Raw genomic sequence first — 144179 nt, 5'->3', positions numbered from 1 at the left:
TGTACTTTGGTATACAACAGAAGTCCTTTATATAGTTGGTATTTTGTCACATGGAATATTAAAAGGACACTTGGTGATCTGTGAGCCATACTTTGAGAAGTGATGATCTAGAGTTTCTTTTTTGCTTGTTTCATTTTTATCACTTTCCAGTCCTAAGGATGACTTTGGTTCCTTACTGAATTCATATTGAAAAAAGTCAACACATACAGTGGATTTCACTGGAGCGTTTCTCTCACTCTCAGTGTGCTGCTGTCCCCATTCTTCATCCCCAAACGGGAAATCCATTTGTAATACTTATATGTCTCTTAGGCCTTCTGGTAGAGTTCTGTTGTCAATTGTTTGAAAGTCAGAGGAGAGCTAAGCTAGTAGTTAAATTTGGAGCAGATGAACTCCTCGAAGCTTTGTTGTCTCATGGGTAAACTGGAGGTATAATTCCACTGTGCTCGTGTCACAGAGTAATAAGACAACAATGTAGATGACATTTTTAATATCACTTCTGTACTAGTGCTTTATTATACAGCTACCAGCCGTGATGACACTCTAAATTATGTATGGTTATATTTATTTTTCAGATGAGGAAACTGACAAAGAAGCTAGGTGATTTCCTAAGGCTATGTAACTTATACATGTAAAAACCAAGGTTCCAAAACCAAAAATCAAGACCTATCTATCTCCAGAACTTATAGTCTTTCTACTATTTGCTTAATACTTCAATGTGAAAACTTTCTGCAAAGATAAAATGTGTAAATGAACATAGCCTATTACATTATGAAAATCAGAAGCATTTACCTTGTAATGTTATTAATTAATTTACTCTTTGTTATATCTCTCAAAGTATTGTATCAGAAATTTTGAATATTTTCTCATCTTCACTCTCACATTAATTTATATATTTTCTCTTATGCTATTCCTTCCTAATCACAATACACACTCCTCAATTCAGTAGAGACAAATTGTTTTTACCATAACATTTTAAGATAACTATCCAAATATATATCATCAATTTATTTTTTCAAAGTTATTTTGGATTTATCCCCACAACCCAAAGTCATGAAGTCTGTAACTTCAGTTATATGCGAATTGAAATCCTGTTTGTTAAGGTAACTTATATTATTCCAGAGCAATATCGTGGTTAAAAAAAAGTTATAAATGAAAATAAACTTTCTGAGAACCTATAAAGCCATGTTAGGTAGATTCTTTTTCTGAAGAGAAATGATGCTTTCTCCTCATAAGCAGCTTGTACATTTCCATGCACCATACTCTCACACTGCTAATGAGAAACAGACAAAACTACTTTCCTGGTGCATCTTGTTGAGGACTCATGGGAAACAATACCTCAATAATCAGTCCATTTCCTTTGCTGAATAAGGTCTTGATGTTACTGTGTAAAGAGCTGGCTTCTCTCAGGGTATTAGTTATTCCTTGGCAGAAGTTAGACATTGTAGAAATGTGTTAAGTATTGTAGATCAACAGGGAATAATTCAAAGCAACTTTTCCCCTCAAATAACCTACTTTAATTTTCTATAACAAGTTGGGTCTGAGAAAGGTGATGGCAGGGATGAAAATAATCTAGGATATTTTCAGATATGTGAACTTAACCTTTGAACTAAGGAACATTTTATAACCTATATTTCTTCTAAAAAGAATAATTTACTTATTTTTATGTACAAAATATAAAACAATGGTGAAATGGGTCTTTACTGCTCATCTTCAACTGTGCCAGAAAGGGTTTATGACATAATCTATTTCAATAAAGACTTGAAACAGGAGTTCCCGTAGTGGCTCAGTGGTTAATGAATCTGACTAGGAACCATGAGGTTGGGGGTTGGATCCCCGGCCTTGCTCAGGAGGTTAAGGATCCAATGTTGCCGTGAGCTGTGGTGTAGGTTGCAGACGCAGTCTGCATCCCACGTTGCTGTCGCTCAGGTGTAGGCCAGTGACTACAGCTCTGATTAGACCCCCTAGCCTGGGAACCTCCATATGCCACAGGTGTGGCCCTAGAAAAGACAAAAAAAAAAAAAAAAAAGAGAGAGAGAGAGAGAGAGAGACTTGCAACGAGTAACATTATAGAGTTTGTTACTAATACATATATGATATCCAGAAAATTTTCATTTAAAAGTGATAGAAAACCAGCCAATGTTGGTAGACCATGCAAAAATGAAGTAAAAAGAAAAAATATTGGTACATATATATCATGGGCTGAGGTTAGTTTGACTTCAGGTTCAATTCTTTCTAGAAAGATAAACATCGATATCAGAATGCCACATTAAATCTCTTGGTAAGGATCTGTCCATGAGATAGTCTTGAGGGGAATCAGCAGTTTAGGATTACACATTTTCTGCATTATAAATGATATTCTTAAAAGATTGTATATTCTTGTGAGTTCCCTGATGGTTAAGATTCCATGCTTTCACCTTTGTAGCCCAGGCTCAATCCCTGGTCTAGGAACTGTGATCCTAGATTAAGCTGCTGCATGGCACAACCAAAAAAAAATAATGATAATAATCCAAGAATCTCTGTGACAGTTACATCTTGTTTCCACTTAAGACTTGGTGCTCCACTATATTCTCGAGTCAGAGTTTGAACCTGAGCCACAGCAGTGACAATGCCTGATCCTTAACCTGCTGAGCCACCAGGGAACTCCATCTCTCTTACATTTTAAGAGAAGTATCAATGAGAATACATTCAACCAATATGATAGAAAAATCTCACTGATAGTTTGAGTAAACTTACTGGAGTCTTAAGATGTGAGGAGAGATGATGGGAGAGAAGTTAGAGGGTTTTAAACCATAAGCTATCTTTCATCCTTCCACCTTAGTTAAACTCTACTTTGCCCTATCTATTTAACTTCCACTTTGGTTTCAGAATTCAGCTTAGTTGTTTCTTTAGAAAAGTGTTCTTTTGGCTCCTTAACTGGTTCAAATACCTTTACACTGGAATTGGAAAATTCACTTCTCTTTTCTGTTAGGTTTTCGCATTCATTTTTGTAAGTATTTAATTCATGTTTGTCTTATCTATCAGATAGTAAATCTCAGGAGGACAGAGACTTTGCATTTTTATTGTTGTTACTATTTTAATAGCATTCTTGCCCTCAGACAGTGCCCAGCACAGAGAACATAGGTAATAAATGACTAGTAAATGAATGATAAGATCTACTTTCTCATGTGAAATGTGTTTGAGAAAGATTTCTCTCAAAGATTTGGCCTAAAAAAGGCCAAAACAACACAAAATTTTCTGTCTATTGGGCAGAGAGCTTGGATTGTTGCAAATGAGGAGTGGAGAGAGAAGAGAAGTAAAGAAAATTTAGAGATTGTTAACGAGAATAGCCCAAGATCTTTTTATCACACATTAGGAATTCTACGCTTAGAATTTCTGTTTTCCTTTTTTTCCTCCTCAGATGTAAGTAGGCAGGGATGAAATGGATGGCCCTTTTCATCTCTGAATTCTCCAGCAATTCTAAACATAAAAGAGTCCTGAACACTTTCAAAAGCCCTAGTAGCATTTGGAAAAAGTCATTTGGCATAATAATTAGCCACTGAACATATGTTGCAGTGGTAAGCAGTTGTAGAATTGGGTTTTTTGACTGAAAGCACGCTTTTCAAGCTTCTATGAGACTGTTCAAGCCATTTTGGTTTGTGTTCTAAATTATGAGACCTGCCAGAAAGTTTTACTTCCTTAGCTTGCTATGTTTAGGAAATGGTAGAAATATTTCAAAATTTTGGAACATAATATGTATTTTCATCACAAAGATAAACCACACAGATATATATGCATGAATATGATATGCATAATATGGTTAGCCTTAACAGATTTCAATCCTGAATTATTAATAATCTCTCTGGTAAGATATGAGATTGATTTGTATAGAATACACTGAAATAGAGAATGAGTAAATAAGAATTATTTATTAACTCAGCCATTAATGTATGCTGATATATAGAAGCGATGCTAAAACTTTCACATCTGGGTCACCCTTGTTGAAAATGCATAAAGGAGGAAACGAAGCATATAGAATGTATGCCAGAGGAAAATGCTTTTCCAACAGAAAAGAGGTTTGCTTGTTAAAAGACAATTTTAAAAAATGGGATCAGCAGTTGCTACCTTACACAAGTAAGATTTGATATTTATAGCTGGATATTCAGCCTGCGGATTTCCATAAAAGTTTTAAATATGCATTGAAAATATGAGGGACCATCTTCAACATGAACTCTATCCATCAGTAATTTACAATCCATTTTACTCATATTCATATTTAAGTATCACTGTGGAAATTTTAAATATATCCAATGTTTCTCATTATATTAGAAGTATATTTGAAGTTTAGGGTTTTTTTTTTTTTTTCCATGATCTATTTGTGTATATTAGAAATTGTAAGAGTCTTTCCTGAAAAATTGTAGATAGGTTTCTAGAACTACTGTTTATCAACATGGATCACTATATATGCAATAAGTGAATAGGATTCATTATGACCCAACATCTCTTATGTTATTTTTTAAATAATATTTGTTTTTTATTTAATGATGTAAAATTTTTTTCCAAAAATTTGCTTTCATTTTGTTAATATTAAAAGATCAAACATTCAGTTGACAAAGATTGATCAGAATAACTACAGATACTAAAAAAATGCTATTATGGAGTGAAACTCTCTTCTGGAACATCACATTTTTAGGGTTTTTGTTTGTTTGTTTATGGCTACATTCACAGCATATGGAAGTTCCTGGGCCAAGGATTGAATCTGAGCCACAGCTGCAACCTAAACCACAGATGTGGCTACACTGCATCCTTTAACCCACTTCACTGGGCTGAGGATTGAAACCACACCTTTGCAATGACCCAAGCTGCTGCAGTTGGATTCTTAATCCACTGCACCACAGTGGGAAGTCCAAATTTTTTATCAATATTAATATATATAAACCTCCAAATTGTATATAGCATGTTATGGCTTCCAAATATTTTTTCTATATTCCATCTCAAATCAATTACAAAGCAGAGGATAGTACATAGTGGAACATGCAAAGATCAAAGGATGTTGCTTTGAATAGTCCTATTTAGCCTTCTGTTATGTGGTCACAGTCATTCGTTGGTATCCCAGGGAATTGTTTCCAAGACTCCCTGGCATACCAAAAATTATGGATGCTTAAATCTCTTTTATAAAATGGGATATTTATAAAATGGTGTAGTGTTTGTACATAACCTAAGCCCATCCTCCCATATACTTGAAATCATGTCTAGATTACTTATAATACCTATACGAGGTAAATGCTGTGTAAACAGTTACTGGGGGTGGCAGATTCAAATTTTGCTTTTTGGAGTTTTCTAGAATTAAAAAAAAATGGTTTTGATCTTGGGTTAGTTGAATCTGTGGATGCAGAACCTGTAGATATGGAGGATTGACTGTAGTTCGTTTGAAAAATACAGGTGATCATTTTTGTGATTATAAAGTCTACACTAGCTCTGAAATTATTTAAATCTCCCAGCCGAGGAAACAAAGCCCTCAGAGGATAAATAAAGCATAAATAATTACTGAATAAATGAGTAAGTAGTAGATCCTGGAATACGCCCAAGTCATTTGACTGATTTTCTAGTAAACATTTTGACAGTAAAAATTATCAGGACATCTGTAATGAGGATAAAAAGATAAGAGTACATTTACTTTTTTTTTATTTCTTTGACATAAATAATAAGACCATTATCATTGCTTAAGTGCAAATTGTACTGAATCTAATTCTTCCATGTGCCAGAGAAAGTAAAAAACAAAAAACAAAAAACAATATCTAACATTTGTATGACACATTTATAGTTTGTAAAATACTTAGTCAAATGTATGCTGGTATGCACAAGAGATTTCAATGATAACTACATGCAATAAAAGAGTCTTCTTTCATGTAAGTGTTCTAATTAGACCAGTGCAATGAACTGGCTCTTAAAGCTTTATAATGTGTAATCTATGTAATTATGTGAACTTTTCACTTACAACATTTCATTTTCACAGTCTCGATTATCCGGTGTTCAGTTCTGATCTATGACAAGGGACACAGGAAACAGCACAGATAAATAACAAATATAACTCAAAACTCAATTTCAGACAAGAGATTCTCAATCACAAGAGCCACTAAAAAGAGTATTTAACAAATAACAAATTTTGGACTCATAATTCTAGATTTGCTAATTAAAGATAAAATATCTTAAAAAAGTAAATATCTAGGGAACTTATTTTCAAAATGTATATATCTTTGTAGGTCTTCCCACATACTATTATGATAAAAATATTTTCCCCCTACCTCTAAATATATAGGATTAGTAGAGAAATTAATAAATAGATATTCACCATGTGTTCTAAAAGATGGCATGGTCTGCTATACATAATAAAATTTAGGAAAAGATCCCAACAAAAAATAAGCAAGAGAAAAAAAAAACTGACATGGCTATAACATACAATAAGAAAAAGAGGACAGCAAGATAGCAAAGTTTCCATAAAAAATAATATAAATAAGTTGAAATCCACATTGAAAACAGAAGAGAATATAATTTGTTTTCTTTTATTACCTAATCATGTTGTGATATTGCTTTTTTAATGACGCAGTTTTAAGACCCTTACCCCAGAGTGTAAAATTATTCAAGTTAGCCAGTAAAAAAGGAAGCCATCAAAACCTAGCCAATCCCACCCACTTGCCATGTATAAGCTGCCCCATCAGCTACAGCTTGCAGTTATCCTGTCCTATGGGATAACTTCCTGTGTGGCCCTGCCTGGCAGGGACATGGAGCTATATGCAAAAAAAACATTGTTTTTCACCTATGTGAGTGTCATTGTGTTACGGTGTTATAAAACACTTATGAAGGTGCAGCTTTCTTAGAATGCAAATGTAAATATCATAATTTACAGCTATGAGAAAACGTGGGATTTGTACAAGAGAGAATGCATTTCCAATGTAGAAATAATAGGTGTTCTTTAAGAAGTCAAAGAATAATTTAAAATTAAATTATCAGATATTATAGGAAAAAATGTTTCCTGAAGGAAAAAATATAGACTGATAAGGAATCTTAATTTATATTACAGCAAGTTTTTTAACTTGCAAAATTAAATAAATAATCCCACAAAGGAAAAAGAGAAGAAACCAAATTATGTTTGGGCAAAATAAAACAAGTGGCATCTACATACTAAATAATATTTCTGTGGAGTTGAAGAAATATACAACCCAATATTTTCATATCCAAAGATTTCTTTCCTATGTATTAAAAAAATTAAAATTCTCAGTTGATTAAAGTGGGAGAAATCAAACAACCTATCTGAAATCTTAAAGTTTTGTATCTGTGTGTTTTTGATAGAGTAGTCGTTGTAGCTCTGCATCTGTTTCTTTTCTGCTTTTCTCAGAAAAATGAAAATTTCTGTACCTAAACCCTTCAAAAAATAAAATAAAAGATGTGGAATAGGGCAGTCATTGTATTAAAATTACAAGAAAGTAAGTTTTTAATAAGAAATGAAATTAATTTGGAGTTACCATCATGGCTTAGTGGTAATGAACCCGACTAGTATCCATGAGGATGCAAGATCAATCCTTGGCTTCGCTCAGTGGGTTAAGCATCCTGTGTTGCCTTGAGCTATGGTGTAGGTAGTAGCAGATGTGGACACAAATCCTGCATTTCTGTGGGCTGTGGCTTAGCCTGGCAGCTGCAGCTCCAATTTGCCCCCTAGCCTGGGAACTTCCATATGCCACAGTGTGGCCCTAAAAAGGAAAATAAATAAATAAATAATATTAATTGAAAGTGATGAATTGCCTTTAAAAGTACTCAAAACTCAATGAAGAAGAAAAAAAAAGAGAAAAAAAAATGAAGAGATTTTTTTTCTTGAAAGAGAAATTAAAATTTTAAAATAATTACCTAATAATTAATATTACCATAAAGTCATTATTATTATTTTTTTTTTTAGAGGTGCATCTGCATATGGAAGTTCCCAGGCTAAGGGTTGCCTGGGAGCTGCAGCTGCCAGCCTATACCACAGCCACAGCCACTGCAATGTGGGTGACCTATGCCACTGCTCACAGCAATGCTGGATTCTTAAATGCACTGAATGAGGCTAGGGATCGAACCACATCCTCATGGATACCAGTTAGGTTTTTAAGCCACTGAGCCACAATAGGAATTCCATAAAGTCATTAATTTTATTTTTAAAATGTGATGTGTTATAGAGAGAGGGAAAAGAACAGTAACACCTAAATTAGGTATCAAAAACACTTATAATTTTAAAATTTGAGATGTAAGTGATAGACATTTTAAAATATGAAAAAACCTACATTTGCAATAAAACAAAGCTGTTCAGTTAATAAATATTGATGAAAGAGTTAATGAAATGCATAAACTGCAGTTTCATTTAATATTTAGCAAAGATCAAAACAAATTAATGAAATTGAAGAAAAAAGAGAAATGGCATATGAATAAAAACTGTAAAACAAAAGAAATTGTTTCAAAATAAAAAGACAAGTCTATAAATAAAAAAACAATACCTAGGAGTTCCCGTCGTGGCGCAGTGGTTAACGAATCCGACTAGGAACCATGAGGTTGCGGGTTCGGTCCCTGCCCTTGCTCAGTGGGTTAACGATCCGGCATTGCCATGAGCTGTGGTGTAGGTTGCAGACGTGGCTCGGATCCTGCGTTGCTGTGGCTCTGGCGTAGGCCGGTGGCTACATCTCCGATTAGACCCCTAGCTGGGAACCTCCATATGCCGCGGGAGCGGCCCAAAGAAATAGCAAAAAGACAAAAAAAAAAAAAAAAAAAAAAGAAAAAAAACAATACCTAAACAATTTTGGACTACAAAAAGCTAGAAAAATAAACAAACTCAAAAAGAGGGATATTTATACAGGTATGGAGAATATTAAACAGATTTATGAATGAGCATACAGATTTATGAGAAAAGACTAAAAATTTAGGTTTACAAAACTCATGGCTATATCCAATGGCAAGTCTATATGAGAATATAAAGCACCAGTGCCTAGACATCAATTCCATAGCAATCTTCAGAGCCAACACAGATCCAGCACTCTCTATAGAATCAGCTAAGACATCAAGTTTAAAGTATCCATCTGCCCATTTCTGCTTCTTGACTTCCCCAAGTAGTGATCCTAAGCTCAATTCCTAGTTAACTTCATGCCCTGGGAGTAAAAAAGCATCATATACATTTTTCCATTCATTAGTTGCCAGTTTGGTAATATGGAAAATTACTTAGCATCATTAGTGGCAAAGATATGCTATTATTTCTCCCTATTCTCCCTCCAAGAAAATCATCTTCTTAGAAATTGCTAGTTTCCTTTGTGTGAGTATTTTAGTAAATCCGTATTATATTTTGGACTCTAGTCCATCTAGTTCTGAACCAAATCTTTATTGTGAGAATGAATATTCATGGAGAATTCTAAAAAGATATACAGTCCTTCCATCTGCTATCAATTCTTAATTTTACTTTTGTTCCAAACCAGAGCAATAGAGAACAGAGCTGCTTATTTAGGCCTTTTGCAGGTGTGCACTTACCAAACTCTCATTGGCACTATGCCACCAGTCTATTTTGAGAGATTTTATAAAGCACGGAACTTTGAAACTTGCCAAAGTATTTATTTTAAAGATGCTGTGGAGTGTGAACTGCTGTGTATATGAAACATCTTTTAGAAGAAAATTATGCTGTTGAGAAATTCATTTGTGTTATTAAATAGACACTGAAAATTTTATTGTGAATGATAATTCTCACTTTACTTTGCCTTCTAGGAATCTGATAACCAGATGTTCTACTCACTTCAAAAAATGGTACTTGTTTTCACAGCTTTAAGTTTGTGCTTTGACACTATGCTATTGTTAAATATTTTCCTACCCTGACTTTTCTATTCCCTTATTTCCTCACTTAAAAATGTCTTTTTTTGGGTCTCATTATATTTTATGCTTCACAGTAATGTACAGTAAATTTTTCAGGATGTCAAAGTATCAGTGAACTAGGCTTAAGACAATCAATTAACATTATAGTCTGACTAGCAACAAGCTAGAGAAAAAGTTACAACACCCCAGATGACATTTTTGAGTTTTATTTCTTATAGCACAAAATAGTCTGATCTAACGTACTCTCTATTTTTCTGCTCTAGAATACTCTAAGATTGTTCTTTCCTCTACTTTTTTCATGCTAAACATGAAAATTAACTCTACAAATTAAAGTCATTAAAAAAATCTGTATAAATTCTGTGACCTCTACTTATACTTTATATTGGTATTCTTATTTATAATACAGATACATGTATTTTATCTGTTTGTTTGTGCTTTTTTGGGTCACATCTGAGGCATATGGAAGTTCCCAGGCCAGGGATCAAACCTATGCCACAGCAGTAACAAAGCCAGATCTTTAACCCACTGTGCCAGAGAACTCCAGATACAGATATTTTAAAGCTTCAAGTTTATTGAGCAGTACGAAAACTCCTAGGCCTGGTATACACTTAGGACACCTGGATGGATTTGTTGGATTAGGGAAGTCTGGCACTGTGTAGAAAGTGATGTGTGTGAAGAAGAAATAGAGTACTAATGACTTAAGAATAATATGGAATGGCCCAGAGAGTAATAAGAGAAGTTATTTTTTTCCTGTGGCTTTATATACTAGGAATAAGAGATAAAAGGTGGGGAGGGAAAATGGGCCACACGACTTCTTGGTAAGCTATGACTAGGAAAGTGAACTATAACTTTAGAGTATTGAAGATGTGTCCATGGATTTTACTTAAAATGTGACACCATCTTTAGGAAGATTCCCTTTGGCTACACAGAGGGGCTGTTTGCAGGGGTACAAGAGGGAAAGAGAAACTCTATAGTGGGCTGCTTCAATTATCTAAAGGAAATATAATAACAAATCATTAATAAAATATCCTTGTAAACTTATTTATCATAAGTATTTATCCTCTGTGTAGTAATGATGTAGAAATATCAAGTCTTCAATGCAAGCGGGCTAAATCTGTCTTAATATTTAACACAGCTCTTTGAATTGCATGTAATTTCCCATAATTAGTATGTCAGTAATTTAGTGGTAATGGTTTAAAACATATGTAAATATGATTTCTTATGTAAGAAAACATGCATTGTTTTCTACCTGAATTAGAAATCAAGTACTTACCATAAAACATTTTTTTTTGTCTTTTTAGGGCTGCACCTGTGGCATATGGAAGTTCCCAGGCTAGGGATTGAATTAGAGCTATAGCTGCTCACCTACACCACAGCCACAGCAATGCTGGATCCTTAGCCCACTGAATGAGGCCAGGGATCAAACCCACATCCTCATGGATATTAGTTGGTTTCATATCTGCTGAGCCATGACAGGAACTCCTAAACCAATCTTTAAAATTTGATAAGACAGGAAAAACATGTAGATAGATTCTTTCTAAGTTTATTAAGACTGTGTTAAGTGTTCATTTAAAGATATTCCATCATCCATGTTGTAAGTTCAAAGGTTCAAATGTCATTTAATGACATTCCATCATCTATGCTGTAAGTTCAAATGTGGAAGATGACATCATTATCAACAGTGAAAAGCCAGAAGTTTTCCTCTAAGATCAGAACAAGACAAGGATGTCAACTCTCACCACTTTTATTCAACATAGTTTCAGAAGTCCTAGCCATAGTGATAAGAGATGAAAAAGAAATAAACGGAGTCCAAAATGGAAAAGAAGTAAAACTGTCACTGTCTGCAGGTGACATGATACTATACATAGAAAATCCTAAAGATGCTGCCAGAAAACTACTAGAGCTCATCAATGAATTTGGTTAAGTTGCAGGATATAAAATTCCTACACACTAACAATGAAAAATCAGGAAGAAAAATTAAGGAAGCAATGCCATTTACCATCACATCAAAAAAGAAAATAACTAGGAATAAACCTACCTAAGGAGGCAGAAGACTTATACTCAGAAAACTGTAATATGCTGATGAAAGGAATCAAAGATGACACAAACAGATAGAAATATATATCATGTTCTTGAATTGAAAGAATCAATATTGTCAAAATGACTGTACTACCCAAGGCAATCTTCAGGTTCAATGCAATCTTTACCAATGGCATTTTTCAAAGAAACTAGAAGAAAATTTTTTTAAATTTGTATGGAAACACAAAAGACCCCAAATAACCAAAACAATCCTGAGAAAGAAAAATGGAGCTGGAGTAATCATGTTTCCTGACTTCAAACTATACTACAAAGCTGCAGTCCTCAAAACAGAATGATACTGGACCAAAAATAGAAATATAGATTAATGGAATAAGATAGCCGAGAAATAAACCCACAAACCTATGGTCAATTAATCTATGATAAAGCAGGTAAGAATATACAGTCTCTTCAATAGGTGGTACAAGAGAAACTGTAAAAGGATGAAATTTGAACACTCTCTAACACTATACACAAAAATAAACTCAAAATGGATTAGAGACCCAAATGTAAGACTGAATACCATAAAACTCTTAGAGGATAGTACAGGCAGCATACTCTGATGTAAACTGCAGTCATATCTTGTTTGAGCCACCTCCTAGGTTAATGAAAATGGAAACAAAATAAACAAATGGGACCTAATTAAACTTAAAATGTTTGCATATCAGGGAAACCATAAAGAAAACAAGAAGATAACCCACAGAATGGGAGAAAATCTTTGCAAATGAAGCAACTGACAAGGGGCTGATATCCAAAATATACAAACAACTCATTCAACTCAATATAAAAAAAAAAATCAGAAAATGGGCAGAAGATATAAATAGACATTTCTACAAAGAAGACATTCAGATGGCAAAAAAGTATATACAAAGATGCTCAAGATCACTAATTGTTAGATAAATGCAAATCAAAATTACAATGAGGAGTTCCCGTCGTGGAGCAGTGGTTAACGAATCCACTAGGAACCATGAGGTTGCGGGTTCGGTCCCTGCCCTTGCTCAGTGGGTTAACGATCCGGCGTTGCCCTGAGCTGTGGTGTAGGTTGCAGACGCGGCTCGGATTCCGCGTTGCTGTGCTCTGGCGTAGGCCGGTGGCTACAGCTCCGATTCAACCCCTAGCCTGGGAACCTCCATATGCCGCGGGAGCGGCCCAAGAAATAGCAACAACAACAACAACAACAAAAGACAAAAGACAAAAAAAAATAATAATAATTTAAAAAAATTACAATGAGGTATCACTGGACAGAATGGCCGTCATTAAAAGTCTACAAACAATAAATGCTGGAGAGGGTGTGGAGAAAAGGGAACCCTCCTACACTGTCAGTGGAAATGTAAATTGTTACAGCCACTATGGAAAAACAGTAAGGAGGTTCCTCACAAAACTAGAAATAGAACTACCATATGATCCAACAACAGTCCCACTTCTAGGCATTTATCTGGAGAAAACATAATTCAAAAAGATGGATTTGCCCCAGTGTTCTTTGCAGCACTATTCATAATAGCCAAGACATGGAAACAACTTAAATGTCTGTTGCAAAAGGAATGGATAGAGAATATGTGGTGCATATATACAGTGGAATGCTACTCAGACATAAAAAGAATGAAATAATGCCATTTGCAACAACATGGATAGACTTAGAGTTAATCATATTAAATGAAGTAAATCAGACAAAGACAAATATCATATGATATCACATATTTGGAATCTAAAAACATTGATACAAATGAACTTATTTACAAAACAGAAACAGACTCACAGACTTCAAAAACAAGCTTATAATTACCAAAGGGGAAAGGTGAGGGGGAGGGATGGATTGGAAGCTTGGGACTGGTACATGCACCTGATTGTATGTGGAATGAATGGATGGTCAATGGAGACCTGCTGTAAAGCACTGGAAACTCTACTCAATATTTTGTGATAACCTATATGAGAAAAAAATCTTAAAAAGAATGGATGAATTATACGTATAACTTAATCACTTTGCTTTTCAGCAGAAATTAATACAACATTCTAAGTCAACTACACTTCAATAAACTCTTAAAAAATGAAAAAAATATAGAAAATGACAGAAGCATCTGCTGCCTTTGAGAAACAAATGTTTGTATAATCTCAAAATTTAGAACAAATATTATCTATAGCGCCAAAATGACATCTGCTAAATAAATCTACAAAATGCTAGTAAAACTATGCCAAACACATTTCTTTACAAGAAAATTAAATGCTGACTAGAATTTTAAGTAATGTTTGGTTTAATAATACCATATCATAGTAAGCTATCATTCATGAACTCTGTCTTTTGCGTTTTCCACTTGGAATTTTACAGTAGATGTTTTTTTACCAGAAACCTTTGAATTGTATTTATAGTAAAACAATTGTTTTTCATTAAAATAAAGAGTAGAGAGTTCATAGTAAATGCCACTGCATGACTTTGTCTTAAAATGGAATATATGGAATTTATTTATATTAAAACTATATAATTCATTCATTCATATAAAATGAAATGAGTAAGAACCTAGAAAAAGTAAACTCAAAAGGCTTACTTTTTTCTTTTTATGTCATTTTTGTTCCCAAAATTTCTTTCAGTATAGGGATATTCCTCATGAAAATAGCCATGTAGATTTTAAATCAGAGTTAAAAATGCTAAAATAAGATCATAAACCATAAACTTTCTGAAATACTGTTTTCACTTTAAGAAAATTATTAGATGAATATAGTTCTTATTTCCAGGAAGGGAAATATTAGCAGAGGATTTTAGCATACTCTATCTGGTCCACATAAGGAACAGAATAATTTGCATTGACAGAAACAGATTATTCAACATAAAAGTCTATTGTTTCTAGAATCTGGTTAAGTTCCAGTTCTATAAATAGTCATTAGGGTGTCATGTGAGCACAGAGTTTTAGAAAAATGATGATCTGAAATTATCTTTGTAATGATAATTTCTCACAGGAAGATCAACTAAGGTTAGAATAATTAATCTCTGTCCTGCTTATTAAACTTGATCATGTGTTTTTACATGAAAATGAAAATGGAATTGAATACTAATTTTATTTTTCCTTTGCCATTTTATAAGCCTTTGAAATCTGGTAAACAAGATGACAATGCCCTTATCATAAGCGATTGAACAGAACAAGCTGTTGTGTATTTGTAAGACTGCAGCTTCCATTCGATGATATTTTTAAAGAATTATTGAGGAAATACTGGTAGTCCTGTGATATAATCAAGGCTCTGAGCAATTGGTTGTGTATTTAGACAACCTGAGAGAGTGTCATCCTAATTTTTGTGATACATATATGTTAATGTAAGCACAATTCAAATGGAGCTTTATATGTACATGCAGATAATATGTGTAATTTCAGATATTTATGTTTTTATCATTATCATTAAGCCTATCATTTATATGGTTTTCTACTAATCAGACAACTGATTCTCAAAGAGAAAGGTGGTGTCTTTTTGGATGTTCACTGGACTTGACTTCATCTTTCACAAAACAGGTGCTCAGTGATTTTTTTTTTCTACTTCCATGTTTACAAAACAGGAATTTTTGTTTTAAAAATGTTTGTGACACAGATTTCCAGACGTCCTATAAAAGCTGGGTAATAGCTGAATGAAAATGTGACTCATTCAAATAAGATGAGAAATCTATGATTTTTGTCCCTCTACTTTGCCACATTCACCTTTCTTTTGCTGAGAAATGCTTTTTGAATTATCCCCGGAATCCTCAAGAGATACTCTTCACAAATGAGAAAGTTTTCAACAGCAGTTGAAATTGGTACACTGCTCTTGTACATGTTCTGTTCAGCAATCGCTGTCTTGTTGTATCATGACTGTATGTTTTATTTCCAAAAATAGGGAACTTCCTGCAGTGTTTTATTGACTTCTGCTCCCCAAAGTATCCAAAGTATCTGCTCTAGTATTGGGTGCCTACTCCTTAACCCAGTACATCTATGCATATGTGAATAAAACCTTGAAGATAATAATAAGTTATTTGAAACTTATAAAGCTAGTATGTATTTGTGAGTGTCTGCTTCTCTTTAATGATACCATGTTTTTGTTTAGAAAATACTGTGCAGATATGTTATGATCAAAATCTTAGTAAGTAGTCATAGAGTGAGAGAACTCAGGTGATGCTTCCTTGTCACTGTAACTTCCAAGCAGTAAACTTTCACATCCAGTCAAATGCAGAGAGGGACACAGGACTTTCAGGGATAAGAAGAATCTTCCTGGGTATCCATAATCAGTTTGGTAGGGTTCTCAATTTAGTTCAGTAGCACTGAGTACAATTTTTTTTAAGTGTATGGCATCAGGATTTGAGTTTTTATTTTTTAATTATTTATTATCAATATTAAATGGAAAATAACCCTTAATCATTTTAATTAATAAATACCCAGACTTGAAAGTTTGTTTTCATCATGTTGTCAAAATTTAAAACCTAATTTTATATAATAATTCATAATTACTTCATCTTTTCACTCCATCTGGAGGGTAATCAATATATAAGCGTATAAACCAGCTGCTGCCCCAATCATGGGGCAGCTGCCAAGAGTGACCTGGGCTCTTATCCAACATCAGAATCCCCAGAAAACCCTCTAGCTACAAGGAGATTGGTACAAGTGTAAATACCGCTTCATTTTTACCCTGAATTTTCATTTATTGGAATCTAAGGATCTTTGGGCCTCTTGTCTCAATTTTCACACCTATGATTTTATAACCAAGCAACTTTTATTAAATTTCTATTTTATATGACTATAATAGTTACAATTACTTAGGGAATATAAGTATGATGCTTTAGGAAAGATATTTTTCTTGGCTTTTAAAGTTATGCATAAGAATATCAAAAATTTAATTATGAAAACAAGATAAAAAGGAAACAAAACTGAACCTATAATGGAAACTTTGGTTATAAAAAGCATGGGCAATTGTAAGCATCCTAAACTAAATCTTGAGAGATAATAAGTGAAATAAACTATGAGGTAAAATAACTAAATAAAAATTATGTTCTTTTTACCTACTTATAAATTAACCATGCACAAAAGAGATTACAGATTCTATAAATATATTGTGGATGCTACAAAAATGGCAAGCAGAGACTTGATGTTTTTCAGTTAAAAGGTAAAAATCAAGCAATTGTTGAGTTTATTCTATCAAGCGCTTTATATGTATTCCATATACCATGCTTCATTTCAGTTACTCTTTATAACAACAATGTAAACAGGTTTTTAGTATTTCCCTTTTATAAGGCAGGAGATTAACTTGCATCAAATTAGGTAACTCATTAGTTCTGCAGCCTGTTAATCATGTTTTTCCACTAAATACACTAAATTCCTTTTAGGGTTTTTTTTTTTTTTTAAATGCTGGCATCATTAGTAATTTTAATCCCTTAATTCCATATTTTCAGTGCCAACATTCCAAATAGAATTGCTTGGTATAAAACAAAATCCACAGTTGTGAAAATCTTCAAGGAATACTTTGGTAAAGACGGGTCGTAAAAACTATTATCTTCCAAAGGTGGGTATTTGAGAGGCTGACATTCTTTTTCTCACCTTGGTTTCTTTTTAATTAGTTGCTCTATTTTTTTTTGAAGAATTTATATTCAGCCTTCAAATCTGTTGCTCTTATTTCCCTTGAGTAATCTACTTCCCAGTGATAGAAAAGTAATGAAGAATTTGTTGGAATGATTCAGAAGGGTTACCTCCTTCTAAAACTTCTGCTTTTCTTTAAGAACATGATGAAATGTATTTAATTTTATCTATTATTTTCAATTCCAGTTCTAATGGATGCTTCACTAAAACTAGGTATTTCAGTTTTCAAATTTTGCTATATGTTCTATGAGCTAGAATTCTATAATCAGAATAAATTAACTTGGTTTTCTTTATTCCTGATCCTTCTGGATCTTTACTTGAAAAGCAAATAAATGGTATTGTAAGATTTCAGTTGAAACTTTTCTTGATCAAATTTTATAAAGTACCATGGAATAAATTCTAAAATTCATAAATGCAGTGTTCCTTAATTCACTAGTTATATACTAATTGAGATTCATGAAATTTTAGACTCCTTGTAAAAATTGATACTTATTAAGATTATACTTGGTTTAACTCTAACCTGGCTCATCATAAATGATCTTTAATGTTTCATCTATTCAGACACAATATTGTATTTGTTCCTTACTTGATTAAGTAAAACACTTTCATCCTAATTTTATGATAATATTTTTGTATCTCTTCCTCTTCTTTAGACTTATTGTTGAATCCACCATGAAAAAGATTTGCCTTGGAAAATGTTTCATATTTCTCTCTAGCCTCATCCCAATCTCTAAACTAATCTTACATTTCTAAATGTCTTCTGTGTTTCTAAAGTGGATGTTATTCTGAAAGCTTAAATTCGGAATGCTCTGAAATAAAAGATCTTTTCTCATGACTTCCCGAATACACATTTTCCTATCAACCTCTTATTTTCATTAATGACACTATCATTATAGGTTGAACTGTGTTCCTCCGAAAGATATATTGAGGAGTTCTGCTGTGGTGCAGTGGATTAAGAATGACTGCAACCACTGCAGGGTTTGGGTTTGATTCCCCACTGCTCCTTGCAGTTGGTCAAATGGTCCAGTGTTACCGAAGCTGCAGCTCAGATTCAGTCCCTGGCCAGGAAACTTCCATATACCATGGGTATGGCCATTTTAAAAATAAATTTTTTAAAAAAAAGGTATGTTGAAATCCGAACCCCCAGTAACACAGAACTTGACTTTATTTAGCAATAGAGTCATTGTAGATGTGATTAGTTAGGATGAGATTGGGCTCTTCATCCAATGACTATGATCCTTAAAAGTGAGGTATAGGGGACCCTATGTGAAGAGAATACAAAGGAGGACACCCCAGTGACAACAGTGACAGAGATGGGCGCAATGTATCTACAAGCCATGAATGCCAAGGACTGTCAGCAAATACCAGAAACTAGAAGTAAAGAAGGATTTTCTCCTACAGGTTTGCGAAGGCGCACAGCCCTGTCAACCCCTGAATTCTGGACTTTCAGTCTCCAGAATTGTGACAGAACATATATGCTCTTGTTTTACGACACAGTGTGTGGTACTTAGTTATGACAACTCTAGGAAACTTGTACAGCTATGTCCATAACTGAACCTGTAAAGAGGTATTTTACTTAAGAGCCATCTTGAACCTCACAACCAAAAATGTTTTAAATCTTTTCAACTCTGTTTTGATAATAATTGTTATAGATTTCCCCTTTGTATACCTTTTCCCATCTTACACACAGGCTTTGATCATATCTAACCTAATTAAAAACTTACAAGAGTGGTACATTGATTGCACTAGTAGTTATAATTCTTTACAGTCCCTGGTTCTATACTCTGTTATGTAACTTTCTACCTTCTGTCGTGATTTTGAGTTCTACCGTGAGGCATGGTTAAAGCAATAAGATTCTGAGGACAGTAATTCAAACAGGCTTGAAATGGGGACTTTGATTTTGTGCCTCCGCCTCCAGCCCTCACCATGAGAATAGGCCCAATTAGGCTATTGGAGGATAAGAGACATAAGGCTCCATCAACTCCACACCTATGAGACAGCCAACCATAGATAAATTCTGTTGAGACCAGAAAAACGCCCAGCTGATCAACCTGTATTGTGACTTGCTTGCTCCTAGGCTAAGTAAATGTTTATTGCTTTAAGTCATTAAGTTTTATGGTTTGTTTACACACACGCACACACATATACATGGTATCATTACTATGTCAATAGATAACTAAAACCAGGAGCTACACATCATGCTTAAGGGAACCATAATCTACCTTCTAACTGTATCATTTACTGCATAATTCATTTGCCGTCTTACCTAAAAACCTCAGTGGTTACTGGGAATCTGAGTTAGGAGTATGATTAATAACATAGGCCATTTATAATAATAAAATGAAATGAAATGGGATTTTCCTAGTAGGTGCATCAAGAACCCCTGATCTTATGATATCCCAGAGAAATAACTCAAACATAAAGAAATGTTTGTTCATGAATTATGAATTAGAAACATTTAAATTTGTATTATTTTAGAGATCTCTTCTTAAATATAGTGATGCATTTAAGACAATGATTTATCAACAAAATTATCTCATAAGTAAGCCAAGAATATTGTGAAAATGTACCCTTTTCTGGGAATCAAATTATAAAATTTAACATCAAGTGATAGTGCCAGGAAATGCATTTATATGCTATACTGTGCAAACAACTTTGTATTAAAAAGACTAGAAAAACTAAATTATTTATGAAAGTGTCAATTTTTGTATACAGAAATACCAGTTTGGATTACAAATTCATGAGTATATGATATCTTATTGCAGAGTAAGCAAGCACTCTAGGGATTAAGAATTCCCAAAATATATTTTACATTCATATATATTTTAATAGACAGAGCTATTAAAGAATTATATGCCATCAGTTATTATTATTGCCTTCTCAATTTAATAAATTACACATTCAGGCAATGAAAATTTAAGAAATTTCCATTGTTTATTATTATATGTATGAAATTAATGAAAGCTAGTTATATAATTTAATTTAAAATTGAATATACATATATGTAATTCTCAAACTAAATCTTTGATATTGACACATTATATGTAATTAATATGTAATTACATTACATTTATATGTAATTAATTTTCCATGCATAGAAATGTATCCTTTCAACTTGAAACATGTAGTTGTTTGATATTCTAGTCATACTGATAAGGTGTACTTTTGAAATATGTTAGCCTTAGAAACTACTTTACAATTTTTCATATTTCAGTAAAGCAAAAGAGAGTAAGATACATTTTCCTTTTTCTAGTCTAGTTAGTATTATCAGTTTTTCTGGCTTATACCATCATACATTTACTCATTCATCATTTTAATATATTTATCTAACACACACCATATACTGTACTCATTGTTTTTATATATACATAATTTATATAAACAGACATATTTTATTGTATCTACTAATTACTGCAGAAGTGACCAACTCACTCAACTTAAAATAACTAATTTTAAGTATTTCACTGGAGTTTTTACAATTAAATTTTACTATGTTTAGTTTATAATGTCAATTTAACTATATGAACTGTGTTCAAGTACACCTTAGTAATATAAGAAAGAAGTGCCCCCAAATGTTTGTTTTGTTTTGTTATATTTTCAAAAGTTAATAAAGAATGAGAGCATTTTCCTCTGAGAAAGCAGCCCATCATACATCTATCCACATTCTTTTTCTCATTCTGTCTTCCATCATGTTTTATCCCAAGAGACTGGATATAATTCACTGCACTATATAGTAGGACCTCATTGCTTATCCATTCTAAATATAATAGTTTGCATCTACCAATCCTAACATTTGATGGCACACTTTAATAATATTTCAACTAAGGTGCACAGATATAAATTTGGTATTGATTTCTTTGATTTTCATTTTCTGTATAATGAAAACTTAACATCTCTTTTTTTTTTCTCTTCATAGAATATGGTTTTATCCTGAACCTTCTCAACACTCAATTCCAATGCAGTGTAAGTATTTTGCTTATATATGTCTTTTAGGCAATGCAAATATTTAATAGAGTTCATGGTATTTGTTTCTGTGATAACTCTATCCTTGTCAAATGAGAAATCAATAGAATGCAAAGATCCTAAGACTTTACCCAAAAACTTAGAATTTGAGTTTTACCTGTGATGAGACTATTTTCTGGTATTTAAAAAATGGGACCCAAAATATCTATCTATATGGATTTATTATGACATTTAAGTGAGATAATACATGTAAAAATAAGAATTTAATTCTTGTTTTGAAGTCCAAATTTTAGTTCTCTCCTACACATCACATGAAAAGAAGGCACTTTCAGTCTCTTCTAGTGATAACAGACAAAGCCACTGTGGATTAGTTCTAGGAAACAGTGTAAATGCCTAGATTCCTTAGACCTTAGAGCAATTTAGCTCGCACGTGTTCAGGACACTGCATCTATAATATAGGTAAACCATCTTACTCTTTCTTTATCAGATACATTTCCTAAATTGTCACAGTGCAGCAGTTCTTTTTGAATCTTTTAACCCTGGTTATCTCTTTTATTTATTTATATAGTTTTATATATTAATTTATTGAAATCAAATCCCAGTGTTTTTCTCTAACAGTTGGGATTTAGGTTTTATCTACAAACAGTACTGAAATTCATAATTAAGGCAGTCTTTGCATTTATCTTAGCACAGTTTCTGAAATATGGAAGGTTATGTCAAAACAATTATTGGGATAAATAGATGATATTGTTAACGTAGTTATTCAGATGTGGTGAAAAATTGTGCCTTGTTTTCATGTCTGGTCACTTATTTGCTTGAACAATCCTCACATTAATCCTAGAATAATGTGTTATGAAGTCAACCGTTAGGCCTTTTTTTCTGACATTGAAACCTTAGCAAGGTAGGCAAGATAATTATATTTTGGGCCTTCTAAATACAAAAAATTCAAATCAAGACACACAAAATTCAAACTTACCAGATTGTATTGAAATTAGGCTAGGACTCAGTCCTATAATTTTTATCATATGAAATTATTCTACCTCTGTCTGAATATTAATAATTATAATATTTAGTTTCTTAAGAAATGTTATTAATAATAACCTTCAAATAGTATCTGTGTTCTCAGTGTATGCCTGAAATGCAAATCAGTGTTTATGTGCTAAAAGTGGTCACAGAAACAATTTCTCTCTCCTCATTAAGTTATACAGTTTGGGAAAATTGACAAATGTGTTTTATCTGACACTTAATGTGCTATTTATGAACTTACACTCAATAATTAATATTCCTCATGTAACAAATATATTTAGATATTATATATGTATGTGTGTCTACAGTGTATTTTATTGTGGTAGTTATTAAAAACCCTACTTAGGAGTTCTCGTCACGGCTGAGCAAAAACAAATCTGACTAGCATCCATGAGGATACAGGTTCCATCCCTGGCCTTTCTCAGTGGGTTGAGGATCCAGCATTGTGGTGAGCTGTGGTTTAGGTTGCAGATGCAGCTCCAATCTGGCGTCGCTGTGGCTATGGTGTAGGCCAGAGGCTATAGCTCTGATTCAACCCTGAGCCTGGGAACCTTCATACACCACAGGTGCAGCTCTAAAAAGACAAAAAACAACAACAAACAACCCCCCCAAAAAACTAATTAAAATTAGATTCTGAAGATTACAGAGTACAACGATGAGAAATGTGTGAGTTTTTTGTAATAAGTATACAACAGTTCTACATAAGTGAGGATGAGATTAACAGAGGGTGCACTTTGAATGTTTTTTTTCAGAGTTAGGAATGAGTTTTTGCTGATCAGCCACATTTCATCAGCTTGACTCTCTCTTTCATTAAGTACACATTAGTGGTAGCTTCTGAAATGGAGCAAAACCCACGGTCTGGGCAAGGTTAAAAATCACAATTGTGGTTTCATTAACATCAAAGTTTTATCATTCAAGCTAACAAAATTGAGGACAATATTATCAGTTGAGAAGTTAAAAATAACAAAAGAGGAACAAAAAATATCCAGGATGTTGAGATAGATTAGATGTTAAAATAAAATTTCGAAGCAGAATAAGTCTTAATGATCATCCATTTAAGCAGTTTATTCTAACAGATTAGGAAACAAATTTTCTCTATGCAAGAAAACATGTAGCCTGTTGAACTGCATACATCCCTTAGAGATTAAAGGCAGAGCTGAGGGGAAACTAGAATTTGATGGTCTTAGTGATTATTTCCCGTTCTAACTCAGTTGACTTCCAGAGAACATAAAATAACAAAAAAGTGATTTATTCTATAGTAGTCTTGTTTAAGCCACTCAAATGCCCTATTTTTTTTTTTTATTCTTGGTGACAGTGCTTTTATTTTTTTATTTTTTATTTTTTTTTTTTATTTTCCCAATGTACAGCAAGGGGGTCAGGTTATCCTTACATATATACATTACAATTATATTTTTCCCCCACCCTTTCTTCTGTTGCAACATGAGTATCTAGACAAAGTTCTCAATGCTATTCAGCAGGATCTTCTTGTAAATCTATTCTAAGTTGTGTCTGATAAGCCCAAGCTCCCGATCCCTCCCACTCCCTCCCCCTCCCATCAGGCAGCCACAAGTCTCTTCTCGAAGTCCATGATTTTCTTTTCTGAGGAGATGTTCATTTGTGCTGGATATTAGATTCCAGTTATAAGTGATATCATGTGGTATTTGTCTTTGTCTTTCTGGCTCATTTCACTCAATATGAGATTCTCTAGCTCCATCCATGTTGCTGCAAATGGCATTATGTCATTCTTTTTTATGGCTGAGTAGTATTCCATTGTGTATATATACCACATCTTCCAAATCCAATCATTTGTTGATGGACACTTTTTTTTTAATCAAATGTCCTATTTTTATCCTCATTTCCTAGTAATTAAAGAAAAAGGGAAGGGAAGCAGTGTTTTAGCAGGGAAGGAATTCTTGATCATGGACCTGAAATGGGCAGAGATAGAGCAGGATGATGAGCCAGGGAAAGGATATCACTCTCTATGTCAGGTGTGCTTCCTTTCTGTACATTCCCTTACATAAACCTCACTGCATCATAGAAAGTTGGTGCATTTCCTAACTTTTAGAGTTGAGAAAATGGCAGCCTTCCCAAGGTCATACAATAATGAAGTGATAGATTTGTGATTATAGTAAATCAGCAGTTGCTGATTTTGGAGTGTCTGAGAAGGCAAATTTGCATATGTTATATCTAAATTTCATGTCAGCTCCAAAAGAGAAGTTCAACAGCTTGCCTAAGGTGTCAGAGAAAGTAAGTAAGCAATCTTGAATTTAAATCTGGAAGAGCCTAACACCTGTTGATGTTCTTGTTTCTAGATCACCAGAGTTTCACTGTTATTTGACACTTTACCGCTCCCAACATAAATTTCTTTGTTTGAATGGTGGCCTACCTTGAGAATCTCTGTGTGAACAATTCTGAAAACACATGTAAAACTGGATTTTGAAAAAGTAATATTAATACATTAACCATGGTTGTACATAAAACAGAAAAAAGGAAAAAAGTTTCTACTGAGGTACTGGGTATGTGTGTAGCTCCCAGTTTAATGCTACTCTTAGAATAAAATTAAACTTTTAAAAATTACATTCTTGAGAGCTTTAAATATTAAAAAGAAACTGTGTTTAAAAATCTTAAGTGCACATGCTACTTTTATAGCCTTCTGCTATTAGAAAAGACAATGCAGCATAGCCTTCCAGGACTTTACCATGGAAAGCATTTTCAAAAGTTTTCTCTTACTTTCTAAGAATACTTGCAATCACCTGGCAAACAATGAATTCTGCCTTTTGGTTGCCTTTAAAAATATTAATTTTCAGTCTATGAATAAATCTTTAAATTCACTTCAAAATCAATTCTAATCTCTACTACTGTATGGATTTAAATGTCTTTCACTCAATAAATCTTCTATATATTTTAATCCAAATTATGCAATTAGTTAGATGGTGGTTTCACTGCATTTCATTCTGTTTTTATTTAAATATTCCATTATTCATTAAGACATCAGTTTCTTCATGAGTTCTTTGTAAATAGAGAATATCTTTAATGATTAAGGGTATTTGCTTTCTGTATATTGCCTTCAAAGATCGTCATATTTTATTAAACCTGCATTATAACTGATATGCTGATATGTACAAGTATTTATATGAAGGATGATCCCTTGTTTATAAGAAGACAGTAATGTGCTAAAACAATAGACAAAATCTTATTATACATAGTGTCTCATGAACAATTAAAACACATATTGCTGCTAATCCTTATTGCCATGGAAAATTTAAAAAAAAAAACCTCACCAATGAAATGTGACTCATCAGAATAGCTCTTGTAGGAGTTCCCGTCGTGGCGCAGTGGTTAACGAATCCGACTAGGAACCATGAGGTTGCGGGTTCGGTCCCTGCCCTTGCTCAGTGGGTTAACGATCCGGCGTTGCCATGAGCTGTGGTGTAGGTTGCAGACGCAGCTCGGATCCCGCATTGCTGTGGCTCTGGTGTAAGCCGGTGGCTACAGCTCCGATTCAACCCCTAGCCTGGGAACCTCCATACGCCGCGGGGCCGCTAGCAAAAAGACCAAAAAAAAAAAAAAAAAAGCTCTTGTTTGTAATCTGTATCTGTGCCATTGAATTATGCCATACCTCTATTTCCACGTACAAACCTTATTACTAATGTTTGTTTTCATTTAAGTTTATATTTTAAAGATTATTTTGAACAAGATGTTAAGAAGGCTCCTGTGATGTATGCTTTTCTTCTTCTTACTATAACTATAGAATTTATGTGGTCCTTGGGGCTATCTTTCAGAGTTCATGAGTAAATTAAATTTGTTTAAAGTAATTTATCTTTACTGTGTTTAATGATCATACTTATCAAAACTAGCATTTCTTTTTTAGATGCTTGCCTTATATGATAAAGCACTTCAGAGTTATTATTAAGGAAACATTTTTCCTTACGATTTCCCTACAAGTCATCTTTCCATTTGCTTTTAAAGATTTTGTTGTCGCAAATTAGGACACACATGGTCTTCCTGTAAGAGGAGCCTCATGAGGCAAAGTAAAAGACTATGATCTCAAGCCTTTGGAAATGGGGATAAAAGAGTACCCCTAAATTTACTGATCTATAGGAAGCTGACATGAAGATCAAAGAGTTTCCTAAGAATGATCTGGAGCAGCTGCGGTCAACTCTCTGATGAGCCTATAGTTGTAAATGTTAGAGTTGGAGAGATTAACTTCAGGATATTTTGCCTGTAGTATTTTGCTCTATATCAGTGTTTTGACCCTGAGATCTCAAGCAGGGCTCTCTTGTGCTCTATTTTTTAAAAATTATTGTTGTTATTTTTTTATCTTTTTTATGGCTGCACCTAAGGCATATGGGAGTTCCCAGGCTAGGGGTCCAAACAGAGCTGCAGATGTCAGCCCATGCCACAGCCACAGCAATGCAACATACAAGCCGTGTCTACAACGTACACCACAGCTCACAGCAAGGCCAGATCCATAACCCACTGAGTGAGGCCGGGGATCGAACCTGTGTCCTCATGGATACTAGCCAGATTCGTTACTACTGAGCCACAATGGGAACTCTAAATTCTTGATTTGTTTTTTAAAAATCTAGGGAAAAAAAAAGTTACTGTCTTTTGATTTCTACTGCAGACTGTAGAGCTGCTTGGTATACATATAATGCTGCCAACCCGATAAGAACTTAATTCAGAATTCCCTGTAATCCTGAAACCTGTTCACTTGATCCAAACCCTATGGAACACGTTTGGAATATTGTAAAGGGTTTGGTACCCAGGATGATTAGAAACCAACCACAGGCTTATATCCTGCCTTGGGTTGGATTACTTCAGGGTCCTCTGGGCGTTCAGTGGGATCAGAGTAGACAGCCAGGCTTCACTGGCCCCTGCAAGCCTTACAGTCTGGCTCAAAGCAGTCTATACTCTCTTTTTTGTAGACTCGGAATCACCTCTGTATTCCCTAATTTTTAAACTAAAACTTTCCAGGCATAATGGTTAAATATCAACTTTAACCTAAAACTGGATCAGTTTTAGGAATGTAGACAATTTACAACTTGCTTAAGATACATATTTGGCTAATATCAAGGACAATACAGGAGTTCCTGACATGGTCCAGTGGTTGGCAGATCCGACTAGGAACCATGAGGTTGCGGGTTCGATCCCTGGCCTTGCTCAGTGGGTTGAGGATCCAGCATTGCCATGAGCTGTGGTGTGGGTCGCAGATGCTGCTCGGATCCCATGTAGGCCAGCGGCTACAGCTCCAACTAGACTCCTAGCCTGGGAATGTCCATGTGCCGCGGAAGCGGCCCTAGAAAAGGCAAAAAGACAAAAATAAATAAATAAATAACTTTCCCTCATCAACTATTAAAAAAAAAAAAAGGACAATACAAATGCAAGTTTTTAAAAATGTACTTGAAATTAAAAGAAGAGCAACTTAAAATAATCACGTGTATACTGATATAAAAAAACCTCATAGTAACTACAAACCAAAATCTGTAATCTATATATACACACACAAAAAGAAAAAGGAATCCAAACATAACAGTAAAGATGGTCATCAAATCACAGGAGAAGCGAACAAAAGAAGAAAGGGGGGTAATGACCTACAAAAATAAATCAAAACAATTATCAAGTAATAAGAGAACCAAGACAAAGGGTTCCCATTGTGGCTAAGAGGAAAGAAATCTGACTAGTATCCATGAGGACTCAGGTTTGATTCCTGGCCTCGTTCAGCGGATTAAGTATCCAGTGTTGCCATAGTAAGCTGTGATGTAGGTCGAGGATGCAGCTTGGATCCCCCACTGCTGTGGCTGTGGTATAGGCCAGCAGCTACAGCTCTGATTCGACTGCTAGCTTCGGAACATACATATGTCGCTGGTGTGGCCATAAAAAGACAAAACAAAAAACCTGAGAAAACAAAATACAAATTTTGGAGGTGGCCATCCCACTGCCCCTCACCAATGGGAGAATTTCATATGTAAATTGATGGACCACAGGTAACTTTCTCAGGTATGCCCTTTTTTTATTTAAACAGAACATTATGAAACAAATCAGCAAATGTAGCATCTCTTTGTCATACTCTCAAAACATTCTGCTAGAAAACAAAATAAAAATACACTGATTAAAGTGTACATTATTCCATTTATGTCCTCTTAAGATTACTTAGAGTATTTTAAATTATTCTTTTTTGTGTATGATTTTAATAGTTTTAATAATGCTTCGTAATGTGTATTTTTAAAAAGGGGTAACAGACTAGATTTCTAGTGCATTTTTCTCTATTTAAAGCAATTGCTTTTTTTGATGACTTGTTTTTCTTAGCATAATAACTAGAGCTAAAGGGCAGTGCTATCATTGTGCTTTGTCACTTGCATCTGAGTATTTGATATCTAATTTTAAACCAAATTAGATGAGTCTTGGAACTATTAACTTTGACTAACACCAAGTCATGACTTACACTGCATAATACATTGCCAAATAATTGCAAAAATAGTGTGTACCTTCAGTGAAAGGGCAAACTCAGAAAGGGGTCCATTAATGAGATTCTCACTGCAATACAATTATTTCATGGTGTTCCATCCTAAGGCCTAGCTTTTCAAGATTTTTGACAGAGGTTTAAATTTTTTCTGATGAAATTCTGTAAGGACCCTAAATTATTATAATTGGATTCAGACCTCTTAAAACAGAGTACCTGCATGTAATGGAGACTTTTCTATACATGCATTCAATAGCTTTGCATTCTTAATTTTCTATCTTATTTTTAAAAATAACACTAATGTAACTTTTGTTAAGTCACTATTTTTGCCATTGTAAGCTGTCATTGGCAGATACAACAAGAGACAAAGAGCCCTACCAGATCCCTCAATAATATGAAAAATGTAGGGAAAAAAGAATGTGATCTTTGTCTTCTACCTTCAAAATCTCTCAAACTAACAATCAAAATAGGTGCTTATTCAAATAACTTTGATATTTTTATTTTAAAATGTGCAATAGCAGGCATTTTTAAGAATAGTTGGAATCACCTATGTTTTTCATTTAGAAATGCACATATTCCCAACGCTGTGTCCCCAGGAAACACAACAGAAACTTCTCAAAGATTTTCTCCATTTTTTTGCCTATTATTTTTTTGAGTAGCAAACATGAGTGCCTGAAGCTGTGTTGAGGATATCTGTTCATTACTAAGTACAACACCTTCCACTTGACCACAGGCTCAAAATAATCACAGAAGTCATTGACTCACAATTTTCTGGAACTAATATTTGGTCAGGGATATCTAGGCCTCAGGCAGTGACAAAGATCATTGTGTCTTGTAATCCTGTATGTGGAGGAAATGTGCAGAATTCAGTTTACATCCAAGCCTAAAACTTGCACTTCATCTGCCACCTCATGTCTCCAGGTGGATGTTAAACCAGGGTTACCTAATAATAGTCAATCTAATTGGCATTCCGGAAAATAACTTTTGGAAATTTTATGTCTTTAGTTTCCATGAGGGAACTAGGAAGTACTCAGGTTTTCATCTTCTGGTTTTCTCTTTAAATCAATGCGCCTGTTCTTTTCATGGTCAAATTGTAATGTTTTCCCTTGCCCTGTTCTCATCACGACAGTTCTCATGTCTCTTCACAGAGATACACAGAGATATCTGTGTCATGAATCACTGAGTCCCCAGCTGCCCAGATGAATGTTGGAGGAAATATTTACGCTCTTTGCAGTGATGTTGAGGACGGAAAAGTCTTGTGAGACATGTTTTAACTATTATTATTTAGCTGCCTCTAGAGGAACACAGGCTGCCATACTCTTACTGGACAGCAGGTCAGTGATTAATAGCAATAATATCTTGTGCTGATTAAAAAAATAAATCTAAGGTAATTGTTCCAATAATTATCCAATAATAGATATATGAAAATATTAACATTTATACATGAAATCAGAAAGTAACTTTGCATTTTAATGATGCCGGTAATTATTAACAATAGAGCACCAACTTCACTTGAATAAATGTTAAGCAATGTACAAATATTTCTCACTTTATCATCACAGTAATCTTTTAAAGTTTTTGTGTTTTAAAGGACTGAAACAAATAAACCAAAAAGCAAAGATTGTCACTTGCCCAAAGTCAAGTACTGGTATTGGGATTGGAACCATAGGTCCTTGTTAAGAAAATTTCTTTTCCCAGTCTTGCTCAGATAACACAAATTCACTCAGTGATCTAGTTGACCTGTCAAAAAGTCACTCACCTTGTTACTCAGTGAACACCAATAAAACAAAAATTATTGAGAATTGATTGAAACTACCAAAATTAAAATAATTAAGATTTTCATGCTTTGGAGAGAACAATATTTACTCCTTTTAAGTATTTTCCAAAATGACTGCCTAAAAGTAGGTGAAAAGAATAGTCAACTGAATGCAGAAAACACTGCTTCCATCCACATTTACATAATAGAATGGGGGTGTTTATTCCCATTTTTCTCTTGCTTTCATAGAAAGGAGTGACTTTATGCTCCAGTCCCCAGGAGAGAAATGAGTAGGAGAAATATATCTGACTAATACATTTAAGAAAAGAAACAAGTGTGGTTGACTCAGTGCCTCTAAGGTCTCCTTTTGCACACAGCTGCTTTGCAAGACATGTGCATCCTCTGCTGTTTCATAGAGGAAGCTTGGAAAGTCTGGCTCTTACCCTGCAGGGGAGGTATGCCATGTCCAAAGGCACTAGGTCCGCATGACTAAGTCCACCTAATTCCAGGGTGAAGGATAAGCAAGTACATTTTACTAAATTAACTAAAGTTCTGTTCTCTGCTCAGAGTTATCAATAATTAACCTAGTATTTCTCCGTTCATTTTCTGTTCTATATCTTATTTCAAGTCTACGAAAAGTAGAAAGAGAGGAGTTTTTTTATAGGCTCCTAGAAAACCCTGCATCCCATAGTCTTGAGAGTATATAAGAACTGGTATTTAAGGACCAAATATGATTGAAGTTTCTGCTATGGGACTAATAAAAGGCCTTAGAGAGTAAAGATCATGTGGCATTTGAATTCAGCCTTTCACAGTGGCTTACCCATCAGGGATTTGCTGATTTTAGAGGTTCAGTGCTGCTTTTAATGGGCCTTAGACTTATTAAGTGTGGCCTGTACAGACCTTAATAAGCAGGAATAGAATTCTCTGCAGCTGACACCAATCTGACCTAAGACATGAGATGGTCCCTCATTGCTAAAGGTGACCCCGTCTACGCTGGCATGGATTTTTTTCAAGCAGATAAAGTATATTGAAAAAAAAAAGAGACACTGAGACCTACTTTATGGTCATTTAAAACAAGCAAAAATTGGGTAACCTAGAATTTAAGTCATTGAAGTGTGGATTAATCTTCCCTGCTTTTCTTGTGCTTCTCAGCCATTACCGTAGATTGCAATTGATCATTGCAAAGGCAGTTAAATTTCCAGTGAGAAGTTCTGAGAGTATCCAGTATATAAGTTGACACACCCCACATTTAGTTATTTATGTAGTTTTTAACTAAATTAAGTGTTATATGAAAAATATTTAGCCGTGCCAATTTTTAGTGACATACATATTCTTTTGTTAGATCCCCTTTTATTTGGTCTCAAACTGGACCTGAATTGAGTTGTTTTCAGAACTCTGACATTTTAGATTTCAGAGATCCAGACTGTGGTTTCATCCACCTAATCTCAGTAGATCTTATTCTACAAAATACGATAGAAAAGAGGCCATTAGATTTGTAAAGTGTATGCCATCAGCTTTGACTAAGGACAAAAAAAAAAAAAAATCAATAAAGTCATTGCAAGTACAAAGACTTAAGATAGCTATTTTAAAAAGCCTGAGCTGGAACATTCTGTCTGTAGGAATCTCATTTCTCAGGAAATCTGGGAGTGACTGGATTAATTTTAAAATCTGATTTGGTCTTGATATCAAGAGTAGTAAAGAATGAAAAGATTAAAAAATATAAACTAATTAAACTTGAAAAGGAGAGAATTTCCATGAGAGCTCTTATGATTTTCAAGGAAAGGAAGTATACATTTGATAGGATACAAATGAGATCTTGAGTCAGGCTAGACAGATAAGAAAGCAGAGAAGACACACCTCAGTGTAATTAGTTTTAAGGAAGGTATTAAGAAAGGGACACCTGTTTTCGATTCTACTAGATCAGAAAGGGTGGCTGGATACCCCCCAAATAAATAAATAACAGCAGAACAGAAGCAAGCTCTTAATGATTAGGAACTTCATCTCAGAAAAAGTGCAAAAATATTGAGAGGTATCCTCTTAAATATTTAATTAAGCTTTTTTTTTTTTTTTTAGGGCCACACCTGTGGCATATGGAGGTTCCCAGGTTAGGGGTCCAATCAGAGCTGTAGCTGCCCGTCTATGCTAGGGCCACAGCAATACTGGATCCGGGCTGTGTCTGCGACCTATACCACAGCTCACTGCAATGCCAGATTCTTAACCCACTGATCAAGGCCAAGGATCAAACCTGCTTCCTCATGGATACTAGCTGGGTTTGTTAACCGCTGAGCCATGATGGGAACGCCTTAAATATTTATTTAAATAACTAATTCATAAAACAAGATGTATCACCTCACGTCTTTCAGGATGGCTGTCATCGAAAAAAACATAAATAACAAATGTTGGCAAGAGTGTGGAGAAAAGAGAAGCTTTGCGCACTGTTGGTGGGAATGTAAATTGGTGCAGCTATGGTGGAAGACAACATGGAGGTTTCTCAATAAACTAAAGATAGAACTGTCATATGACACAGAAATTCCACTCCTGAGTATATACCTAAAAACAAATCAAAGCACTAATTTGAAAAGTTATATGCACTCCAATGTTTACAGCAGTGTTATTTATAATTGCCAAGATACAGAAGCAACCTAAGTGTCCAGCAGCAGATAAATGGATAAAGAATGGGGTGCATATATGCAGTGGAATACTACCCATCATAAAAAAGAGTGAGGTTTTGCCATTTGCAGCAACATGGATGGACTTGGAGGTTATTTTACTAAGGAAATTAAGGCAGACGAAGACTAATCCTGCATGATATCACTTATGTGTAAGATCTAAAAAATAAAATAAATCATTGGACGTAACAAAAAAAAACTCACGGATAATAGAGAACAAACTAGTGGTTCCAAGTGGGGAGGGGGCAGAGGGAGGGACGATACAGGGGTAGTGGACTAAGAGGTGAAAACTACTATGTATAAAATAAATAAGCTGTAAGGATATATTGCCCAATACAGGGAATAGAGCCAATAATTTGTAATAACAATAAATGAAATATAAACTTTAAAATTTGTGAATCACTGTATTGTTCACCCAGAACTGTATAATATTGTACATCGACTATACCTCAATTTAAAAAAATAAAAATATACAAAACCGTATGAATCACAATTTGAAGGTAAGGCCAGAGTAGTTAGAGAGACACTTAGAAATATTAAGCAGTTGGAGAAAACATGGACAACTCTGAGAGGGGAGGACTGACTAGTAAGATTAGAGTATTTAGCCAAATAATTACTGAGTGAAGTTCAAGGTAAGCCAAGTAATGTAGGTGAAGAAGTATTGCTTGAGTTCTAAGGAAATAGACACAAAAGAGAGGAGACACCTTGAAAGACAGCCAGGCTGGATAATAATATTCATATTCATTCATACTTGATCTGATGGGAAAATATATGCTTGAAAAAATATTCAGACAAGGGATGAGAAGATATATAATATTTCTTTGAATGTTCTATGATTTTTGCAGATCCAGAATTTGTTCTTTAGCTCTGTCTAACCAAGGGGCTTCCCAAAGCAAAACTAGCCATTTCAATAGGAAATACAAAAGTCTGACACCACCAGGGAAAGAGTAAAATATGTCTTTTTATCTAGCAAAATCGCTTGCTCTGTATGTGGCAGAGAAAAACAAAAATGAACCCAGGTTAAACTGCTGAAAACTAAGCTGAGCCCTTCTCAAAGTATGTGGGTAAAAGGGTAAGAAAAAGCAAATAAAGCATAGCTTCTACTACAGAGAAAGAAAGAGTAGAAAGAAATGCTACTCAAGGTTGGACATATTCAAACGATGAAAGGAGGAAGATGTCCAGGACCTCGAGACATTATAAAGAGATCCCGGTCACAAGGAGGCTTTTTTCCTTTTTTTGTGCTATGCCCAAACACAGGAAAGAAAGAGATCTCCAGATCTGGGAACTGGGCCACCACTAGTGCAAATTTCCACACATTGCTAAAAGGCACATATGCCTCAAATGCCACTTTCTGAGTGAGGAGACAGCATGAATAAATGGATGACAGTCCTGGCACCAGCTACAGAAGAGACATCCACTGCCCAGCCTTCAGAGTGGGTTATCTGCCCGAGTCTCTCAGAAGGTGACTAACTCACAAGGTCAGTTTCATTTTTAGAATGTATTTTATTTTATTATTGACTTTAATAAGAAATGTGAACTTTGATATATATTCAAGTTTTATATTCATATGTTGGTAAGGGGATTCAATTTTTGGATGGTAATTTTGTTTTGAACTCCATAGTGGGGGGGGGGTCCTTAAATTCAAATATAGAGAATGTGTGACTGACTACTATTAGGCTTCTAATAGCTCTCATTTAATCTCATCTATATTTCATCCGCTGCAATTAAGTTTCATCTCGTAATCTCTAGTGAGGTACTTTGAAGGTAGTGGTCATGGCTAATTTGTGTTGCAAAACTGACTGGAAGGAAATATTCAGTTTAGGGTTTAGCAAAGCCTTTGAGGTCCTTTAATTAATGACTTGTTCTAAACCAGTGCTTCTCTAACTTTAATGTACATAAGAATTACCTGGGGATTCTATGAAACTATAGACTAAGCAGTTCTGGGCTGGGTCTGAAATTATGCATTTCTAACAGGCCCCAGCTGATGTTGATGCTTCAAGTCTCAAATTTTAAGGTTCTTTCTAACTAATTTCAAAACCCTCTGGGGGCAGAACTAACTTCCTGCCAGTGAATCCAGGAGTAACGTGGAAACCAGGTTGATACTAGGTGAGTGAGGTGATGAACTTGGGAACGGGGGTAACCTGATCCGTCACCCCTGCCCTCCACAAAAGTGAACAGCTATAATCAGGGCTGATCAAAGAATCAGTTGTTGAACCTAACCAGAGAAAAAAATCTGAGGAGAATTATGGAAGAATATTTATTTCCCATTCTTCATATCTCTATGAAAGAGGAGCAAATTCCTTCTTCAGAACCCAAGGAATAAAGGCATAAGAACACATCCGGCCCTACCCCACTTTCTCCTTCTCCCTAAGGACAGAAGAGTAATGCATTTGTTTAATTGGCCAAGGGCACTCCCAGTTTTCCTGTGGGGCTACCTAACCTGCAGGATGCTTACTTTTCTCCGGTCCTGCAAAGGATAAGCTTCTCTGGTCAGGAAGGCCATCTCTGTTCAGCTCTGCCAGCATTGGGTGGGTCAGTCTGTTTAACCCTGAGGTGAAGCATTTCAGAGCTAAGCGGCCATATTCTTCTTAAGCCACATTGACCAAACAGCTTCATCAGTGATTCAGATGTCATTTTCTCTCTAGTGTCTCTGTTTTGTTTCTGGGTGAGTTCCAAACTTAGAAGGAGGGGAAGATAGACTAAATGTGTTCTCCAAGGGCTATCTGAAGGACCAATGGGAAGTACAATGTTTGTGAAATGCCTCTTGATTTGTGCTTAGGACTGGTTCTCTCTCCTGACTCTACCTGCTTCTAGGCTAAGTTATAAGACCAGAATTAAGGAGGAAGAAATAAAAGACCAGACTGCTCACTCCTGATCTTGAAGATTATTAGAAGATTGGTAGTGGTAATGTGATGAGTTCTCTCTAAGCAATTATCGCTTTATCCATCAGGTCCTAAGCCTAGCAAAATGCAAACTTTTAATTCAGAAACATTTGTACCAGGGAACCTGGGCACATAGAACAAGTGACCTGTTGCCTGTGAACTAGCACAGGGAAAGGCATGGATTCACTGGAGAACCTTGGCTTTCACATCAATGAACCTTGGGTTTTCACATCAATTTCACATCAATTGATGAAAGCCATCAGTTGATTGGCTTTCAATCAATTGAGGTTGCTGAGATATTACCCAGATAAGAAATGAGAACATTTGGGAGAAGAAGTTAGTTAAGACAGAGATAATTCTCTACCCCACACCCAACCTATGTGCAGTTGAGTAGGCAGTTGATGATAAAATAATTCATCATTTTAAAAAGTAAAAAGAAGGTGCTGAACACATAAGTAAAAGTTACCAGGCTTAAGATTGGAGAAAAGAAGCCTATGAGTGTGAGGACTGTAAGATGAAAGACAAATGGACAGAACCGTAGATCAAGGAGTTAGTGTTGCACAGCCCATTAAATCTCCACAAACCTCTCCAAAACAGTGGTTCTTTGTCCAGTCATCATCCCAGACCAGCTCCTTACAGCAGAAGACAGCACAGAGGACTTCCATGAATCTGAGATACTCTCAATGAGGACAAAGACATAGCTATCCCATGTCATATATGGCTACTGTCACAGGGGCGGGGGTGGGGTGGGAGGAAGACAAAGGAGAACACAATCTAAGGCTCATTTACATAAAGAGAATTATTTAAACTAGCACTGGTGGGGAGTTAAACTATGAACAGACAATTTTAACAGGGAAAAAACTGTGAGGTTGTTTCTGAAACATTTCCTCACCAGTGGCATAAGGTTCTTAAGCAGTATCAGATCAGCTATAGAAAAAATGTGTTTTCTAAATTGACCAAAGAAAAACCACACTGAGAATGGAGGTGGAAAAAGACACAGAGGATAAACTGGGCAATTAAATCTCAAACTAAAGATATTTGAGGAATGGACAGCAAAGAAAATGGAAAGGAGGCAATTATGAAAGGTAAGAATTACTATAAGCTGGAGTTGCCATTGTGGCTCAGTGGAAAGGAATCTGACTGGCATCAGTGAGGACACAGGTTCGATCCCTGGCCTCCCTCAGTGGGATGAGGATCCGGCCTTGCAGTGAGTTGTAGTGTAGGTCACAGATGTGGCTTGGATCTGGCATTGCTGTGGTTGTGGTGTAGGCCAAGGGCTATAGCTCCAATTCAGCCCCTACCCTGGGATCCTCCATATGCTGCAGGTGCGGCCCTCAAAAAAAAAAAAAAAAAAAACCTAAAAGCTAAAAGGAAACATGATCTTAAAGAGCATTTTGCCAGGGCCGTTTGGAATTAGCAGATGCAAACTATTCTATATAGAATAGATAAACAACAAGGTCCTACTGCATAGCACAGGGAACTTTATTCACTAGCTGGTAACAAACCATAATGGAAAGAATATGAAAAAGAATATATGTGTATATAACTATTGCACAGCAGAAACTAACATTGTAAATCAACTATATTTCAATCAAATAAATTTTTAAAAAACTGCTTTTGCAAGCTGCACACATGCACTCAAAATTTATATCTTTATGATATTGTTGTGAAAGTCAGTATGTGAATGATACGGAAAAAGTTGTAAGAGAATTCACAGAGGAGAGGTTAGCAATAATGTGAGGAAGACAATCTGGTCTCAGAATTCTTATCAGCAGTACTGTGTGGTACAAGACAATGAAATCAGGCCTTCCACATTCTCAGGGAAAAGTATTTTCTAACTAGAATTGAAAACTCTGATGGATCAATAATATCTAAGTCAGGCCAAAGCCACTACAAAATTCCTGAACTCAGAAATTTATTTCTGGCACATCCCTTCTTAGGAAATTGGTTGAGTACATGCCTCAGAAGAAATGAGGAAAGTCAAGAAAAGATCCTGAGATCAAATCAACAGTGAATTCAAACTTGGATATCAGTGAAAGAAAATACTAGAATAACAGTTGAAGCAGGAAGAGAATTCTCTAGAGGGTGGTCATGGGCATGGAGCAAATGGTATGCATCAGAATTGACAGCATAAATGAAAATTTGAAAAAAAAAACAGATTATATAATAAAAACATAGGTAAAAGGAAATGGTTAATTAACTACGAAATAGTTATATTAACGTTTAATCAATTAATTTGTAAGATAAATAATGCACACTATAATTAATAATTTGTATAATGTTATTAAGAAAAGATACAGAACTGAGGGTTAAAATATAAAGCAAATTAAAATATTGCACCTTTTGAGGAATTAAAGGCATCTGTGTTAGTCGGGAGACCAGTAGTCAGTTGGAGAGAAGCACACGCCAAAGTAGGAGTCAGCCTGCAAGGATTTTTGCAGGTGAGTGATTATGTGAGAACATGAGGAAGAATCTGGAAGGCTAGAAGAGCTTTTGCAGGAAGGGCAATAGAAGTTGAGTCTGAGTGAAGAGTGGGAAGAAAGGGAGGAGGGAGCATCCTAGAGTGTGGAGCAGTCTAAGGGAGCTATGTGGTAAGGTTTTGAGCCAGTTGCAGCCTGCAGCCACAAGCAGAGTCCCGTGTGGCCCAGGACTGCGTTAGCGACCCTCCCCTGCTAAGTCATTGGTTAGGACCAGCCCCTGGAGGTCTGGCCAGGGAGCACCTGCTGCACCAAGGCCAACTTCAGAGCAGACCTGCTGGGTCCCCGGTTACTATGCTCCCTGCAGTTGAATGTTGAGGAGGCTCATCTCATGACTACCTCACATGTAAGGAAAAATGACGATCCTAGAAATATTCTATTTTAACAAGTGATCATGACATTGTGCTCAAAGAATCATCATACCACCTGGCTTTGAAGTGAAAAAATACAGCATAGTCATAATCAATACTCTCCAGTTGTTTTCAACTATAAGATCCATCTCCACAGAACTTACAAAAGTTAATGTGGTTACAGAATAGCTGTTGTCTTACAGAGGCAAACAAAATATTACAAATGTCAGAAGTACTGCAGAAGAGGGGAAGAGGAATAAGTGAAGGAATAGGGCATTTATAGCCTCATCTAACAAAATGAGAAGTTAAGGCTTAACGTATGTCATTGAGAAAAGAAATATGGCTCCAATGTTTTATTTACCTTAATACTTTTTTCAACTGAAAAATTAAGCTGCACAGTACGAGTGTATTGGTAGGAAAAGGAATGAATTGGTGCATGGAGGGGGCCAGGGAAGTCACATAAATTAGCTAAATCTTCATCTATCAGAGCACAGAGTAGTGATGTTAGACCACTATCTAGTATTATGATGTATATCTTGGACCTGAAAACAAACAGCTATTTTTAATTTATCAACTCTGGCAAGTAAGCCTAAAAGTTAGGAAGATTTATTTGGTTTAAGAAAATTTTGCACTTAGCTATATAATTTTCTGTACTTTAGATGCATTTACCTATATGAATCTTATTTTTTTAAATTATGGCAAAATTAAATCGTAACTCCAGTATACAGACATAACCATTTTTATAGTTGTTGAATTTTTATGTCTTAAAATTGCATAATTGACCTTATAAGTTACATGTTATCTTGAAAATTTTTTTACTTAATAGCAATTATAATTATTATAGCAAATAAAATTGTTCACCCTTATCCTTATGTATTCTTTAAAATTATGATTTTGACTGCTTTCATGTACCATGTCATAATAATTTGCATGAATTTTTCCATATATATATAAACTCTAATACTTAGGTTGTCTCCATTTCCATTTTTAATGTTCCCAAAAAATACTATAAAGAAATTCCCTTGTGTGTGAATTTTCACATATTTAAAAAAGTCCCTGTGACATAGTCTAGTAAATGGTTTACTATATCAAAATTATAGACATTTTCATTTTAAGATAGATAAATCTAATAATTAAGATAGATAAGACAGAAAAATTTTCCTTCAAATGTATTTATCACATATTTCCTCCATTCTCAATAACAGTGTATGAAACTGCCTGCTTCCTATTTGTTGCTAACATTATTTTTCCTTTTGGTCTTTTCCACTGAAACTCATCCTTATTTTACTTGCATCCCTTTCTGTTTGTTTGCAAGTGAAGTTCAGTATTTTCCATTGGTTTATTGTCTCTCTTACATGTTAAGTATTGTCAAGTTATATTTCTTATTCTGTTTTTCTATTGAAGTGCCTTTTTTCCTGTGTTTAAATATGTAGACATTTTAAACTTATGTGTGGCCAAGTCTATCAAGTTTTTCGTTATGTTTCTTTCTCTCTCTCTCTCTTTGTCCCAGTGCATTTACAAAGCTGAGCCATATTTTATAGGTATGTTTCCTCATCAGAGGTGCATCCTCACCCAGTTAGCTGTGCAGAGGGAATAGGCAGCAGGGACACATCACTGCTGTTTTTCTCAAGGTGAATGTGCAGAGCTGCAGGACTCTGCCCCTGGCCCCACCATCATGCAGTTCACCCAAACCAGCTTCTCTGGACACTCACAGTGATAATTCCTAGGAAATGGGTTCCTGACTGTCAATCCCAAGGCATTGCTGTTCTAAAGACACTTATCAAGGTTCCCTAAGTAGTTTCTATAGATGTTAGCACATACCTTCTATTTCCTCCCATACTTGTCTTCTCCTTTTAGTAAGTGTTCACATCCTGCTATGGATATTATGCCGTCTGGTCAAACATCCCTTTCCCTTTTGCATTCAGGTGATTTAGGAACCTCTTTGCCAAAGGTGGGTTTTGAACTTTGAAAAGATGAAACAGGCTGAAAATATAACACAATCAAAACAAAAACAAAAAAAAAAAACTTTAAAGAAAAAAAATTCAGTGAGAATAGAGTGATAAATATGCACCTGAGAATGGAAAGAAAAAGTTATGAAAATTGTAGATTTATAAAAATGGCTGTCCTGAACTTTATCTTATAAGAACTTAAAAATAATTATATTTAATCCTTCTGATACAAATAGAAATGCAGTTGCTCATATCTTGCAAATTTAAGAGTTTATTCAAGCATAGTGAAGTCTCCTTTTTTACGGAGAGGGGAGAGAAAAAGATTATGATAGGATTCAGAATGACTATAAGTCCTCCCTCCACTGCTTTCTATTTATTTTATTTTGGAAAAATGAGATCCCCTTCTTGGCAGCCCTGTGTGGCTCTAAGCAGAGAACTTCAATTGTGTCTTTTCTTTTCATCATTACCAAATCTACATCAAATACTAGCTATTCGCTAGTGACTCAGATTTTTTCAGAAGAATCATGGAAGAACATCGCATCATCTCTGATGTGTAGGAACAATTGATATTACACATATCTCTGCCCTATGGTTTAGGTGATGCTTATAGAAATAGAACGTTTCCAATATGGAAACGATTGTCTAGAAAATGAGAATGTCTACAGTGGTCACTGTCTACAAGGGCTGATTGTGAGGGAATGAATTTTCAAGAGTAGGGACTTCAGAATCATACATACCCACCTGAGTAGAAAGCTTACTTAGTTTATTCCCAGTACAATGGAGGCTCTGGATATTGATATGAGAATTAGTGCAGCAAGATGGCTTGGAGAAAAAGTTGAAATATTATTCTTAAAGAGGATGTTCCTCTGGCCTGGCTCAAGGGAAGAAGTTGGTGCCTACGGATGGGAGTAACCAATCTGGTTCTCTCTCAGTACCACCTGGTCTGAGACCTGGGACAAGTTATGTAACTTCTCTGAATGCTGTACTCCTCATCTTTAAGTTAGAAATAATACCACCTGATCCTAATAATACCTATCTTGTAGTGTGGTGCTAGAATCGGAAGCAATGCATATGGTCATTTGCATTTCACAAAAGCCCAATATATGGTAGCATTTGTTTCTAATGTGATCATCGGCATTCTTATTGTTCATTTTGTATTTGTGGGTCTTGAATATTCCATAAATGCTGTCCTAAACTATTTTCACTTTCCACATGGCAAATATAAAAACTGTCCTCATTTTCAGAGTCGTTTTTAGTTGTGGTTTTTTTCTCTTTCTTTTTTCTTTTTTAAGAAGAAAGCAATGCTACACTGATTCATTATAATTCTCTGTGAAACATTATCTGAAATTGCTTTTTCAAGGAACATTCAGTCTGCACATCTTTTTTCTGTTATTACATTTAAACAAGAGATATACCTATGCTAAAACAATCATATTTCTAGAAGTTTGATCCTAAGTAAATTTTCTGAAAAACTGATATTAAGTAAAAACACACTACTTTAAAAATGAAGAGATGAGCCAGTACTCAGTGTGGCCAGAATACCAAGTGAAGTTTATCCCCTCTGGCCAGACTTCTCCTTCAAGTACACCGTGCTTTCTGTAAAATCTCTTTAGATAAAAAAAAAAGGCGTCCTTGAGAAAATTCTTTTTCTTTCATGTTTTATCTTTAATGTCATCAGCCGTCTTTCTGGGGGTTTGCTCTCCCTCTTTGACGAAGGTGCTATAAAACAGTGCTGGTTGTGAAAACGCTGCTATGCCTCTTGTTGCCCTGGCCAAACTTGGCTGCCCTATGGCAGACCTCAGGGGTGCCAGCTGAATTTCTCTAGAGCTACAATCGAAACCTTCGTGCAACCTGGGATGCCAGTGAGGCTCCGCTGGCTTGGCCTTACTTTGCTTTGTTCATTCCAAGAGGATGGTGTCATGAGGAATTAAGACCAACCAACCAGTCTCTTTGTAGTATCTTTAAACTCACACCTCCCCCCACCCATCTTACTTCCTGGCTCCTGCTCTCACTTGGTCTAGAGTGAGAATCATCCTTTGTGCCTAATGCAAAAACTGATACTAAGAGTAATGAGTATTTACTGTATGTCCAAGACTTTTACAGATATCTTACATGTATAACTCATATAATCCTCAGAACAGGAGTTCCCATTGTGGCGCAGTGGTTAATGAATCCGACTAGGAACCATGAGGTTGTGGGTTCGATCCCTGGCCTTGCTCAATGCGTTAAGGATCCGGCGTTGCTGTGAGCTGTGGTGTAGCTTGCAGACGTGGCTCGGATCCCGAGTTGCTGTGGCTCTGGCGTAGGCTGGCGGCTACAGTTCCGATTTGACCCCTAGCCTGGGAGCCTCCATATGCTGCAGGAGCAGCCCAAGAAATGGCAAAGACAAAAAATAAATTAAAAAATAATCCTCAGAACAGCCTTTTAATAGAAGTATTAGTATTTGTCCCCATTTTACAGATGAGGAAACTAAAGGGCAGAAACATTAACTTGTTCAATGTTAAATAATGATTAAAAGGGTCCTGACATAGTAGGTATAAAAAAAAACCAATGATCTTATTATATACTTATGAGAGATGCTTAGGTGTATACATGATCATTTCTGTGTTCTGTGCATTTTAAGCCCCAAAGTAGCTGCTGAAAACCTCAGTAAATCAAAGTGCATACTCATTTTTGGTGGCAAAAAGCAAAATGCTGGATAAATCAAATATTATCTCTTTCTCCCCAGTACTGTGCCCCTGAAATTCTGATGAACATACTAGGCAGTTGGAATCATGTTAGGATAGAGGTTCCACTTCACATGGTCTGTGGTGATTCCTGAGATTATGCATTTCAGACAAGCTCAAGATGCTGCCACTGGCATTCCACAGACTACACTTTGAGTAGTAATCCTTAGTATGTCTTTCAGTCCCACTTAAATGAATGCTTGACTCTGTTTTAATAAAATTCTTGTGTTACAATAGGAAAGAATGTCAGTTTAGTTATTGCATAAGTCACTTCATTTTGACCAAGTATACATTTCCTTAAAAATTGAGTACATCTAATCCCAGCCGTCCATCTCACAAATTCACAATATGTACTCCAATTTAAGCTATGAGATTAAAAATGGCACTAAGAAAATATATGATTGCCACTGTAGGTACAAGTGAGATGCCCAGTGAAAATCTGAAAGTCTGTACCATGAGAAATAAAGTTAGCATTATGAATTTTCTGAGTGCATAAACGTGCATACCAAAAAATTACATCTATAGTCCACAAAACTGCATGGACCCATTTATTAAATAAACACCTTCACTGCCTATTTAAGTCTTTCTTTTTATTTCTAGAAAAAATTTATCTGCACAGGTTAAAAACAACAATGTCCACTATCTTAAATCACTAAAGCACACACCAAAAAATCAAAGTCATTGTTTTGTGACAATTAACATACACAAATAAGAAGTAAGTATTGATCAAAACTTAGGAATAAATATCTGGACTGATACAACATCCATTGTTGACAGAATTTCTCTTCAATTTAAATGTTTTTCTTGTCTCTAAAACAATTTTAAAAGTGGTAACTTTATATTGGATTGCTTGTATCTGATATTAGAAAATAACTATTTTTCTTGTACCCTTCTCAAATCCTAGTCTAGTTCTGCTACCTAAGTCCTATTACTTGAACAAAGTTGTCTTCACATTTGCCTAAAATTGCCTACCTTCAAATTAGCCTTTACAACAATTTCATGGATATTTTAGTCCAAATGTTGCATTTCCTCTGAACCATCCAGATTGCCCATATCAAATTCCAATCAGCAGTACTGGGGTTTATATGGTCACAAGTATGGGACTGAGGAAACAGGAGGAAGATAAAGAATGTCAGTTGTGCCATAGTTTTCATAATTAGCCACTTTTGTGGAAAGAATCACTGTCTCACAAAGCTACCAGAAATTAGTTTTGCACAGTGGCCCCTTCCTGCACCTGTACTGTCAGCATCTTGGGCTCAGCTGGAGAGCCAAGGGCACTCTGCACTTTGGAGCACTGTCAGAAACCAGCCACACCTGCAGCCTGAGGAGTGATGAGCAGAGAAATAGGGATCACTGGTGTCACAATTCACCTTGATACCATGATCATTGAATACTCAATTCAAGAGCATACACAAAATACACGGTAAATTCCACTGAACTATTCTCAAAGCTATACACTGAGCTACAGAGATTTAAAAACAAAGACTAAAATATCACTTAAAATTGTACTTGGGCTACAAAAGGAAATGTCAAATACACAGTTGGTGCAGTTGGTTTTCTCCTTTATTGAGATTAAGACTAATTGCACTGATCAAAGAATAGTGAATAATGTGTGGTTTTAGCAGTAATTTGAAAACTGGGCAGTGTGGTGAGTCTCCAGGAGGGGTCTGTAACAGGGTCCCTTTCCACATTGGATTCAGTTGGTCTACAATGGGCTTGAGGATTTGAATTTATCAAAGTTTCCTGTCTTGCTAATAATTCTGGACCCTAGACCACACCTGGAAAATTACTACATTTATGTGTTCTGTGAAAGTACATTCTCGTGATTGATTGGTTAATCTAACTCATTTTTAGTTTGCAAACAATGTGGGTTTTTTGCACTTTTGGAAATGCTTATTTTTCCTATGACTTCAACTACAAATCTTTCATGTAAAAATTTGTGATCATGTTATTCCAGATTTTTGCATATCATATTATTCATCTGAAATAAAAAGTTTAGATTTGTCTTCATTGTTAAAAATTTCAAAGAAAGTTAAAATTGAGCCTCTTTTCCTTTATACATCACATGTAGGTTTTAATAATTTATAATATGCTGGGGGGTTTTTTGTTTGTTTTGGGTTTTTTTGTTTTTTTTGTTTTTTTTTTTTTTTTGCTTTTTAGGGCTGCACTCAAGGCATATGGAGGTTCCCAGGCTAGGGGTCGAATCAGAACTACAACTGCTGGCCTACACCACAGACAGCAGCACAGGGTCCAAGCCACTTTTGCAACCTATACCACAGCTCTTGGCAGCTCCAGATCCTTAACGCACTGAGCAAGGCCAGGGATGGAACCTGAAACGTCATGGTTCCTAGTCAGATTCATTTCCACTGCACCACACCAGGAACTCCACAATATGCTGATTTTATAAGTCATTGTTCAACTAAGTGGTATACCATAAGGCAGAATACCAATTTAAGAAAATAAGAAGGGGGGATTCCAGGCTAATTGTGAGTGACCACTGTGGAGGATGAGACCGATAGCCTTCACTCCCAACTTGCTAGCTGAAAACAGAACCATGATTACCAATAAGAGATTTCTGTGAAGCCAACCAGTTTGGCCATGAGTACATCTGACATCCTAAGGCCTTACCCAAGGCCAAACTATCCACTTGTATCCTCTGCCTATGATACGTTTCCCTTCGAAAGAGCCTGTCTGTGAAAAGTGGAACTGTCAGATTTCAGCACACACGGAAAAGGAATCTGACAGATTGAAAATAGGATGAATGGAGCAGCAATTCTAGTTACAGATGACTACTGGCCATGTCATGGGCCAGTATTTACTCTGGTATGATTTTCTTCAAATTATCTGGTGGTGAGCATATCTCAGAAGATAAAATTGCAGGACTCAAACGTTTAATGACATGAGTCTGGTCTTCAGGATGGAGTTTCTGGTCCTGGGGATTTTGAAACGTCTCAATATCTGTATATCCCATTAAATAGTCAGAAACTTAAAGAACAAAAGAAATATTCGGCTCAATCTCAAGAAATAAATGTGTTCACATATTATAAAACAAACAAAACACAGTAAATGCTTTGTAAATCATATAAATTGTATCACAAAGCCCTAGGATCTGGACTCACAATTTAACCTCTGTCAGGTTTTGAACAGGTTCTAGTTTATTTACAGCTAAATTTTGGCAGAGTTGACAAATAAAAGTAGCCATTACTGGGAGCATAGTCAAAGAGATTTAGAATATATCGTAGAACATTGTCTTTTAGTTGTACCTCCTTTTTTAATCCACAGATTGCCTTATAATTTCTGCAGAATACTCAATATTATAAAGTCAATATGCAGAACTAGGTAGTGGTATAAATCAATTTGATAACATTGAATTTGCTTTGAATATACCTAAATTTGGGGGAACAGCATTAAACAAATGGACTCTTAAAAAATGAGAAAGAGGAAGCATTAAGGCTAATTTTGGCTGCACAAACTTAAATATATGAATAAAATATGTGGAAGAAGTCTGCATGGAAATTTATCTTTGATTCAACAGAGTAATTTGAAGCCCTTCCTTTAAAAGAGACTGTGGTTATTGTTTAATGGGTATAGATTTTCAGATATGTAGAATGAAAAAATTCTGGATATCTCTTTCACAACAATATGAAAATACTTAATCTACTGAACTTTATACTTAGAAATGATGATAAATTTTATGTTATGTGCTTTTAACCATGAAAAAAAAAAGAGACTGTAATTGAAGCATTAACATGCTAAGGTCTTGATATTTCTGGCACTTTTTGTATATTTTAATTTTATTTTTGAAATAATAGCAAAGCTGACATTAAATAATTAAACTATAGAAAAAATAATAAAATGCAAGTACAATTTTACCTCTACCCCAAATTTACAGATTTCCCCCATAAAACCCTATAACTGTTATTATACTTTTTCACTCAGTAGGTTATCTTGGAGTTGTATATTCATTTAGGCAACAAAAAATTGTTGAGTTTTGAGCACTTGCTGTGCAAAAGGCATGCTTCATCTGTATGGACATTCCAGACACATATAAAACAGACAGTCTCTACCTACACTGGGTTTACAAAACAAATTAAATTATTTTCTAATAAGGTAATTTTGATAAATATCTTCTTTTTAAATGCTGCCCAATATTTCATTGATGGATTTATTCTACTCTATTTAAACTGGCTCATTGCTATATACTTTGGAGAATTCAATTTTTATTGGAAATAATGCTGCAGGAAACATGTAAAAATATATTTAAGGACATATAAGAATCTGTTTCTGTAATAAATATATAGATATACAATTGGATACAAAGAAGTTTTGCATTTTAAATTTTAGAAGACTTTACTTTCATTATCTTATATAGAATTCCTGATCCCAGCGTCATCACACATCATACATAAACACATAATAGAGTCTCATAGCTCCATAGTTACCTGTTATCTTATTTATGACTGATTCAGTTTATATCTATATGTGAGGAAGAATACTTTAGTAGTAAGAAGTCATACTCTGTAGTCTTGCTTGTCATGGTGTGGTATTTGGACAGGCAGTATCAGCATCACTTGGGAGCTTGTTAGAAATAAATTCCTGAGCCCCAACCCAGACATACTGAATCATAATTTGCATTTTAACAAGATCCCTGGTTGATCCAAATGTACATTAAATTCCAAGAAGCACTAATTTAGGGTACCCACTCCTGAGTTTTCATCTTTTTACATTGCATAAATACTTGAATTGGTGAACATAGACAAATGAATACAGTCCCTTGGTATCCGTGGGGAATTAGTCTCAGAACTGCTGTGGGTACCAAAATCCATGGATGCTCCAAGTTCTTTATAAAAAATGGTGAAGTACAGCCAGTACCATTGGATATTGAGGACTGACTGTACATCTAACCAAGAGTTTCTACATCTGCATAATGTGGACAATAATATTATTCACTTAGTTTGGTTGTTAGGTAAATTTATTTTATTTTATTTTATTTTGAGAATTACAACTTTTTAAAATTTTTATTATTTATTTATTTATTTTTGCTTTTTAGGGCCTCACCCACAGCATATGGGGGTTCCAAGACTAGAGGTTAAATCGTAGCTATAGCTGACAGCCTCTGCCACAGCCAAAGCAACACAGGATGCAAACCGCATCTGCAACCTACACCACAGCTCACAGCAACACTGGATCCTTAACCCACTGAGCGAGGCCAGGGATTGGACCCGCAACTTCATGGTTCCTCATTGGATTCGTTTCCCATGTGCATGATGGGAACTTTGTTGTTAGGTAATTTTAATTAATTAATATAAAGTAGGGAGTAGAGCACTTGTCACATAGTGTCCAGTAAATCCAGTGAATTTATTTCTAACAAGCTCCCAAGTGATGCTGATACTGCCTGTCCTGGCTTTTATTAATAGTTTCAAATGCCATATTTATCATATTATTATTACCTGACAAAATGCCTGTTCTGATCATTAACTATTAAGAATAATAAAAATTTAAATTAGTGAAGTTTACAATACTTTTTCATTATGACAACTGGTTTGGACACTGATAGTAAAAAATCTTTCCTTCCAATATTATATATAGGTGAATTCAAAATTTCTTCACATCTAATGTAGTTTTAACTCTGTAATCCTGATATGTGTATTTTTTATATATAGCATACATACTTTGTTTTGGGGGTTTTTTTAAATGTTATTTTATTTTTTTTTTTTATTTTCCCAATACATTGTCATTTTTTTTCCTACTGTAGAGCAGGGTGACCCAGTTACACATACATGTATACATTCTATTTTCGCACATTCTCATGCTCCATCATAAGTGACTAGACATAGTTCCCAGTGCTACATAGCAAGATCTCATTGTTAATCCATTCCAAAGGCAATAGACTGCATCTGTTAACCCCAAGCTCCCAATCCATCCCATTCCCTTCCCCTCCCCCTTGGCAACCACAAGTCTGTTCTCCATGTCTATGAGTTTCTTTTCTGTGGAAAGGTTCATTTGTGCCTTATATTAGATTCCAGATATAAGTGCTATCATATTCGTCTTTCTCTTTCTGACTTACTTCACTCAGTGTGAGAGTCTCTAGTTCCATCCATGTCACTGCAAATGGCATTATTTTGTTCTTCTTTATGGCTGAGTAGTATTCTATTGTGTATATATACCACATCTACGTAATCCAATCATCTGTTGATGGACATTTGGCTATTGTCTTGGCTATTGTGAATAGTGTTGCAATGAACATGTGGGTACATGTGTCATTTCAAGGAAAAGTTTTCTCTGGATATATGCCCAAGAGTGGGACTGCTGGATCATATGGTAGTTCTATGTATAGTTTTCTAAGGTACCTCCATACTGTTCTCCATAGTGGTTGTACCAGCATACATTCCCACCAACAGTGCAGGAGGGTTCCCTTTTCTCCACACCCCCTCCAGCATTTCTTATTTGTGAACTTATTAATGATGGCCATTCTGACTGGTGTGAGGTGGTATCTCGTGGTAGTTTTGATTTGAGTTTCTCTAATAATCAGGGATGTTGAGCATTGTTTCAAGTGCTTGTTGGTCATCTGTCTATCTTCCTTGGAGAAATGTCTATTCAGGTCCTTTGCCCATTTTTCCATTGGGTTGTTTGCTTCTTTGCTATTGAGTTGTATAAGTTGTTTGTATATTCTAGAGATTAAGCCCTTGTCAGTTGCATCATTTGAAACTATTTTCTCCCATTCTGTAAGTGGTCTTTTTGTTTTCTTTTTGGTTTTCTTTGCTGTGCAAAAGCTTGTCAGTTTGATTAGATTCCATTGGTTTACCTTTGCTGTTATTTCTGTTGCTTTGGGAGACTGACCTGAGAAAACATTTGTAAGGTTGATGTCAGAGAATGTTTTGCTTATGTTCTCTTCCAGGAGTTCGATGTGTCTTGTAAACATCCTTATTTTGAAATTATTTTATTCTTTTTTATTTTTATTTTTTTTCTTTTTACGGCTGCACCCGCAACATAGGAAAGTTCCCAAGCTAAGGGTCAAATCAGAGCTACAGCTGCTGGCCTATACTACAGCCACAGCAACACCAGATCTGAGCCTTATCTGAGACTTATGCCACAGCTTTCCACAACGTCAGATCCTTACTCCACTAAATGAGGCCTGAGATCAAACACGCATCCCCATGGACACTATGTCATGTTCATTACCTGCTGAGCCACAACAGGAACTCCCGAAATTAATTGTTTTTATCATCATGGCTCTTCAAAAATATTGAAGGTAAATAAACATTAATCTAATTTGCCAGACAGCACATATGAGTCCTTCTAGCTTGTTAATATTTATGTATGTGTGTGTTTCCTGGGCTCTTTTCAAATGATTCAGGTCCAACCTTTAACACTCCACTAGAGAGACTATGGCATACTTTAATAAGTCTGTCTACGCTTTCTCTTTTTACGTGTATTTTATTTTATTTATTTATTTTTTTTAGCTCAGTTTCATTTCATTACTTTAGCTCAACTAAGTTTTTGTTTTATCAGTCTATTGAGACAGTAAAAACTGGATATGCATCTTTTTTTTCATTTACTAAACACTTTCAACACCTCTGGGTATACATGCACAAGAATGCTAAACTCTTATAGTTGTTAAATCATTCTGTTCACTCAATGCATGAAACATTTAATCTCTGGTCAACATTGGAGCCTAGAAGTTACTTCATTAATAAATGATAGGCATCTTAACTTTTTAGATTCAGGAAAGTTTTCTTTAAATTTCCATAAGCATTTCAGCATTGCTTTCTTCTTAAAGTTAATATATTTGTGTTAGCAAGTTGGAATTGCCTATGGAGAAAAAACAGACTGTAAATATTATTCCATAATAAAGGTAGGTTAGATAGATAAAATAGGAAACTACTAGAAAGAAATTTTTTTATTAAAATCTTCTTTAATCTACATATATTTTAGGTTTAATTATAATTTAAAATAATCTCGGGTATATCATTCTTATTGCTACTTTCTCACTTAAGGAAACTATGTGTGATTTCTATTTTTATTTTCTACCCTCCCCAGTTTTATGTATGCATGTATGTATGTATGAATGTATGTAGGTATGTGTGTATTCTTTTATTTGACAATTTGTTCTTAGACTTGTTATAATGAAGTTAATAAATCCACAAAGGCTGAGTCAGATTGATGAGGAAAAAAATTAAGATTATACAAATTACCATTATTGAGAATGAAAGAGGGGGAAAAAATTAAGATTACACAAATTACCATTACTGAGAATGAAAGAGGGGGCATTACTATAGATTACACTTTTAGAAAGATAATAGATGACTATTATAAACATGTTTGCCATTATATTTAACAACTTAGGTAAAAAAATACAATGATAAAAGTTCACTCAAGGAGAACCATAAAAACAAATAAGCCCAATACTTATTAAATAAGTTGAATTTTTGGTTACAATCTTACAGAAAAAAAAAACACTCAGATGATTTAAATGTTGCATTCTACCAAATTATCAAGGAGCAAATAATATTAGTTACATACTAACTTTTCCATAAAATAAAAGAGAAGGGTACATGTTGCAATCCATTTATGAGGCCAGCATAATCCTGATTCCAAAACTAAAGACATTAGAAGAAAAAGGAAAATTCACTATAGTATACCTTGTGAACATAGACTCAAAAATTTAACAAAATACTAGCAAATAAAATCAAGCAAAATAAAAGGAAGACGATCGATTATGAACAAGCGGGGTTATCTCAAAAACGCAACATTGGTTCAATATTTTTAAAAATAATCAATGAAAAATTAACTTTACAAACTGAATTTTAAAAAGCAAAAAAAAAAAAAAGAGGTCATCTCAATAGATTTAGGAAAATCGTTGGACAAAATTCAGCAATTCTTCATAACAAAAACTCCTGGTAAACAGGAATATAAGGGAAAATTCTTAACCAGGTAACTTCCACCAAAAAAAAATCTGCAGCTGAGACATATTTAATGGTAAAAGACTGAAAGATTTCCTGTTAAGATTAGGAACAAGGCATGGATGTTGTGTTAGAATTCTGCAAGTGACCCTCAGTGAGCCTATCCCTTGTGTGATCTCCTACCCTTGAGAGTGGACAGGGTCTGTGAATATGATGAGCGATCACTTCTGTGATGATGCTGTATTGTGTAGCAAAAAGTGATCTTGCAGATGTAAACTTCCTAGTCAGTTGACCTTAAGTTAGTCAAAAGGGAGAATATCCAGGTGGACTAATCACTGAGGTCTTTAAATCTAGAAATAGGAAATAGGTAATAACCTCGAACTCTACGTGTGAGAGGGATTCCACATCAATGAGCTTCCCTGTTGCTGACTTTGAAGCTGGCGGGAGCCACATGACAATGAGTGCAGGAGCCTGAAAGACCTGTGAGCAGCTCCTAGCTGATAGCCAAGAAGGAAATGGGGATTTTTCCTACAAGCTACATGGAAATGAATTCTGCCAATAACCTAAATGAGCTTGGAAGCAGATTATTCTCCAAAACCTCCAGAATATAACACATCCCTGCCGATAACCTGATTTCAGCTTGGACCTTGAGCAGAGACCCTATCAATGTCATGCTCGAACTTCTGATCTCAGAACTGTGAGTTAAAAATGAGAGTTGCTCTAAGACACCAAGTCTGTAGTAGTTTGTTATGCAGCAACATAAGATTAAAATAGATATCCACTCTTATATTCAGCATTGTAATCAATGGCCCTAGCAGTGCAATAATGCATTTCAAAAGAAAAACAAAATAATGTAGCCTGGACAAGGAAAATATAAGCATTGTTATTCTCACATGACATATACATTTTTAAAAAAAATTCCAAGGAATCTACAAAAGACCTACCAGATATGTGCATAGCAAAGTCACAAGATTTATGCTTAATAAACAAAAAGCAACTTGATTTTTATAAACTTGCAATGGGCATTTAAATTTTCAGATAGTGATTTCAATGGTTCCAATAAAATACCAAACATTAAAAAATAAGAAAAAGTCATAAACCTTTAAACTGAAAACTGCAAAATATTGCTAACAGTTAAGAAGACACAAATAAAAAAAATGGGAGATATGCTGTGTTCATAAATTGGAAGAGTCATTTTTGAATGTCCATTTTCTTAAACTATATTCCATACTTCCTCAATAAAGTTCTCATAGACTTTTTGTAGAAAAAAATAAGTTGATTTTTAAATTCCTGTGGAGGAAATTCCTGTTGTGGCTCAGCGGTAATGAGCCAGACTAGGATCCATGTGAATATGGCTTCAATTCCTGGCCTTGCTCAGTGGGTTAAGGATCCATTGTTGCTATGAGCTGTGGTGTAGGTCACAGACATGGCTCGGATCACACAATGCTGTGGCTGTGGCACAGGCCAGAAGCTGTAGCTGTGATACAACCCCTAGCCAGGGAACTCCTATAAGCCACATCTGTGGCCCTAAAAAGAAAAAAAAAATTCCTATGGAAAAGCAAAGAATCTAGAAAACCAACACAATTTTGAAAAAGAAAAAGTCTTTCCTATTTGAATTCCATACTTTAAATCTATAGTAATCAATACAGTGTGGTATTGGCTTAAAACTAGACATATAGATCAATGGAATAAAATAGCATCCAGAAATATATATCCAAATATAGATTGTGGGTACATTTTGACAAATATAATAAGACAGTTGGTAGAGATTATCTATTTAACAGTGATAGAAAAAGTGGATACCTGTAGGTTTGACTATGAACTCTGACCCTTATCTTGCTCCATATCCAAAAAGTAAACTTGAAATGGACTGTGGACCTAAATTTATGAGCTAATACTGTACGTTTTCTAGAAGAAAAAATAGGATATCTTTTTCGCTTTTTGTAAGACAGACTTCTTAGATATATCAAAAGCACAAACTTTAAAAAGTTGATAGATTAACTTTATAAAAATTAAAACTGCTCTTCAAAGGACATGATTTGAAATGAAAATACAAGCCACAGAATTCCTGAAGTATTTTCAAAACACATATTTTCCGCAATATGTAAAGAACTCAGAACCCAGCTATAAAAATACAACCGAATTTCGGAGTTCTTATGGCTCAGCGGGTTAAGAGCCCAACTAGTATCCAGAGGATGTGGGTTCAATCCCTAGCCTCACTCAGTGTTGCTGTGAGCTGTGGTGTAGGTCACAGATGTGGCTCAGATCCTGCATTGCTGTGGCTATAGTATAGGCTGGCAGCTACAACTCAGATTTGACCCCTAGCCTGGGAACTTCCATATGACACAGATGCGCCCCTAAAATAAATAGATGAATAAATAAATAAAGTAAATGTGAATGGACACTTCATTAAAGAATATATCCTGATCACTAATAAGAACAGAAAGAGATTAGCATCATCATTAGTCAATAGAAAAGTGCAGATTAAAACATTGTAAGATACCTTTAAATATCCACTGGAATGGCTAATATAAAAATGACCAATATCCTATTCTGACAAATATATAGCAAAAATTGATTTATCACACATTGTTGATAGTACCACCAAGTGGCATAGCTACTTGGCGGCAACTCTGGATCCTTAACCCACTGAGCGAGGCCAGGGATCGAACGCACAACCTAATGGTTCCTAGTCAGATTCGTTAACCACTGAGGCACGACAGAAACTCCCTATGACTCCTTTTATATGTCAATCTCCTAAAGGCAAAATTGTACTAACAAAACCACAAAAGACTGGTTTTCAGGTATTTGGGGCAGGAAGAGGCATTAAGTGCAAAAAGGCAGGAGAAAGAGTTTTGTGGTGATGAAACTGCTCCCTATATTATTAATTTTGGTGGTAACACAACTCTTCAAACTACTCTTAAAGAAAGTGATTTTTATTTATGTAAATAGTACCTCCGTAAATCTAACTTTTAATAACAAGTCCAGTCTATAAATCTTTGCATCAAAGATACTTAGGGATCTAGGATTGTCAAGCATTCATATTTCTGGACCCCCAAAAGATCTATTGAATGAGATTCTGACTTGGTTCCTGGAAAGCCACTCTAAAAATTACCTCCACACCCCAGCTCTTACATAAGTATCAGTCCATTGCTCTGAGTTTGGAGTTGCCTGCTGAGCTTGTTAAAGAAAATCGCTTCACCATGTCTCACTGGGACCAGATGTAGTCACTCTTTTATTAAGAAATACAGAACATTATTATATAATATGCTTCTTTATCAGCTTTTTGAGAACTGATCCATCGATTTTGATGTACCAAGTAATATCACAGACTTTTTTATATTGCATTGGCACAAACAATGGGACTGAATTTGGACTTAACTACTTTTAGGGATGTAGAAAAGTTCACTCTGTCAAAATCTTCATAAAGATCCACTCAAAGGCCTCATGGTGAAGAAAATAGAGCAGTTTATTCTGTTTAGGAGTCTCAGATGAATTGCGCACATCACACCTGTGCTCAGCAGTCTGCTGGTGACTTATCTGCTTGCAGGTGCAAAGCAAAGTGATAACTTTGATGTTAAGTTTATGCTACATACAGACTATGTCAAAGCTTTTTTCTCTATCTGGGTAATTCCTTTTCACAGTCTTTATATTATTTTTATACTAAAAATTAGGAATTGCTTTTTAGAGTATAGTGAATGAAGAGTCAAGTTATTTTGTGAATTTTAATATCCACATTATAGTTAATGTAGATGGGGCACTACAGATTAAAATATCTTGTCTAAAGGCATTGACTGGCATGCTTCAAGAAAGACAAAGATAAAAGGAGGCTCTGCTTTCAACTTAATGCAAATTCTAGTGGCAGAATGGAAAGCACAGTCTGTAGGCAACTAGCATTCTATCCTATAACCTCAAAACCTTTTGTTCAAGTAGAAAATACCAGATGCCAAAGTTGTAACAAGACTTTATTTTTTCAATGACCATGATATCATTAGAAAAATGGAGTTAGTTTTTCTTCTTTCAGTGCAGATCAACATCCCAAACTCCATGAGAGTAACAACATTAAGTGCTTAGGATTTTAAATTATAACCTGATTTCACTTATATGTGGAATGTAAAAAAGCCAAAACTCATAGAAGCAGAGAGTAGATTGGTGGTTGCCAGGAGCTGGGAAGTGGGGAAAATAGGGAGATGTTTATTAAAGGGGACCAAGTTTCACTTATACAAGATGAGTAAGTTGTGGAGATCTAGTGTTCAGAGTGGTGACATTAGTTAATTAACAATGTAATGAACACTTGAACTTTGCTGAGAAAGTAGACTTTTAAGTGTTATCACTACAAAAAACAAAGAAAATAACTATGTAAGGTGATGGATATGTTAATCAGCTAGATTGTGGTAATCATTTCACAACGTATATGTATATCAAAACATTGCACTGTGTTCCTTTAAAATAGATACAATTTTTTATTTGTCAGTTATATATCAAAGCTGTACCAGACTTATTTTAAATGCTTACATTCCATGCAACATTATCCAACATTAATTAAAAATATCATTTGAAATAATATTCAGCCAAACATTATATAATTTTATTCGTCCTGATGCTATGTGAGCAAATTTAGGCATTCTTATAAATTTTTTATTGTAACTTTAACCTGATTTAGTTTCATTTCATGACTTATTTTTGTAAACTTTATATAAGGTAACTGGACAGAGCTGCAAAACAAATAGATCAAGTTAATCTCAGGTAATTTTCCATTGTACAGGAATTGCATTTTGACCAAAACAGATGGGCATCCTGTTACAGTCTAACAAATGTCAGCCTTACTTGACAGGGGCAACATTCCACTTGATAAGAAGTCCGCATTTCTTCATGTTCCTAGCCTTCACTGTCTTTCACTTTTGTGCTTTGGGCATCACATAAGGTATAGAATTTAAGCCCATGTGCTTATGCTCTCTGCTTCACAACTCATGATTGCTGACAGTTGTGTGAACACCTGACTTAAAATAGCATCATCTTAATCACTTGCAGATAGATAAATAGCAGAGGCACAGACATGAATCTTCTAATACAATGTCACGCTTGAAGAAGTAGCATTTAGAGTTGCCCTTAGCAACCAAGCTAGTTTATTTTCCACCTTTCAGGAACCAGCTATTTATCTGCTAAAGTGGAAGTTTCCTATTTTTCAGGTGTCCTCCTCCTTTCAGTTCACATACTTTTTCTCATGTGCACGTGATCACTCACTAATTTCCATAAGGTTTATTTAGCATCAGACTCTGTGAAAAGAAAAACTTCAATCAATCATAATGTTTACTAATATTTCTCACTTTTTATTATTTTGCCATTGTTGTATTGTTACCAAAAATACTATGTTGCATTTATCAAACATATACAATGTTTGCAAGGTTAGATGGCTACTTTACAAATCTAATAATTGACAAAAAAAAACAAGTTCTGAAAAATTTTCAAGTAAACATGAGAGAAAAGTTTTGATTTCTTTTAAAAGTAATTGAATTTTGTTAAGCTGTGTATTCTGGGTTAAGCATTTATTTGCCTAATTACACTGAGTTATTACACTAATTTTTGCTCTGCTATCTTCTAAAACATTTGCAACAATAATAATACATTGTAGAAATAGATATATATACAAGCAAGAGAGCTTCAATTTGGGGATTATATTACAATCTTTCATCAGACAGCATTTTGTTAGGGCGCAAGACTTCCAGGAAGTGTTATCAGAGATTAATAATACCAGAAACTCAACATTGTTAAGCAGCCTTGGTCTTTATAGCAAATGACAGGACAGTTTTCTTATATCTTCCTTATCAATGCTGTATTTACAACTTCATTAATGAAAGATCCTGTACCTGTTTTCTTCTTGGTTGTTAAAATTTGTTGTTTAAGTCTTAGAAGTGCTAACAATAATTTCAATGATCTGTAATTAAATACCATCATGTTAATATTCTGTGAAGTTGGAGTCTTTTACATTCACTGAGCTTTCAGCTTGCACCCCCTGATTCATCTTATTTTTCCAAAATGTAACATTTGGAATAATCTCTCTAAACTTATTTTACAATAATTTCACTGCTATTTTTCTCTGAATTCAACAAATTCTAGTGGTAAGCATGATATTAGACATAAACTGGTGAATACAAAGTAATATGTGCATTACATTTCAATGTGCTATTTATTAACCAAACATTTAGACATCTGCTGCACCTCACTAATGCAGTTAAAACAGCACTGACAAAGACACTTCTCTTACATGTCTTTCTTCAAGGTCTCAATGTGAGATCACCTTGTAAGTGAAATTATCCTAAAAGAGGTTTCATTGGTTCCATTATCGCATGCAGAATATATTTTCTATCAAAGATTCAAATCATGTTCGAAGGTAAAATTATCTCCTGGGCCAGATTTTTCTTAATAGCTTATGTACATGTTGCCTGCTGCAAAGATTTTAGAGATAAAATGGGTTTATAGGGATGTATGAAATACCCCAGACCCTAAAATATCAATAGGTGCAGTATGGCATCTGACTGCCCAATACCTCACACAGAATGATTCAGTCAGTGGTGAGAATGAACATCTTTTACCAATAATGCATCACATTTTCACCTACAAGACAGAAGCCCTAGGTATTCGCAATTGTTTTAGACTCATTTGGGAACTAAATGCACATGACAATCCTGTAAGATTTCTTTTGAGGAGGAAGAAGAGAGGGTTCTTAATCCTGGAAGATCAGGATTAAAAATGTGAATGAAAACTAAAATTCAGTATCTAAACAATTACAATGTGCATTTATATGAAACATAATAAATAAAATGCATTCAAAACCATGATTTTATTGTGTTTTCATAATAAAGTTTTCTTCTGAGATTCTGAATTTACACATAAGTAAGTCATGTCCTGGTAGATTATGTAATTTTCCCCTGATTTACAGAGCTAGAAAGTGGAACGACCAATTTAGGCCCTAGTCGTTCTTACTTCAAAACCATAGGCTTATTTTTTATTTTATTTTTCTTTAAAAGTGATTTTTGGTAACATGACTCTCTGAGTGGGAAGAGCTCTAGGCAACTTTGTTGAAATAAAATTTTACATAAAAACCTCCCCAACCCAAAGTAGCTCTGCTTTCATTTGCTTATACACTGGGATTTTATGTAAAATTTTATCTTAATAAAGGATCTGTAGCTTAAAAAGTTTAAGAAGCACAGTATACATATATAAAAAATAACATACTCTTTGGGTATATTATTGCCATATATATGGCAATATATATATTTTTTGGCTGCACTCATGACATGTGGAAATTCCTCGGCCAGTGATCAAACCCATGCTGCAATTGTGACCTATGCCACAGCTCTGGCAATGCTGGATCCTTAACCTGTTGTGCCACACAGGAACTTCCTGAAAAAAAAATCTGTATTCAGATAATGTAAACAAATATTAACTGAGGGTATCCTTGATAATTTTCTATTTAGTATTTCCTTATTAATATTAGTGGAGTTGTTTTTGATCTAAGGAATAACATAGTAACATGGTACTTTTCATATGGCCGGATTACTCAGTTTAATAATAATTCAGATCTGAGATTTTGATTTTTGGTTGCATAGTAGTCAGCAGACTAATCACCTGATTTTCATTGTTGCCTTGAGTTATTGTCTTCTTTATTATTTTCCAAAGAGTAACAACAAAGTAGTGCCAAACGAAATAATTTACCTTGTGGTTCCATAAACATGAAGAAAGGCTGCATCTTTTCATCTGAAATAGATATACCAGTATGAGTTTATGATTAATTTTCCTTTTAAAACATCATTTCTATATCTGTCTAGTAAAAAGACAGTAACTTCATCTTCCATTACCCAAATCATGGTTTCTAAATCTCATTTCCAAAAAAAGAAACCAGTGCCCCATGTAGAAGTGGTTATAAAACCACAACACTTTTGTCCACAGGACATAAGAATCTACTGAAAGGAGCTCCCACTTTCCTTAGATGGTATAATTTAAACAAAAAAGAACAATTGTCATTAAACTCTTCCAATACATAAAAAAATCCATGAGTACATAAAGATAATTTAAAACAACCAAACCATCCATCAATATTAGAGACTGTTTACAGTGTGAACTAGTGCTCTAAGCATTTTAAAATAAAATGAAAAAAATAAGACATTTTTAATGACTTTCCTAAATTAACTATATTTGAAATAAGTACATAATTAATGATAAATTTCTGCAGACATTTGGAGTTAGAAATTAACCATTTTGGTTTAACTGAATCACTGTTGTACAGCCAAAATTATCACAACATTGTAAATCAACTATACTTCAATAAAACTTTAAAAATGAAAAGAAATTCTGGGAGTTAATAAAAAAATAAATTAATCATTTTGCAATTCTCAATGAAATCACTGATTCATGTAAAAATAATCTATGACCTAAAATCACTAGTTGAATGTGTTATAAATGCAATAAGCTAGGTTCCATTAGGAGGGAGAGGATAACTAATATACAGATTTTTGCCTTTATACACTTCTAAAAGAGGTAAAATTATGTATAAATAACCAGCCACACAGCATAAATTTAAATACATGGTCTCAAGAGTCAGACTACGTGGTTATGAATTGCTGAAAAATCTAATTTAAAGTTAGATTAACAGTAAGACCTATCTCATAGGATTATTTTGCGCTTCAAATTAATAAGCATTTGTAAAGCAATGAGAATAGTATTTAGCACATCATAAATGTTAAGTGGTTGATAAATTTAAAAAAAATTACGTGGTGGAAAATAATAAAAGTTCTTTGGTTAAAAATTGGATGCACTTCTACTCAGGAGACTCATGTAACATTTCATAGAGGAGATTGCAGTTGAGCCAGACTTTAAATTTGGGGGAATATCAAAGCAAATGAAGAATTAAAGAATTAAATGTCATTGGTGAAGGAAGAAGAAAAGATACAGACCTCAAAATCCAAGGGTTTCTAGAAGGAACAATAAGTCTTTACTTGAGTTTTACTTGAGCTGGAATGGAGTGACCAATTTTGAAAAAAAATAGGAAAAAAGTAGGTTAGAAAAGAGATCGTAGAAGTTGTTGAATGTCTTTATTCTCCTGACATTAATTTGGTGGTACAATATAAGATAAAGCATCAAGATTATACCAGGAAGACCAGTTTTGTAGCACTGCAGCAAACCAGGGGAAAAGAGTTAGGGTTCAGAAGAAAAGGAAATGGAAATTAAAAGAGATACAAAAAGTACTGCAAACATGAAACCCACAGAATTTTGTAGAAAATAAAGGAGTGAGAGAATTTAAAAGTGATTCTTATGTTTTTAGTCTATGAATGGAAACACAACTTTATCATCAAAGGAACTGTAAATCTATGGATAATATTTCAGATTTGTCTGCATGGTGGCATTTTTCTAATTTTTCTTTCTTTTTTTTGTTTTTTTTTTTTTTTGCTCTTTAGAGTCCTATGTGCAGCATGTGGAAGTTCCCAGGATAGGGGTGGAATCAGAGCTGTAGCTGCCAGCCACAGCCATAGCCATAGCCACAGCAATGCCAGATCCAAGCTGCTTCTGCAAGCTACACCACACCTCATGCCAACGCCAAATCCTTAACCCACTGAGTAAGGCCAGGGATCCAACAAGCATCCTCATGGATACTAGTTGGGTTCATTACTGCTGAGCCACAATCGGAACTCCCCCCAATTGTTTAAATTTTAGTTTTTTATAAATATTAATAAGTGAATCTTCATATTTCTAATTGTGACACATTTACATGGGAGAAAATGCACAAACACACCACCAGCACCATCACACTGCTGCCATCACAGTCACTGTTTTCTAAAAGAATATTAAAATGGTTTTAAAAAGTATTCAACTTTTGGCATTCCCACTGTGGCTCAATGGTTAACGAATCCAACTAGGAACCATGAGGTTTTGGGTTTGATCCCTGGCCTTGCTCAGTGGGTTAAGGATCCAGCATTGCCATGAGCTGTGGTGTAGGTTGCAGATGTGGCTTGGATCTGGCATTGCCGTGGGTACGCCAGCAGCTGTAGCTCTGATTAGACCCTTAACCTGGGAACCTCCGTATGCTGCAGGTATAGCCCTAAAAAACAAAACAAAACAAAAAAAAAAGATTTTCTATTTTTTTGGCTGTGCCTGTAGCATGTGGAATTTCCCTGGCCAGGGATCAAACACGAGCCACAGCAGTGACCTGGGATTCTGCCAACACCAGATCCTTAACTTGCTGTGCCACAAGGGAACTCCCAAAATGATTTTCTTAAATTACAAAAGTTTTAAGATCATGAAAATCCAGGAAACACTGAGAACTTTCCTACTTTGAAGAGTAGAAACCTGAAGAGTCACAACAGGTAAATTCCACGGGTGATTCTGAATCTGATCAATTTGCTAAATACACCCTACCTACCTGACTGACTTTCCCTCTTAATCAGAGTCTAATTAATAAATGCCTACATACTTGCTCTCAGCCCCAGTTAGTGGCTGTTCTAATATTCATATCAGAACTCTCTCTACGACAACTTATCAAAGGGAATCCTCTGCTGATTTCCTGGGTGACCAATGAGCCAACTCGACTCAATCATTCCCTCTACAATTGCTACACCACCCTCCCACCCGCAACCCCTGTAGCAAAGACGACAACCACGTGTTACTCCAGGGCCTTGCTTCAGACATGTAAGCTCCCCCATCCATTAAGCCACTGATATCTCTGTTGCTGACTCCAGGCTCCTTCTTCAGTTTTGAGGCTGGGGAAGCACAGGGTGCAGCCCAACACAAATATAGACTTCCACTCTTGCTTCCCCATTATCACCTATGTTTATTCTTAATGACTATAGTGGAAAATTAATACTCTTCTTCAGTATATCAATTAAACATGTTGTGGTAAATTTCAAAACAGTTCATTCCATTTTTGGACCTATTTATTCTACTAATAACCTCAAGCAGACCAGTGAAAAACAAGATAAAATAAATAGCATTTAATATATATTCCAAATTCATTAGCTTGAAAGTTATTATGTTTAGAAACATGTGAGCTCTTTGTTATAGATTAAAAATTTTATTCATGTAATTTAGCTGATTCAAAGTGGAATATGGTAAATTTCCCTTGATACCAAAAAATTTAATGATCAAATATGAGAATGGGAGAAGAAAGGTATTTTATTCTTAAAATATCATATTAAACTCTTGCAAAAGATCTTTCAAAAGAAAAAGCAATTAACAGATGAATTGACCTAATTTTGTAAGACATCTAAAATTACATTTCTCTTCTTTATTGATGTCTAAGTCTAGCTTTTACCTTCAGCCTCTCCATTTTTCTCTGAAATCTCCTAAAGCTTATAATATTTATACTATACATCAGAAATAAACTATATTTGATTCCAGTTTCTAATCCTTCTTTTCAAAATCCAGAAAACTCTATTATTGCTTAATAAATACTGTTACACAAGTTATTAAAATCATCGTAAATATATACTCATTCTTTTCAAATGTTTGCCAGACATATCTGCATTTAATTCCTGAGTCAATCATCAAATTTATCTTTATGGATTACTGAGCTTGTATATGTCTTTGTAATGCTATTTTTGAACTCTTGAAAGATTCTATAAACTATCACTTAAAATATATATAAATAAGGGAGATAGATTTAATAGCACTTCTTATTGCTATTATTTTTTGTTGTTGTCCTTTTAGGGCCGCACCCCCGGCATATGGGGGTTCCCAGGGTAGGGGTCAAATCAGAGCTGCAGCTGCTGGCCTACACCACAGCCGTAGCAACAGCCAGATCTGAGCCGCGTCTGCAGCTTATACCATCGCTCACAGCAGCACCGGATCCTTAACTCACTGAGCAAGGTCAGGGATCAAACCTGCCTCCTCATGGATGCCAGTCAGATTTGTTTCCACTGAGCCATGACAGGAGCTCCTAATTGCACTGCTACTTGTTAAACAAATTTCATTTTCCAGTTTTTAGGAAAGAAAATATGTTTCCCAAAGTCACGGCCTATAATAAAAATGACTTGATGTGCTGTTGAATATTAAAAAAAAAAAGAGGAGCTATTTTTAAGTGCTAACAGGACTCATAGTCATAGATAGATTCATAGCTATGATTAATGTATACTTACTCTTCTGTGATTCAAGGTTCCAATCCTAATAAATTGGGATTCCCTAATACTCCTAAATTGGGCAAGGCTTAAATGTGTGTAGCATTTATTTGATAATCATTTATGTATTTTAAAAAATAATATACTCAATTGATAATATCATTTTAGAGGAATTAACCTTGAAATGTTCATAATTATACATTAAACTACATAAGTGTGACTTGAATTATTATGCTAAATTGATTAAAGTCTATCAGAATAATACCTGATGAAAATCTTAGTGATTGGTGGATAGAATCTATTCTACTGACCTGTCAATTTATGCTTGCTAGCTAAGTATATGATTACATTTTTCTCAGTATTTCTGAGTAACTCTGGCTACATCTGTTATAGTGGCAATATTGGTACAAAGCTGACCATCAATATATAAAACATTTATATTTTGCTTTATGATTTACTATTTATTTTCAATACCAGTCACAGTAGTCCTGTTAATCATGATTATTGTTCCCATTTTATAGATGGGTAAACCAACACTCAGAGAGATAAGCGCTTGTTCAAAACCATGAGGTTTTAAAGAAAGAGAGCAAAGATGTGGTCTGTGGAATAAAATTTATCAAGCTAATTTTTAGGGCTGGAGATAGTACGAAAGTGATTATTGCTAAAGATAATATTCCTAGCTGGTTTATACCAGGAAGATGGAAAGAACACTGTGTAAGACTTCTGTTTTACAGTAACAGTGATGCACTTATTAATCATGTACTTGATACAAACAATATTCAAGGCACTTCACCTTTGTCAGCTCTATTAAGTACTGCACAAATTTTTATAAGGTAGTTATTATTACCCTCATATTATAGACAAGATAACTGAAATCTAGAGAGTTTAAATAATTTGCACATAGTGAAATTACTGGAGTAATTTGTAAATTTTCAGTCTCATCTCTGACAAGTTCTATCACATGAGGATATGAGAATGACTAATTTATATTTGTTATGCCCACTTTCAGTTCTGAGATTACATATGAGTCAGGTATAAAGTCTGTGCTTAATTTTAGATATTTCTATTAAAGTCAGGAGAAAGCCTACACACTACACTGAGGAGCCTGGGGAAATGTTTTAATCTTTGCACTTTGTCCTAATTATCATTTAATTAAGTGGTAATAAAGATGATTTTCTGAAGTGTCTAAAAAGTATAAGGGCTAATTTACATTAAAAAAGTGATTGTGAGGACACTGAATTAAAAAAAAGAAAGGGAGAAGGTTTTTAAAAAAATGTTGAATAAAATTATACAAAATTTTAGGAAGAGCTGTAAACGGAGCAGAAAAAGCACCATGACTACAGCCATTCATCCTGAAAGAGGCTGCCTTTCTCAAGAGTCAGGACAAAAAGAAAGAGCTGGAGTTCTGGTTAACACCCCGGGGGCCTTGCAGGCACTGATTTCTTTCACTTGACCTTCTTATATCTTTAATTTCCACCCTGAAAGATATTTTGCCAAAGATAAAAGTTTCTACTACTTTGATGATAAATTTAATATGATAGAAACACCAAGGTAACTAGAAATGCATGAAGAGAGGCTTAATCAACAGCTAGAATTATCACTTGTTTTGTACTTCACATTTTAAAATCTGTATTATCTGCATTTGTGGTTGGATGGCACAAAGAAAAGCAAAATATCACAAATATAATACTTTGAGGGTGATAATGACACTTGAAAATATCCCTGAGGGGCCAAAACTAATTGAAAAGTAATTTGTTCAATAAACACATACATCATAACCCCCAATACCTCTCTCCCCCTTTCCCAACACCCAGACACAAAACGTAACAAACCAAAACACTTTTGATATTATAGTTCATATTAAATCATCAGGTCCAAACTCCTGGTACAAGTGAGAATGAAAAAAAAAAAAAAGCCTTATAATCTTTGAAGATGGTCAAAAGCACATTTTGTTCATTAAAGTGGTAATTTATTGTTCTTGTGGTAAGGGGAAACCAAAGATCCAAAGATCATGATGCCATTTTTAATTTATTTCCACAAAAGGATTGAAGTACAAAATTTGATGGTGTCTCAGGTTGACTTGTGTCTCCCCATAATTCGCATGTTGAAGTTTAACTCCCAATAGCTTTGAAAATGACCCTATTTGGAAATAGGGCTATTTCAACTGTACAGAGTTAAGGTAACACGAGGTCATTAGGGTGGCTTTAATCCAATATGACTAGTGTCCTCATAAAAGGGGACATTTGTACATAGGCACATATGAAAGAACATCATGTGAACATGAAGACAGGCATCTCCAAAACAGATAGAGACACCTAGGATAGATCCTTCCCTACCAGCTCTCAGAAGAAACCCACCTTGGTTTTCAACACCTTGACTTCAGACTTTGGAAATGCTGAAACAATACATTTCTATCATTTAAGGCACTCAGCTCTTGACACTTTGTTAAGGCAAACTAATTCATATGGCATTATGTCAATAGAAATTGAAAATCAAAATTACTCTAGTGTCCATCTAGTTTAATGTGAAACACACAGGACTGATTATTCGAAGCTGATCCTACTTAGAATTAGTCTTCACTAATTTTCTATAATATTTTGAAGTTAAATGCTTTGAAATAACTAACCTAGTGAAAATATCAAATTATTTAATCACTTCACTTGCAAATGTTTCAGAAAGTGTGTTATCATAGATGTATAGTGCTATATAAATGTTATTAATAAAATTTAATGTATTAAACAGGATCAAAATTTCTCCATAAGGATAGTCATTGAAATAAAAAAAGATGGCAGATGTATTTTAATGAGAAAGAGATTTTAAAATTTCCCCCTTGAATTTTTCTAACCAAGTAAACCGATTCCAGTTTAGAATGTGACGCAATTTAGCTCGTAGATTCTAGAATCTAAAATATAACAATTTAAATGGGTGGTCTTGAATTAAAGTCACAGTCTTTCTTTTTTTTTTTTTTTGTTAGTGCCCAGATGTCAAAAAATACAGATTTAGCAAAGCACCACATTATTCAAAATACTAGGCTATGCAATTAAAAATCTGCTTTTCAATATTTTTTGTGTAAAGCATTTTATCTGCCTTTGCAACATATTTGCTCAGATGTTTTTTTCCCCAACTAAACCTAAGCCCTTCAAGAGATAAATGCCCAGGACAGGGTCTACAGCACATTCAGAAGTCAATGCTTGATAAAAGAGAAATGGAAAGGCCTGAAGAAATGAAATGAGAAGAAAACAGGAGGAAATGTCATGCAATTTCTAAGGGACTATTTACTTATGTCTGAATAATTTCCCCCTATATCATTCAAGATTATAATTTTCAGTTATTGGGAATCTTCATGGTGACCTATTGCAATCCAAAAGGAGGCATTTCTTCTTGGAAATGTGGAAGATAGTATCATAATAGCGGTCAGTTGACTTCAGTAAGGCTACACCAACTAAATGAAACCATGCCATATATATGAGAAAGGGAGAAAGAGAGAAGGAACGATGGGGTGGGTGTGGATGTAAGACATCTTTAGACTCTGTACGAAGAACCAGAGACTCTCATCCTGAGCGAAATCAGTCAGAAAGAGAAAAACAAATACCATATGATATCACTTACATCTGGAATCTAATATATGGCACAAAGAAACTTTCCACAGAAAAGAAAATCATGGACTTGCAGGACAGACTTGTGGTTGCCGAGGGGGACGGGGAGGGACTGGGAGGGACTGGGAGCTTGGGGTAAACAGATACAGAATATTGCCTTCGGGATGGATTAGCAATGGAATCCAGCTGTGTAGCACTGGGAACTCCGTCTAGTCAATTATGATGAAACACGTAATGTGAGAAAAAAGAATGTATACATGTATGTGTAACTGGGTCACCATGTAGAAAAAAAAAAAAATATATATATATATATATATAAAGAAATAAAAATTAAAAAAATATTTTATTATTCTGGTTCAACTCAAGGTAAACCTCTATATTATTGTACAACATCTCTTAGTGCAATTTCTCCATTTTCGTGTGCATGGCTGAAAAAAATGAGAGGCTGTGGAACAAGTTAAATAATGTACTCCTTCAAGAAAAACTCTATAAATGTAATCTATTCACTATCGGCTGAGACGAAATTTTCAATTACACAGTTTATAACCATAGAGTTTCTTTCAAAATTATTGATACATAATTAAAAGTAGTTTACTGAAGTTACTAAGTATATTTTCAAAAATCACAGTTCTGAATCAATGTTAAAAATTTAGGGAGTTCCCATCATGGCTCAGTGGTTAACGAATCTGACTAGGAACCATGAGGTGGCAGGTTCAATCCCTGGCCTTGCTCAGTGGGTTAAGGATCCGGCATTGCGGTGAGCTGTGGTGTAGGTTGCAGACAGGGCTCGGATCCCGTGTTGCTGTGGCTCTGGTGTAGGCCGGCAGCTACAGCTCGGATTCAACCCCTAGCCTGGGAACCTCTACACGCTGCAGGAACGGCCCAAGAAATGGCAAAAAGACAAAAAAAAAAAAAAAAAAAAAAAATTTAGTGTTACTTATCAGGAGTTCCTGCAGTGGCTTAGGGGTTAGTGAACCCTCCTCTTAACCATGAGGTTGTGGGTTTGATCCCTGGCCTTGCTCAGTGGGTTAAGGATCTGGTGTTGCAGTGAGCTGTGGCATAGGTCTCAGACGTGGCTCTGATCCCATGTTGCTGTGGTGTAGGCCATAAAAAGCAAAAAAAATAAAAAATAAATAAATAAAAAATAAAGGAAGAAGAAGATGAAGCCTGAAGCCTGTCTAGTACTGCTGTGACACAGAGCTGCTCAGAAACTGCCCAGAGCCATAATTGTGACTTAAGCAACATCCAAGCTCCTTTAGTACTGCTTTCCCCCCATGCTCAGCTATTATCTGGCAACTATAACCAGTGAGCACGCAAAGCCTTTCAGCCTTAGATACAGGCTAAGATCCACAGGAGAACTGCACACCGTCCCACCAGCTCAGAGTACTCTTCCTACCCTGTGAACCGCCTTTGGTATACTTGAGGCCTTCTTTTACCAAAGAAGGTCAGACATGGCACCCTTTTGCCACAAAAACTGTTGCTCCAACAGTGCAGCATGGACCAATTCAAGGTAACCCCTTTGGTGTCGTTTGTAAAAGCCGCAGGGCTCCAGACACGATTTATTTCAATGCCTTCCCAAAGCAGAGACAGCAATATCAGCAGTGTTTGCTAATCTACACGATTTGTTCCAGGTTACTTTCAACAAGACTGCTGTTTAGCAGCTGGTTGCCTTTCTCAATTTTTTTTTTTATGAGAAAAAACGGTTCCCGTGTTATGCAGTTATCCTGTTCCATAATTAACCAGACGATTAGAGTACAAAGAGATGTGCTGTGACTGAAGTAGGTATGGGGTACTGTGGGAGCACTGACCAGGGCAAAAAAATTTGAATTGCTATAGTAGGCTCTGGAGGGGAAAACGAAAGAGAAAAAGAGAAAAGCTTTCTTCTAAAAACCGGTTGAGTGATCAGTCTTGGAGTAACTGTGATCAGCCGGATAGCAGCTTTCAAGCATGAGAATTTGAAAATCATTCATTTTGGCAAGGGAAAAGGTCAATGGCTTTAAACTTAGATTTGGGTTCACATTTGGTCTTTGCCATTTACTATATATAAAAGTGAGGTCATTTTTCATCTCCTTTAAAATTTTGTTTATCTAAAATACTAGAATCATCACAGGTATTTTATTATGAAGATTAAACTCGTCTTGACTGAAAAACAAGGGAGATCCTGACACAGGCTTTCCAGTGTTGTCACAAACAAGCTGAGAAATCTTAAGACCACTGAGAGAGACAGGATGGCAGAATAGCTAACTATCCTGACCCTTGGCTCTCCTGGTTTGATTCCTGGTTTCTATCGGGTACAAAAGTGGTCTTTGACAATTCATCTCTTGTGTATAAAGTGGGAATAGTGGTGGATTCTATTTCATGTGACTGTGGCTTGAATGAGTAGACACACATAAACATAAAGAAAGGACTTGAGGTGTTGTAAACATTTCGTTTTTAGGATATGCACCTGCCTCTATTATAACTCCTTTTCAGGAACAAAAAGGTTCTGTATTTCAGCTGCTCCTGTCTCCTCTTGACCTGATCAATTATAGAGTGAATCACCATCCTCTTTGCTGCATCTTGCACTCTACCTATTTTGATCCCTGGCCTCAGTGGGTTAAGGATCTGGCGTTACTGTGGCTGTGGCCTGAGTGGAAAGCTACAGCTCCAATTTGACCTCTAGCCAGGGAACCTCCATATGCTGTGAGTGCAGCCCTAAAAAGACAAAAGACAAAAAAAAAAAAAAAAAAAAAAAAGCTTTCCTCCTTCAACATCAATTTCCTACCCATCTACCATCCTATTATTATTATTATCTTCACAGCCCAACTTCTTTAAGGAATTTCTCCATCATGTTCTCATCCTTTACTCCTTTCCACTCTGTCTACTTATTCCTCCACTCAGAGAGATTTTTGTGATTTCGCCAAATCACTAAGTCCAGGGAATATTTTCTAGTTTTCACTTTGCCTAATATTTCAGAAGCATTTCAACTACCTGAATTAGCATTGAATTACTATTTCTAAATAAAATAGACACTGCTTCATCATCATCACACTGATAATAAGAAGAAGAAGAACATCATATTGCCTTGGTTTATTGATATCATGCTCTACCTGTATAATTCTTATCTTTCTAACTCCTCCTCCTTCTCTGTTTTTGGATGGTCTATTTTCTTCTATCCCATCGTTAATTGTTGAATTTCTCTGTGCCTTGTCCTAGGTCAGATATTCTTTCTTACTCAATGGCCTCCAATTAAGTGTTCACACTATACTCATGGCTTCAATAGTTACGTACATACTCTGATGGTAAATATGTAAACATGTGTCTATATCTCAGCCTTATCTTTTTAATTCTAGCCCCAAATATCCACCCGTCTATTTGCCTGGCTCCCTATTCAACAGTGAACTTAGAGAGTCTCTCTCTTCTGGCTCGCATCTGAACAAACCATAAAAATACCCACCCAATTGCACAAGTTGGAAACCTGAGAATTCTTCAGGACTCTCCTTTCTCTCTCAAACCCCATCTCAGTGAAGCCTGATGCTCTATTGATTTTATCTCCTGAATAGGCCTCAGACTTTGTATATCTCAGCATCTTCTCTGCCAGGATCCTAAACCAATCTATCATCATATGTTCTTGAAGTAATGCAGCAGCCTACTAAGTGGTCCCACTTCTTTTCTTGTCCTGCAAATCATTCTTCAAGGTATAGGAAAATCAATCACTTACTAATACAAATCGAAATGTCTTTCTTTTTTTATAATCTTTCAATGGCCTTCCCACTTTTAACATGAACAAAGTCCATCATTATTGGGTCCACACTTTACTCTCCAGCTTTATCTTCTAACATTGTCCTATCCTTTTTTTTTCACCCTGGCCTTCCTTCATTTCTGCCAGTGTGCAATACTGTTCCCTGCCTTAGACCATCACACATACTATTCCCTCTGGCCAAACCATTCTGTCATTCTCTTTTTTTCCAGCTAACCACTCATCATTTTGATCTCAATGAAAAGATTAAAAATATATATATGTTAGGAAAATATCAAGGACATTATCTAGGCTAAGTTAGACCTTTCATTTACAGCACACTGCATTTGTCCTTCACAATACTTACATATTATTTTCAATAATTGGATATGCTACTGGACTATTCTTTTTTATTTTTTGGTCTCTTCTGTCCTTTTAGGGCCGCACCCGAGCCATATGGAGGTTCCCAGGCTAGGGGTCTAATCGGAGCTGTAGCCATCGGCCTACACCAGAGCCACAGCAACACCAGATCCGAGCCACATCTGTGACCTACACCACAGCTCATGGCAACGCTGGATCCTCAACCCACTGAGCGAGGGCAGGGATCAAACCTGCAACCTCATGGTTCCTAGTCGGATTCGTTTACAATGCGCCATGACGGGAACTCCTGGACTATTCTTTTTGATGACAGCAAAATAGAGTCTGTTTTACTCACCATTAAATTTCTAAGTTTTTGAAATGTTGTGAATCCCAAATACTAACAATATTTATTAAAGGCATTCCCCCCCCCAGCTTTAGAAACTATCACTCTGGACTCAACACCAACTATGATTTCATATTAAAGAAAAAAATTAAGACAGCAAAACCAAAAACAATTAAACTACTTTACTTTTAGTTCTCATTAAATATAATACCTAAAAGTTTTGTTCCTTCATTCATTTTCGGCAACACCAGTGACATATGGAATTTCCCGGGCCAGGGATCCAACACGAGATGCAGCAGTGACAGTACCAGCTGTGCCATAAGAGAACTCCAATACCTAAAATATTTTTATAAGTTAAACTCACCCTCATTAACTTTAGCCTCTCCCCTGAATTTGAGAAAGTTCAATTAATGGTATTCTTGGGACTCAAGCTTGAATTACTCTCTATCACATTAGGGTCATTGTATCTTCAGTAAACCATAAAGTAGCCTATTGAGCAAACTTCTAGAAAAACATACTAACATATGAAAGGAAAGATCTGATTCTTTTTTATTTTAATCAACTTTGCTAATGTTAAAATTAAAGCCCCTTCGTGAGTGTTCCTCTCAAGCTCACCATGGTGAACCATTAGATTTTAATTTGCTTTTTTTTGGAAAACAAAAATACAGATCTCTCCTTAAATAGTTTGGAGAGATATACATATCAAAAGAAAAAGAGAGAGCCCAGCAGTTTCCAGAATCTCAGAGGTTCCGTTTCAGGTCACTAGCATCATCCTATCTCCGGGTGCAGGTATGTGATGATACAGTTAAGAACACCAAATTGTTACAGACAAGTAAAAACAAGATTTGGAGTCCCCTTGCTAAAACAATAATCCTACAGTTACCCCTTATAACAAATCAGACTGTCTTATAACAAATAAAAACAAAATAAGCCTCAATGGTCAGAAAAGAAAAGGGGAAGGCAGAAAAACCTGGACTGGTGTAGAAAATGGGATGTAGATAGGAAAGCAGGAGGGAAGGAAGGAAGGGAGTGCAGAAGAATGGTTTCCAAAACCACTGGTCATATTATTCTCCCAGAAAGATGTGTCCAGTTTTCACTTGGCCTATTTATGAAATATGCTTCCTCTAGTTCCTGACTATGCATTTATTTTTTGACTCAGCAAGCATGTATTTCTTTTGTATATATCTTGATTAAATAGTACATATATATGCATAACACATATTTTATATAATACGTACACTTGTGAATAAAATAACCATCATCTTAATAGATTCAACAGCTCTTCAAGGTATGCTACAGTCACTGATGGGAATTTCAGAACTGCAAAAATGGATTTCTTTTATGATTTTAACTGTGCCTGTGTTTGTAGCCACATACAACTCAATGAAAAAAAATTGCCTCTGCCATTTGGGCTTGAGGTGAACACGTAAATTCTCCAATTTATATTCCTTCACCCAGGAAAGTTAGACCATGTTTCATATCATGTCTTATAATATGACTCACACATTTGATCCTTATTCTTCTGTGTATTAGAAATTGAGATGCTCCACGACTTGTGACAATATGAAGAACAAGGGGGTGTGTGTGTGTGTGTGTATGTGTGTGTGTGTGTGTCTGTGGAGCAGGGGGTGGGGGATGGTTTCCCAAAACTCATAAAGTGAATATCATGATTTCTTCTAGGTTTCATACCAGCATAAAAATCAAATGGTATGATCAATATATTATTTTCCCCTTTAAGATGATTTTATTTTCTAATTTCATAACTGCTTTCATACTGCAACATGTAAGGTATACATATACATATAAATATAATTACAATCCCTTCAAGTTGTCTACTTTAAAGGTGGATGCATCATTTAAGTAAATAATCTTAGGGAAATGTCTTTTATGGGAAACTCCAGGGGCTAAAATCTCAGCAGTGACCTTAATGGATTGATATTTTGTGAGGAGAGCCTTTATTCATTCTTGAGAAATGACTGCTATTATACAAATAAAAATGCTGGCCCAAATTTATTGGTACAAAGATAATAAAAACATGTTAGCAGAGTCCCCAACTCGCTTGCCTCAGCTCCTCTTGTTTTTGCTGAAAAATCACTAAGTCACATAGGGTAGGTAGTGTCCCATTTTCGATTCTCTTCTACCTTGACCCTCCACCAGCCCCACAAGTCATTAATACAAAATATTTGAAGACTTCACTTCCTACATTTACCCTTACATATGAGAATATTTGGGGCCCAGAAATTTGCCTCTAGACCCTAGACCACAAGACTTTTCCCTTGTAAGGAAACTTGAGATTAATTATCAATTGCTACTGGCCCAAATGGAAGTACATTTGTGGGTTTTTTGTTTGCTTGAATCAAGATCAGAATTAATTCCCTTTCATGAGAAAGAATGGTCCTGCTGACCTCAAGAACATTAGGAATCCTTCTTCTTCTTTTTTTTGGGGGGGGGGTGTGTCCTTCGTCTTTTTAGGGCCGCACCCACGGCATATGGAGGTTCCCAGCTAGGGGTCTAATTGGAGCCACAGCTGCTGGCCTACACCAGAGCCACAGCAACGTGGGCTCTGAGCTGTGTCTGTGACCTATACCACAGCTTAGAGCAACACTGGATCCTTAACTCACCAAGCAAGGCCAGGGATCCAACTCACAACCTCACGGTTCCCAGTTGGATCCATTTCCACTGCACCATGACGGGAACTCCAGGGATCCTTCTAAAGCACCTGAAAAACTACTCTGTCATGTTCCCTTGCCCCCACACTTGCCTTAGCCTGTCCCACTTGTTTGTTGTGATTTTATATCTACTCCTATGCTCAACCCATTTTGGGCTAGAAATTGATTATCAGTTCATCAAATAGAATAGCATTTTGCCCCCAGACTCACAAAAACGTTTACAAACACCAGGGGAAATTTTCCTTTACTACTGAAGTCTTATTGGACGCTTAACTCTGCCTCCTGCCACAATTTCCAAGACCTACTGAATGCCAGGGATCCAACATTTCCTCCCTGGAAATTTTAATGTCATCAACTCCTGAAATTCTTATGCTATCATAGAATTTACAACCTCCACCAGCATAGTTTTTCATCTATCTTCCTACCTATCATCAATGAAAACTGGCTAGGTCTTCCTACTCAATATGAAATAAATTACATTTATAATGGGATGCAAATATTCTAAAGTGATCACAGCCTCCCCCCCCAACTAGAACACAGCCTTCTCTAATAGTTTAATATAGCTCTATCCGCTAGACAATAGTTATTAAAAAGTGGTCCTTCTAAAAAAGTGTCCAGTTTGAACTATTAATGGAATTAGTAATAAGATTGCTTCAGAATTTTTGCTGCCACTAACACCACCACCCTCAACAAAATTCTAGGTTATAGAACTCCCCTGAAACAAGCAATGCATCTTTTAGCATAGATACTTCATCCTCACAAATGCAAGGCCCTCAGTAGTCATTTACTTCACATGTCTTCTGTCTCATGCAGTTAATTACAATGGTCATAATATTGGCAGCTATTATTGCTTGAAGGTTAAAAATTTCATCAGATGTTAATGAGGCCAGGCAAAAGTGCAGCTATCATCCCTTTCATTAATGTCCATATTAGCTGATGCTTTTCTCTATGGCTAATTTTTACTGAGAATAATCTGAACTTAGTACCCTGTACCTCTGAAGTCCTGCTTATTTTTCCATTGAGAAAGATGTGTTCCTCCAAGTTGAATTAGAAATTATTTTCCTTAAGTGCCTCCAACATATGGATAGGTATTTTCTAATATCCTTGTGATGGCTGGCTAACAAATATTAACAAGAGGTCATCAAGACTTTCAATTAACAAATGTAGCTCTGTTCTTAAAAATGTTCATATAATTAGAAAATAAGTTTTCTTCCTTTCTTTTTTTTTGTCTTTTGATGGCCGCACCCGTGGCATATGGAGGTTCACAGGCGAGGGGTCCAATCGGAGCTGTAGCTGCTGGCCTATGCCAGAACCACACCAATGCCAGATCCAACCCATGTCTGTGACCTACACCACACTCACAGCAACGCCAGACCCTTGACCCACTCAGCAAGGCCAGGGATCAAATCCGCATCCTCATGGATGCTAGTTGGGTTCACTAACCACTGAGCCATGCCGGGAACTCCATAGATAAGTTCTCAGATGGAACTCTTTCTGTCCTCTGCCTGCTTTCAGTGTGATATAACTTTGCACTGACATCTTTCCTTCAGTGGTATAGAATAGAAACAGTTTTTAATTTGAGGTAATAACACTGGCTAAGATCCACATTTGTGGGTATTTCTGTTATTCCATTAAAAGCTAATAGACTTGGTAAGATTTTAGGCTCACTGTAATCATTCATAAGCCTCTATGCATCATTAGATTTTACTTTTGTGATATTACATTAATAAAGTGTTTAAAAAGAAGATGTATTTACCTTATTTCCTTTAAACTGCAATTAACCTACTTGTATCCACCACTTATTTCAAGGTTACTTGGATTGGTTAGCTTTCCTCTAGTTAAAAAAAAAAAAGTCCTAAATTTTCACTGGCTTATTTGCATTTCACATTGAGCCTTACCACAATATATCATTATTTCTCATCCACATTATAGAACCGGCACCTGCGGGCTTGGCTCTTGTGCGTCTGCTTCATTTTCAATTCTGAGCTGAAGGAGCAACTTCTGTTTGGAACATGTCGTTCTCATGGCAAAGGAAAATGGTCTTGGGTATTTAATTTGTAAGGAGCGTCATTCATGTTCACTCATATCCCAGTGTCCAAATCAATTCACGCAGCCAGTACTAATGTCAGTTTGTTCAGAACCTGCATTCTCCCTACAGGGAAGACATTTGGCAAGTCATATGGCAATGGGATGGGATATAACATGCTTTATGAAGTGAATAATGGGGGACAATAGTAAATCTACAGCAATAACCTATATGTTTTCAGTTTGACTGGGGCCTACAGATATTCTGTCTCTTGGAAGCCTGAACAGCCAAATATGTATTTTAATATTCCTCCATACCTTTTCTGGTATCATAAACACAGGCACAAGTCATTGGTACTACAGGAAATCTCTCTTGACTGCTGAATATCTTAACCTATTTGGCAAAATATTTAATAACATTTATTTTAATTAGTTCTCCAATAACAAGATAGTTAATTCAATCAGTGGGCCCAGTCTGGTCAACCTTATGTATAAGTGGTTCCTACACATTGAGTACTCTCACTCCCTGTAGCCATAAATTATTCCAAGAAGATTGAAACTAATAAAAGCCCTAATACTAATATGAAATTCCAAGGAATGTGAGCACTGACTATCATCTCCCAGAGTACAAGCTGATCCCTGTAACTATGAGAAATAGCACATCTGCACTAGTTTAATGAGTCTATCTACTTATCAGGTGTACAGAGATGTTCTAAACTTGTATCTGATCTGGTTTTGCTTTTATTTCCTAAACTTACTTATTTTAAGCAAGTCACATTTTTTTCACTAATTGGTTTTCAAAATTGGGATACATCATTCCATTCTGTCTGTGTTCACTATGGTACTGTTTTAGCTTTTCTCTTATGAGCTATAATGAAATTGAAGTTACATCTAAAATTTTAGAATCTCTATTCAGACAGATGGCTGATTTTTGTCTCAATCAGTCCTATTCTGCTCAGTCTTAGAAACCATTTTCATAGTAAGAAGATCACCTGGAAACTCTCACAGCTTCACATTATGGATAGACTCATTCACTTACTCTCCCAGGAGTGTTCTGACCTGAGCTGGCTGCGTCTGAGAGCTTTGGAGTCTTCGCAGTCTATATCCTAACGCCAACCTTATTTCATCCTTACTTTCGTATGATGTGTTTTCTTTCTCTTGGGCCTATCTAGCCTACCTATTCTTACTACAAAAGTTGGACATACAGCCATGATTCCTCCCTTTCCACATAACAAATGCATCTTCTAACATCCTTCTCCTTTCAGCACAGTGGAACTATAGTAGTAGAGCTATGTCATTTAATGATTTGAATGACAAAAGTATTTGTGCAAATCCTGTGCATTGATACCCCACTGAGAAGGATAATTTAATCCAAAATGCAACCTCTGGAGTTTCCGTTGTGGTTCAGTGGTAATGAATCCGATACTAGATACTCGGTATCCATAAAGACCTGGGTTCAATCCCTGGCCTTGCTCAGTGGGTTAAGTATCTGGTGTTGCTGTGAGCTGTGTTGTAGGTCGCAGAGGCAGCTCAGAGCTCACATTGCTGTGGCTGTGGCATCCTATCCTGGGAACTTCCATATGCCATGGATGTGACTCTAAAAAGATAAAAAATAAATAAAAATAAAAAATAGAAAACACAAAGTACAACCTGTGTGCTGCAAGGACCACACATCCAATTTGCCCAGGTCAGTGCTGGTTTATAACTATTGTTTTTACGTAACTATTAGTAGTTCTCTCTTGCACTCTCACAACTGTACCACAAAGTATGTGGTTACCTTATTTATTATAGATATAGTATCGAATACAAAGCTAACTTGCTTTTTGTGGGTATCTTCCCAGTACTTCCCTTCATAAATCCACATACTTCCCAGGCATGCTCTTTCATTAAATGTGGCTTTCTTACTCCCCCACATCTTCACATACAAACTGTGTCATGCTGCAATACACTGAACAGAACCTGAAAAATGTTTATTGTTTGCTTAAATTTTCCACACTGGTGCAAACATGTTATGCAGTTTCTGCATCCATTTAGAAGAGTTTCCTCAATTGATTCCATTATTGATTTATTTTTCCACTTCCAGAAATTGCTATAACCGTCTGGATGAGTCAGTTCACTCTCTTGAATGTTCCCTGAGCTTGAGTAAATACAAGTTCCCAAGTTACAGCTTAGTATACCTTATAGCCCCATATTAAAGAAGTAGAGCATAATTCACTGTTATTATTTTCTCTTAGGATACTTATTTTCATTTTTTATATGATTTTCTATTCTCTAAACATGCAAATCTTTCCATAAATAGGTCCCTTTTTTACTTTAATGATGAGTTCTACCATATTCAAGGCTAAAGTATCCACATATGCATTCTCTTATAGGATAGTTTTCTCTGCTTTTAAAATTCTTATATTCATTGTGTCCACTTAGGAATTAAAAAAAAATAGATTGAGAAAATACCCCCCTCCTTTAATTTGCTAACTATTTTGTGACAATTGTTCAGGCAAATGCTAACATATCCCTAAATTCTACCATCAACACTCAGAAGAGCTTTTATTGAGAAATATTTCTAGAAAACCAAATGAATACTTAGGGGTTATTCCAAGCAGAGTTCTTATTTGAAGTCAGGAGTTTGTTCAAAAACAAGGAAAAGAGTAACCAAATTTGAAACAGTCAATCTAGAGCCACCTTCCTAGACCCAAAACCAAAAGCCAAAAATCTAGGCCCCTCTAAAACCTCTGTGCAAGAGCCTAAATAAATTTCCCAAACCTTACAGATGTGTTTACTGCTTCAGGATATTGAGCTTCCATCACTTAGGCCAAATGTGATATCAAATTAAAATCTCTGAGATTTTTACATCAGGCATAGACTTAAACAGGAAGGGCAGAAAATTATCTCTGTTTTGAATAGGGCCTGCAAAATCTGTTGGTGAGTATATGACACAGCTGTAAAGACACACTGCATCACGATGCTGCCAAAGGTCTCTTCTCAATAGACGACAGAAATGAGCAAATTCTCATCCATTTTCTTTAGTCCAACATTTATCTCTGCTGTATAGGTTAAAAATATTTTGGCTATTGATTTCTTGGGAATGATTCTGCTCTAGTTCTTACAGAGTCAAATTTTATCCAACCCGCTTTTGCATATTTAAGTATATTGAAGGAATGGAGTCAAGGAAGCTCTATTTGCCTTTTGTGGGGGAAAAAAAAAAAGCTTAAAATAATTAACGAAATTCTGTTTCCATTTAAATGACCAACATCCCCCGACCCCCACAGACTGCCTACCGTGTCCCTGGCCCTGTTGTATAGCTCCATGACCTTGATAATATAATTGATAGTCAAGGTATTCAGCGAATTGGTTTAGTTGCATCAGTATGCAAGATTTAATAAATAGTTAACTATCCATGACATATTATTCAAAAGGAAAGCATTACCTTGAGTATTCGCACAGTTTGATGCATGCCAGATGTTCTCCAGTATAACATACTATCAGACTAATGAGCTGTCGGTGTATTTGTTCACTGGATTTGTAGCAATTTTGGTTTAATTTTGGATATTTGAATCCCTTTTACATTAATATGAAAAGTTTAATAATATAAGACAGTATAGAAACATGAGACATATAGTTTTATTTTTCAGTCCCATTTATTTAAGGAATAGTTATAAAAAGCATGGAAAATTAGCTGGTTAGGACATGATTGAAACAATGTGGAGTCCAAACTGCAGGTTTTTTAATGAAGTAAAACAGGAGAAACTGAGGATACTATTATATTTACCTAAGTCAAGAGGGTAAAATAAACATTTTGTTTGCAATGGAAAAAGGATACTTTGATTTCAAAGCAATTTGTTTTGTCAATTTTCGAGCAGTAATTGGATTATCCTCTTGGGAACATTCTTCACTCTTTTTTACTAGCTCATCCCTAGTTTTCCTTCATGTCTCCTTTGGAAAGCTGCCTATTTAGAGAATCCCTCTTTAGATTAAGTTACGCTACTAGTGACCTAGACCATAGCTGTTCCCCTATTTGGTAGTGTCACTTTTAGAATAGTTCACCCCTTTATTCCTGGAAGGTGCTTGATACATTTTTTCCTGCACCAGACTGATTGAAATCATCCTCAACCTACCTGAGAAACTTATCCAGATGAATATTTTATCTATATTTTTGAGTTAGCTTTTTCTTCTCACTGCCTTGATCAAAAAACCAAAAAACAAAAGAAACCAGTCCTGGAGGTCCTGTTTTGGCTCAGCAGGTTGAGAACCTGACTAGTTTTCACAAGGATATGGGTTCCATCCCTGGCCTGGTTCAGTGAGTTAAAGATCCAGTGTTGCTACAAGTTGCAGCGCAGGTCCCAGATGCAGCTCAAGTCCCACACTGATATGGCTGTGGCTTAGGACGGCAGCTTCACTTGAGATTCGACTTTCAGATCCGATGGCCTGGGAACTTCCATATGCCAGAGGTGTAGCCCTAGAAAGAAAAAAAAAATGAGAGAGAGAGAGAGAGAAAGAAAGGAAAGAAAAGAAACTGGCCCTCAGTTTGGCGGATTTACTTCTAATGTATTTATTTTTTAATGGAGATTTTTAATCAATACATATGTATACTTCATTAGATAGAAATTCAATGAATAGATTTTTGGATGTAAGGAATTAATGGAGTCATGAATTAATCCAAATGAGGAGCACCCATCAAACTTGCAAATTAAGGATTTGCACAATTTTACTTTGATGCCAGTTTGCAGATACCCTGGGCCTTCTGTTCTTACCAAATGAAATTCCTGTGTGCTGCTATATTTTTATAGGTGTTATGGATTATATCTGCTCCCCTCCAAATTCATATGTTGAAGTCCTAACCCCCAGTGCCGTAGAATATGGCTGTGTTTGGAGATAGGGATTTAAAGAGGTTAAATGAGGTTATAAGAGTGGGGCCCACATCCAGTTTGATTGATGTCCTTATAACAGAAGGAAGACCTGAGACATGAGATGGGCAAAGGCCACGTGAGGACACAGTGAGAAGGCGGATAAGGAGAGAGGCCTCAGTAGAAACCAAACTGCTAGCATCTTGATCTTGGACATCTAGCTTCCAGAACCGTGAGGAGATAAATGTCTGTTCTTTAAAGCCACCTAGTCCATGGTATTTTATTATGGCAGCCCTAGTAAACTAACACACTAGGAAATCATTAGTGGCACCCTAATATCTGAAGACATTGACACTTTATTATAAGATTTAAGTAAATCCTTACGCTAGCTGTATCTAATTAGATCGATAGATACAGTTTAATGCAGTTCATAGCCGAATAATTAGCCCACTTGACTCAAAGCAGAATACCGTTTACAAGTTTGTCAATCACTATAGTCCGATCTGTCAAGCTATGAAGAATTATGAAAAGGATTTAATACTTAGGAAACATATATATTATGTTTATTGTCCCTCTGCCCAAGTGTTACTTTAGGATTTCCATATCCTTAGATATTAAGCACAATTTGACTCAAACTCTGTATTTCACCAGCAGAGAAAATTTAGTGTTCCCCTTCAAATTTTATATCTCCTTCTGATTTTTTCCCACATGGCCCCCTCACTCCTTTACATCTATCTAGGGAATTTAATCACTTCCCTCAGCCACCCAACACACCACCCTGCAGCTCAGATCATAATCCTAGCCATCTCCAAATTCGGGCACGTGGGGTATGTCATTCTATCTGTAGTTTTACTAAAGATTGTTTCAGGATCATAGGAAGGTGAGTGTTTAGGAGACCTCAGGCAAAGGTGGGGTGGGGCTTTGGTATAGGTTGACTTTCAGTATATTGCTGACTCTAAGAACATTCCTTATTCTTCTGCAAACTCTTACTTGACCTCTCAAACCTTTATAATAATCAAGCTCAAGGAAGGTGATGATCTCTAATTTGCATAATCCTTGTATTCCTCTTCATTTTTTTCAGTGTCTTAAGCTATTATCTCTTGGAGGATTTTCTCAATAAGCCAATTTTGTGATTCTCACTAATGTGTCACCAATTTTAATGTATTTATTCATGCAACATTTTAAAACCCGAATCTTGATTTACATTTTATTAATTTTAACCTCTTTGGTTCATTAGAATTATATTGTAAGGATTTCCTAAGATCATTAATAACATTATAACGTATTTAAAATGGATAAAATGCATTACCTGAATGCTCCATAATTTATTCACTATTGTCCTATAATTGAGCATGTTAGCAGAATCCCATTTTTTGTAATTAAAAATAACACTGATATGAGCATCTTTGAATATAAATCTCTCAGTGAATTTTGGGTTATTTTCTAATGAAAGAAAAAAGAGGAGAGTTAGATCAAAATTATAAAATGTGTTGCCTTTTTAATAATGAGTTATCAATATTTTCCCTAAAGATCAATCAATACTATAACATTATTTTAACTACATCTAATCCAGTATATTAGGAGTTACCACTGTGGCTCAGTGGTAATGAACCCAACTAGTATCCATGAGAATGTGGGTTCAATCCCTGGCCTCTCTCAGTGGGTTAAGTATCTGGCATTGCTTTGAGCTGTGGTGCAGGTCGCAGATGCAGCTCAGATCCAGTATTACTGTGGCTGTGGCATAGGCTGGGCACTTGATTTGACTCCTAGCCTGGGCACTTTCGTATGCCATACATGCAGCCCTAAAAAAGAAAAAAAAAGAATATTATATAGTATACAATGATTAGCGTCTTATTTTTCATAATTCTATCCTGGAAAAATTGCCTATCTATATATAGATAAACAAAGATATGCAAATAGAGTATATGTATATACTTGGAGTATATGTATAGAGTATATGTATACAGAGATATAGATTTGTATATATACATATAAACTTTTTCATATATATGAATAATGTGCACTGCAACTTTTTTTTTTTGTTGTTGTTCTTTAAGGCTACATGGGTGGCATATGGAGGTTCCCAGGTTAGGGGTCTAATTGGAGCTACAGCTGCCAGCCTACGCCATAGCCGTAGCAACACCAGATCTGAGCCACGTCTTTGACCTACACCACAGCTCATGGCAACTCCAGATCCTTAATCCACTGAGCAAGGCCAGGGATCAAACCCACAACCTCATGGTTACGAGTCAGATTTGTTTCTGTGTTGCCATAACAGGAACTCCTGCACTTTAATTTTAAAGCAGCTGCATGCATTTCAATTTATGGAGGTAAACGTTAATCAATTTTGTATTGATGGAAATTTAATGTATTTCATTTTTATTACATATTTTTCTGATATTAATATATTTTGCATATAACCCTCTATACATAGATCTTTATAGCAACTCCTAGAGCTAAATTTGCTGGTTTGAAGCATATTAACATTTTAAAATTAAAAGAATTTGAACAACTTTATTTGATTTTTCTCTTCAGTAGTCTATATATTACATACACAGCTTTTATTTTTCTAACATTCATGTCATCCCACTTTTATTTTCCTAACATTCATATCATGCATTTTATTAATATTAAAACAACAGATAAATTGATGGATATGAAGTTGGTAGAAGATTAAATACGTATTTTCATTCTATTTAGGTAAGAGGTAGCCCTAGAGCCTTTGAAGAAATTTTATTTTTTTTTTTATTTCTTCCCTAGACTATTCTTATTTGCTTGTTTGTTTCAGGATTTCAGTATCTTAAAGACTTTTATATTATTCTTCCATTTTATACAGATAAAGCTCATGAATTTCTATTTCCATATAGTTTTCATCATTTTTTTTTATCTGTTCAGGTAGATTTCTTTTGTTATTTGAGTATGATAGAAGTTAGCATCTTTTCATTCATAGAGTTAATAACTTTTAATTTATGAAAAATGTTGAACATATGCCAACTCTATGAAAATGTATAATTAGACTCAGATGCAGGTGGATTCAAGATAACAACACTTGAATCTGAGAGGAATCCTTTCATGCCATTCTGTCATACATGTTATTGCATTAAAATGTGGATGGTCGATGCAAGCAAAGTCTACTTTATTGATTGTTTCATATGGAAAAATGCTGAATTCCATACCCTTCGTATCTTGAGAAAATTCACCCATTGCCAAGTAAAATGTGTGTATTGAAATCATCACCATTTTCTGCATCAGTTTCCCATTCCTTTGACCATGTGGGTGGGGATTGTGAGAGTAAAGATAATGTGTATATTTTACAGATGAAGATGCTTCTAAGTAATTTAAAAAGTTATAAAAGTGTTGACATATTTATAAACTACAGTTAAGTAGTACTTATAATTAGCATCACAGTCTCCATGAGTTTTAAGACAAAAGGTAACAGAAACATATGGGTTACCTTATCTAAGAAATTGTTATTTTATATCCATGCATATCACTATATATTAATATATTTCTTCACTAGAGTATCATTAACTAAAACTGTGTCATAATAAAAGTTTAATGGAAACATTATACCCATTATATCCTGTGTGTACACACAAATATACATAATTTTTTATGTGTAAAAATGGCAAAACTCAGTTAATTTTTAAGAATCAAAATAGATATTATGTCACAAGGCCATGACTAATTGATTAAGAGAAATAAACTTATTAAAAGTAAACCTTAGGAATTCCTATTGTGGCTCAGCAGGTTAAGACCCCAACTAGTGGAGTTTCCTTCATGGCTCAGCAGTTAACAAACCTGACCAGGATCCATGCAGATGCAGGTTTCATCCCTGGCCTCGCTCACTGGGATAAGGGTCCTGTGTTCCTGGGAGCTGTGATAAAGGTTGCAGATGCAGCTGGGACCCTGAGTTGCTGTGGCTGTGGCTTAGGCTGGCAGCTGTAGCTCTGATTCGATGCCTAGTCTGGGAACTTCCATATGCTGCAGATGTGGCCCTAAAAATAAGAAGAGAAAAAAAAAAAAGGAAAAGAAAAAGAACCTGACTAGTATTCATGAGGATTTGGGTTCAATCCCTGGCTTCACTCAGTGGGTCAGGGATCCAGCGTTGCCATTAGCTGTGGTGTAGGTTGCAGATGTGGCTTGAATCCTGCATTGCGGTGGTTGTGGGCATTGCAATGGCTGTGGGGTAAGGTGGCAGCTGTAGCTCTGATTCGACCCCTAGCTTGGGAACTTCCATATGCCACAGGTGCAGCCCTTTAAAAAGAAAGAAAGAAAAGAAAAGGAAGAAAGAAAGAAAAAAGTAAACCTTTAAAGAAGCTTCTATTAAAAAAACTCACACATTATTCAATTTTTTCATCCAAAGAAAAAGAAATGATCAGGCCTAATTAAGTAGAAGATGAAATCTAATTTTGAATAAAGATAGAAGGAGAATTTTCATAGGAGTCTTGGCTAAACAGTGATGTTTCTAAAGAAAATTTTCCTTGATGTTTAAAGTTCAAGTACTTAAAAAAAAAAAAAAAAGCCTAGGAGTTCCCCTTGTGGCCCAACAGGCTAAGGATTTGAAGTTTTCTCTACAAGGATGTGGGTTAGATCCCTGGCCTCCCTCAGTGGGCTAAGGATCCAGCATTGCTGAAAGCTGTGTAGGTTGTAGATGTGGCTCAGATCCAGTGTTGCTGTGGCTGTGGCAGAGGCCAGCAGCTGCAGGTATGATTTGACCCCTAGCCTTGGAACCTCCATATGCTGCAGGTGCAGGCCAAAAAAGGAAAGAGGAAAAAAAAAAAAAAAAAACCAACCTAAGTAGTGAACTTCTGTAAAACAAATTATGATTTATGAACTTTCCTATTTCTGAGAGTTTTAGCATAGCATTTCGTAGGTGGCACTGAATATATGTTAAGAAAAATGAAAGAGGAGAAAGGAAGGAAGGAAATGTGGAAGAATGAGAGAGAAAGAAAGCAGATTAGTCAAGTGAAGACAGAAACGAGTGAATGAATAGAAATTAGTTCCACTGCAGAAGACAAAAAACTATAACACAATAAGACAGTGCTAACATGGACACAGGCTTAGAAAGCTCAGAGACAAAATGGGCACCTGACTTAATAGCTATAACATCTTCCCTGAAATGAAGGCAATTTAATTGACATGTGGTATAGGCAGGAATTTTTTAGATAGATAAGCATGCATAGCACCTGGATAGAGGAAGAACCATATGTCATAACGCTGAGAAGTTAAAAAGTACGGCTAGGTCTTGGATGGAGTTCCCTAGAAGTAGAGCCTGATATGGGATCCTAACTGAAGCATAGGATCTGGAATGTACTGCCAAGAGAAAAGGAATGAGGAAAGTAGGAGAAGGAAAAAAGGGAAAGTCCTAAGAATGTACTTTTCTTAGAGACTCTCCTGAATTTAATCACCCAAGGAAGCTTTGGGGACCAAATTGCAGCATGGATTGAGTCCCACCTTGAGGCCATCACTCATCACCTTTGTTCAGTCACCGGCTGAGGTCTGACTCCTGGGTAGGATAGAGCCTTCCAGGCCGGGTGGCTCCTGTTTGGTCTGACCTGTTCTCTGGGGAAGGGAGCAACTCTGAGTTGTTATCGGCCAACAGTCACAACGGTTGTGGGATGGGCGCATCACCTGCACAAATAACCTGGATGGGGCATCACAAGTAGCCCCAGCATTCCACCACTTTCATCAGTCAGCTCCATTCAATTTTTACATGAAATTCCCTCCATTCTAACCAGGCTTTTACTTGATTCTGGTTTTTCACAATGTCTGAGAAAACTTACTAGATGAGGAAGAGTGGGGTCAACTACAGGCTTTGCTGCTACAATTGCTCTCGAGGTCCTTTCTGCTGCTCATCATTGCTGCCCTTTACCTCCCTTTCCAAGCTCCCCTCAAAATCTAGGTTTCCACTGAGGGACTAGTACTTCAGCTTGGCTTATCTGGCTTATCCAGTGGACATCATGCCCTCATCAGTCTGAGATTTCTGTGCTTTTTACAGTCAGAACCAGAGATGAGAACAGCTAGAGAGGCTTTGGAGGATCTTCTAAGTACAAAATGATTTTTCCTTCCTCCTTTTATATAGTGTCAGTATTTCTTCCTCGTGAGGTTTAGGGTCAATTACCTGGACTAGAACTAAGACCTTTCTTTTCTTGGTGGTTTATTGGCACAAGAAAGCCAAATTGCTTGATGGTGGCATCAGCCCAAGGCTTGGTGGGACTCTTACTGTGCCCACCCTATGGAAGTGCTCCTCGTCTGGAAAACAGGAGTGAGAGGCCCAAATTCCTCAAGAAGGCCACTAGCAGTGATGGAATGGGGTCACTTCTACTTAAACCTGTTGATTTCTAGACCCAAGTATCGTACCGTTTGGGGACACAGCACCATATAAGCCATTGACTTAAGGTGCATATTCTGTCTTGAAAGACAGAGCCTATTTTCTGAGGGCGTCATTTCTCTACTGGCTCCTCAGCTAGGCTTACCAAATGCCATTCCTTTGCTCTCTCAGGAAGTGATCTCATAATGTGGTATGTGGGTGGGGACAATGGGTTTCATCATCCTGTGCTTGCTACCACCTCTCCTGTGAAGTGGGTTCCTTGGTATGAGGAGATTTTCTGTGCTGTCCCATAATAGAGATACTGGAAGCCCTTCAATAATGATGGGGCAAGCACTGCAGGGGAAAAAAGGTAAATTCATCCAAGAATATGAGTCAATCTCAACCAGTAAGAAATATTACCTCTTTAGGGTAGAAGGGACCTGATATAATCAACTTGCTAATAAGTAGCTGGTTATTCTCCTTGAAGAGGTTTTTGTCATAGGGGCTCAGTTTGGTCTCTATTGCTGGCAAGTCATTTATTCAACAGCACCAGTGTAGTGCTTGGTTTGAACAAGCCCATGCTATTGGGCCCATATTTCTGCCTCCATAGCACTAATAGCTATGCTACCATGGCAAAAGCACTGGATTATCCCAGGACAGAGACTGACTGAAATCCGCTCACGGGACACTGTTGTCTACTTACTTGTTTAGTGACTCTTCCAGTGAGCACTCCTTTGTGATATTAAGATTGCTACACTTTGTCCCCATGTCCTTATGTCCATCTATGTAGTTCTTTCCCAGCTCTTCTTGTTGTATTTCAATCTCATTCTTCCCAGTCCCCTGACAAAAAAACCAAGCCAATCTTTGTTCTCATGAGCATGTATACTCTTACGGAGGTCCTTCCATCTCCACATACAGAAACTTAACCTGCACCCACTGGGAGAGTTTTCTTCACTTCTTTCCTCCATTTTTAAGGAAGGGCCACTTTAAGAAGTTCTTTATAGAAAAAGCAGCTCATTTTTAGCTTCATCCTTATACCAAGCTGACTCATCCACGAACCAAGTTGAGATGTTTTCATCTTCAACAAGTACTCACAGTGAGGGTATAGATATCAGCTGAGAGAGAGGTACTGGTGTAATATCAGTAGGTAACTTGGGCTCCTGGGCAGCTGACCTGTGCTGCTGTGCTGTTTAAGTCCTCTTGAGCCCACTTCCATCTCATGGCGGGCTACTTCTGAGCTGACCCATTCCTAGGATTCTGTAGATCTGACAGTGTCTACTTCATAATGGAATGTTTAAGACACACGATCACCAGCTGTCCCATAGTGAGATGCTCTTTCTACTAGGGTTCAGGAGCATGCCGAGACTGAATTTAAAATGCTGTGTAGTTTTCTGCTACAGTTGGCATTGCCTTACCCCAGAGCGTTAGTGTCTGTCTGCCCTTTAATTATTTTATTAAGATTTGTCAGTCTTAGCAAATATTTAGTAAATCAGTACAACATATTTTTCTATCAGAAATACCCCAAGTACCCTGGGATGTGTAGGGTTATGTAGCCCAAATATCAGGGCTTCATATTTATATCCCAGTCTGGAACTGCCACAAACTCTTTTCCTGTTCTTGCCTTATTCAAATCTAATAGCCTTACACACTAATTAATGGGTTGTGGCAGTATTCTATAGTATGGAATGTGCTAATATCAAAACCGGAAGCTGTCTTCTAAGGCTTAGGTTTTTCCTAAGTTGTAGGAGGCACAAGGGTACAATGGTTTAATCTTTACTTTGTAGTGAAAGTCCAGTATGCCTCAGGTAATTGAGCCCTGAGAATTTTACAGGTGTGGAAAGCCCTCAAATCTTTGTAGGGTTTACTCTGTATCCCCTAGGGTACCGTGTATCACCACCTCATTCACAACACTTGCCATTTCTTTTTCTTTTTTTTTTTTTTTTTTGTCTTTTTGCCTTTTCTTGAGCCACTCCTGCAGCATATGGAGGTTCCCAGACTAGGGGTCCAATCGGAGCTGTAGCCACCGGCCTACACCAGAGCCACAGCAACACAGGATCCGAGCTGCATCTGCGACCCACACCACAGCTCATGGCAACGCCGGATCCTTAACCCACTGAGAAAGGCCAGGGATCGAACCCTCAACCTCATGGTTCCTAGTCGGATTCGTTAACCACTGCGCCACGATGGAAACACCACTTGCCACTTCTTGCTCATCGGTCATAATGAATGTGATGTCATCACTATAGTGAGCCAATGTGATGTACATAATGGGGTACATTTCTGAAACAGGAAATGTAGAAAGAAGTGGCTTAAACATCTGGTTCATAATGTACACTTTGAGTTTCAGATGCCAGTGAGAGTCAGAGCTGAAGATGTTAAGACATTCTTTCTAGGTTTATGGCAAGTAATCAGATTCTATTAGGATAGTTCTAAACAGAGTTCACTAATGCTATGGAAGAAAATAAAGGGTGCAGTAAAAGAAAATGCCCAAGTTTGAAGAATAAAAAGAAAAAATTAAGTTGTAACCACACTTACTGAAAGATTTTTTTTTTAATTTCTCATTTTCTTTTAAACTTGGCCGAGTTCTCCTTTGCCCTATTAAACATAAATCAAAGAGCTGAGCTTTTGGATAATGATGCAATGTGACAAACTTCCAGAAGGAAAAGCATATGACAGTTGTCGAGAAGATTCATTTATTAACTAAACTCACCAAGGCGACTATAATAAAAAATCCATTATGAGCTAAAGAGTATTTAAAACAATGGCTTTAACCTTTATAGAACAGGTCATTTTATTTTATTTTTGAGAAACAAAAAGAAGTATAACTATTAGATAAAAAGGAAAGTAATTTTTCTAAATGAGATGTAATTTCCAAAACATCTCTTGAGACAATAGGAATAGCAATCTTTAATTATGATTGGGATCTGTACAGAAATACTGGCACATATTTTTAATCAAAAGCAGACATTCTACACCTAGTGCTTTTCCAAAATGAGGGAAATGACAATAGCGACTTAATAACGAAAATAACAGGAAATGTAATGTCTTACTAATACTCACTTTTTACTCAGATTCAGACCTGGCCATGGGATGATCTTTTGTTTAAACCAGGCTTTATTACTGTACTGGTTTGCTAATTCTGCTTTCCTTAAAGTCATTCCGAAATTTGACATTCTTGCAAAATGATGCTAACTCATTTTCCATTTTTTTCTTCCGCACCCACAGTGATGTTTTTGCACTTTGTTCTAAATATCCTAGATGGATCTATGACAAATATATTAGGCATACATCTCACACATCAGATTATCATTAATTTCAAAATTTCTTGAGCATAAATTTTCTAGTTTGAATGTTTTGTCTTGCTTTTACTTAATTCTTCCCAGGTTGAATTGGCTTCCTAATGCCAGTTAGAGATCATAGGAATTCATTTGTGTGACTTTTCTAAATAGTTCTATCATTTACTTATAAAAGGAACACAACGCTTAAACTCTGCCTGAAAATGTAAAAAGATCTGTTTGGTACAATCAGAATCTATTTTTTGTTTTGCTTTGTTTTGCTTTGTTTTTTGTTTCTTGTCCCTTGGCACCTATCTTTTCATCACTTCACTATTCATTTGCAACAAATAGTGAAAAGATAAGTTAATGAAAGCAAATTCAATAAAAAACATTTTTACGGAAAAATTCAGTTGAAGAAATGAGAAGTCTTGACTCTATCTCTGTATTTATAGCCATAAAAAAAAGCTAGTGAGCTTAGTACATTTTCATCCATCATACAAAAGAACAGGCAACATGAACTCTTTAGTGTATTTGCCAAGTAGTATAAAGATATATTTGTTTTATTTATATATAGTTTATCTTCTTCATGCTCTTTTCTTTTGGAGTCATGCTTAGAAAAATTAGAAAAATACTTACATGTCTGTGATTTTACAATTTTACATTTAAAATTTACATCAGTCACCAATTGAAATTGTTTCACCTGATTAACTCAGGTTTAGGGCCCCGGGTTTTTGTTTTGTTTTGTTTTGTTTTTGTCTTTTTAGAGCTGTGTCCACAGCATATGGAAATCTCCAGGCTAGGGGTCAAATCAGAGCTCTAGCTGATAGCCTACGCCACAGCCACAGCAATGCCAGATCTGAGCTGTGTCTGTGACCTATACCACAGCCCGTGGCAGTGCCAGATCCTTAACACACTGAGCGAAGCCAGGGATCAAACCCCAGTCCTCATGGATACCAGTCGGGTTTGTTACCGCTGAGCCACAATGGAACTCCCATACCTGAAATTTTTGAGTCCTTAAGCTCTGCTAACTTCTGTAATTTAATTGCACACATTTTCCATATACCAGTTTGTGTATCTTACACTTTAGAAAGCTCTTGGTGCATTATGTAATTTCTCCCAAAAAAGTTTAAGCCACTGACTAGTATATATGACCTGTTTCATATGTTTATATTATACAAAATATACTCGAACTTTACATAATATAAAATAAAAAAAGAGAAAGAAAACATGAAATTACATTACATGCAGTAATTTGAGATACACTTAGTCAATGGATTCAAACAGGCAGAGCCTCATTTCTGTACCAATGGCAAATAGGACTGAGACTCTGGCACCAGGACTTGAGGTTTCATGAGTATATAAATCTATGAAACATCAAGGTTCATCTCCTGCAGTTAGTCATAATGCTGATCTGACAAAGACTAAATACATTGAAATAGTAGCTTTTCGGACCATTACATAAAGATTCACTTTCCTAGCATAAAGCACTTACTTGACTGTCAGACTAAATGCAAGATACATTCTAATCTTTTAAAATCATTTAATTTATCTCACAAAACATGGTTTTAAGTAATTTTAAGCATGTTTTTATGTTAGAGTCAATATGAAGCTAAATGTATTGTTCCAAGTATTATAAATATGAAATTAATCTATATTTTACCCTGATTTTCCGTGGGGATATTAACTCTTTAAAAAATCCCTCAGGCTCATTTCATTCTGGGTGTCTTTCCTCTGTAACTTAGTAACCTCTGTCAGTGGTGCTTCCCCAGGGATAGACAAGTTCCTTCCCAAGCCTGAGTCGCTCACCTCAGCAACAGTGGGTGCAGGTGGGCGCTGTCCTCCAAAGTGCGATTAAACTGCATTGACCGCTATAGATTATTTCTATGCCCCTTCCCCCAATAGAGTTTATCATTCAAATTTGCATTGGCCTGCCTCAAAGGGTGCCCTGGCAGCCTGGATGACACCTTTCTTCTAGAATCCATATCATTCCAGCAGAAGCCAGAAGCTCCCCTCCTGTTTTAGCCATTCCATGTGTGGAGTTATTGGAACCAGGATCTATGGTTATAAACATACATGTTTAATCAGCACTTACAACTATTCTCATTCTGAAGGACTCTTAGGTCTGGATGAATGATTCTCCAGTTATCACTCAAATAAAATGGCCCAAGAGCATGTGCATAAGGAATAAACAGTTGAACTTGTGTGTAATGAATTGCCACTGGACCTCAAGATTACAGAAGCAAAAAAGAAGCAATCCTATGCTATATTTCCTGCATTGAGGCACTCATTGGAAATTTATTTTTGCTAGTACAGAAGCCTCCTTCCATCTCATCTATCCTTGGATTAAGACCCCTCTCAATGCCATGGCTCTTTAGGTGAACTTGAAATAATTTATTACATGACCTTAAAATGACCACTGAGCATTCTTCCTAATCCACTTCCACATCCGCTAGATGTGTTTTCTTTCTCCCCTCCTTCTCTCATCTCTTTCAAAAATTGGGAAGCAATGTGTGGTAATTACTGGGAGTCCTAGATTTTCCAGAGTATTGAAAGAGAGGCCTGTGCATCGGGGGCACACAACTATTCAACTTAGTTGGTATCTTTAACTTTCTCTTTAATAGCTCTTTTTTTAAGCTGTAAGAATTGTCTTGATCCACACGTAGAAAGAATTATATGGTGAAGCTTCTAACGCAGGCTATCAGCCCCTTTCTTCTACTGCACTGACAGTGATTCTCCACAATGATTCTCACTGTTACTAAATTGTGTTATCACAATATAAACAGAAGAGTCCGGCTTCTGGTTAAAAACCAGGCTCAACACAGTCAATTACAAAGGCTTTACCTGTCAGGCCTCACAGGGAAAAGCCATTGTTCCACACCGGGCATGGCTCACAGCCGATGCACTGTGATCTCAATCTCTGAGGACATTTGTCATCAAGGACTCAGATCCTCTGCCAGTCACACTGGTGGAATATTTGCCTTCCCATCCTCTGTGCCTTCCTTCCTTCTCTTTATCTGAGGCCTTGGGCAGAGGTCCTCTTCAAGTCTCTCCCACTGAGGTCTCCTTGTGGGGGACAGAGGGGAACATCTTGAACATATTTTCCTCACGCTGACTCAGTTCCCAGTACTTTTCCACTCTTAGCCCGTCCTCCTTGTTCTCCCCACTGCCCCTCCCCCAGGGTCCAGAAACCTGCGGAAGCCTTTTGTTTGGGGCTCCCTTAACAGGGGGACGACCCTTCCCTGGACCCTCAACATGCATGTCATCCCATGGAGTAAAATGGAACAGGAGGAGTCATCACTTCCCTCCTTTTTAGATTCTTGTTTATACTATTGCAATGGTGATTAAAGACGAACTCTTTCATTTTTAACTTGGTGCTTTCATTGCCTCCTGCAATACATGGTAGCTCTCTTCTCTCTCTCCCTGATGGACTGAGCTGATGTGAACATCCATCATTTTCAGGATGAAGCAGCAAACATTAAAATAGGACGCAATTGACCCTGATGCCCAAAATATTTAGCTCACAAGGACTCAGCACAATGCATTGTTAATACTCATAGATTTTCAATATACAATTTAGCCATCTGTTACTGTACCAGTGGATAAGCTATCACTTGGGAGTGTTCTTCTATGACTGAAACCTATCAGCATTACACTTTCTTTCCCTTCTTATTTGTATCCTACTTCTTCTTTCCTTGGCAAGAAGAAATATAATCACTGCAAATTCCCTTGGCAATTGACCTTATGCCAAAAAACATTTAGCTTGTAGAGAACCAGGTGATGTATGTCATGGAAACTGGGGGAAGAGAGTCAGTGTTATGGCAGAATTAATATAGAAATATTTCTCCACAGACTATGAGCAATTGAAAGAGCAAACCACGCTTGTCTAATTGTAGACCATGGCTAGTATGGATAGTTTACTTAAATGCTTTAGGAATCTTCTTGGCATAAATATGAATATGATATAGTTTTTAAAAGCATATATATTTCTGAGGTTTATGATATACGTATTTCTCACATATAGGAGTTTAAAAAACCTTTTACAAAATTACAATTGTGGTATAATATCTGTGTCTATGGAAAACATTCACAAGATTATAAATTTTAATTACATGAAAATAATTTTCATGGTAGCATACTACATATAAAATTAATAAAATATTTAAATGTAGATTTATATTGTTTTGATAATTTATCCAATAAATGATAAAATTATGAGAAGATAAGGTCTTAGTTTTGAAACGATTTTTGTATACTAATATATATGTGTACAGATAAAGACACACATATATATATTTGTATTTTGATCATGACAGCTATTTTAATAATATTATTTGTAAAACGGTTATTACTGTGATGATGGTAGCAAAATTAAATGTGCAATTGTGACAGAGGAAAGTGACAAACTCTACATTCTGATTTTGATTGACGTATTTTACTTAGCTACCCTGTCAGGCACTTGGAAAAAGTAGTTTAATTAAGCATAGTTGATGATAAAAGTTTTAAAAAATCAAGAAAGACAGAGGTTGTTATATCATAAACCAAAAATCAATCATTAGAAGAGATGAGTGGTAAAAATATATTTGAGGAAGAAAACTGCATTAGTATATATAATTTTGCTTCTAATTATAGCAGATAATGTATTGCTTATATTTTGATTTTTTAACTTTTATACTTTTTAAGGAAGTATCAACCATAATGAACGAATATATTATATTCATATGTACAAAGTTGAGACTCTTGTTCTTTTGTTCTTAAATCATAGAAGAAATTTCTCTACTCTGAATTTTACTTTCTCTCCTTTTCTCATGGGAATTAGAGATAGAGTATTGTTTTTCAAGAGAATCTTATTTCTTTCTGTTAGTTTCAAAGTTTCAATTTTAGAAGAAAAGAAAGAGGGTTTTAAATTATTAAGACCTGAGCCAATTTCAGGGAGTAAGTGATGTCTTTATAGAAAGAACAGACTCCATACAGAGAACACAAAAGTGAAAATAGGTGGTTAAAAGAGAAAATTGGAGAAAAGCAGCTGAGTGCAGAAGAGAACATGGTTCAGACTGATGCAAACCCACCAGGTTATTCTAGGAGAATTTGATGGTGTTCTAGAAGGTAATCGAGAAGACAAAGTCATCTGTTCACCTAATCAGACAAGTGACAGGTGTGGGAAGAGATAGACAAGTCATGACAGAATATATAAATACTTGATGTAAATTCCAGAGACTCAAAAACCCGGCTAAGAGGAAAGAAGCACAATGTAGGTATTAAATTTTTTAAAAAAATTCTTGAAATTTTAAAGAAAGAAAGCCACAAATATTAGCTAACAGTAAATTACAGAACTAATTTCTTTCAGAGTGTTTCAAATCAAACATTCTATATAAAATTCAAAGGTTTGGAAACGATCAGTGTGACGGTTCTCTAACAGATGAAGAAAACCTTCAAAGTTTTCTTTTACAATTAATTGACTAGTTAGAGGCACAAATGCTTTCTAGCAAGATTTTAAATTATCTGGATAAACATAACCAAGATGTGTTCACATTTCTGTCTTCATAACTGAATTATGCCACGTGGAAACACATTAAGTGATGTACAGGTTATTAATATCTCTTTGGAGTATAAAGCAATTAAACTGAACATTTAATTTTAAATCATGAATATTTAAATCACTAAAAATATCTGATTTTTTTTTAATATTTTAAGCCAACCTTACAGTCTTGAATAAAATATACTTATTTAGACAAGCTCAGCTTTTAAGAGTTTTGAAAATGTACCAAACTTTCCTTGATATAGATATTTGATATGGGAATTATGTAAATTATCAAAATGTATCTTTCTGGCATTTAAAACATATTGTCAGGTAATACAGTGGTGGTGTATGAAGATGATGCCTTAGATGTGTGCAGCCCACACTCTTTATCCTTGTTTCGTGATGTGGTCAGATAACTTTTTCGATATGCTAAAGTAGACAGTTTTAGGATTAATTCAAGTGAATCAAATTAAGCTAGTTTTGGAAACAGCTCTTTATCTCTTCATTTATAGTGAATGTTTATACTAAAAAAAAAAACTTGTAGAATAAACAAAGCATATTGTTAACATTATATCAAAGTCTTGAGTTTTATCTCTAGCATAGTTAACTTTCCACTGTTCAATAGCCCTAGTCAGAATAATTAACCTCAGTTAACAGGATCCAGAGTGCTTCCAACTGATGCCCTTGATCACAAAAAGAACACTGACTGATGACATAGGAAAGAACAGTATAAATTTATATACACTTGGGGAGAATATATTTTTCAGCAAAACTCTTTATTGGCAGTTCATCAATTCTATTGCCTTTACTTACGTAAAATAATTTTTTTGTTTCAAAAAGACACAATTTAAGATAAACATTTATGTGGGCAGGATGATAAAACATAAAATAAAATTGGACGTCAGTATAATCAAGTATTTAAAAGCAGAACATTTGGGGCAGGCAGATGTGGGTTTCAGCATTGGCTCTGCCAATTGATTTCTTTGTGAACTTGAGAAAATTATTTACTGTCTCCAAGATGTTTAATGGTAACTGAGAATAATAATAGCTCTTTTTGTTATTGGGTTGTTTTCTTATTTAATAGTTACAACTGTATAGTGAATTTAAATGCTTAGTATGGTTTTTGGCACTTGGAAAACACTCAATAATTATTAACTAAATTAGTGCTTATGTTCAAAAAGGATTTAAATGTTTTAAAATTTACTTGTGTGCACTTTGATAAAAACACAGTGCCATTCAACAAAAAGGAAAGAAGTATAGATATCAATACAATAATATTATAATTTGTGTTTATATATTAAAACATAGACTCTCATATTAAAATCCTCACTAGATTGGAGTCATAGCACTAGAAGCTATATGTTTAGTTGTTCATTAATTTCTAAACCAAGCAGAGTTCTTAATATATTAAAGGTTAAATATACAAATTTGTTGAATGCATGTGTTTTTATCATTACTGGATTTTTACCTTTTGGAAAATATAGACAGTTAAATCTCAGCAACAAATAAATTTTAAATATTTAATCCACTATTAGTTTTCCTCATAAAAGAATAAATAAATTCTTCTCTCTGATGTTTCTCAAATTGTTTTTAGGAGCTGCCTAAATATATTTTATCATAAGATATTGTAAGTATACTTTAAAGATAAAAATTCAAAAGTGGATTACTGCTAAGTGTGATTTTATGCTACATTTTAACTTATGACAATGTTTAATTTCTAAGTTGCTATTTTCTTACCCCATAATAATGTTAGCCAATTTCTGACAATTGTTTGGAGAAGGTGTTGAATGGGTGATAAAAGTATTAACAAAACTGTTACCTAATATGAATCACCTTTCTTGGTTTTGGAGATCTTATTTTTAATTCAATGCCACGGGGAAATTGAAGATGACAGAGTGGGCTGTCAGGAAGGTCCTCTGGCACCACTTTTTCTAATTTTCTTCCTTTTTTTTAACTCTTTCAGTTTGAGTTAATGCCTAAATCTTAAGAGAATTGATGAGGTATTTTGACATGTAATCTTTTCAAGAAGAAGCTCTCTTTATTAATCATTTGAATTTGCCATGTGTATATATACTATATATGTCAAAGTCACCTACCATGGAGTGCAGAAATATAACTACAAATCACAAAGAATTAAACAAGGAATTAATGGAGTGTAGACCCTGAATGGCAAAATATATATTCTTCAAAAAAAATGCTTGGACCCCTATTTTTCTGACCTAATCTATATATGTGTATGAAATAACTGTTCACTATTTGCAGAGCTGATAACTTTGGTTCTGTTTAGTTTGGATATATTTAATCAGTCCACTCTTCTTTTAAAAATATCTTTATTCCTTTCCACTTATAAGTGGGGTTTATATATCTGATTCACTGCTTACTGTTTCTCAAGTTGGTTTAATTTATAACTCGGTAATAGCAAAAAAATTCATTTAAGTTTATAATGTTTCTGACACTTTATGTATTGCCTGGTAGGGTTTACTCTGCCTTATTTTTTTTTTCCATTTTGACCTATTGATTTGGTGTTTCATTACTTAATATTTATCTTCAAATTTGAAAATCCCCAGAGTTTACCTCTCCTTCTACATGCTGTGTAAGTGGTCTCATCACCAACTCCATCCTCCTAAAAATGTCTATTTCCTTCCAAATGCATACATGTTAATTTACTTTTCAAAAAACCCCTATTTTATTAAAAACAATTACTTCTTATAAAACTATGTTGAATTTTGGCCAATTTTTGTGTTTCTATTCAATTATTTTATGTATTTGTGAAGTTGTCCCAGCAAAAATTTAAACATTTGGTTTATAATTCCCAGGACCCTCTTTTAATCCCTCTAATGAATTCAAATTATGTTTAAAAATCTTAATTAATTCTTCGGTAGACAAATATACCAATGAAGAGTTCCATTTAAGTTACTTCCAAACTTTGGGATTGGTACTTACAGTAGCACAGTCTTTGACAACACTATCAATTAAATGTAAAACATACCAGGTTTTTTTGTATGGTTTGATTTAGTTCTGAAACCTGTCTCCCATAAATGATAACAAAACAATTTGTTTTTCTCTTTCTGACTTAACTTCACTTAGTATAACCATCTCTTGCATCCATATTGATATAGGTGGCATTATTTCATTCTTTTTTATGGCTGAGTATTCCATCATATATATGTACTATATCTTAGTCCATTCATCTGTCAATGGACATTTAGGTTATTTCCATGTCTTGGCTATTGTGAATAGTGCTGCTATGAATAAAGGGGCACATGTATGTTTTTGGATTATAGTTTTATCTGGGTATATACCCAGGAATGGGACTGCTGGCTTATGGTAGCTCTATATTTAATTTTCCAAGGACCCTCCATGCTGTTTTCCATAGTGGTTGTACCAATTTATATTCCCATCAACTATATAGGAGGGTTCATTTTCTCCACATGCTCTCTAGAATTTATTATTTATAGACTAATTGCTTTTTTGATACTGCATATTGGTTAATCTGAAGAAGTTATCACTTATATGTGGAATCTAAAATATGGCACAGATGAACCTATGGGACAAAACAGAAACAGACTCGCAGACATAGAGAATGACTTGTGGTTACCAAGGGGAAGTGGGGAGGGAGTGGGACTGATGGGGAGTTTGGGATTAGTAGATGCAAACTACTACATTTAGACTGGATAAGCAGTGTGGTCCTATTGTATAACACAAGGAACTATATTCAATCTCCAGGGATAAATCATGGTGAAAAATAATATTAAAAAAGAATGTATTCATATATAATGTATAGTCACTTTGCTATACAGCAGAAATTGGCACAATATTATAAAATAATACATCAAATATGTGTTCATATCCTATCGCTGCCATGAACAACACAAATTTGTTCTCTTACAGTTTTGGAAATCAGAAATCTGGAAAGAGCCTTTATAGGCTAAAATCAAGCTATTGATAGGTCCAGTTCCTCTGAAGTTTGTGGGTGAATCCATTCCTTGCCTCTCCCAGTTTCTGGAAATTGCTAGCATTCCTTGACTACATCCCCTCCACCACTGCCTCGGGCCTTACATCGCCTTATTCCTCCCTTGACTCTTCTTACTGCCCTGTAAGGACTTCTGTGATTACATTTGTGGTTACATTCAGGACTCACCTAGATAATCTGGGTTAACCCTCTCATCTCAAATATTTAACCTCATGTACCTTTTACCACATAATATAATTCATTTGCAGGATTAAAGTTGAGGGATTAGGATGTAGATGTACTGGTGAGGTTGGAGGGAACCTAATCAATTTATCACAGTCAATATTACAATATAGGGTATGTGGGATATCTCATTAAAAATATTTGACAGATATTATATGAAAATATCTTCCAGGTATAATTAATATTGTACTTCAGTATTTACAGAGTGTACATTTTGTCACTAGATACTGTAAGATACAATAGGGATTCCCAGAACAAAAGTAAGATTCTGTGAAATTTACCATAGTTTCAGAGTCATTCCCAATCTATTTCTTACTTATGTCTAGTATGTTTAGTAATTTCTTATTATTTAGAGAATTAACTTTCTAATTAGGTGTTTTATGATATATTGGAATCATTATTGGGTTTACAGTCAAATTTAGCTTAAATTATGACCATGATTAACTGGTTAACTTCCCTATGTCTCTGTTTCCTCTTTTGCAAAATGAGAATAGTAGATAATTTTAAAGATGTTTTTGGAAAGATAAAATGAAGTAATTTTTCAAAGTATCTAGCTTTGTTTTCAGGCATATGAGAAATGCTCAATGCCTATTAGATCACTTAACCTGTAGGGAATGAAAGATTATATAATAAACTTGCTTAATACAGCATTCTCAAATTATTATGATACTCTTCTTCCACTCTGTCATCTGAAAGTAAAACTAAATGAAAATATCTTGGCATGCAGTCAGTGTATGTTAGTTTTGCATAGCTTCATTCAGTTGATACATAGAAAATATGCTAAAGACACATACTACAAAAATAAATTTGCATTGTTAAATTCCAGAATATCATGTGAGAAGAATCACAATGGAATTTATGTTGAATAGCCAAGCATAGAAGTTGGTAGGTAAGTTCAGATATATAGATGTAACTCTAATTACATTTGGTCCAAGATTTCCAAAAACATTGAACCATAGAGGGCAGGCAGGTTAGGTTCTATTTTTTACTGTGCATGATGGTGACATGTTTCTTCAATTGATACCTTAAAACTTGAACTATTTTAACAGTATATTTCTAGACAAAATTAACAATATGAATCTTTTAAGGGAATTTTAAAGAAAGAAATTAATTCAATATATGGTATATTCTGTGATAAGATGCTTCTATGATTATAAGATTTTTCAGTCTGGAAATAAAGAGGCCAAAGGATAACACTGAAGATGTCTCCAAAATGTAAAAAGAGAGAGAGAGAAAGATATTCAAGTCATAGAAAGCACAAAATTCTTATAAGATTACCAAACTACTAAGATTTACTATTCATTCAAGATGTACCACAGAAGACAGCTACACAAAGTTCCTTTTGCATTCATCTCTCACCTTTCCCCTCTAGCCCCAGTAGCTTAGGTTTTCATATTAATAGCTGAAAAGAAAAAAATGGTTTTTGATTGTATGTATCATAGTATTATTAGGCAAGTTCCTAGGCTCTCAAATTGCCTTTTCTTCCCCCCCTAGTTTCTAATAGATGGCTTGATGCATAGTGTGAACCAAATAATTTTCTTCAAAGAATGGGATATGGGCATGAATACATGAACAATGTTTAAAATATAACACTGTGATTTTACAGCTAAATAAATATTTGTTATTAGGTAAATGTTGCAGATTGAAATCATTAAAAAATTAAGGGGCATGCAAATATATTCATATTATAGTGAATATTATTATTCTCATTAATATGTTAGGAATATTAGTGCCACAGTTGCATGTTTTAGAAGACTAATGATAGATTAACACGATTTTCTGGAGATATTTCAAGTCATAGCCAAGTACAAATAAGGCAGTCTAAGGAAGAATGGCATTTTTTGGAAGTTTATATAGGATTTAATAAATGTAGGAAGATTGGATATTTTACTTAAAGAGCAATCGTATTGGGAGTTCCTGTCATGGTGCAGCGGAAATGAATCCAACTGTGAACCATGAGGTTGCGGGTTCCATCCATGGCCTTACTTAGTGGGTGAAGGATCCGGCGTTGCGATGAGCTGTGGTGTAGGTCGCAGACAGGGCTCGGATCTGGCGCATTGCTGTGGCTGTGGTGTAGGCTGGCAGCTACGGGTCCGTTACACCCCTAGCCTTGGAACCTACATATGCCGCGGGTTTGGCCCTAAAAAAGGACAAAAGACAAAAAAATAATAATAATAAAATAAAATAAATACAGTACAATCATACTATTATGTGATTTTTTTTCTTTTTTGTATTTTTAGGGCTGCACCCATGGCACATGGAGGTTCCCAGGCTAGGCGTTGAATCCGAGCTGTAGCCCCAGGTCCATGCCACAGCCACTACCATGCCAGATCCAAGCCATGCAGCTCATGGCAACGCTGGATCCTTAACCCACTGATCAAGGCCAGGGATCAAACCTGCGTCCTCAAGGATACTAGTCAAGATTCATTTCCACTGCGCCATGATGGGAACTCCTATTTTGTGATTTTATTGTTTGAAGCAAGCTTATGATGAAGATTATAGTGGTTTTTTTTATTTTTCAGTACTTCGTTTTGGAACTAGATTACATGTTTATATGTTTATTACATGTATAATAAACAATCGTAAGTCCTATACATATCTTGACCCAAATATAAAGGAAGCATATACTTTTATTAGCTAAGAAAGATATGGAAAGATATGATATTCTTAATCACATAACATTTCAAAGTCAAAGCTAAAAAAGTAAATTAAAAAATTAATGTGATTATAAAAATCTGAAATTAGGTAGATAATTATTTTAGTCCTCAGCATAAACAAAGCAACACAAAATATCTGTCCTTTCAATAAATTAGGGAAAAAATATTATCTGAATTGCAGCATTATGTTAAATTGGTTTATGAGACAAATACCTGGCATAGAGTACTTATCCAAAATAACTGTAGCTTAAGATAAGTACTGGATTAAATCACCTGCAAAAACAATTATCTCCATCACAATGTTCCTTTTCCTCTATTATTTCACTCGTATTGTGCATGTTATAATACAGAATGGGCTCAAACCCAAATGGGTGGTGAGTGGCCAAATGGCAACGTGTCCTTTTTTTCAGGTACTTTCAAGGCTGAGTCAGGATTTATTTTTTCCCTATAGTCATAATTTCATTCTCTTATAGGTAATACATCTATGGCTGCTGCTGCTGACAGCAATTTTTGTTTCCTGATAGGTAGCTATGCCTCTTTTTAAACAACATTTCTATTTGGCACTTAGCCCAGAAAGAAATACTTTATTTTCCTGGATGTTCTTGACTTCCAAAGTCAGATGGCCCTCCCCAACTCTTCTCTGACCCCACATATATATATCCATTCTCAGGCCTTTATCCAGATTCCTCACTCACAGGCACTGAACTACTCTCAAATGCTCTCTTTACCCTTAAAATTTCCCCTTCCTAAGAAATTCCATCCTTGTCAATAGTTCCTCCATTTCCTTATTTTTAACCTCTTTCACCCCAGCTCATCTCAAAAACTACATGCTCCTCAAGATTCCACTTAATCAGCCACTAATTTTAAGCCTAACATTATGCTAAGGCAGAGGGGGTATAAAGATGAATAAACATAGTTCCTTCCCTAGGAAAGCTCGTGGACCAGCAATGGAAAGGTGACAAACATTATTATTGTAGAGCAACTAATGAGGTCACTGTAAGAGATCGTTGAAGATAGGCGTTAGATTTGATGGTGAAGATGAAATAGACCCTATTTGAGTATGGTGCTTAGAGAGTGGTTAGTTATAAGGAAGGACTTTGTGCCTAAGGTATGAACTAGAAGACATAGGTAGCCTTCTAAAGGAAGGGGCTGTAGTGCCAAAGGGAGAGTAACAATAAACTGCATATCATATGTTAATGCTGTGTGAGAGTGTGTGGAGAGTGAGACAAAGGCCTTAACAGTGAAAATCTTATTTACCATCTTAAGGACCTTAGCCTTCTTCCCATAAGAAAAGGGAATGCATCAGAGGGTTTTTAATCATGGGAATTGCATGAGAAGATTTACAATTTTTACAGATTACTTTGATTAAAATGTGGATGAATGACTGGAGGTAGACAACATATACTATATTATATTTAGTGTGTATAATACAGTATGTTTATATAACATATTATATAAGTGCTATATTGTATTATAACAAAATATCAAAAACAATTGAGGTTAGACTTCACCTTATGCCATACATGAATAATAACTCAAAATAGATCAGAGACCTAAACGTAAGAACTAAAACTACAAAACTCTTTTTTTTCCTGTCTTTTTAGGGCTGTACCCATGGCACATGGAGGTGCCAGTCTAAGGGTCCAATCAGAGCTGAAGCCGCTGGCCTACACCACAACCACAGCCATAGTCATGTGGGATCCGAGCTGTGTCTGCAACCTACACCTCAGCTCAGGGCAATGCTGGATCTTTAACCCACTCAGCAAGCCTAGGGATCAAACCTGCATCCCCTTGGATGCTAGTTGGGTTCGCTAACTGCTGAGGCATGATGGGAGCTCTAAAACTACAAAACTCTTAAAAGAAAATATAGGAGGAAAACTTCATGACATTGGATAGAATGATTATTTCTTGGACATGACACCAAACGCATAGGCAGGAAAGAAAAAATAGGTAAACTGAACTATATCAAAATTTAAAATTTTTGTGCATCAGAGGACACTATCAACAGGATAAAAAGACAACCCATGGAATGGATGAAAATATTTGCAAAACATATATCTAGTAGGATATTAGTATCCAGAATATACAAAGAACTTACAAACTCAACAATAAAAAGAATGAGCAAAGGACTTGAATAGTCATTTCTGCCAGGAAAGTATACACACAATCAAGGAGCAAGTGAAAATATATTCAACATCAGTAATCATTAGGAAATCACAAATCAAAATAAGATATACCACTTCATGCCCATGAAGACTGCTACTATCAAAAGCAAAAAAACAGTAACAAATGTTGTTGAGGATATGGAGAAATTAGAACCCTTGCACATTGCTGGTGGGAATGTAAGATATGTAAAGCCATATGGCACTTCCTTAAAAAATTACAAATAGAATTACCATATGATCCAGCAATCCCATCTCTGGGTATGTACCCAAAATAACCAAAAGCAGGGACTGAAACATATATTTGTACATCTGTGTTCACAGCATAATATCATTCACCTTGGCCAAATGTGGAAGCAAACCAAATGTCCATTGATAGATGAATGGATAAATAAAATGTGATATCATGTCAAACTGTCAAATTTGTCTAATTTATAGATTAAAAAGTGGAATGGTGGGTTTCAGGGGTTGCAGGAAAGGGGAAGTAGGAGTTAGAGTTTAATGCATATCAAATTTAAATTCAGGAAGAAAAAAATGTTCTGGAGATGGATGGTGCTGATGGTTGCCTAACAAGGGGATCATATTTAATTCCAGTGCACTATATACTCAAAAGTGGTTAGACGGTAAATTTTATGTTACATTTATTGTACACAGTCCAAAAAAAAAAAAAACAATTTATGACCTAAATTTGAACAGTATTATCAGGGATAAAAAAAGAGTGATTTGATATTCAAAATATTCAAAAGATCAAATGACAGCATATGAGGAAAGAGAAAGAAATGAAAACTATCTGGTGTGGGTTGATTCTATGTTACCTGCCTCCTCGTACCTTTTCAGCAGAAGTGGTCTTTATGGACCCAAAAATGTACGCAAGGTTCTCTTTCACATGGCAGGAACTGCAGACTCCATGAATCAGAAATGACAGAGGTGGGGCAAAGGGGTCTCCAAAGCATGCTAGGTTTTAATAAGTTCTCTAGGTGACTCAAAAGTTTCAGAACTTAAGAGAAAAAAAAAGATTAGGAAACCAAATTTAGATATTTAGGGAACATCAATATGAAGGGTAGAGAGACACATCGCCCTCAATGTGAAGACAGAAGAAATGATCACAGATGCAAGATGACTCACAAGAGGGACTTAGAAGCTAATCCCACATGCTCATGAAATATGGGAGCAACTAAGTATGTCAAACACAGCAAGGAAGCACAATAGATAAAAATCACCTCTCTGTGTCAAAAAAAGAAAAAAACTAGGTCATTACTGGTAACATCAGCAAATGCATTGTAAAAACAGTATGGAATCATGAATCCAATCGACATGGGTTGACAATAGTTAAGAAGAGGATGGCAGATCATGGTTTAAAAATAAGGTGTACCATAAAAAGAAAAAAAAAATGAGTTCTCACTTTGGCACAGTGAGTTAAGAATCTGACTGTACCAGTTCGGGTTGCTGCAGAGGTGCTGATTTAATCCCTGGCTGGATACAATGAGCTAAAGGATCCAGAGTTGCTGTAGAGGCTCTGATTCAATCCCTGGTGTGGGAAGTGGTGAGGGCATAAAAAGAAAGACAAAAAAAAAAAGTGCAATTAGAAGGAGAAGAAGGGAGGTCCCATCGTAGCTCAGTGGTTAACGAGCAACACCATGGGGTTGCAAGTTCTATCCCTGGCCTCGCTCAGTGGGTTAAGGATCTGGCATTGCCATGAGCTGTGGTGTAGGCCGCAGATCCTGAGTTGCTGTGGCTGTGGTATAGGCTGGCAGCTACATGGCAAATTAGACCCCTAGCCTGGGAACCTCCATATGCCATGGGTGCAGCCCTAGAAAAGGCAAAAAGACAAAAAAAAAAAAAAAAAGAAGAAGAGGGAAGAGACATAATACCTAAGGAATCATTAGATAAAAGCTTTTATTTTATTCATATAAATGGTACGTGAGCATGTTTATAGACTGAACGTAGAAATCCAGTAGAAAGTATAAAAAGACAGAAGAAGAAGGAGAAAAGAAGAGAGCTTTTGAAACGTTAGGATGACAGCCAAGGAACAAGGCAGACTTGGTGACCTTGAACTGAAGGTATCTAGTGAAGCAAATGTCTCTCCTGGATTTCCAAATCCTATCCAGTATACGCACCAAGTCGCAAATTTCTTTAGTCAAAAGTGAAAACCGGTGTTCCCATGGTGGCGCATTAGAAACTAATCCGACTAGGAACCATGAGGCTTCGGGTTCGATCCCTGGCCTCCCTCAGTGGGTTAAGGATCTGGTGTTGCCAGAGCTGTGGTGTAGGTCACAGACACGGCTCAGATCCTGCATTGCTGTGTCTGTGGTGTAAGCTGGCAGCTGTAGCTCCAATTGGACCCCTAGCCTGGGAACCTCCATATGCTGCAGGTGTGGCCCTAAAAAGAAAAAAAAAAAAAAAAAAAAAAAAAAAGATGAAAAACCTTTACCTTCTAATTATTTTCTTTCCTAAGAAACTATGACGATTCATACATTGTACTTCAAATTTTAGATAGATATTCCAGAAATTCAGAATCTAAACATTTCCAGTCATCGCAGAGTTTGCTGTATTTTCTGCCTCATTTGACACTCTTCTGCCTGGGAAAATTTATATTCCATTTTTAATTTTGCTTCCTCTCTTAGGATGAGGCCTAGAGGCACATCTATACAGGCACTTAGAAAGGAAATTTGCATACATGGCCCTATTCCAAATGAGGAGTTAAAATGGGGCCAGCTGGCCAGAGCACAGCTATTATAGCAATATCTCCTGTAAGAAATCATAAGGTCTTTGCTGAGATAGCTTCATTTTTGGGTGCTGAATCCTGATTCTACTGTCATTTTATTTGTAACACACAAGTTGCACAAGAGATTAAGGATGCTTCAGGGGTGACAGAAACGGGAAAGAGTATCCTGTAAGAAAAATCACTTCCAGAACCGGGAACTAATTATGACACAGGATGTCCATTTCCTTTTCGGGAAAAGAAGTAGTTGAAGTAAGAACCTACCAACTTAGACTATAAAATATGCTCTAGAAAAATAGTTTTTTAAAATTTGATGCGCAAGTCTATAACATTACTAAAAAACACAGATTATGCTACCTAAACTGTTCTGTGGAATGAGATCATTAAATTCCCAAGTGCCAAAAGAATACCCAAGGAAACGTGCTAACCCAAAATTTTATGTGAACTTTTTTGACAGCCTTAGAGAAATTTAGAAACAATTTCTCCCATATCAAACATGAGAATACTACTCTGGTTAATATAATTGGTGGTCTGGAAGATTCAAGTAATTAAGTTTATTACTGTGAATAGGAAAATGAAATACACATATTTTAATAAGGACACATACACTCACACACACAAAAGCAAGAGTGGTTTATCAAAATGGCTCTTATATTGAACATGTTTCATATATTTTCCATTTATTGGAAAATACTTATTTTCATTCTGCTTTTCTCCACCATGGGAAAGCTCATGCAAAAATAAGTTACATGTCTTTACCAGTGGCTAAGACTAAAAGAATATCTAAGAGGTATTTTTAAAATCCACTTTACTGATCAGAAATTCACAATGACGGAATATTTCAGTTCAGAGTTACATAAAAACTACAAAAATCACACATAAATATATTTACCATTTTTCATTCTCTATCATTAGTAGAGTTATACATACCCAGAAGATTCAAAGACAGTTTTAAGAACTAATCAGTAAATAGAAGCAATAGAAGAATACTACTGACATCAAAATTTGTAAATATGAAAATATATTTTAAAAAAATCTCACCCTCTTGTGTCAAAAATTGTCATCCAAGTTCATTTGTGTTTGACTGGTCCTTCTCCTTCATCCACTATATCTATTAATTCAAAAATATTTCCTGATTGTTTACCTCTCCATATGTTTTTAGGTTTTAGCATTCATGGGCTAAGAACAATAATTTGGAGGCAGGGAGGTTCACTCTTTAATATTAATGTTTATAGTCAGTGTTCATAACAACTGGCAAATGCTGAGTATTAAAATAAAACCTAAACATTTTAATTACAAATCTCCTTAAAATTTGGAATCCAGATGATTGTAAAAAATAAATCTAGATGCTTTGTCTGGTTTCCCCTTCCTATATAGGGATGTATTCTACTAATCCATGAAAAATAAATGATACATCATATTTAATTATATATTGAATACACCTATACAGTATATTTTATTACTGCTGTACTATAATCATTTTCCTTATTGCTGACTTTCCAAAAATCAGTTGCAATGAAAGCTTTAAGGCTTTATTACTGTAGGTAAATTTCCTATTAAAAGAATTTTACTTTTCAGGAACCAACAATCCTGCAATTTAGATGTGGAAATTAACTTTATGACACATTTTCTTTTATCTCATAAAAAGAAATTGTCCAAATCCAAAGGAAATAAGACTTTGAGTATAGATGAATGTTAATAAATATAAAAATTCAACTTACTGCAATATCACTTTATGTTACTGTACTGATTTTCACTGCCAATAAGTTCATTAATGTGTAGTATTTTCAGGGAGAGTTAAAAGAGAACTTTTTTTGGCAAAACCAAGTAAAGCGTTCGATTTATATACGCAAGGATATTATAATCTGTAATTGTTATACACAAGTTTAGATACAAACTATAAAAAAGATACATAATGCATCATAGCTTCGAATAACTCATAGTTCTCAAAAAACATGATTATAATTGCAATATTGGATATCTTGTATACAAAATTCATTACTCTATCGAATACCAAACATATAGAGAAGATAATTCTAAAATTCTGTCCAGTGTATTAATATATTTTAAGCTGACCTTCTATTAATAAATAAAATGCTCACGATTACTTGAATTTTAGCCATTATAAATTTTAACATAGATGCATGCTGAATATACAAAACTGAAATTTAAAATTTTTCTAAGGTTTAAAAAATAAGGAAATAAAAAATTTCTACCATCTTAACTTTCATTAGATTGAATAGTATAATCATATATATTTGACCAACCAAATACTTTTTGGTAAATTTTATTTAAAAAAAAATGTGTCTGCTCTATGTATATAGCTTGAGTCTGAGACATATTTGAAATTACAAATAAAACATTCCAAAGCACCTGCAGTATCATTAGCCTGAAGAGTTTAGCTACAGTAAAATTGTTAGTAAATCTTCATTAAACCTGACCATCTATTGCAGTCTTAGCTGGTTGCAAAGAGTTTCTGTAACTGAAATTAACTAATTATTTGCAATCCCTTAGTGGGTGAAGGAGAAGGGAAGAGAAAGAGAAGAAAGAATACTTTTACTGTAGTGTTTCCCAGAAACTATTCTTTCCCTTAGATTATTAGTTGATTCCCAGATAGTCGTTAACGTAGCCTGAGGTCCGGCTCACCATTTCTGGGATCATTTCTATTTTTCTGTAATCACTTCTGAGTACTCAAACAGTCCACATTCCAATCAATTGAATTCTTTATATGCAAAAGAAAGAAAATTGTGCACAAGAACCATGATTCTAAAGATAAATAATGGATTCAGATAAGTAAATACAAACAATGTTTTCATTAATAGTTTCAGTAGTAGAACTAGTTAATCAAGCGACTGAAACTTTTAGCAATTCAAGTAGGGGATGGAAAAATTTGGAAATATATATATATATTTATATATATATATTAGTATGGTTTCAGCAAAATGTGCTGATGTAAATATGATTGACAAAGTCATTAGAATAAAAATAACTGAGAGGTATCAATCTTCAACGTTTCAGTAATATTTTAAAAGTAAATGGGTCGGCCCAATTTCCAAATTAAAGTGGATAAGATGTGATAAATTTATATCCTGGTATATTGAAATTATCTATTTTTCTGTATGTTTCTCTGTCTAGATAGCTAGCATATTGAGAGTAATAATAGTTCTATTTTAGCATTTTAAAAATAAGCATTACCTATAGAGAATCTCCTCGGTGGTCCATGAATGAGGATTAACCTAAGACAAGACCTATTCATTCATTTGCTTAGTTTAAAAGGAGAATATAAAATCTGCTCTTTATGTTAAAGGTCCATCAAAACTGGCTAATTTCTAATAGGAACTACTGTCAGTTGTCAAGAAGTGACAGATGTAATGTCCCTGGTTACTCTACCGACTCCATTTCCCATCTGAATATGAAGACCTGCACACTTCTAACAGTAAGAATAACTGTTAAACATTAAATAGAACATACCTTAGAGTTGCCTTATCTTGCTGCTGCTCCTGAAAATGGTCAGAATGACAGTCACTTGACTAGTCCCACGTTATCGTTTATTGCTTTACATGGTTTACTGCCATTTGGTGGTTGTCTTATTTTCAGAAGGCATTTCACTATCTGCCAGTTTTTCTCTTTGCCTTGTGGTCTTCAGACAGTAATTTTTTTGCAAATGCAGCTATTCTTTTTTGTCAGCAAAATCTGTCTGCGGCTGTCATTTCACGGGCATAAATAGTCTGCTTCAAATCAAGCTGAAAAATGTTCATATAAAAATTCTCTGACTCATTCATATGATCGAAAGATATAATTTCATGGTATTATTAAATAATTACTTAGAAATCCATTCACAAGTCAGCTCATTTATGAAGGCGAGTTGCCTTATTCGTAATGAGGCTGTCATTATACAGCAAGGAGTCCAAGTGAAGTTAATGTTCCCAAACTAGAACTGTCCAAGGCCAGGATGGCTTCTTAAGAACTGATGAGGTAGAGGCTCATTTTAATGAATGCTTAATAATCTCACCTTCATTTTCAAATTAAATCAGTACTTTTAAAAGCCGTGCTCAGAGACATCGTATTCTTTAGATTTAAATGTATGAGTCTGAACAGAAAAAAAATTCACACAAATTGTTCATAGTGTGCTTTTGAAAAGATAAAGATACCTATTGCAAGTGTGCAGGTTGCTCTGTTGGAATTTACATACAGCTGCATAAAATGCTTGTGGCTATGTCCTTTTACAATGATGGAGTATCTTCAAGGATGTACATTCTTAGATATATCATTCACTTTACCTGGTCACCACTGATTTTTTTCCACAAACTTCAGCATTTCAAACACAAATGAAAAGTATTATGAATTCTAATTCTATATGTACATATTCTTTTATGTTTCTGTTACTAATAAATTTGTATTAAATGTAAAATAGTGACTTGGTTAAGATACAAAAATTAATTTGCAAATGAATTACTTTAAAACATTATTATCGGTAGGCCCTTTAGAAGTTGAATTTTTTTCTGATATAAATCAAACTATGTAATCATACTTTTATAATAATTATCTATAAAATATCAATAATATCCCATAAGTATTTATTATACTGTGTGAATATTACAGAGAATCATATGTGACAATACCCAAAATAATTCAAAAATCCAAGTTACCAGGCACATATTTCCAGTCAAAAGACAGATTTTTAACCCCTGCTTTCTCCAAATCAGGGACTTTGCCAATTATAAGAAAAGTATAATGCTTTTCAGGGCCTGCAGGAGGAAGGCACAGTAGGTAAGAAGGAAGGACTGTGAAGGTGTGGAGACAGAAGTCTGAGGACCACCACTCAGCCAAGGAGCTGGCATTAGTCCAGTGGCTCCAGGTAGCAGAGAGTAAAGTGAGACCCTTGAAGACAACCCGTCATGGGCCAACTAATATTCACCCCAATTTTTTTCTTTTTACTAATGCCCTGGCACTATTCCTTACTTTTTGTTGTTGTTGTTGTTGTCTTTTTCTAGGGCCTCACCTGCAGCATATGGAGATTCTCAGGCTAGGGGTCTAATCAGAGCGGTAGCCCCCAGCCTACACCAGGGCCACAGCAATGCTGGATCTGAACTGCGTCTGTGACCTACACCACAGCTCAGGGCAACGCCAGATCCTTAACCAGGTGAGCGAGGCCAGGGATCAAACCCGCAACCTTACGGTTCCGAGTCGAATTCCTTAACCACTGAGCCATGACAGGAACTCCTATTCCTTACTCCTAATCAGGGTTTCCTTCCTCCCTAATCTGCCAAATAATAGAATAGAGCTGCAAATACACAGTGTCTTCCCATCTAAAACAAATGCCATTTATCTGCCTCTCTGCCTATCTATCTATTGTTGGTAGTGTTAAAAAAAAAAAAAAAAAAAGGAGAGATAGGGTTAAATGTTTACCTTTTTATCTTCACCTGTCTGTCTCTTTCTGTACATAGACAGGGAGTCATGAAAACAAAACACACACACTCACATACACTAAGTTCCTAATGCATAGACTAAAAACAGACAGAGGAACGAAAACTATCTACATGTCAGAAGGAAATAATCAAAAAAACATCATCATAGAAATAGGCCCAGAGCTTTGCAGTCACAGTGCAGAGGCACAGAGCACTTGCTAGGAACTGAGTGTGGAGAAATGGCACCAGCGCTGGGAGGCTCCAGGCATGAATGGCCTTGAGATTGGTGAAAATGTGGAAGAAAGAGTTCCTGTCTCTAATTCCCTCTTTACTCTCCTTTTTTTCTGCTTAACTCCATTTTACCACCTTGCACCAGCTCAGGGAGTCTGTGATGGTGTAAGAAGTGAAAGAAGAGTCCTAGACAGCATTCTTGAGACTGTGGAGTGAGGGGAGCAGGGATTTCAAGTGCAGCAGCAGAACGATGCTTGGGGCAAGAAACACTGACCTGTGCTGATCTTAGATGGAGATTCCAAAGCCAGATCTTCAAGTGACCCAGATTACTGAAACTTAATCTTAAGTAGTTTATAGTTTAGTGTACTTTTGAAAGTCACTTATTCAAATGGATAGCCATTTGCAATTCAGACTTAACAAACTTTAGGAGGTTAAGGGAATAAAATAACAGGCAAGGACCCAGGGAAAAACACACATAAATGAATTATGTTTGCATAATATATATTATAACTTCCACTTCTACATGATAACTTTTATACTATATTCCTAGGTATTTTTCAGGCTTCAAGAGTACTCAAACCAAAAAAAAAAAAATTAAATGAATAAAATTTATCAATTTTCAAAGTTTAGTTTTACAATTGCACACACATGCACACACACACGCGCGCAAATAAAACAAAGTACAATTTTCAAAAATGATTTCATAGTTCCAAAAAATGACTTTGCCATTTTTAACTTAGCAAGGACTTTCAGATTGCCATGTATCTTGTGATAAAAATGAACTCTACATTAAGCAAAACAGCAAGGAAAAAGAAAACTAAAATAGTACATAGCAAGTAGGGCACTGGAAATGCAAAACAGGGGAAAAAAAAAACCTATATTTTATACATCAAATCATTATACACAGTAGTATAATTTTTATAAAGTAAAACAAATAATTATCTAGAATTCTGTAATAATGAACATTTTTGATACTTCAAAAAAATGAAGTAGAGAAAATGAGAAATATGCAAATAAATAACCATTCTAGGAAAGGATGTCAAAAATAATCTTGCTGTGACCCATTAAATATATATTAAACAAAGCAAAACAAACAGAAAAAGGAGACTGATTCACAGTAAGAGGTCAACATTTCACATGGCTTTTCTCTTTTGTTTCATCTCAATTACATGACACCTACTTTCACATTTTTTTGTAAAGAAAATAAAATAGAAAGATTTAAAAAAATACCTCTATTTAAGGCAGATGTACATTAGCTATATTTACTCACTCAAAATCTTATTAAGTTTCTAGACCAAAACGATCTCTTTCAATATTGGTGTATTTGACAACGAAATTCGGAGATGACTGGATATTGCTAACATCATGTGTACATCCCTGAAATCAGATAACAAACATGTGTACAGTTAACAAGGTGTAGCCCTGCATATCAGTAAGTCCCACTCTGTCTTGAGAACATGGCTGATGGAGATTATAGCCCACAAGTCTTCTTGGTGTGATTTTCTACCAATAATTGATGGGACACAAGGATTGCTAAGAGCGTGTGGCCCCTCCCTTCAAATCTTCAGCCATTTTCTTGAGTGTGAAGCTTGTAATAAAAATATTCCCAATGGCTTGTAAGATATAAAAAAAGAAACAACAATGAATGAAACAAGCAATCCCTCCTGCAACACTTGCATAACACAAACATGCATCTACATGTCATAACCTTAAAAATTGCTAAAAGGAAACATCATTTGCTTCCTCAGTTCTCTTTTGTTTGCAGACACAAAAAGTTAAGTCTGGAGTTCCCGACGAGGCTCAGCGTTTAGCTGACCCAATTAGCATCCATGAGGATGCGGATTCTATCCCTGGCCTCGCTCAGTGGGTTAAGATTCCGGTCTTGCCAGTGAACTCTGGTGTAGGTCACAGACACGGCTCGGGTCCAGTGTTGCTGTGGCTGTGGCATAGGCCAGTGGTTACAGCTCTGATTCGACCCTGACCTGGCAAACCCCCATATGATGCGGGTGCGGCCCTAAAAAGACCAAAAAAAAAAAAGTTAAGCTTATTATACCAGTTTAAAACTGCTTAAAGATGATAGTGGTCTTTAAAAAATGAAAATATAAGTACTTAATTATTTTATCATTTTTGTTAGATTACCTTATGGGAAAGATATTTAATGCCCTGAGTTTGGGTTTTCTTTTTAAAAATCCCATTTGTAAGACTAAAATGATTTTTATAGTCTAGATGACACTTAAAAGGGATAAGTACAAAAAATTTTTGTTTTATTCAGGAAGGTTTAAGGAAGTTTTAAGGAAGGTTTAAGCACAGAATCATAATCATATTGAAGAGTTATGTTTTTTTACTTAAGCAGCTATTTAAAATAGAATTGAAATGGAACTTTAAAAAAAATGATTGTTCCTTGGAACATAGATTTTATTTGTGGAGGTAGAAATAAAAGGTTTCATTGTACCAGTAAATAAGTGATAACTGGTAAAATAACAAACTCTAATTTCACTCAAGTTTATAATTTACTAGGTAAATATATATAATTGCTCTATCAGCCAGCCAATGATAGAGCAATAGACAACTTTAAAAACTGTAGACTATCATCAGAATAAATTTAGTTGCATCTATAGAAAAACTAATAACTGTTGTAAATGTACTCCATCTTTTTCATTTATATCCCATATGAAAACTGTGGCAAATGCAGTTTAAAACAAAGTTTTCTTAAAAGTCATTGATACATAATAGTTAGAAATATTTACATTTGATGATGAAAATACCTTTTCTTAACTAAGCCTCATCTGTAACCCACACTTAACTTCTTTTTCCTGGGTTTTTGTACCCAATCTGGAAAATATAAACTGCAAAAATGCAGTTGAGTTGTTCTCTGGGTGGCTACATTTTCTACGTGATTGGCAGGCTTGGTACCCCTAAGGTGAGTGGGCCCATCTGCACAGTTTCTGTCTTTGGTGCTGATTTTGCTTCCTGCCCCACATCTCCTATTATGGTTGTTGTCACAGAACCTGGGGTTCTGGAGGCAGAGGTATGTTTAATAGCCTTGAAATCCTCTTTGATCCTAAGGCACCTTCATCATATCACTGTTATGAATCAAAATGCCTTGAAAAAATAAACTGTAGAAAGAATTAATGCAAGCGGCGTGATGGTAACTTTCTTAGTCAACTGCAGGTTAAAAGGAAAAGCAAAAATAGAGAACAAAGCCAAAAAAGAGGTATAATTTATCTGCTTCACAGTTTTAGCAGATTGAGCAAATTCCTAAAGTTATAAACAGCTAAAACTATAAAGAATTTTCAAAACTTAAAGTAATATAAGTCAACTATTTTGAAGAATGATCACAGGATATTGCACTTCACTGAATTGAATATTGTTAACATGTAAAAAGATCAATAATCACTTCAAAAAATCACAGGCAGAGCACTCTTTGACATAAATCACAGCAGTATTTTGTCTGATCCACCTCCTAGAATAATGAAAATAAAAACAAAAATAAACTAATGAGACATAATTAAAGTCTTTTGCATGGCAAAGGAAACCATAAATGAAATGAAAAGATAACCCACAGAATGAGAGAAAACTTTTTGCAAATGAAGTGACTGACAAGGGATTAATGTCCAAAATATACAAAAATCTCATGGAGCTTTATATCAAAAACAAAACAAAACAGAAAAACCCAAAACAGCGTAAACCCAATCCAAAAATGGGAAGAAGATCTAAATAGGAATTTCTTCATAGAAGACAGCCAAAAAACACATGAAAAATGCTCACCATCACCAATAATTAGAGAAATGCAAATCAAAACCTCACACCAGTCAGAATGGTCATCATCAAAAAGTCTACAAACAATAAATACTGGAGAGGGTATGGAGAAAAGGGAACTCTCCTATGCTGTTAATAGGAATATAAATTGGTGCAGCCACTATGAGAAAGGTATGAAATTTCCTTAAAAAAAATAAATATAGAACTTCCATATGATCCAGCAATCAATCCCGCTCTTGGGCATCTATCCAGAGAAAACCACAATTTGAAAGGGTAGATTCACTTCAATATTCATGGCAATACTATTTACAAAATCCAAGACATGGAAGTAACCTAATGTCCATCAACAGAGGAATGGATAAAGATGTGATACATATATACAATGGAATATTACTCAGCTATAAAAAAGGAATAAAATGTTGCCATTTGCAGCAACATAGATGGGCCTAGAGATTATCATACCGAGTGAAGTAAGTCAGATAGAGAAAGACAAATAGCATAACACTTGTATGTGGACTCTAATAAAAATGATACAAAAGAATTTATACATAAGACTGAAACAAACTCACAGATTTTAAAACAAATCTTAAGGTTACTATAGGTGAAACTATTGGGGGGAAGGAAGAATTGGGAAGGTGGGAATAACATATACACATTACCATATAAAATAGATGACTACTGAGAACCTACTATATAGCACAGGAAAATATACTCAATAGTTTATAATAACTTATAAAGGAAAAAATGGATGTATTTATATGTATGACTGATTCACTCTGCCATACACCTGAAACCAATACAACATTGTAAGTCAACTATATGCCAATAAAACTAAATTTAAAAATAAAATAAAATAAATTAAATAAAATATCTTTGCTTTACATATATAGACAGATGTTAACATCCTTGCACTCTAGATGGCTCATTGCATTACAAAAAAATTATCTGGCAAAAATATCATTTTATGTACCATGCTTGAAAATAATAAGGTAATCCTGACACAGAGATAAATATTTTAAAGATCTATGAATCGAATCAAATTTAAACAGTAAGAACCATAATAACATATCATGAAATGTAGTCTAATTAATGACATAAGAACACGAATCTGGCTCATGTGCATTACTCACATATAAGAACTTTGCATCAAGATACCATACCCTCTGGAGGACTACAGAAATTAAAAGGGAAAATATGATACCCCAAACCTCACATTCTATTTAATTCATAGGGCCATTCCAGAAATAAAACAGAGGTACAATCCATTTATGACACAACAGTATATTTAGAGTTCATAAATGAATAAACATTTGGTATAAGAAACAATTACTAGGAGTTCCCGTTGTGGCTCAGCAGAAAGGAATCTGACTAGGAACCCTGAGGTTGTGGGTTTGATCCCTGGCTTCACTCAGTGGGTTAGGGATCTTGCGTTGTAGTGAGCTGGGGTGTGGGTCACAGACGAGGCTCGGATCCCGCATTGCTGTGGCTGTGGTGTAGGCCGGCAGCTGTAGCTCTAATTTGACTCCTAGCCTGGGAACCTCCATATGTCTCAGATGTGGCCCTAAAAAAGCAAAAAAAAAAGGACCTTTAGATATATTATGGAGATCTTTTTCATAGCACCAAGAGTTCCAGATGGTAGTAAGATCTACATGGGATTTGAATTACAGAATGATTCTAAGGGGAAAATATAGCAGTAGCAATAACACGATTCTTTTGAAGAAAAGCACATCAAATGTAATTTTATCCGATATCTTCAATATCTTGACTATAAACCTAATAGTAATATTGCGACAGATTATGATGTAGTGGGATTAAGAATTAGTTTAAAATTATTTAATCCAGAATTCTTATGCAATTATCATACTTATGTATTTATTTACTACCTGATAGACATTAAATTCAGAACTTTTAGAAACTAATTTAAGGTTTATTTTCTGAAAATTTTCTTCATTTGATTATGATGACATTCTTATTTTCTTTTGTTTCATTGTAGCCCCTTCCAACTGCATGGAGAATTCCCTGTTTCACATAATGATTTTCGAATAGAAAGGAATCTTTATTAGTAGTAAGTAAAATAAGTTGGGAACAAAAATAAATCAAACATTGCTTCTCTTATTGTGATATTTACAGACTTGTCATAGTTGTGGTACAAATTATGCATAAATAATTGTTCAATATATTTTCTTTTGTGCTATTTTGAAATAACATCTTTAAAGGGGATATCTTTAGCATGTACATCACACATTGGATTAGTTAAATTAGTGAATACAAAAAGTATGTGAAAATACCTACTAATTAAATCACCATGCAAAATACCAAGAGATCAAACTTAGGTTATTTGCCTAATTTTCCAGATACATGTATTTTTTTTAAACATTTTTCAATAATTAAACTTGGTTTGTCTTCATTTTCTGGCATTGTAGGCAATATTGCCTTTAGTATTATGCATACCACATGTAATAGAAGCAACTTCTAATGTAATTTTATTTTTTAAATATTTGTAAATAGAAATTTAATCACAGAAAATTCTAATAAAATGTCTACATTAACTTTAATAAGCTATTAAGTTTCTGCCAATATGTATGATTATATTTTTTCATTATAAAAATGTTCCTAATATAATTATAATATTTTATCCTTATGAAGACCTTAAGTTTCTTAATTAGTTGTCTAGATGTTATGTCATTTTTCCAGTTCAAACAAAAATGTAATTCAAAATATTGAGGCAGTATTTAAATTATGCATATGAATACCCATATTCAAAATGTGAACAGAAATATGCTTCTCAGTATTGTTCATAGACTCACAAACCAAATGTTTAAAAAAATTCAAATTATTGAATAATGATTCATTTTTTCTCTTTAAAAGTATTTAATATATTCTAGCATACAATAAAATGGCTTTAATATCCAAGATATATAATAGGTTTTAATGTTTCATCTAAAAAAAAAACTTATTTTAATTCATTTTAGTTTAAATGTTATCTGGGAGTTCCCGTCGTGGCGCAGTGGTTAACGAATCCGACTAGGAACCATGAGGTTGCGGGTTCGATCCCTGCCCTTGCTCAGTGGGTTAACGATCCAGCGTTGCAGTGAGCTGTGGTGTAGGTTGCAGCCGCGGCTCGGATCCCGCGTTGCTGTGGCTCTGGCATAGGCTGGCAGCTACAGCTCCGATTCAACCCCTAGCCTGGGAACCTCCATATGCCGTGGGAGCGGCCCAAGAAATAGCAAAAAAAAAAAAGAAAAAGAAAAATAAAATAAAATAAAATAAATGTTATCTGAATACACCAAGAAATAGTTAAATCAAATTATTTATGAATTAGTCAACCTATTATTTTCATTTTAAATAAAAAATAGTGTTTTATTTTTAAATCACAAATAGCACTTCAAATTAAGCAATTTTCAGTGAATATTTATAACAGGAAATTGATTTGGTAGTAAGAAATGAGAGAAGATAGCAAGAGGAAAAGCTCTCCCCCCTCCAAATAAAGTCTAACTTTCAATTTGATTATAATAGAATTTTTTTTCTTTCTTTGTTTCTTTTTTTTCTTTTGGCCACACCTAGTACAGGGAAGTTCCCAGGCCAGGGATCAAACCCCGGCAAAAGCAGTCACCTGAGCCATTGCAGTGACGTCTCCTTAGTTTAGGTATTTTTAAAAGGTGCTTCTTTGAGTTTTATTCCTCATTATTTCACAGTATGCTAGTATTCTCAAACTGAAGTGCATTTTTCATATTTATCATCAGATACCATTGAAATATTGTAGTATTGCTATATCTTATGAATCAAGTATTTATTTACTGTAGTTGTTGACTATGGGAGTGTATCTTCTACAAGGAAAAACATAATATCAATATATCTTAGTATTTTAATATATGTTTAATGTCTAATTGGTTCTTAGTTTGGAAAGAAAATTATAAGTATTTGTAAAAGAAAAAATAGCAAAGTATTTAAAATCACAGAGTTAATATAGCTGTATTCCAATATTCCTTAATGGGCAAAAATAGTGACCTAACAGAATTTTGAAATATATGAATATTAAATATAATGTTGAAGGATTCAAACATGTGGCTACAAAGTCAAACAACTTCACATTCTCAAATTATGAACTCCTCAAAATATTCTAAGTGACCCAACAAAAAAATACTTCATCATCCAAATGTTCACCAAGGTTAAAATGAAGTAAGTTGGGTTGGAGAGAACTACTTTATATTTTGGTTATCAAAACAGCTTAAAGACTTCTAAAATTGTGCTGTTTGGTGACCATACATGCTGTTCTAAAACCACATCATTTAAGCCTCTTGTTCTCTGTTCCTAAGTTTAATAATATGTATAATACATATATTAATAATGACCTATTTTATTGTACTTCAAATATGAAGACAGGTAAATTTTTAATGATACATAAAATTTTCTAAATTATAATTGATGTATAAAAAAGCTTAGAAAAATATGTCAATATATTTCAAAAAATACTGTATTCTATAGTTATGGTGCCTTATGACTAAATGCAATATTTTAAAATATTAAAATTCTTCCACTGAAATATACATGCAGTCAGCCCCAGAGAATTGCATGTCCCTGTGTAGGAAGCTGCCCTGAGGAACGTATTATTCCTTCTGGATTACTTTTTCCCTGGAGGTAACATTCTCATTAAAAGGAAGAAGTGATTTTCTCACACCCAGGGGAAAACACATGGTGCCCGGAAAAGCTTTCTAAATAGATAAACACCTCACCATGCTTAAAACACCAAGAGTGTATCTGTAAAATGCCTGAAATTTTTACCAGTGTCTCGACTGAGGCAAACCCTGAACAATAAAGTAAGAGCAGAACAGCAATCATTACTTTTCTTAATTATTTTAAAAACCTTAGCCAACTATACTAGCAAAGCAAAATTAATAATTAAAATAAAAAATGGAGATAAGTTTTAGTTAGATCTTAGTACTCACATTTCATTTCCATTTTTTAGAAAAGTGGACTAAAAGTGGAACCATCGGGAGAATATTTTTAATAAATATATTTAAAATTCACTAATAGCATCCTCAATAGTTCCCTAATATAAATTTGCCTGCCACGGTACTAAGCAGTTGCCTAATATCCTTATTGATATTTCAGCTATCCTCCAAGTTTACAACAGGGTAAATGGTGTCATAACAGACAATTTAGGATCTTTATAGTATTCACTGAATTCACTTCAGGCTGTAGGTATCTATAAATATGTGTCTGTTAATTCATTTGGGAAGTGTCTACTAATTGCAAGGTATTGTTCAAGGATCTAGTGATAGCTATGGCCATTATCCCAAATATTTCTTTTTCCTACTTCACCTTTATTTAGGTGAATTTTGGCAAGTTAGAGAGAAAAATAACGGATTAATTCTATATTAAAAAATTCTCTTTTGCACTAAATAGAAACATATTTGTATAGAACCATATAAATTTTTCAAAATTGTATTAGTAAGATCTTATTAAGTTTGAATGTCAGCTTGCTACACTTCCAATATCTTTCAGGACATTATTTTAATGTACTTGAGTTTCTGTTCTCTTCTTAGTAAAGAAGGTAATGGTTTAATTATTACATTTATGTTGATTTGTCTTTGCTGCCATTTTAATTCTAGCCATTAGAGCACTCTGTTTATAACAATCTATGAAGATCCTTTAAGCATTTGAGGAGGAACTCTGATTGTTACTGAAACTAACAAACAGTAGTTGTAATGATATTTGAAAGTAATGGAAATGTTTCATTATTGGATTAACAACTAAATTTATACTATAGGAGAGAAAAGGAATCAGTTCTATCTGTACTATTAATCATTATTTTGGAGGGCAGCTGCTAAATTTAAAATATTAAAATGATGAATGACATATCACATATTTATTCTACTTTTTATAGTTGACTCTGCAAAAGTAAATAAACAAGGCAAGGAGCCTTAAAAATTGTATATGGTACAGATTATTGACACCTCTTTGTATCACATTTACCATGCAATCTTATTTAGTAAAAAATAAGTATGCCCAAGAATGTTGGAATTAAAACCAAAATAATGGAAATTATCTCATACAAAATTTCAAAATGTGTTAAGTGCAAATATAATACAATTACCATTTAATTTGGAAACAGCATTCAATTTTTTGAGAAATAAATACAGATCACATATCTTTGAAATATAAAGTTCAATATTATTTCAAAAGGTAAGACTATGTAATAAAGTCAATAAAACTACACTAAGTTCTTTCCTTTTCAAATAAGTTGTACCTTTAAATTTACTGTAAATGACCATTCAATTTTGTAAACAAACTATTAATGGAAATATTAAAAAAATACCTTTCAAACTAATATGTTATGCACATACATATATCTAAAGAGAGAGCAAGAAAAGATGTTTGCATCTGAAAGATAACAATCATACCTTTCATAGGTATACAGTATAAATAGCAATGATGATTAACTACATGTTGCCAATTTTAGAAAGAACAACAGTGACATACACCTAGCAGAGAAAATGGAATTCTAAATTTCTTTAAGCTCTAAGTTGCCAAAGGACACACCATCTGTAACGGAAAAGGAACATAATTTGGAATTTTAAAATTATCCTCTGCCTTGTTGTCAGGGTTACAATTTGGTATAAAATAACAGCAAATAATATGCAACTATTACTTTGTTATTTCAGCACAGCTTTCAATGAAGGGAAAAGTTAAGATTACGTGATTGATAAACCAAGTCAAGAGTAAAAATAAAAATCCACTGACAGTGTATTTGTAGAGCAAAGCTAATGCACATTTTGTTAGAAAAATAATTTTTAAAAGAAGAAATCCAAAATTTCTTCACAAAATATGTTTAGTCTCAAAAAATGAAAATAAATCTTAAAACAGATTTAGAGTTTTGAGGGAATCTCATTACATTATCTTTTACTTTCTCTAGATATGTACCAATTCATAAACAACTTATCACTTGCACGATTAGCAATACAGAAAATATCTTTCCTCTACTCATTATTTTCTTCTAATACACAGGAAAAAAAAAATAGTCTTGGAAATTTGTCTCCCCTTTAAAAAAATTTCTGGTCCTAAATCTGTAGGATCAGATTTTCCAAGTTGGCTTTTCCATCCTGAAAGTGATTTCCATTATATTTGATGTTGACATATTTTCATTGAATTGACCTTTTGCAGTGTTTTCAAGTGCGTGAGCAGTTAGATATTTGAGGAAAAGCCTTTGTTGTAACCTGCCATTATAATATCCTCTCTGTAAGAACATTCTTTTCAAACAGCTACTGCACCTCTCCTCAGAATGTCCAGGGGCCTGTGATGATCAGGACAGTTTACAAAAATAGCTCTGAGAGACTTCAAGTCACTGTAAATCTTTATCACTTACATTTACATTTTTAATAGAGCATCACAGGTAGTAAACCAGTTCCTTCTTGTTGTAAAGTTATTCATTCTGAATTTTCCTTTATTTCATCTTTATTTCTTTATAATACAAATCAACATAGAATGTACTACTTCATGTATATGTAAAGAATTCAAACTCTGAGCTCTTAGAGAATAATACCTGAAAATCCATGATTGTTCATATTGGAAGAACAAATTTTATTTTAATATGGTTGAAAGCTCAGATAATCCCATGGTCCAGCAGATAATATAATATTACAGGAAGGTGCTAGGTTAAGGTAAAACGGAGAGTGCCTATCTAACCTAAATCCATTCAAATTCAAATTTATTTTTAATTGAAATAAAATTGTACTGATCAAATAAAACAGATTTTTCATGACTCGGCCTATGAATCACCACTTGGTAAGCATTGTTTTAGTGTTTATAAGCACTCAATTGTGGCACTTGGTAAACTATATGCACTACCTAGTTAATCAAAGTATGTAATTTAAGTATGCTAACATTCAAAGAAGTTTTCATCTTTATAATTAGATGCTGGTATTTAAGAAGATTATTAGTGAGTGACACTTGAATAGTGGCAATTCAATATTCACATCCTCGCACACTGTCATGCTTACATAGCACTTGGATTGCTATATTTGAAATGATTTGGGATAATCATTAATTTGACTTCAAAATTTATGTTATTAGCAAATGAGAAAAATATACCATTTTAAGTACATTTAAAAATGGCTCAGAGCTTTTAAAGGAAGGTGTAGGCCAAAGACATAACAGAACAATAAGATGACATTTTATGCAAAATAAAAACTTCCCTCAGACAAACTTTCTTAATGAAGACAGAGATCATTGTTGAAAGTCAAAAGATTTTGCAAGACATCTGAAACAAGCAATTTCAAAAAATGTATAATTTTACACAAAAAACCTTTGTAATGGTTTTCGGTATATACGTTAGCTTAGGAGATTATTTTAAATTTAGAATCCAAATGCTCAATGTTTATCTTTTACATGTTTTTCTTGCTGAAATTTCTAATGAGATAATTTTCATCTAAGACTTGTGGGTTTTTAACCATAACTGGGTAACAAAACATGATTGTCCTGATTGAATGAGTTTAAATGGCAGTATGGTGAATGATTTTAAATATTCTCTGACATATATGAGTAACTTCTGGATCTGAATGTTCACATTTGGAGTCACTTATGTAAATATACTATTCACTCTTTAAAAATTTGGGAATAATTATAAAGCTGAGGGATACTGTTTGAGTGAAACAAAAGTTACTTATAATTTAACAAGTGCTAGTTTATAACTGTTTATTTTAATTTTTGGTACCTAAATGTCACTCGAAAAAAACATAAAGGAAATATATATTTATCTGTATCATTTTAAGGGACTTTAGTGAAGGCAGAGTTCAGTAATATAAAGAAAAACAGGTATTTTGTATATATAAAAACTTTATACTTGAGAGTGGAGATTTAACATCAATATTAAGACTCAGGATTTAGATAAATTTGATAGCTATAAGTTTCCCATTATTAGGATTTTCAGAAGTGAAACACTCTTTTGACTTTGGATTTAAATATAGGAAAAAATACTATATTGTAATGGTAAAAAGTATGATTTTTATATAGATATGTCATTAAAGGTAAAATGTATTTATTGGCCAGGGAGTCCTTTTCACATATCAATTGTTATATTTAATATTTAAAGTTTTGGTTTGTAAGATCCTGATGAACTTTTCATAGATAAAACATGCTAGTTAAGTCTCTGCTGTGGTATCTGACAAAGAACTTCACTAATCTCTTAGCATGGGTTAATATGGGTTTACTGCCACCCTTTGTGTTTTATTTAAATAGGCATGTAGTTAATTACAAATTGAAAATATACAGCTATTTTGGTTTCAGTATTTAATATTAAGTTTTGTTTCTAATGAACCATACAATAAGATTTTTAAAAAATGTCTAGTTGGGAATACTAGAAATTACAACTGGTGGTAGAAATCAATTTGTAAGAAAATCTAAAATATGCATATTCCAGAAGATTAATAAGTAAACAAAATTTTCTACTAGCATATATATGACTCAGTACTGAAGTATCACCAATGTGAATTGAATTTACATTGTGATATGTTGAAAATCCTTTTTTTTTTTCTTGTCTGTTTGCCTTTTTCTAGGGCCGCACCTGCCGCACATGGAGGTTCCCAGGCTAGGGGTCCAATCAGAGCTGTAGCCACAGGCCTACGCCAGAGCCACAGCAATGCAGGATCCGAGCCGCGTCTGCAACCTACACCACAGCTCACAGCAACCTACACCACAGCTCACAGCAATGCCGGTAACCCACTGAGTGAGGCCAGGGACCGAACCCGCAACCTCACGGCTCCTAGTCAGATTCGTTAACCACTGTGCCATGACGGGAACTCCGAAATCTTTCTTAAAATGTCATGATCTGCCTTAAATAATTTGGTTGAAAGTTGACCAAGATGCTTGAAAGAGCCACCATTTCACTTCTGCATATATTAACTTAAAAAACCTCTTAAAAAAGGTTTTGTATTTTCCATTTTTAGAAATGCATGTAATTTTGAAGCATGAACATATTTATTTTGTAGTTAAAATATACATTATTTTTTCAGGTTCACTGATAAAGTGCCTAACTAAAAAAAATATCATTGGAAGACTTCCATTCAACTTACCCCTATGCATATTACGTTTCTTCTGTAAGTTGCTTTCTTAATATCTAATAAAAATATATCTGATATACAACATATAATTACATTTTTACTTTGACAGTAAATAGAAATTAAGAAAGAAATTATTTTATATTTTCAATACATCAATTTTGTATAATTCTTTAGGTTTTGGTTTTCAAAAATTCTTTTTAAATATCTAAATCACTCAAATTTAGGATTAAATGTTCTTTTGAAAAATGAGTAGAAAAATTATTCAGTGGCATAACTACTATGAGAATTGTTTTACCTGTGTCTTGTAAGCCAAATGATCTGCCATAAACAGAGGAAAAAAGAGTATATCACACAATATTATATATAAAATAGGTAACAAGGACCTACTGTATAGCACATGGAAATCTATTCAATACTGTGTAATAACTTATATGGGAAGAGAATTTGAAAAGGAATGGATTATATATATATGTATAACTGATTTATTTTGCTGTATGACTGAAATTGATACAACTTTGTAAGTCAACTATAAAATTTATTTAAAAAAAAACCCATCAGAGATAAATAAAAAAAGAATATATTATTGTCACACTCAAATATTATACTGCATAAAATTTTTTTCTTTCTCCTGGTCTAACATGCCTAAAGTATAGGACACAAAAGTATATTTCAAAATACAAAAAATTAAATTAAAAAAATTAAAATATATGAATGAAAATTAGATATGCAATTCTCTTTGATAATACATTTTTGTATGCCATATACATTTACATATACTAATGGAAGTACATATTGGATCATTATTGATAGGCATTAAATTCAACTGAAGTCAAATCAATGATAAAATGCATAGTTGTCAAATGCAATATTAATTGATATAAAGTTCCTTTGGATATAGATGTTAGATAATTATTTTTAGGCACATGACTAATGTTCATCCAACTACTTTAATTTTATTGTTATATATTTATATTTGCAAAATAGTATAGAACTTCAATGGGTCAAGAAACATTATGTATAAATTAAATGCATAAATTAACAGTATTCATAACTATTAATTTAATAAGTTTGATTACTACTTTCATGTTTTATTTCCTTTGAAAAACAACTCATTAAATGTTCCTGCCTTCCAAAGTGGAAGTCATTTCTTTAGTTGTTTTTAGTTCTTCTAAGTGTAAAATTCATTCCTAAAATTATTTGTAAATAACATTTTGCCACATTTGCAAATATCTTAATTTGGAACCATCAAAAAGTATAACAAAGGCATTGTTTCAAATGATTTGGAAGCATATTTGTGGTCTGCCTTGTTTTCATTAATTTGGAGTTGTTTAACTTTGGGAACAATCTATTGAACTCTTGAAATTAAGTAGCCAGTTTTTGGCGTTTCAAACAAGGACTGAACTATTCTTACTCTTTTCCTTGCCCTACTGAAAAATAAAAAGAGAAAGGATAAGAAGAGAGAAGTAGGGAGGGAAAGGGAGAGATGTAAGAAAAAAAGAAGAAAGTTGAGAAATAAAGAGTAGGGAGAGAAAATTATACATATTTGAGTTGAATAATTTGTTACATTGTAACAAGAATAGAATTATGACATAAGGCAAGAAACTGACATCTTAGGTTCTTAAATTCTAGCCTTTTCCACACTTGGTGTGGATTTTCCATTATACATCAGTTTGGCTTTCCTACTGAGGCTGAGGGAGCAGTGGTAAAGGACAGTCTTGGGTATCCAGGATATCTACCAAAAATCTCCACCTATGTATAGGTGATAATGTTGCCTGAACAAAAGATGTGTTCTGAGTATGTTAGTAATGATAAAATTGATCAGTTCATAACTCCAATTATTAATTTACTTATAAATTATTTTGAATATCAGCATACAAATTATCTACATTTACATGGAATATATTTACTTTCTCTGAGATAATGTAAGTATTTACACTATAATCATACATATACATAAAAATAAGAGTTTGTAATATCTACCTGGAGATATATTTTAGGAGATTATGCAACATATCAAATAGAACGAGCACAAAGAATAAGCTTAGTTTGCATCCAAATTTTAATTGATGCCTGAAACATTACATATTGTTGTTCTCCAAAATTCTATGGAGAGAATTTGCAGGGTTCCTTAGTCCAACCACATACCACTGATATACCCAAGTTAACTATTTACTCAGTAAACCTGAAAAACAAAAATACCAAATAAAACCACACAAATATGTTCTATTGCATATGCTTAATGTATTGGCAGGAAACCATGTATAAAGACAAAAATAATTCATTTTTAATTCTACACAGTTTTACGATCCTACATGTTAAAAATTTTCAAGTTTATTAGGGTAAGGATAATTTTACTTTCACCCTCTTAATACAGATGGGAAAATTATAATTTAAAAATTAGAAGTAACTTCTTTCCATAACTCATATAATTGTTATTTTTTGAGATTAAAAAATGCTGGCTACTTCATAATAAATAGAGGTAAAATAAAATCACCTACAGTGAGTGTGTATGTGACAAGTTTATGTGAAACAGTGTGGATTTGAAAGTAAGAATATTACTTTGTAAATCTTCAAAACACACATCAACAAACTTTCTTTGGAACCTACTTATATTGTCCAGAACTACATTTTTGACTTCATGTAATTTGCAGCTCTTACTTTTTATGAATCAATTAAGAAATAAAACTTAGTTACATGGAGGATTCCACTTTGCATTAATATTTTCTAATTTATACAATGCTGTCACATTTACATATAATATTGAGAAAGTGATTTGGCATTTTTAAAAAGAAAAATAACTCCACCATGAAGAAAAAGTTAATAGCAAACCCAATTCTGAAGTCAAATGCTATTATTTATATTTATCTTCGAATCCTGGATCTAATATGGAGGAGGTAGATGGAGAGTAAGATACATTTTTTTTCATGATAATATCATGACATTAAATTTATTCCTTTCCCCTTTGAAAAAAAAATCGGAAGGGAAAATCTTGCACAGAATGGGGATAGTTTAGTTTACTTGGCCAATGTAGCATTACTATTTATTTTTTTAATTCCTTACGGAAACTGTTACCACCTGTTCAATCTGAATTCAAATGGTTACTGTCAATTTACTCATGGGTGAATGCTGCCTCTTTGTGGCAGAATGCCACGAAAGTGTTCTTCAAATATGAAGTTCATGAACAGCCCTTGATATTGTGCACATTCCAGGTGAGATTATGGGGAGATCCACCAACACCAATGAAACACATGGCTCTTTTTAAGTTTCAGATTAATTCAAATGTTTCCTGCCCTTATATATAATCCAATTCACTGGCAAACCTTACTCAGAGACGAACAGGCTACACCTAGCCACATCTTGAACATTCAGGATAGAAATCAACTTGAGATAAAGTACCTATCATAATTGTTGAAGATAGTTTGGCACATGTTAAACTATGAGAAATTGTAGACTGAATAAATAATACTGGCATGACAGAATTGAATATGCAATATATTACTTACCATGCTCCACATGTTAGACGAATACTTCAGTAAGGAAAAGAAGTATACAATTGAAATTTCATTAATACCACACATTAAATGACACCTTTAGATAAACATATTTTCCTGAACCAACAATGGTGTAATTATATATATATATATTTCTAAAATTTTATAATCAGGGGAACATTTTTTTTCTCTTAGGAATAAAAGTTAGCTACTTGTCTTAAATTGTTAATAATGGCGATTCAGACAATCACACATAACTATTTCTTTTGCACCTTAAGTAATCATTACTTCAGTCCCTCATATTTGACATAGTTATCAAGTGTTTATTCAGAAACTATTTAAAAAATTACATGTGCTGGGATACATATGAGACTGTAACAACAGTAGCCCCATCTTACAGAGATCCTGTTCGTAGTTATCATCATTGCTTGCTGCCCAAGGGGATAAAGACATTATATAGAGATTTGTACAGTCCATCATTTGGTCTTCTGAGGTGCCAGTACACGTGGATCTGTACAAATGCAACTGGGTTTGGTTAAACAATCAAAAATCGGCTACAATAGTAGTCAAATCAACACATCATTTTGGTTGACTAATAAAAATACTTTTAAGTCTTCTCTAATAAAACCAGAAACTTGCACATGATTCTCACTCAAATGGCCCAATTAATTGCCCTAAATATTTTTCTTTTATACATTGGGATACAATCAGGTTTGCTTTTTTTTCCCCCAAAAAACCACATAGATCCAATTGGGTGGGTTGCATTGACTTTTAAGATTTTGCCATTAAGTTCTCTGTATTTGTAATGTTGTTAAATGCCTTCCTGATATCATTTGAGTTTTGGAAATGCAGCTTCTGATATAGTGTGACACCTCTGTGAAAATCATAGGCTAAATAGTGAAGGAAAGAGAAATGCTAAATGTGCATATAAAAATAGGTGCTACAATAAAATATTTGTATATTTCATCAATAAGTTATTTTGACTAATCAATTATGGATCATATAGCTCTGTAATTTTAATGATTTGTCCACATCTATGGTGATCTTTTTCAAGATCACAACACTTTTGTTTTTTAAATTCAAATGTCCAGAATGCATACAAACACATCCTTTAAAAAGAAAGGAAAGGAATGAGAGAGGAGGGAGGCTGAGATAGAGAGGAAGCAGAGGAGGGAGAGGGAGAAGATGATGGGGCGGGGGAGAAGGAGAGAGAGAGAGAAAAAACAAACTTGGGGTGTGCTAATCTCTCCACAAAAACCATTTAGACCCACCCGTGGCTCAAAGGGGGAGAAAGGGATGAGAAGGGAGCAAAAGAGGAAGAGTAGAATCTATGCGCTGCCACCTTTCACCACTCTTAGCACTTCCAACCACTACAAAAATGACTGCGACCTTTAACAAGTCACCTGCACAGCAAATTGCCTTCCATAAAGCCCTTCTCGCCTCCCCCACACGCAAGAAGAGAAAGTGGTGTGCCCAGTTTACACAAATGTTTCCCCACGTGTAATATGAAAAGGAAATTGCACACCCTTTCAGTATCTTCCGCCTAAGCTGAGAATCTCGTGCCAAGGCACTTCACCCTTAACGTTGAAACAACACAATTAATCAAATGTGTTCACGGTGTGTGTCTGCTTGCTTGTTTGTTTTAAATGCAAAAGCTCCCAGGGAGTTTCTTTGCCTTTAGAACTGGCTAAATGTGGTCTGTTTTTCCAGCACTTCGAGGTAGTCCGGCTCAACGTTTAGTTTTGCTTTTAACTCCAGATATTCGTTCCGGTTGGGTTCTACAAAGACAGCACTGGGGGGGCTGTAGAGCACCGGTTCCCGCAGCCTGCTGTCCCCTGCCCCCGGGTGCAAATACTGATGGGGGCGTCTCAGGTCATAGTTAGGGGAGAAAGTGTAAGCAGCGGGGCTGCACGGGAATTTGGGGTATTCCGGGAGGCTATTGCCGGCGGGGGTGGTGGAGCAGTGTTTATCTGGTTCTAAAATGCCCCTGTAAAAGCGGTCGGTGTCCTGCACCGGCGACAGTAGATCCTCCCGGGGCTCGATGGTGCTGACGCTATAGGCGGGGCTCCGCAAGTGGTGGCTTTCCCGCCTCTCCTCCTCCCCCGGCTGCAGCTGCAGCTGCGGTGGGGGCTGCTGCTGGGGCTGCTGCTGCGGCTGCGGCGGCGGCGGCGGCGGCGGCTGCTGCTGCAGGTGGTGGTTGCTGCTGTAGGTGACCTTGAGCTCGTGCAGGTCTTTGTAATCCTCCACAGAGTTGCCCTCTCTGGAGCGGTAGATGGGGTTTTTGCACATGTGGCCCAGTGGATGGGGGATGTACTCGTACACGTGGCCGGCGGGCGTCTTCACCTTGGGCAGCGCAGGCCCGCGGTGGTGCACGTGCGCGTGCGGGTGGCCTCCCGCGCCGCCGCCGCCGCCGCCGCCATACACACTGTACTGCATGTTGAAGGAGCTCACGTCGGAATTGTTGGTGCTGGTGTGGTCGCTCTGGTTCTTCTTTCTGCGCTTCATGACTAGCACGAAGAGCCCGGCAGCCACAAAAACCGACATAATGAACACCAGCAGCAGGCTGAGGATCAACACGGACAAGGGCACCGATGACGCGCCTCCACCCGCTCCCAAGCCCGCTGGTGCCCCTGTGCTGTTCAACCGCACGGCGGGGGTCACCGCGCTGGTCCTCACCGGGACCTGGATGGAGGAGGGCGTCGGTGTGGAAACCACCACGTCGGAGTAATCTGGGCAGAGCAGCTCTGACTTAATGGAGCGCATATCCGTCTCAGCAAACTTCTTGGGCGCCTTGCAGATGACCTCGTCCACCAAGACACCCACTTTGAGCTGCTCCACCCACAGCTTCATGCCCACGACGTCGCAGGTACAATCCCAGGGGTTGTCGTGCAGGTCGATTTGGATGAGTGACTTCAGCTGGTCCAGAACTCCACTCACCGGCAGGGAGGTGAAGTGGTTACTCCTCAGGTTCAGCCTGAGGAGGGTCAGGCCTGAGAAGACGCCTGAGGGCATGGTCTGCAGGAGGTTGTTATTCAGGAATAGCAGCTGGAGGTTTGGGACAGGATCGAAAGTCCCAGGCTGAATTTCGCGTATGAGATTGTACTGAAGGAAAAGGTACTGCAGGCTCTGCAGGCCATAGAACAACTCCGGGCTCAGCCTTTCGATCCTGTTGCCATTTAGGTAGAGGCGCCTCAGGTTGGTGAGGTCCCCAAAGGCGCGGTCCTGGATCATGGAGATGCGGTTGTTGCCCAGGTGTAGGAGGTCCAGCCCAGTGGCCTCCAGGAAGTCGCTCCTGCGCACCAGGGCAATGTAGTTCTCTGTCAGATACATTTTCTTGGGGTTGTAGGGCTTGGGCTGCAACTCTGCGATGCTCTCAATCTTGCGCTCCTGGCAGTTGACGTTGAGGCCCAGATCGGAGATTTGCAGGTTGCAAGTGCACGCGGTGGGACACTCCAAAGGCACAGGAGATTTGGTCTGGTAGGCGATGCTGGGGCCATAGTTGCTGTAGCCCAGGTCCTTGGAGGGTTGCCGAGAGGTGGGGCGCACCCTGGGCTTGTTGGGTTGGCGGGTCCCCTTGGGGGGCTTCAAGGGGGGTTTGTAAACAGCAGAGGAAGAAGTGGCCACGGAATTCACGGAGGCTGGGGTGGTATGTAAATACCCCGTGGTGCTCAAAGGCGTCTGTGGCCTCATCTCATAGTCTGAAATAAGTTTCCTTGGGCAAAGTTCCTGCTTGGACACTTCGTCCAAGTCCCGGCCATGTAAGCGAAAGGGGGTCTCACAAACCACATCCCCCACCAGGGCTGAGTAGGAGATGCTATCTAACCAATCCTTCAGAGAGATCAGCTCACAGGAGCAATTCCAGGGGTTTTCCTCCAGCTGTAACTCCACAACTTTATCCATATGCTGCAGCAGCCCCATATAGGGCAGAAGTTTCAGCCGGTTCCCCCTCAGGTCCAAGTGCGTTAAGGGCACAAAACGGAAAAGGTTGTTGGGTAAACTGGACAAGAGATTGTCATTGAGGATAAGCACCTGCAACAAATGCAGTTTCCCAAAAGCATTGGGTTCAATGACACTGATGTAATTGTAATCGACCTGTAGGTATTCCAGACTCTCCAAGCCAAGGAAGGTATCATCACGCAGAAGTTCCAGTTTATTATTGTTTAGATGCAATCTCCTTAAACCCCGAAGGCCATGGAAAGCCCCGGTCTCAATGTCCTGGATAACATTGCTACCCAGATGCAAAATTGAAGCCCCAGTGTAATTGACAAACTCATTGGGGTAGAGACGGTTTAAAAGGTTTCCAGACAACAAGAGGTGGTAGATTGGGAAACGGGGAGGGCTAATTTCAGAAAGGCTGATGATCCCCCGGTTTTCACAGCTCACAGTTAGAATGCCATCCTTTTCCTCACAAGGACATGCATTGTCACAGATTTCCCCATAATAATCGATGGTTTCTGCACACGAAAGGACGAGAGATGTTAGAGCAAACGCTAGAGTCTGCAGCATCCAGCTCTGCATTTTTCTGTGAAGGTCCTGTTCCAAAGTTACTGGGGGGCAGCAAGTGTGCATTTTATCTCCTGCAAGGGAGAGAGAGAGGAAAAAAGGAAATAACAGAATATGACAAAAATTTAAAGGATCAATCAGAAAGTCTCTCTCTTTCCTAATATTTCTCTGAAATCCAGAAGGAGAGTATATGAATGAAACCCCTCTCCAGTGGTACATCAGCATTCTCCAGACTTTATTAAAACCTGATATTCATTTTGATTTAAAGGTTGATTTCACTTCCTAATGATAACAGGAACATGCTGCTCTTTACAAGATAAGGGCAGGTTAGATAAAGTCCCATTTTAGTGTTCTTCCCTGCTCCCCCCTCCCCTTTCAAAACCAATCCATAAATATACATAAAATGGCTGTCAGTTCAGTTTCATGGTTCTAATTTAAGAGAAAAGAAGCACCATTTTAACAAGGTTCTCCACCTCACCTACACCCAGTCCCTCTGCCTTTCTTTCAGAACATCTTCAGTTAACAGTTCCAGTGAAGGTCTCCCATTCTCACAGAAAAGCCAGGAACCACAATACTTGGGCTATTTTAAAACCGTCGCTGGAAATGCCAGGGTGGGAACCGAAAGATTACTTTTCAGAGGCAAAAAGGATGGAAGATAATGCATCAAAAGGACCCGGAAGAAGCTCTTAATCATCAATTGTCTTCAGGAGCTTTGAGTATGGAGAAAAAGGAGAGAGCGTTCGCTTTGATGGTGGACTTCACTACCATGCTATTAAGCACATCAGCGTCCTAATTGCATGCACGGTGCCACTTAGCAGCGCTTCTCTGAGAGCGCCCTGCGTCCACTTCTCATTGATCATGTCAGCGACGCTACCAAACCGCTTCTTTAAGCCACTGAAATAGTTCCGCACGACGGATTACAAAGAACTCAGCGAAGGCATCCGCAATCCCGGAACACCTCCGATAGACACCTGGAGTTTAAAGAAGACGTTCCTACCGCTTACCGGGAATCAGCTAAAAGTAAACCAAGGACCAGCGCCAAAGCCTCCCTTACCTCGGGCTCCGCGTCTGTTTGCCACGGTATGCAAAACTAACCTTACTGAATTAGCAAAATTTGGACTGAACTACCACCTCACCAGCCTCCCCGTCTTTGGAGTTGCTTATTATATTTAATTATCAGTGCTTTACTCCTCCTCCCAGCGCCCCCCCCTCTTTTTTCCCGGAGAAAGGGCACTTGGGTTGATTAAGAGGCAAGATAGAAGGGTGGCAGGGAGGGAGAACAGCGAGTGACACAGGTCAGTGCTTTAATATCCGAATTTCATCTCCTCAAGAAATCGATCTAGACCCCTCCCCCTTTTTTTCTGGCTTTCTTTGTGTCCCCTTAAAGGCTTCCTTGGACTTCCTACTTCGAGTCGACAGCAGCACTTATAAAGGAAAGGACATAAATGGAGCGAGTGTGTGAGAGTGTGTGAGTTCGTGTTGCGTTGGTTGGGGGAAGGGGGGAGGGAACATTTGGTAGAAATGCTGGGCTCGGGAAACCAATGCCTTTTCTCTGGTCAACCCTACATCTGTCTCACCACCACCAAAGTCTAATGTCGAATAGCAACCCAAAACTAAAGCCACGATGTTTCTGAGTCAAGGGTTCAAGCCTGGAGATCTCGATATTGATCCCCAAGCCGACTCCAGCCTGCGTTATTAAGAGCCCCTGCATTCTCACGCACGCACATGTGCAAGTGTGCCTGCGAATCATTCACGTGTGGCCACCCAGACGTGTCGACACGAATGGGAACCCCAGTGTATAAACCTCACAAGTATCCCCGACCTCTCAACGCAGCTACAAACACCTCCCGGCTTAAAAGCGGCAAAAGCATCCTATATGAAAGCAAAACGTTTACCTTGAAATTTCCGTTCTCGGCTGGATCAAATCGGCACATCCAGTCAGCCGGGGTTGGATCCCCTCCCCCTCCCTTCTGGTACTTCCCCGCCCCCATTCACCTCCCACCCCTCTGACAGCCCTTCACAAAAAGTGTCCAGTCAATATTAAACTCCAGCGTTTACAACTCTAATTCAGTTCTCGCTAGGCAGGGTCGAAGAGCTTCCTCTCACACCCCACTCCCTTTCCCCTCCTCCTCGCCATCAAAGGAGCCCGAAAATTTGAGAAAATAAAGTTGAATGAGCCAAGGAAGGCTGACATTCTGACAGGGAAACGCATCTCCGATGTAAATTCGCGGGTACGCTGCACATTCTCAGATTGGGGGGGAGGCGAAGGAACTGTATTTGTTTTCCCCCAAGGTATTTAAACCCTGGATCGTCGACCTGAACATCCCTACATTAAGCGGTGGTAGAGCTAGGCGGGCTGGAGCCAGGCACCCAGGCCGGACCCGCGGCTCCCGGCACAGCTGCTTGCACCGCGGCCCAGGCAGAAGCACCCGGAGTTCCAGGACGCGAGGCTCCCCCTCCCCCACCCCGCCCCAAAGCGAAGGAAGGGAAAGGGGAGGAAGAAGGGGCGGGAGGAGAGGGTAAGAAAGCCACTCGGCCGCCACACACACAGACACACACACTGGAGCCTCTTTTGCAAAGTAAACGGCCGACTTACCCAGTCTCACATCTCCAGGGCCCACTCATCACAGCCACCCTTAGAAAAAATATCTCTTTGGGGTGTGCACTGGGGTTCGGGAGCCCAGGCAGGGCGAGCCCTGCGATGCGACCGGCTGGAGGAAAGAGGCGCCCGGACGCCGCCAGCCCCGGGCCGCCGCCGCGGTGGCGACCGCGGGTTCCGGGGCTCCCCAACCGGTTCTCCCCGGCGCACTCCGCGGTAGTCTGAGCGGGCAGCGGGGTAGGGGGGGCGGGGGGGCGATCGCGAGCGGCGGGCTGGGAAGGGAGGGGGGAGGGGGCGGCGGAGGACCGGTGGTAGAGGCGCTTAGCTGGAGGGGCCGGGAGCGGGAGCCGGGCGGGGCGGGGAGGGAGCTGTTGGAGGGGGAGGAGGCGCAGAACCCGAGGAGGGGTACGCGGAGCAAGCTGCCTGGCCCCGCCGGCCCCGCCAACGTGACGGTCAGCCCTGCCGAGCACCAGCTCACACTCACGCTCGCCCGCACGCTCGCTCCCACCCGCGCGATCGCCGGGTCCCCGGCACCCTTCGCCGCACCCCCTAGGCGCGTACTTACAGTTGCCATCTGCAGAGGGGCCAACTTTCTCCAAGCCGGCAGCGGCCGCCGCCCCCTCCAGCCGCCTCTGGCTCCTCGCACCCTCCGGCCTGGGTTCGCGCCGGCCGGCCCTCCCCTCCCCCCTCGGCTCTCCTCGCTGTCTTCACCACATTCCCCCTGGTCAGTGGCGCACGCCCGAGGACGAGCCAGAGGGAGAGGGGCGCAGGGGTGTGCATACATCGCCCGCCTTCTTCTTGCAGCGCACACTGTACATGGTAGTGAGGGGGCGAGCGAAGGTGGCACCGGCCCCTCGGCTGCTCCGGCGGCGGCTGAGGTTCCTGCGCTGTCCTCCGCCCCCTGCGCAGCGGCGACCACCGCGCTGGGATCTTGTCGCCGCTGTCCCCGCGCCGAGCCCGCCGCCGCCGCGGCGGCGGCCCCTAATTAGTATTTGTAAGATTCCCACATCCTCTTGGCTGTATCATCGCTCCCGGTGTTTGCAGGGGCTTTTCCTCTATTTCCTTCCCCACATGCGGCGCACGATCGTCATTATTTGGGATTTTCTATCTCCGATATCCTTGGGGGGCCCGGGGTGCAGGAACAGCGTTGTTTTAAGCCTGTGACGTGTCCCGACAGCCCCAGCCCCGCGGGTCTAAAACACTCAGAGAAAGTCGCGTCTTCTTTCGGGGGCGGTGAGGAGGTGACATCGTAGTAAGCATCGCTGGGGTCTCTAAGACATCCGCTTCAGCACGGGCGCAGGACCTCGTCCGGTGCACTTGTTTATTGTCGCGCCACTGGTGCGAGCCAAGCTGCAGCAGACATGATGGGCCCGGGGCGAAGCCGGCTCTCCGTGGCCGATAGATGGCAGCCGAGGGCGAAGGCGTCCCTGGGCTCCCCCCGGCGGAACCGGAGCCCCCCTCCCCCTTGGATGTCACATTCGTGGGAGACAGAGGAGTCTTGGACCATGTGCGTAACACGAGCGTGGGACTGTGCGATCTTTGGATTGAAAAAGAAAGGAGTGGAAATAACCCCGACAGTGTCAGGCTTGTTAGTGGTCGGGGACAGATGAATCCAGCCCTGTGCTGATCGCCTGCCTTCCACCTCCCAATTAGACTATCACAGCCGGTGCTGCTGTCTCTTGTACTTACTGTAAAGGACCCTGGAAGAGGGAGTGGTTCATCCTAGCTGCAAACAAGGGCGGTTTTTTGTTGTTGTTTGCTTCTTTTTTTTTTTTTCTTTTAAGAATTACGTTTTATAAGTATGTCTGGGCGTTACAAGGGAATGTGAACGACTTTTCAGAGAGATTGTGAATATATTTGATGTGTTCTAAAAAGCTGGAAATCCCTAAGTAAATGCAGTATCGATAGAAAGCAAGTTTCTTGAAGAGTCACCTGCTAAACTCTACTAGCGTCATCTCTACAGTAAGTATTCTTGGCTCTTTCCAGGAAGCCAGAAACTTCCCTCCCCAAATATGCCTTACATTCATAGGTGTTTGTATTATTAAAGCTGTAGTCCATCCCAGATATAGAAAAAAAGTTGATAGAAATAAGTGACCCAATGCAGGCTTAAATGCACATGTGCCTGTTCCTTTGATAACTGGGTAGTTTTACCACTTAAATGTATTTTATCCATTTGATTTTGGAATTAATTATGAAGTATCTTTTGAAATTGTCTTAAACGTAATTAATATTGTGTCCTTCTTGTAATATCTGGGGGTAATATTATGATTATAATATGAAATTAATGTAAATTCTGATATATGTATATATATAGCCACTAACATATCTTCCCACATCCTCTATGTTGAATTAGAGTTTTCCAGAGGTGGTGAATAATGCAGTCTCCTGAGATTTTGCAACATTTCTTGAAATTTCTCCTGACTCTATTTTGCAAGTATTTTTTTTCCTAAGGCCATTCATACTCTGTTTGGAAACAGTCTTGTTTATTTTGCTTAAATGTGGGGTAAGCACAGGAAGGAAGAAAAGAAGCAATCTATAATATCAAATAATTCTAAATAAAATCTTATAATAGAACTTCCTATTAAATTGAGAAACATTTGGCTTAGGGATGATAACCATTTAGTACAGGTACGTTATATAAACAGAAAACTTAAACTTCACCCAGAAAAGGCTTGTTGCTCTAATTTTTTATTTAGCTATTATCTTCTAACATGACATAAACATTTTAGAAAATTTAAAGTATAAAATTACTTTTATCTTTTCAAAATGAAAGTGTTACAGTGTCATAATTTTAAAACTATGCATTAAAGTTAGAACTTTTGGAATATAAATGTTGTTTCTATCAGACATGTTTTTTCAATGCTGATAACCTCTATAGAAATTCTCAAAGGGTATAAAATGGCTTAGTTAATTATTGGACTATTCAAAATAGTTGAAACATAACTATTTAGTTTATTCTTTTATTACTTTCCTAAATCTTCACAACTACATTTGATATCAAATTTTGTTTAATTGTTGGTTTTCCGTTACTTTAAATATTTATTATCCTAATTAAAATACATTTTGTCGAGATAAGAAGTGTGAAACTGTTTGCAGTTAACTTAGGTTATACTTTTGCTGGAAACATTAACACTACAAATATTCCAGTTTACCTCTTGTGATTCAAATAAATATATGACAAATTTCTACCATGAACTCAATGTTAAGGATGGCCTGAGAAGCCACCATTACTCTTTACCACTAGGTGTCTCTGTAAGTTGCTTTGCAGGAAAGTGAATTTTGAGAAAATACTGTGACATGAAGAGACAAGAACAGAAGAACAGAGAAGGAAAATATCATAGAAATAAGGAAAAGTCTCATTTATTAGTGTGCAGACTCCTATTTGTTTTGAATATTGGCTATTGCCTAGAAAATAAGTAAATCTTGTAACTAATCAAATCTGAGCAAGATTTTTATCTACAGGAACAAATACATCTATGTTTTAGACTATGTTCAACAACATACAGTCATAGGATATGTATATGATACCACACAATACTCAAATACACACACTTGATTACATAAATACACATAGGAACTAGAAAATTAAAGGATTCACCAAATACATCTCTCCAGAATTAAGGTCACTGATACTGAAATAAATATTATTTGATTAAGATGGATGTTAAAACCTGAGAATCTTTGTCCAAATGTTCATGAACATATTTATGCATATGATAATTAGCTCATCATCTAGTGTCATTATAAATACATTTCATATGCGGTAATGTATCTGTCAATAATTAGTGCCAATTATGGACATAATTTGATATCTGCAAACTATAATTTAAATTCAAATCACAATTAAAAGACTTGTCACTTGAAATTGACCATATATTTTGTGATTTCGTATTTATAACTACCTGGAATTATTGCTTCAATGCTTTCTGAGCCCTGGAGGACCTGGAGGAATTCTTACATTAAAAGCATTCCTTAAAATATCTCATGATATACATTCATGTATCACTGTGTGATTTCTTTAGAATATTAAGATTCTTAGTCAAGAATTATAGTCCCTCATGAGACAGTCTAACAGAGACTATAAACAAGGAAATTCTTTGGTAATTGTTATGAGACTTTGTAAGTACTAATTAATATCACTGAGATCCAAAGCCAGTAGACCTTGTGGTTTTTGCTGTTGTTGTTTAGCCTAACTGGCGTGTTAGGCTTATAGAAGTCTAATGCTAGATTCCAGACTCCTCCCAAATTAAATTAAATAATAATAACTAAAAAGACTATACAACCCTATTTAATAAATGAAAAATTTTCAGAATTAAATTATATAGTTTTTTCAATTTTAAAGTTTTATTGAAGTATAGTTGATTTACAATGTTGTGATAATTTCTGCTGTATAACAAAGTGATTCAGTTATATATATATACATATATATATACACACATATCCATTCTTTTTCAGATTCTTTCCCCTTATAGATTATCACAGAATATTGGGTAGAGTTCCCTGTGCTATACAACAGGTCCCCATTGGCCAGTCATTCCATATACCTCAGTGTGCATATGCCAATACTAAACCCCTAGTCCATCCCTCCCCCCAATACTTATCCCCTTTGGTAACCGTAAGTTTGCTTGCAAAGTCTATGAGTCTATTTCTCTTCTGCAAAAATTGTATTTTTAATGTATTTGAAATATAAATTACATATACCACAGATCTCTAAAAGGAAAGAAGTTTCTCTCGGAGGTGAAAGCATGAGTCATCATTTATGATTGTTTCTCTGTGCAATTGCTAAACTAAATAACTGCATAGCATGTATTTTTGATCAATCGGATACATCTGGAATTATGACAAATCAGGTAGTGATAATTATCAAATCTGAAATGGCCCCTAAACTAATTTCAACAAGATTATTTATTCATTTATAGACTTAATTAGTTATTTATGGTATTCAAAATATG

At 35.9% G+C, this 144179-nt stretch overlaps 1 protein-coding gene and 1 long non-coding RNA gene across 4 annotated transcripts; both read right to left on the bottom strand.

The window, feature by feature from the left end:
- On the bottom strand, positions 55207–114203 carry LOC102164049. The gene is made up of 4 exons (XR_002336719.1): positions 112650–114203; positions 61632–61689; positions 60394–60435; positions 55207–57953 (listed from the first exon to the last, which is right to left on the bottom strand). It is a non-coding gene; the product is annotated as an uncharacterized LOC102164049 (long non-coding RNA).
- Positions 132426–140702, bottom strand: SLITRK5 (SLIT and NTRK like family member 5). Of its 3 annotated transcripts, none has more exons than XM_013980614.2 (2): positions 139793–140702; positions 132426–136702 (listed from the first exon to the last, which is right to left on the bottom strand). In XM_013980614.2, exon 2 carries the CDS (start codon positions 136692–136694, stop codon positions 133803–133805), a length of 2892 nt encoding a protein of 963 aa, XP_013836068.2. In that variant the 5' UTR covers positions 136695–136702; positions 139793–140702; the 3' UTR covers positions 132426–133802. The 3 variants fall into 3 exon arrangements, with proteins under 3 accessions (XP_013836068.2, XP_013836069.2, XP_013836070.2); XM_013980615.2 differs by lacking the exon at positions 139793–140702 and adding an exon at positions 139225–139360; XM_013980616.2 differs by lacking the exon at positions 139793–140702 and adding an exon at positions 138524–138596.

Source organism: Sus scrofa, chromosome 11, assembly GCF_000003025.6.
Source record: "Sus scrofa isolate TJ Tabasco breed Duroc chromosome 11, Sscrofa11.1, whole genome shotgun sequence".
Taxonomy (NCBI): Eukaryota; Metazoa; Chordata; class Mammalia; order Artiodactyla; family Suidae; genus Sus; species Sus scrofa.
Note: the sequence above shows the minus strand (reverse complement) of the source record. Positions and strands in the feature narration are given on the sequence as shown.

Bases quoted from the DNA above. Each gene is read 5' to 3' on its own strand.
- SLITRK5 (XM_013980614.2), bottom strand. From the start codon at position 136,694: ATGCACACTTGCTGCCCCCCAGTAACTTTGGAACAGGACCTTCACAGA.